This window comes from Dermochelys coriacea, chromosome 3 (genome assembly GCF_009764565.3).
Source record: "Dermochelys coriacea isolate rDerCor1 chromosome 3, rDerCor1.pri.v4, whole genome shotgun sequence".
Lineage (NCBI taxonomy): Eukaryota > Metazoa > Chordata > Testudines > Dermochelyidae > Dermochelys > Dermochelys coriacea.
In genome coordinates this window covers 73896609-74040787 of record NC_050070.1, presented here as the reverse complement: position 1 = coordinate 74040787, position 144179 = coordinate 73896609, and the positions used below count along the sequence as shown (strand labels likewise).

The window sequence follows — 144179 nt, the reverse complement described above, 5'->3', positions numbered from 1 at the left end:
CATCAGACCGGGTCCATATGCTGCTCTCCTGTGTGTTGCTTTGGCTCCTCCAGAAGTAATTGCCGATTGGCACGGCAAAGTTTCCTACAACAGGGGAAGAAACAAAACAGCTCTGCCAAGGAACCTTCAGCTAGGGATTGTAGAGTACCTGCAGGAAAGCTTCCTAGAGATCTCTATGGAGGATTCCTGGGAGATCTTGGTGTGCATTAACAAATTTTTCCAAAGACTCCATTGACCGCTGCCTCCAGTCCGCCGAAGTATCCGTGGAGCTCTTGGTGGTGGAGGTGGGGTCCTTGTAGAAGAGTCAAGTTTTCAGTGCCGCTCCAGAGCAACTGTTGGCCTCCCTTGCCTTCTGATATGCCTTTCACAGCTCCTTTATCTTAGCACAGCACTGCTGTGTGTCCCTTTTGTGCCCCTTCTCATCCAGGCCACGAGCAATCGTAAGTGTCAAAGTTCCTATGGCTGGATCAGGGCTGCGAGTGCATAGCCTCCTCTCCCCATAGACACAACAGATCCAGCAACTCTGGCGTACTTCACGCAGGAGCCCATTTCCTGAGAAAGCCAGCATGGCCAGCTGGGAAGGTGCGATGTGAGCTGTCCACACTGCAAAAAAAGGAAGAGGAATTTTAAAAATGGCCAGGGCTTTAAAGGGGGAGAGGTGCATGCCTGTGTACCTGCCTGCAGGGCAGCAGAGTAGAAACTGCTTACCAGAGCAGTCATGATGGGCATTATGGGACACTTAGGGCAACATTAGCAAGTGCAATATCTACACTGACACTGTAATGCTCTAACTTTGTTGCAAAAAGCTCTATGGCGCTCATTGAGGTGGTTTTATTATATTGGCATAGCAGGAGAGTTAAATTGACAGGAGGAACATTGTTGTGCGTACACGTCCACTGTTTTATCGATGAAACCTGACTTTTGTAGACAAAACAGTATAGTGTAGACAAGTTCTAACAAGCCTTGTGGATGGAGGGAAGCAGTAGGTATGGTATATCTTGACTTTAATAAGGGTTTGATACTGTTTTGCATGACCTTCTCATGAACAAACTAGGGAAATATAGCCCAGATGGAGCTACTATAAAGTGGGTGCATAACTGGTTGGAAAACTGTTGCCAGAGAGTAGTTACCAGTGGTTCACAGTCCAGCTTGAAGGTAATATTAAGTGAAGTCATGCAGGGATCGGTTCTGTTCAATATCTTCATAAATTATTTAGATAATGGCATAGACAGAACACTTAAAGTTTGCAGAAGATACAAAGCTGGGAGTGGTTGCAAATGCTTTGAAGGATAGGATTAAAATTCAAAATGATCTGGACAAACTGGAGAAATGGTTTGAAGTAAATAGGATGAAATTCAATAAGGACTCATGCAAAAAAGGACAAATGCAAAATAGTCCACTTAGGAAGAAACAATTAATTGCACCCAAACAAAATGGGAAATGATTGCCTAGGAAGGAGTACAGTGGAAAATGATATCAGGGTTATAGTGGATCACAAGCTAAATATGAGTCAACGGTATAGGACTGTTGCTAAAAAAAAATCCTCTGTCTGGGATGTATCAGCAGGCGTGTTGTAAGCAAGACACATGAAATAATTCTTCCATTGGTCTTTTTCTTTGTGGCTATGTTCTGTTGCAAATTCCTATCAAATATGCTCTTTGTTTTGGGAATTGGTTAGATATTTTTTTAAAAGGATCCACTGCTTATAAAGTACCACAGCATTCTAAAGTATTGGCCCTACACACTTCAGTGTTTGAGGAGGTTACGGTAGTATTTTTATGGCCATTTCTAGGATGCAATGCAATAGCCATTTAACAGTTCACAGCAAGTTTATGCAACTATTTGGGGGCAAGATGAAAAGCATTTCATCCAATTGCAACTTACCTTAGACCACAATCCATCCTGTGCTTTGCTGCACATTGGGCTACCCACATTTGCCATCAGTACCTGTCAAATGCCCTTCTCTCCAAATCTTCCCATTTTATGTTGAGCTGTTTGATGTCGTTCAGAACTGTTCATTTCCATGTTATTTGTGGTCTTCCTCTCTTTCTTCTTGTGTTTCTTGTGGCTTCCATTCAAGGGTGGTATCTGGTAAGCATTCTTTTTCCATTCTCAGCACATGTCCCAACAACTAATGTCTTCTTTTGTAAATTATTTGTGAGAGGGTACCCTGTCCAGTAATTTTTCTGACTTCTTCATTCACCTTCCCATCTCTGTATGTTATTCCCAATATTCTTCTCAGACATTTGTGATGAAATGCATCCAGCTTTTGCGTATCTATTTTGGTAAGTTGCCATGTCTCACTGCTATATGTTGTGATGGCGATAACAGTTACTTTGTACACATTCAGTTTCATCTTGAAGGAGATGTTTTTGAGTAGCCAGATGTTTCTGAGTCTTCCAAATACAGCGTTTGCCTTCCCGATTCTTCTTATTATTTTCTTGGAACTAATACCATCTTGGCTGATGGTACTTCCAAGATACTTAAATTTGTCCACTTTCTCCAGTTTCTCTTCTTCAATTTTGATTTCTGTCCCTACGGTCGCCATTAACATGCCTTTACATTTCTTTGCATTGTATCTCAAACCTAACTTCTCCATTACTTCCTTTATATGGTTTGTGCATTTTTGTAGTCCGTTGGCATCCTCACTGATAAGAATGATGTCGTCAGCAAAGTCTAGATCAAATAGCCTTGAATTGTTCCATTTTAGGCCATATGTATCACTGTCACATTGTTTTAATCCATAGTCAATGACTAGCATAAACAAAAAAGGAGACAGGATCACCGCTGCCTTACACCTGTCTTAATGCTGAATGGCTTACTCAATCCATTTTCTATTTTAATGCAGTATTTTGAGCTGGCGTAGAATACTTTCAAAATGTTAATTAATTTTATTGGAATTCCTTATTGTTCCACAATTTTCCACATTGTTTCTCTGATTACACTATCAAATGCCTTTTGAAAGTCCACAAAATTGATGGCAAGACTGCCTTGAATTCAATTGTGTTCTCAAAAATCTGTCTCAGAGTGAAAATAGCATCTGTGCATGATCTCCCTTGTCTAAATCCAGATTGTTGTTCACATAGGATGGTAATTGCAATTACTAGGGCAATTTTAGGTAGACAATATAATTTGGCCAGTACATGAATGTTAACACTCCAACTCTTGGGAAAAACACCATAGCGTCTTTAATGATAACAAATGGTCAGAACCTCAGATTTACACCTTATTTCAATAATGATGACGATTATACTTCCTCCTTATTACTTTCTAGTTTATGACCTCACGGCACATTCCAAACAGAAATTATGTCTTTCAATACACTTGTGACATAGGATGGTGCTGTCAGCAGCACACTCCCCACTTGCTAGTTTTATTTATTTATTTGATTTAGTGTTCGCATAGTCACCTAGCCAAGTGATGGCATATTCAGTGGCGTGATGCAGTTCTTCTAGGCCACTGCTGAACCTAATCAGCAGGCATTCATTGACAATGTGTGTCATTGTCTGTGTTGTGCTGCAGCTGCACAAAGGGCTGCACAGAGACCTTGCCCGGTCCAGAACCTGTTCAATGGGGACCACTGGTGGGCAGGTCAAATCCAGGCAGGCAAATTGTGGGGTCAGTGATGAGGGACTGGTTGGGGATTATAACAGATTCCATTCCTCTTGACAGAGTGTTTCCGCCCTAACATCCTGGTGTGGCGGATGAGACCATAATGGGTGACGTGACAGCAAATGTGCAGCTGGTGGTTTAAAAAGGTCATTGTCCAGTGGCAGGCTTGAGTTGGTGTGTACTTTCTTCAGTAACTTGACTGTGGCAACCTCTCTTCTGATATGAGGAGGAGCAATATTGCTCAGAACTGGAAGTCGTGGGAGTGCAGTCAGACACAGAGTGCCGAGATGATACGCATGGCAGCATGTAACTGCGTTTCCACCAGTTTAGTGTGTGACAATCAACTGCAAACTTGTGTGCAGTACTCTGCCACCAAGATGGCAAGAACTGACATCCGCAGAGTTGGAGCACAAGCACCCCATGACGAACCTGTCAGTTTGCTAAGAAGGTTGTTGCACGTCTTAACTTTAGCTGCTGTCTTCTTCAGGGGGGCATGGTAACTCAGTGTGCAGTCTCACCTAGATAGACTGGTTCTACTTCATGCTTCACCTTCTGACCATTCAGATAAACATTCAGTTCTCAAATTGCCCTGGTGTAATGAAAATGGAACAAACTGGAGACTGTTTTTATGACGCTTGGCTGGAGGTGCCAAATCTTACTTGCTGGTGTCTGGTTGTACAGCTGCATGTTGTGCAAACTTTGGATTAGATATTAGTGTATTTTGTCTGGAAATCTTCCATAGAAATTGATGCAAGAAAAGGTTTAGGGTAATCTGAGCTTGAACATGGAGCTACTGAGATTACCTCTCCCTGGAACTCAGGCAGGTATGTTCATGAGCACTAGGGACCTTGTTTCAGTGAGGCATGGACAATTCTCAAAAATAAATGGCACAACCCTTCCACCCCAAACACCTGATTTTTTTTCTTTACAGAGAGTAAGAACTTTAAAATAGCTTAAACAGGTTTTTGTATCTGCGTAGAAACTATTTGTAGCCGCAGTCTCGGTACAGAACGTCAAGTATATTTAGCAATTGTGCTATCACTATAAATTAATTAGCACCACACATCTGAAAAGGTGAGAATGTAAATTCACAGATGACAATTGCAAATTGTTTTTTTTTAAGTGTGCAATCAGCAAATGTGAACAGAACGTTAGAAGTTGGGTAAAACTTTCATTACATCTATTTCACATTGGGTTTTGGCAGGTCTGATACTATGGGCCCAATCAAGGGTTTATAGACCACAGTGTAAGAGGTCAAGAATCTCACAAAGGATTTTCAAAAAAAGAAAAGGAGTACTTGTGGCACCTTAGAGACTAACAAATTTATTAGAGCATAAGCTTTCGTGAGCTACAGCTTACTTCATCGGATGCATTTCGATGCTTATGCTCTAATAAATTTGTTAGTCTCTAAGGTGCCACAAGTACTCCTTTTCTTTTTGCGAATACAGACTAACATGGCTGCTACTCTGAAACAAAGGATTTTGTATCTTTCCAGGTGCAGTTAACCAAGGATCTGTTGAGCTACTTCATAATAGCCTCTAGGGAGTTGTTTCCTTCAGCATAGGTTAGAGCAGCCCTGCAGGTGCCGTATCTTTGCCAGGAACCAATTAACCAAACTGCTCCCAAGATCAGGGGAGCACAGAAGTAGCCTTAATTTGGATCTGTCTCAGTATACCTTGCAGCCAAATCAGAGCTATTTAAGATGATCTCTGCTGACAGCTGCATAGATGCCTCTTCCATTGAACTCAAACCTGAGAGTGTAGCAGTAAGGAACTGATCAACACATCCTCTAGCTCAGCCTGGATGACAAGATGTGGTGAATGTAAGAGATTTCTGCATGACTTTTATGAAATATTGTGTGTTTAGCTGTTTAATCTTGTGCTGCTTATTAACTGACCTCAAGGAGTTAACTTCTTTGCAAAAAGAAAAGGAGTACTTGTGGCACCTTAGGGACTAAAATTTATTTGAGCATAAGCTTTCGTGAGCTGAAAGAATGGAAGGATACTAACTGTAGGAGTCAGGGTGAGGCTCCATGATTTGGAGGTGAAGCTGTAAGCAGCAGGTTGGGTATCCTAGACACCCAAGAACTCTGCCAAATCCCAGAGCGTGCTAAAGAGTAGTGAGGAAACTGAGAAGGGAAAGGCATACAGGTGTTTTCTTGTTGGAACTATATATTTGTGCTGTCTAAAGAGTGATTTCTTTTTTTTGGATCTTTCTGGCAAAGTCTGTGTCTGCTTGCTTCAATGGTCATGTGTTCCTGAAAAGGTAAACTGTAAGCCAGCATGCCCATAAGGTTGGCACTCTGGGAAAGGATTGCTTAGACTATTGGAGAGTCTTGGGTAGCTGGAAACATTTTCAGGATGTAGACAGTTGGACTATGAGAATCTCAGCTCTCAGAAGGAGGTGCAAGACAGAGGATCTGTACCCCAAGAGCATGCCTAGAGAGCCAGAACTAAAGGAAATACCTGGACACGCATTAAGCTTCCTGAGTCTGAGCAATGAGTCCAGAGTCTTGGGACCCTAACATAGCAGCCTGGTGAATGTCCAACGGGGGAGCCTGACCAGCTCCAGGACAGCATGACAGTATTTCAGGGTCTGCTTACTAGGATACTTATTGGTCATCAGTCATATGGCCTGAAGGACATTCAGTAGACAGTGTTCGGTTTGGTGCTTAACACTAACATTTGTACTATTCTGCACACTTATCTGATTAGCCCATCCCTAGCTGTAATGCTGTGCAATATACTTCTCAGAAGAGTGAAAAGAAAGTCACCTGCTAGCCGTTTGGCTGAGAATCATATGGCCTTGTTACTCACTTCACTGAGACCCTAACTACAGCACAATAACAAGCGAGGCAAAAGACCTAGTTATAATTCTATTGTCCTTGGGCCAGCTACAGCATGGTTAGGTGTTATAGAGGAGATGGAACCTTGCCTTTTCCCTAGGTCAAAAGCCCAGCTAAACCACAGTTTCAGCTAAACTACAGAGACACAATTAGGTGAATTTCACACTGGAAGTTTTGACCACGTTGAGTTTGTTATAGGCATGGAACAGGCAAAGGCCTAAGCGGTACAGAACATACTGATAGATTTGGCATTAAACTTAATTCAGTAAGGTTTTTCCAATATAAGTATTTTGGGGATCCATTGTACTAAATACAAAATTTATGTATTAATGTGGGCTGGGATTGTGTGTAATCATGCTAGGCAGCAGATGTGATGTAAGGCCTGGATGATCAAAGGCCTATAAGGAATGATGTGACAGACTAGAATGATCTTCTGGGACTATACAAGTTAAGTGGATTGTCTAGGAAATATCTAGGGGGAGATAAATGCAAATTCCTCACCTCCAGCTATGTAAAAACTGAGCCTTTTGAAGCTGTGCCTTGAGCCACATAAAGGAAAAACTGAACTATTTATGGTTGGTCTGAGACAGTTATAAACTTGCAACAAACAAACCCAGTTGGGGGTTTTGAAGGACTGACACTTACCAGAGCCCAAGGCTGGAGTAGGGGTGACCTCTGGTAAACTTTTAGCCAGTGCATAGGTTCTTTTCCACATTTGTAATGTTTTCTCTGTAATGCTTTCACCTTAAGAATAAATATGCTTGCTTATAAAGGGCTGTGTGCTAACTTACAAGTGTGGGAAATTACAGCTGTTGACAGCCTCTAGAGAGAGAGGATAATGCAGGTGGATGGCTTGCTGACTATCACAGTATAGACAGAGATTGTGCATTCTGGAAAAACCCCAATCAGGAGGGAGAGAGATGCATGTCTCTCACCAAAATAGGTGACATATAAAGAGCTGGGAGCTTAAAGTGGGTGCCCTTAAGGGACCATGGGGAAGGCATATAGGTGCAGCTGCCCTGAACTGTGACATACACAATGGTCTGACTCTCTGTTTCACTTTGTATCTGACAGCCCCTTCTCCACAACATCTGATGCACAGGGGAGTTTTTGTGGGATGAAGAAAGAACCCAGTTTTATAGCGCCACTTATTTTGGGCAGTAATAGCTGAAACACATTCATAGACTGAAAATCTTTGACAAAAATGTAGAAACCATGCCATGTTTGGGGGAATATTTTGAAAACTGAGGCACAGAATATTTCATGCGCTGCCCATGTGACTCGCCATCAAGAAAAGTTCATCTGTCTTATTGGGAGTGGTGAGCATTGTATGTGTAGCGTGTGCATTCTGTTCTGGTGATTGTTCATACAGGTTAAGTAGGATATTATTGTGTAAAGCTCTTTCACTGGTAGAAGACTCTGTAAACCCGCAAAAGATTAAGCTCTGAGTCCACAGGGAATGGGTATTTACCCCTCCATGGGCTCTGGACTCTACTGCTCCAGGTAAAGTTAGGTGCCTTTCATCTGGAGCCCTAGGAATTGGGAAAGGGTGGGGGTGCCTAAATTAACCGGGTTACGTCTTGAGCCCTAGGAACTAGGTGGAGGTGGGATGTCCTAGAGTATGTGAGTAACAATTTTGTGCAGAAAGAAAAGGAGTACTTGTGGCACCTTAGAGACTAACAAATTTATTAGAGCATAAGCTTTCGTGAGCTACAGCTCACTGCATCCGATGAAGTGAGCTTTAGCTCATGAAAGCTTATGCTCAAATAAATTTGTTAGTCTCTAAGGTGCCACAAGTACTCCTTTTCTTTTTGCGAATACAGACTAACACGGCTACTACTCTGAAACCTGTCAATTTTGTGCAGGTAACACATACCTCCCAGAGACCCAGGATCTTGGCCACACTGTTTCATGCTGTACACAAAAATATGAACAATGCCCTAGAAATTTTACAGCATAAGACAATGAGCAACATATGAAGGGTGCGGGTCGGCAGAGAGATGCAGTTCAATGTATTTGACTTTACATCTATTTTCTGGTAATTATAAATATACAAACAGTATCAACTCTCCCCATCTGAGTGGGAGCTCTGTTGGAGGAGAAGGTATTTGTATTTGGTTTTGTATTTGTATGTGTAGAGGCTTGTAGGGGCTTTGTGCTGGGAGAGAAGCTGAGCCTTGATTAGGGGGCGGGGCTTCTCTGACTAGGGGTCCTATAAAGGTAGCCAGCCAGTCAGGCAGTGGCACAGACAGCTGCAGTGGCACAGGAGCCAGCAAACAGAGCTGTAAACAGGGGAGTTTGCAAGTGGTGTTTGTTTGGGGTTTGTTTTTGCTGGGGGGAGGGTGGTGTTTTGGTGTGGCTTGTGTTTCCCAGATTAACAGGATTTAGGTGGGAAGGCTGTGACAGATACAGAGGCAGCTGTGGGAGTGACTCGTGCAGTGGAAGACACAATGAGGATGACTGGATGTGGAAATGGTAGTATGTACATGATCCTGGAGGGGGCACCTGGTAAGAGTTTTGTCTGCATGAAATGCCATCTGATAGAGCTGATGGAGGAAAAGATCGGAGGTTTGGAGATGCAGGTGGAAAGTCTGGTTGAGTTTAGGAAGGGGCCAACCTACCCTGGCAAAAATGTCTGCTCATGCCTGGCACACGCTTTTAGCCCTGGTGTTACTTAGAGCTACTGCTTCTGGCCATCAGGTGGCAAAATCCATGAAAGTCAGTATGTACTGCTTTCCTCTGGGTGCCTTTTTCAGAAAAGGACCCAGAACATCCACAACTACTCGCTGAAATGGAACTTCAATAATGGGGAGTAGCTGGAGAGGGGCTTTGACCTGGTCTTGGGGTTTTCACACTTTTTGGCATACTTCACAAGATTGGACATGGGTAGAAACATCCTTGCCCATTCCCTCCCATTGGAATGACCTCCCCAACTGGTCTCTGGTCCTGTCACCCCAGTATGGCCACTAGGATGATCATGGGATAAGCTCAAGAGCTTGACCCGGTACTTAGTTGGAACTACCAACTGTCTCTGAGGATGCCAGTCTTCCTTGTATAAAAGTACTCTTTCTACAACAAACCTGGATCGATTAGAAGAGCTGAGAGGTGATGGGTGCTCCGTGCCGCCATCCAAGCTCTCTGGAGGCTTTCATCTACTTCCTGTTCAGCCTGGAACTGTTCCCTTGATGTTGGAGACATCAGTTCCTCATTGGATTGTGGACCTATGCTTGGTCCCTCTGGAAGCGATGTAGGGGATGGGGCTGTTTCTGTTGACTGTGAACCGCTCTCCGCTGGTGCACTATGTTGGGATTCAGGCTCTGGCTGAGCCTCTTGTGTAGGGTTATTGGCTGCTACCGGTTCAGGTTCGGTGGGGTCCTCTGGTGTTGGGGTTGCAAGTACTGGATTCAGTGCTGGCAATGGGTCTGATGCTGGTTGTTCCGCCGTTTCCAGTTCTGGGACTGGCACTGTCTGGGTCTCTGGGACTGGATCCACTACTGCTGTTGCAGACATTGGCCTGGGGTCTGGGTCCATCACCTCTGACTGGGTCCTGGTAGTTTCCAGAACAGCACTAGGCATGACAGCTGGTTTAGTCTGGCTGCAGGTGACCATTCCCATCCTCTTGGCTGACTTCACATGATTATCCCATCCCCATGCTGTTGGGGGAAGACTTGGCCAATCATCATAAACTGCAAAAGTCCACATTCCTGACCAGCCCTTGTACTGGACAGGCAACTTGGCTGTAGGCAAATTGAAAGAGTTGAATTGAAGGGTTGAATCGTCACTTGGATCTCTGGGTTGATTAAATTGGGGTCCACTAAGGAAGCATGAATAGCTGACACCTGCGCTCTGGTGTCCCTCCATGCGGTGACCTTCTTCCCGCCCACACTCACAGTTTCCCTCTGTTCCAAGGGTATCTGGAAGGTATCTGGGCCTGAGGACCTCTGGGGTGATTCCGGTGCAATGACCTGTAATCTGTTGGGCTTCTTGGGGCAGTTGGCCTTCACGTGCCCTGGCTCATTACATTTAAAACATCGTCCAGCTGACGGGTCACTGGGGCGAGGTGGGTTGCTGGAGAACAGTGTGGCGGGATGATAAGGTGGCTGGAGGGTTCCTTGGGGGGGTAGATGGGGCCTTGGGCGGCCCCCAGTAGTAGGGTGTGGTCTGAGGTTGTCCCTTCTGGTATCCACTCCAACCACAACCAGTTTTTTTTTTTTTTTTTGTCTTCTCTGCCACCTCCACCCATTTGGCTCCAATCTTCCCCGCCTCGATTATAGTTTTGGGCTTCCCATCTAGGATGTATCTTTCTAGTTCCTCAGAAACACCCTCTAAGAATTGCTCCATTTGCATTAGGAAGTGCAAATCTTCTGGAGATGTAACACTTGCTCCTGATATCCAGGCATCCCAATGTTTCACAATGTGGTAGGCATGTTGGGTAAATGACATGTCTAGTTTCCACCTTAGGGCTCTGAACCGCCGACAGGAATGCTCTGGGGTTAGCCCCGTTCTGACTCTCGCCTTGGTTTTAAACAGTTCATACTGGTTCATGCATTCCTTAGGCATTTCAGCTGCCACCTCAGCTAAGGGTCCACTGAACTGTGGCCTCAGCTCTACCATGTATTGGTCTGTAGAGATGCTGTACCCAAGGCAGGCCCTTTCGAAGTTTTCTAAGAAGGCCTAGGTATCATCGCCTGCCTTATAGGTAGGGAACTTTCTGGGATGGGAAATGGTACCTGGAGAAGGATTGCTAGAGTTTGTATATTCTGCTGAGCCTTTGCCTTCTCCATCTCCAGTGCATGCTTCCTCTTTTTTCCTTCTCCATCTGTCTGAGTTCTACCCATCTTCCATGTTCCTTTTGTTTTTCCTCAGCCTCAAATCTGGCTAATTCCAGCTTGTGTTGAACCGTGCAGTCTGTCATCCTAACCTCTCTGTTTTTAACTAACTTTACACCAGTTAGACAGAAAACCAACCAAAAAAACCAACAACTTGGCTTGTAAAATTTTGCTGTGCTGAATATGATACCTATAATCTCTGATAGTGATTGTCAACCTACAGAAAAAAGAAAAGGAGTACTTGTGGCACCTTAGACTAACAAATTTATTAGAGCATAAGCTTTCGTGAGCTACAGCTCACTTCATCGGATGCATTTGGTGGAAGAAATCCTAACCCCCCCCCCCCCCCAAAAAAAACTAAGACCTTTGGCTCCAGGCAAATGGGCAGAAAACCCGTCTAGTTGCTCTTGGGGGGGGGGGGGGACACAACAAACTTCCGGTCTGTGAAGACTGGTGAATTTCCCTGCAGGAGGTTAACTATCTTCCCTTTAGGTAGAGAACTCCAGCTAACAAAATACAATTCCCTTTTGTCTCTGCTCTGGCCCCAAAGCAGAGGAGAAAAAAACCAAACCTCTAACTGTTTTCAGTTTAACCTGCTCTCCAGCAGCCCAAAGGAAAAAAAAAATTCCTTTTCAAATCTGTGCTTCTGGTTCAAAAAAAATCAATTATTTCAAGTTGATCCCACCACTCTGCCACCATGTCAAGGTTCCTTCCCTACTCTGAACTCTAGGGTACAGGTGTGGGGACCTGCATGAAAACTTCCTAAGCTTACTTTTACCAGCTTAGGTTAAAACTTCTCCAAGGTACAAACTATTTTACCTTTTAACCTTGGACTTCCACTGCCACCACCAAACGTCCGGGTTTATTTTTTTGAGAAAGAGGAGTTGTTTGGAAACGTCTTTTCCCCCCTCCTCCCCAAAAATCCTCACCAAAACCTTGCACCCCCCTGTCTGGAGAAGGCTTGATAAAAATCTTCACCAATTTACATAGGTGACTGCAGACCCAAACCCTTGGATCTTAAGAACAATGAAAAAAGCATTCAATTTCTTACAAGAAGAATTTTAATATAAGAAAAGGTAAAAAGAATCACGTCTGTAAAATCAGGATGATACCTTACAGGGTAATTAGATTCAAAACATGGAGAATCCCTCTAGGCAAAACCTTAAGTTACCAAAAGACACAAAGACAAGAATATTCATTCTATTCAGCAGTCTAATATCTCAGTCATTTAAAGAAATCATAATCTAATGCATATCTAGCTAGATTACTTACTAAGTTTTAAGACTCCATTCCTGTTCTGTCCCCGGTAAAAGCATCACACAGACAGACCCTTTGTTTCTCCCTCCCTCCAGCTTTGAAAGTTTCTTGTCTCCTCATTGGTCATTATGCTCAGATGCCAGCGAGGTTATCCTAGCTTCTTAACCCTTTACAGGTGAAAGGGTTTTTCCTCTGGCCAGGAGGGATTTTAAAGGTGTTTACCCTTCCCTTTATATTTATGACAAATGTAAAGAAATAAGAAGTGATGGAATGGATAAGACAGAGTCCGTCTGGGCAAAAATTACATTGGGGAAGAAAACTAGTAGAGCCTCCACTGGGATAGTGCTTGGGGTGTGCTATAGACCCCCAGGATCTAATTTGGATATGGATAGAGCCCTTTTTAATGTTTTTAATAAAGTAAATACTAATGCAAACTGCGTGATCATGGGAGACTTTAACTTTCCAGATATAGACTGGAGGACCAGTGCTAGTAATAATAATAATAATAATAATAATAATAGGGCTCAGATTTTCCTAGATGCGATAGCTGATGGATTCCTTCATCAAGTAGTTGCTGAACTGACTAGAGAGGATGCCATTTTAGATTTGGTTTTGGTGAGTAGCGAGGACCTCATAGAAGAAATGGTTGTAGGGGATAATCTTGGCTCAAGTGATCATGAGCTAATTCAGTTCAAACTAAATGGAAGGATTAACAAAAATAAATCTGCAACTAGGGGTTTTGATTTCAAAAGGGCTGACCTTCAAAAATTAAGGCAATTAGTTAGGGAAGTGGATTGGACTGAATAACTTATGCATCTAAAGGTAGAGCAGGCCTGGTATTACTTTAAATCAAAGCTGCAGAAGCTATCGGAAGCCTGCATCCCAAGAAAGGGGAAAGAATTCATAGGCAGGAGTTGTAGACCAATCTGGATGAGCAAGCATCTCAGAGAGGTGATTAAGAAAAAGCATACAGGGAGTGGAAGATGGGAGGGATCAGCAAGGAAAGTTACCTTATTGAGGTCAGAACATGTAGGGATAAAGTGAGACAGGCTAAAAGTCAAGTAGAGTTGGACCTTACAAAGGGAATTAAAACCAATAGTAAAAGGTTCTATAGCCATATAAATAAGAAAACTAAGAAAGAAGAAGTGGGGCCGCTAAACACTGAGGATGGAGTGGAGTTAAGGATAATCTAGGCATGGCCCAATATCTAAACAAATACTTTGCCTCAGTCTTTAATAAGGCTAAAGAGGATCTTAGGGATAATGGTAGCATGACACATGGGAATGAGGATATGGAGGTAGATACTGCCATATCTGAGGTAGAAGCAAAACTGAAACAGCTTAATGAGACTAAATCGGGGAGTCCAGATAATCTTCATCCAAGAATATTAAAGGAATTGGCACCCAAAATTGCAAGCCCATTAGCAAGAATTGTTAATGAATCTGTAAACTCTGGAGTTGTACCATATGATTGGAGAATTGCTAACATAGTTCCTATTTTTAAGAAAGGGGGGGAAAAAGTGATACGGGTAACTACAAGCCTGTTTGACATCTGTAGCATGCAAGGTCTTGGAAAAAATTTTGAAGGAGAAAGTAGTTAAGGACATTGAAGTTAATGGTAAATTGGACAAAATACAACATGGTTTTACAAAAGGTAGATCGTGCCAAACCAACCTGATCTCCTTCTTTGAGAAAGTAACTTTTTTTTCCCCTTTTTAAGACAAAGGAAACACAGTGGAACTAATTTACCTAGATTTCAGTAAGGTGTTTGATATTGTGCCACATGGGAATTATTAGTTAAAGTGGAAAAGATGGGGATCAATATGAACATTGAAAGGTGGATAAGGAATTGGTTAAAGGGGAGACAACAATGGGTCCTACTGAAAGGTGAACTGTCAGGCTGTAGGGAGGTTACCAGTGGAGTTCCTCAAGGAACAATTTTGGGACCAATATTATTTAATCTTTTTATTACTGACCCGGCACAAAAGTGGGAGTGTGCTAATAAAGTTTGCAGATGATACAAAGCTGGGAGTTATTCCTAATTTAGAGAAGGACCGGGATATCATACAGGAGGATCTGGATGACCTTGTAAACTGGAGTAATAGTAATAGGATGATATTTAAGAGTGAGAAGTGTAAGGTTATGCATTTAGGCATTAATAACAAGAAATTTAGTTATGAGCTGGGGACACATCAATTAGAATTAACAGAGGAGGAGAAGGACCTTGGAGTATTGGTTGATCATAGGATGACTATGAGCTGCCAATGTGATGTGGCTGTGAAAAAAGCTAATGCGGTCTTGAGATGCATCAGGAGAGGTATTTCCAGTAGGGATAAGGAGGTTTTAGTACCTTTATACAAGGCACTTGTGAGACCTCACCTAGAATACTGTGTGCAGTTCTGATCTCCCATGTTTAAGAAGGATGAATTCAAACTGGAGCAGGTACAGAGAAGGGCTACGAGGATGATCCGAGGAATGGAAAACCTGTCTTATAAAAGGAGACTTCGAGGAGCTTGGCTGGTTTAGCCTAACTAAAAGAAGGTTGAGGGGAGATATGATTGCGCTCTCTAAATATATCAGAGGGATAAATACCGGAGAGGGAAAGCAATTATTTAAGCTCAGTACCAATGTGGACACAAGAACAAATGGATATAAACTGGCCACCAGGAAGTTTAGACTTGACGGTTTCTAACCATCAGAGGAGTGAAGTTTTGGAATAGCCTTCCAAGGGAAGCAGTGGGGGCAAAAGATCTATCTGGCTTTAAGATTAAACTCGATAAGTTTATGGAGGAGATGGTATGATAACGTGATTTTGGTAATGAATTGATCTTTAAATATTCATGCTCAATAGGCCTAATGGCCTCTGATGTGATATTAGATGGATGGGATCTGAGTTACCCAGGAAAGAATTTTCTGTAGTATCTGGCTGGTGAATCTTGCCCATATGCTCAAGGTTTAACTGATCGCCATATTTGGGGTCAAAAAGGAATTTTCCTCCAGGGCAGATTGGAAGAGGCCCTGGAGGTTTTTCGCCTTCCTCTGTAGCATGGGTCACTTGCTGGAGGATTCTCTGCTCCTTGAAGTCTTTAAACCACGATTTAAAGACTTCAACCACCAGGACTTCAATAACTCAGACATAGGTGAGGTTTTTCGCAGGAGTGGGTGGGTGAGATTCTTTGGCTGCATTGTGCAAGTCAGACTAGATGATCATAATGGTCCCTTCTGACCTTAGTATCTATGAATCTGCCTGTCAAGCTATTATGCATTATTTTTCTAGGCATGGTGGCAGAGCACAGAGAAGGGGAGAAGAAATATCATGCTAGCGGGTGCCCAGCATGAGGCAAACCAAGAGATGTCTAACACTAACTCCTGCACAGCAAGAGCACTCATGTCATTCACAACAGCACCTCCTGTTGGCAGAGCCTGGGGCTGCAGCAGTATACCACCAGCAGTTTCCCCCCATGACTTACAACACTTTCTGAAGAGAGTGAAGGAGCAAAACTCCACTGGAAGTAGTGTAGGTACACAGGAATGCTTCATATACTTTCTTCTTAGCTCATTGAAGGCTCTGACCTTCCTAGCCAAATCATACTGAAGACATCCAGCATGTCTGCACAGCCAGGCATGCTACTGGTAATGGAACCTGATTTTTAAAGGAAGTAAGCAATTGATTTTAGAGCACTTGGTAGTGGCAGCCTGGCATTTATTTTTTCTCCATCTCTTTAGATGATTATATTTAGTAGAAATTTTTTCCTCTTCAGTATCTGCCTCCTCAACTTACATACACTGTCTTTGTTTTTTGTTTTTTTTTTCTTTAAAAAATATCTAGACATCAAAGGACTGCTTAAATTATCCCCTTAGCCCATTGTAGTCCTGGGAGTGGATAGAGAGCGATTTGGCCCAAAGGAAGATACATGAATGAGAGAAACCTCTAATGTATTGCATTTTCTTCAGAGTAACATTTAAAATCTTAAATAAAATGCACACAAATGGCCAGATGGGGGATGGAGCTTGGTGTGTGTGTTTTTTTTTTTTTTTTTTTTTTTTTTTTTATTTAGAGTGCTAAAATACATTTTCTAAATCTTTCATATTTACTGCTTATATTACACAGTATTGCAGGATTTGAAAGACATTCCATGCTCATGAAAAAGCACCTCTCTCTGACTGTATGCAGCAACAACCCTGTTACAAGATCCATTCTTTATAAAATTCAGAATGTTTATTGACTCCCAAGTATAGGGTGAATGAGGATGTACTGCACCAAATCAGCACATACACACAACACAATATCTGTATTTATAGCAGTATTCTCTTACACGATTAATTTATTTTCTTTTCTACCCCAAGAGCATCTGATTTAAGAAATTAAAAGGTAAGCTTTTCTCTGAGGTAGAAAAGTGTTCAGTTCTTGCTGGATGGAAGTAGCAAACAGAATTCACCTACAGTTATTTCTAAACCAGACACCTATCTAAAAAGTAAGATGTCTGTGGTATCCAGCATGCACCATGTCTTTCAAGTGTTTGTGAGTGCAATGGTATATAGGTTGAAAAAAAAATCAACCAAAAATCAACATGGGCCATAGAAATAAACATCCGACCGGGCGGGTTCCACTGAGATGGGCACAATTTTGGAAGCGACTAATGGAATGGTTGTTGTGCATTCTGAAAAAATAACTTGAAAAGATGGAAAAAAATAAGATCTAGGTGGGAGAAGAGTTTAACTGTAATTTTAAGGAAGTAGCACTACAAATCAAATGTACTCATTTACATAGGGTCAATTACAACAAATACTCTTGCAAAAATTTTTGCAACATAGCCCATTGGCAGCCAATGGCAACATGCATCAACTCTCCAGGCTGCTGTAATTTATGCTTGGACCTGCACTGACCCCCATCCAGCGCTATACTCAGGTCCTCAAATGTATTTAGGTGTCTAATTCCTGGAGTTGGGAGTCTAAATACTTTGAATTCAACTGGAGTAAGGTTGCCTAAATACTTTTAGAGGATCTGGGCCCAAAATTGTAAGCGCCTAAATGTCCCCTACTTTCCCCAAGAATGCATCTTCTGTGCAACACAGAACTAGAGCACTCCGACACTGGCAGACCAGATACCAGCTCTTGCCAAGGCTTTAGGCCTCAGCCGAGCACTGACAAATTAATTGTTGGAAACCAATGTATTAGTGGTTAAGATGAATATTGGACTTATAACAATGTTTATTGTTTAGACTTTATGATATGCTTGTAAGTGCTGCATTCATTAACCTCACTTATAATATCTTTATCACATGCTATAAGGTAATTAAGTTTTTGCTTGTAACTATAAAAAATGATTGCTCGGGCACTGTGAACCCAGTCAGGAGGGATCGTCTCCTGCCCATCAAGAAGGCCTATCATAAATGAAATAAGCCATTGTGGAACATCACAATACAAATAACCTCTTCCTGGGTCTAAGGGGCCAATAAGAAAGTATGTGCAAAAGGACTTGTCCCATCAGCTTGAATTCTGGAAAAAAAAATAAAAGTAGCTGTCAAGAAAGACTGTCATCTCTTTTGCTGTTTGAAGTCTCACAGGCTGCAGCTAGGAAACAGAAGCAGAGATCCCCGGGGTCAGCCTGGGATAGCCATAAGACATTCAGAGCTGACAGATTACTATAACTCTGTCACTTTTTAAAACCATAGACCAGGAGTTGGCAACCTTTGGCCTGCTGCCCATCAGGGTAATCTGCTGGCAGGCCACGAGACATTTTGTTTACATTGACCATCCACAGGCACAGCTCCCAGTGGCAGCAGTTTGCTGTTCCTGGCCAATGGGAGCTACAGGAAGCGGCAGGGTGCTGAAGGTTGCCGACCCCTGCCATAGACTGTAACTCATTTATATATGTTTGCCTGTTTTAACCTTGCAGGAATCTGCCGTTTTGTATGTATGTAATTATGTATGTGTGAGGATATTTTATTTGGCTGCCTATGCATGTTTATAGTGCTATGCAACTAGCATTAATGACAGTTATGCACTGCGTGATATGCATGCATATCACATGGAGAATAAATGTTTTTCTTTTATCTGCTGTCTTCCATGTCCCCAGAATATATGGTTGTGACCATATGTTATTTTTCTGTTAATATACTCCTGGAGAAAGTACACAGGAAGAGATTTATCATTTCTTTTCGAGCTTATCTGTCAGTGTGGCTTGTGTGACTGCACCAAGGCACGTATGCTTTTCCGGTGTCATAGCACTGATTACTTTGCTTTCATCTAAGATAAACTAAAAGTATGACACTTTTTTTTTTCTACAGGAAAGTGTGGAGTAGAATTTGGTTTTATACAGTTGTCTTCAAGTTTTCTCCAAAGCTAAAACAAGTTAAATATGTGGAGTTACAAGACTCATCTGGTCAAACAAAGCAACCATTATGCATTCACAAAGAGCTTTGGACACTAGAGCCTATTTCTTAAGGACGCATGTTGGCTGGCGCATTCTCTTCAAAAGTGCCATAGGAGCTTTCCATTTGCACAGCTACTCCCAGTTGGGCAGAAGTTACCTTGGAATCTGGCAGTCATAAGAAACTGAAGAAACAGGTGAGTGGTGGCTCTCAGGAAAAGTCAGCCATGGAAAACCTTGGGAAGCATTAGGGCCCAGGCAGCCATGGATAGCAGTAAAGCTGAGGCACAAGAAGACTGTGCAGGAGACAAATAAGAACTAGAGAGAAGACAGAGCAAGGGTGTTAGGGCTGTGAAAAAGCCATATGGATGACCAAAGCTGCCAGGATATGGGATATAAGCATGACTATTGTTTTGGGGCTCAGCTTAGCAGGAGGCAATGCTAAACTTGAATAGATGCATGTAGTGCTGTGACAGTTGGCCTCAAACTGAATGGGGCCTGACTAGGTACAGCCACATGAGCCAGAAGCTGCAAGGAGCTGAAATAATAGCAAACAATTCCTACACAGGTCACCTGCAAATAAGTGTCAAAAGGTTTTTGTCAAGTAAACAAATGCCTGTGAAAATTTAAGTTCAAAGATTCAGGATCACATAGGTTCTCTCAATCACCTAAAGTCTGGCACAGCAGTAGCAAGCAATGCAGGGGTCACTAGAACAGCTGCTATAGGATTACATGGCAGACTCTGGGCAAACAAAGAATGGGGTTGTCTGACAATATGCAAAATGATTCAAATTTTGGATGTACAGCAAGATATGGAGCAGATGAAGGGCACACAGTGTTCCTGGAGTGGGCATTTAGCACTGTCTGCTTTCCTTGGCATCATTTGCTTTATTTGAACTTTCCATAAAGTTTAAAAATAGCTGAAGTGGGACATATTCGTGCAACACACATGAAAAATACAAAGGAACAGGTTCCACGATTGCAATTACAGTACAAAACTTACATTCTGCTTTTATCTATATTTCTTTAGAGTTGAATGAAATAAAAAAATCTCTCTGCTTATGCACAAATTGCTACAGTAATGATGCTGCTGCTTGGTCAGATTGTTAACACAAGTGCTAGAATGCCAGGAACCCATTCAGCAAGATCAAAATTCAATTTAAAACATGGAAAACCCACGTAGTTAGGTGCAGAAGACTCTCATTGCTAAAGGATGCTTTATCAACTACAATATTCGTTTTTCTATTTAATTCAAGGATTCCAGGGGAGCATTAGTTGCATCAGAATTTGAAGGAGAAAAATCTAGGCTTCAATGGCTAAGGGCTTCTCTTTACAAAAATATTCAGCTTGCGGCAAGCTGGAGTGTGAATCTTAGCCCACAGTAGCCTGCTGTAGTCTGCCTGCTTGTGTGCACCTTGTTGATGCACATAAACAGTACACTAATGTGCTTTGAAGCTTCAAAGAGGAATAGCTCAAAGCACTCTAATGAACTGTTAACACCCATCAGCAGAGCAACACAAAAAATTAGTCCCTGGCAGGCTAGTGTGGGCTAGATTCACTCTCCAGTTTGCAAGGGTGTAATTGTTCCTGTTGGTGCAGAGAAGTCCTGGGAAGCATTTGCTATATGATTTCCCACAGGTCTTTTTAACCAGACCTTCCCTCTTTTTTCCTCTTGACTAGAATGTCATATGATCATCCAGGCCTCTGGAAGTCTGCCATATTTTTGCATGCATGAAGTATGTGCTGAAGAGCAAGTTTGGTTCCACTGACTGTATATAATACAGTTGATGGTATGTACCAGTTTTCTCAGTTTGCTTCCCAAGGGATGAGTCCTGTCATCTTTTAGATCACTTCTCACAGAAGAGATTACCCAGGTCTTGCAGGTCCACTTCTCCAAAGAATCATGGCAACTTATTTGGTCACAGGTGTGGTTGCATATTAGGGTTTATTATCCTAACATGCATAGCCTTAATTAGAGCCTGGTACAACTCTCTCCTACATTCATTTCTTTTTTGGCATTTGTGCAGTCCAACTCCCTGTAGTTCCTCCTTAGCAACTGCTTGTTGCTGATGAGAATCCATGTTTTCTTTTCACCCTTCAAAAGCATCAATTTGTCTTGGATAAATTTATATATAGTTGTCAGTGTTATGTCTCTTGTCCGCAAAGCCTCACAGTGACCTTTCAATTCTTCCAGAGAATCCAATATCAAGCCTAGATTTAAGAAGTCTTGGCGGATAGCTCTTCTGCCAACCTGCAGTGGTGCCTTTCTTCTGACTTGTGTCATCTAGAGAACTGGATATGAATACCAAGCAGCATTTCCAGTTTTGAAGCTGGAGCTAATCCATGTCATACCAGATGTCGTCCTTGCTGCTGCTGCTTTTATTATTATTTTTTAAATGCATACCCCTATTTCAGCAAATACCTTTGCAAACCCTCTCTGGTTTTTGGCTTATTTGCTATAAATCCCCAGACAATCTGTTTATAAAACTTGTGAAGTGGTTTATTGCTGTGCAGTTTTGCATGGCATCTACTGATGGCTCCAACTTGTGATTTGAGCAGTGCCGTCCAATTAGTCAAGGGAATTTTTCTTTCAGTTTAGTGAATATGCTGGATTGATCAACCAATATTACAGAAGAATCATCCAAGCAAAACCCAATTAAGTGCTGTGCCAGGAAAAGCTCATCTAGTCCATGAGCTAAAAGACAAGCCAACAATGCTGAGCTGGTTTCACCAGCTATTGTAATCTCTGAACCTATAAAGGTTCAAGAAAGATGTAAATGGCTGCTTTTCACCAACTGAACACTGTAAGTTTATGAACAGGCATGGTTCTGCAGACCAATTTATTTTCTCATCTGGCAAGACAGACTAGAGGACAAGTTTATTTGATGTTGTCAGTCGGTTTTAAATTGATCTGCTTAGCCAGAAATATCTATGATTTCAGTACACATGACATCCAACTGCAGAACTTCTCTGTTAAGGCTCTTTATTTTCTGCATTATCGTAAGATGAATATACTCATTACCTGAGATTTTTTTTTAAAGCAGTTTGCAGGCCTGATGGCATATTTTCTTCTACTAAGTAAATCCTCATCCTGCTTTAAAGTCTCTCTGCTTTATTGTGTTTTAGAACTTGATAGCTTCACAGCGAGCACTAGATTATTTATGTCCAAACAACTTCTGCAAATGATGGTTGCCTTTTTGATGTGCTCTTTCCAAGTGTACAAGTTGTCCCCAGCATCCATTCACTGGAAAGCTGTCATTTCATTCTCAGCATGGGATATGCAGACAGACTTTTGGCTTCCTGGCAGATTGGCTTGCTCAGTGTAACTTTGGGCATGAGCCAGCTATTCCTGTCTTGAAGTATATTGTGAAACACCCCAACATTCCTTCCAATTGCCATCGGAGGTGAAAGTAAGCTGGCATGGGATGGTATGGTGTACCGGTAAGAAAGTGGCCACTGGTACGGGCCGCTACACAGCTGACATTAAAGTGCTGCTGCAGCAGCACTTTAACAACCATACTGGGGGTGGTGGTGGGGGGGGGGGGAGCAAAAGCAGCAGCAGCTCTGGGGCCCGCTGATTTACAAGGGCCCAGGGCTCCTGGCCACCGCTGCGGCAGCAGCTGGAGCCCTAGGCCCTTTAAATCGCTGCTGGAGCCCTGGGTGGCATAGGCTGGGCAGCGCTGAAGGGCTGCTGGGAGGGTGGCCCCCAGACCCACCCATAGGCTTTGCACCCAGTGTGGCTCCGTGCCGGGGTCCCAGCCGCCAGCCCACGCCCAGGGATCCGCAGCTGTCCTTAGCTGTGGTCCCAGCCTGGGGCAGTGAGGGGATCAGACAAGGGCAAAGGGGGGTGCAGCTCAGCACTCCCACCCTAAAAATTGTTCCAGAAACGCTGGCCCTGCTCCTTCTGGGGGTCTGAAGCCTCCCCCACCCACAACCTTACCCAGAAATTTAGGTTACTTTCACCCCTGATTGCCATTATCTTGGGCTGGGGTGCTGGAAGTGGAGGAAGGGGCCATAGCCCTCCCACTTTTTACTGGCCATAAGAGCAAGTGACAGAGGAGAGGAGGTGGAGAGAAGCAAGAAGGAGGGTGGAGTCTTGGGGGGAAGAGATGGCACGGGAGTGGGAAGGGGCAGCACAAGGGCAGGGTCTCAGGGAGAAGGGGCGGTGTGAGGGCGGTGGCTCAGGGAGAAGGGGTGAGGCCATGGTTCGGGTGCTGATGGCCTCCCACTTTTACGGTGCTTCCGACACTTCTACCTTGGGCATCACTATGTACTTCTGTTTGTCTGAAAGGCAGGCATTGTCCATTGAGTCTGTTTTAACTAGCTGGGTGACCTAACAGAACATGGATTTCTTCCAGTCTTAATGACTCTTAGGACTGCAGCAAGATTTTGGAAAATAAAAGCAGTAATAGAGAGCCACATAAAAAGACACTCCAGAGGGTGCAATTCTCCTCTTAAGCAAAGGGAAATCCCAATCACTGAGACATTTCCAGCTATTCTTTCCTTAAGTAACTCTCCCACCAGGTTCCACCTCTATGTTCTGCTCTATTGCCATTAGTCACATTGATTTTAGTTGATTCACAAATGGCCTTAATGTCATTGAACAGTGACATTATGTTTCAAGGTGGGCAGTGTCAAGAAGCAGCTTGTGATTTTGCTGTCTTTGAAGTCATGATGCTTTCACTTTGAGGCGATAACTCTTCAAGAGTGTCTAATGCGGTCACTTACCAAAACAGCAGTCACGCTGAAGGAAAAATAAAAGGAACATTAGTTAATTGCTTTTTTATTTCCCCAACTTTTAAAATACTCCAAAGTTTTAGCTTATGGTCTAATAGCTCATCAATTTCATTTAAGTTACTTTTTATAAAATATAGAGACGTGCACAAAATTTTTCTTTGGTATAGGGGGAGGAGTGGGGAAAAATCTTGTTTTTCCTCCAGACTCAGTCCTTTAGATGTTTCCTCTAAAACACTAACTGATATGGAACATGCTGCCCCCATTTTCTCAAATCCATGGATTACTGTAGTTTAACAGGTAATAGCAGCCATAAAATGTGCGAACGCTCTTTGCCAATTCCATATTGCAGCCAATTCTGGGCATGTAAAGCCTTTCTGTACTAGAGAACCATTTTAAGCGTTGCTGTCGTCAGCTTGTCAGAAAATAGAAGAAAAGGCCAGAAGAAAAAGGAAACCTGTGGGGGAGAGAGAGAGAGAGAAAAATAGACAAGTAGGATAATCTAAAAGTAGCTATCAACATGTGTGCATTGGTACCCACTGGACTGCCATTCAATTAAGAATGGGAAATGGAGGAGGGGAGTGTGAGATGTCATTACCCTGAGCCTCATTAAATGTTTCCATATGCTGTTGGCTCTCTACCCACAATCTTCCCCAATATCCTAGGGGAACCCTTGTCTCTGACAGGGTTTAATATATTTTCTCTTGTGAGTGGATGTGAGAGAGTATTGGCAGGAGGTGGGGGTGTGAAATTTGTTTTTCTAGTTTTGTTTTGTTTTTTTAAAGCAACCAATCTAACTGTAGATAGTGGGTTTTTTTTCTCTCCTTGGGGTTCTCTTCTCTCCACTGAACCTTTTGGGTTTTGATTTTTTACCTTTCCCTTATTTCTGAAACTCTCTCCTTTTTTTTCCTGTAGATCGCTCCACTTTCTACCCTGCTTTGGTTTGAAGTTCTGCTCGCATGTGTTTTGGGAGGTGGTTTTCCAGTATTCCCATTTCCCCATTCCTCTCCTCTTTTTGCTTCTTCCCTTCAGAATCCTGTCTGGGTGGGAATCCCTCTTCTCTGAGAGGAGAGCTGAGTGTGGTTCTCTTCCTAAACCATTGCTTCTTCAATCAGTCGCACAAACATGAGTATACCTCACTAGCGTGATGAGGCTCTTTCCTTCCTCCATACAGGGATGTAGGCTCTATCTATTCTTCTTAACATTTGAATGCTTGACTTTGCAAACTTAATGTTTTAACATTTTTAAAAAATATAATTCAGATATAAAACAGTCACTGAGGAGACACTCCCAGCCTTACATGTAAGTTCACAGAAGGAACTGCTGGTACACTAGGGTGACCAGACAGCAAATGTGAAAAACTGGGACAGTGTGTGGGGGGTAATAGGAGCCTATATAAGAAAAAGACCCCAAAATTGGGACTGTCCCTAGAAAATCAGGATCTCTGATCACCCTGTGGTACACACACAGCTAGCACTAGGTTATAAAAAGGCATTTATAAGGCTCCTATTCATCAGGACAGCACATGTATTAGCTCCCCAGGGCTGCCACCTCCTGCTGGCCCAAGGACTTGAATTTCTTTCCAAACTAAACCAACCATATCTCACTTGCTCTCCTTAGTGCCATGTCTTTAAACTTAGTGCATCCATGCAGCTGCCCTGATGGAGCATTTTATGTGTATACCTGCCCTCTGATAAGTCACATCCTACTACAAAAATGGGGGCTGGGTGGCATGTGGCACCCACACCAACTTCCTGGAAAAGTGGGAGTAGGAAGCAGAACTCTTATGGGGGGAGGCGGAGAAACTAAGGGGCTTGCAGTACCATATGTGAGCTCTTACCACTCTTCCTGTGAATTCCTACTTTCCCTTCTCTCTTTGCTCCTCTCAGTCATCAGAGACCATTGTTCTGATCAGCAGGTGAATTAAGAAATCTGCTGTTAACAGGAGCTCCTGGCAGGACATTCCCCACTTTTTCAAACTCTGCTCTCTCTAAACTCTTTGGATCAACTTCTTGGTTAAGTGTAGGGTTGCTGCCTTTCTAACGGCTGGTAACCTGACCTGCAAGGCCCTGCCCCACCCCACCTCTTCCCCCAAGGCCTTGCCCCCTTCACTGCCTCTTCTTTCAAGGCTCTGTGCCCTACTCCACCTCTCCCCACCCCCCCAGACAAAAAACAAAAACTGGATTTCAGAACTTGTCAATTGGTACCAGGACACACAAGTCATATTGATGTAGATAAATAGCTAATAGATGTTTGTTTGTTTGTTTTTTCATTTCCTTCTGGGTTTTGAGATTATAGGGTGCATTTGTGTCATGTCTTTAAGCTTTTCTCTGCTAGTAATTTACATTTTTAAGAGCCAAGATTGTCATGAAATAACATGACTCCTAGAGCTGGGGCTTTAAGAGAAAAACTAAACTGCAAGTGATGTGTGATAAATTCACAAGAGTTGGTAATGGTATTGTTCAAAGGGAAAATAAATTCCATCCCCCAAAGAAGCAGGATGTTTTGTTTTTCAGACAAATTTTTAGAAAGTATTTTCGAAAATTTAAAAACACCAACAAAATAGAGAAAATTCTCTGCATCACCCTAGGCTGTCCCATGTAGCGTTAACAGAATACTCCATTGGTGTATATTTCAATAGCCTCCTTTGTGCATCATCTGCAGAGGATATGAATTTTTACAACCCCCTACCTAGGGAACTTTAGCTCAAACTATAGCAGCTTATGCTTTTAGGGCTGAGGGTCTCCAATTCAACCCAGTGGGTCAGAGAAGAAGGGTGGTTGTCATAATAGCATGTGTACCTACACAGCAAGAGTGGCCATACAGGCATTCCACTGCATGCTCCAATGGTGTTTCTCAGGTGTCCACTAGATAAATAAACACTATATTAGTGCAAGACTCACCTGCTCTGTAAAGCATTTGAGCAGGGTGCTTTTTTTGTATTGTTCATTCTACATCCTCAGACTGAGCATTACTTCAAATATTTTGCTCTCTCTTTGCCGGACAGTGAACTCCCATAAAAGCCATTTATACACCAAATATGCAGTAAATAGGGAAGGGACTTCTGTAGAATTTTGGTTCATTCACTGTACAACTTTTAAGATGCACCTTGCAAGTGCTTTAGAAAATAATGCATGACATTAAAGGGTATTATCTGAGAGATAGTATATGTGACCATATAATTAAAAACTATTGCAATGCAAATGCACAAGAGATTAGAGAGAGAGAGAGATCACTTCCTGCAGCATTGTAGAAATTGGCTAGAAGAAAATGGAGATTTTATCATCTGGGTAGGGAGTAATTTGGGCTTTGGAACCTGAGAAGGTATTAAATGCTTCAGGTTACTGGTACCTAGGAGACAGTTGAGGCTTTTGTCAGTGAATCTCTTCTTTCCTTGCTTTTTGGAAGCAGAATTAGAGGCCCCGTGAAACTTTTGGTAAGGAAACTTGAACTTTTTTAAAGTAATCAGCTAGCCCCAGAGTTATAATCCACATCTGCATCCAATTATGGCTCATTACATTAGTTAGATCAGTGTGGCCGTGGGCCGCCTGGAGCCCAATCAGGACACAGCTGCGGCCCATGTGACATCCTCAGGGCCATACAGGTAGTCTCATATTGTGTGGATGTGGCCCCCAGAGAGAGCTGCATATGTGGCCGACAATGATAAATAGGTTGAGAACGACTGAGTTAGATGTTTCTGATAACATCAGACTAGCAGTGAAATAGTGAACAATACGGACATTTAAAGCCACTTCATTATGTTTCAGAGTTAACACCCCATTCCCCATTTTAAAGTGGGATAATACTTCCCAGCCTCACAGGGATGTTGTGAGGATATGTTTTTGAAGTGGTCGGATACTATGGTGATATGAAGGCTCTACTTCCATTTTTTGATACTTCTTTTCCTGATATCTATTTGTTTCAGAAGAGTTTTTTAAAAAATGTATCAGTCAAGAATCTGTGCTGACTACTAATAGAAGTGAGCTTCAGAGAAGCCCACAGGAAGTCAGTCAGTTTTACCACTCATGCATTTGCTTCCACTATCTATTTAAGTCTGACACTATAGTTCTTACTTATTTCTGTATTATTTTTAGAAATGATTTTAGTTCACCTTTGTGTGACAATACAATGCCACTTACATTCTGACAAAGGCCACACAAGGGCATAGTTATTAGGAAGAAATGTAAAGTAATATGTGACTGACTCTGTATTTGAAATTGACCATTTTAGTCATTTGTAATTCTGCTTTATCAAGCCACTGCATGCCGCAAGTCAGTAAGTTCATTTTCATTTGTCAATGTCTCGAGACTCCCAGAGGCTTTAACAAATGGGCTGTCCATTTTTCTTTGCTAATTGGGCATAGTGGTCCTTTGCATAGCTTTCTTGTAGGAAATTACTGCTATCAGAAAACTCTGATATTCCTCAAAACTCAGTGGGATATTTGTTTTTGTGGCATAGCCATTAGAACTCTCACCAAAGGCCACTTGATAGGGGATAAGGTTGAGAGCAATAAGTAATTATCTTGAATACTGGAAACCATCAACTAAAACAAGAATATATAGCCTCAAGCAGAAGCTTATTAAATGTGCAATACTTTTCTTTTAAAATATGTCATAGTCCTCACACCTTCAGGCTCCTTGACTAGTGAAGGTGGGGAATCTTTCTGGTAAAAAGGCTTCTGTGTATCATCTTTTTTTCACACCCCATCCTTTCTCCTTCATTTTTAAGTTGAATTTATCCTCCCCCCAAAAATGTTGACATTCACTGAAACAGGGGTGTTCAAGTAACTCCTCTGCAATAAGCGCCACTGGGGATTGGGTGACTTCACGAGGTCAGCACTAGCACATCGAGCTGTTGCTGATAAGGGCTGTTAGGAATGGGTTCCTGTGAATCAGTGATGAGAACAGTTTAACTGGTGGCACATGTTGGGATGTCATTGTTCTCGGAACCATTAGAGAAAGGATGATTAAGACTTTTCTGACTGTGGAGAACTCAGAATTGTAATCATGATGTCATACAAACTTACCTCTTTTCACTGACTTCCCTCTTTTCATAATTTAAAAGGCATTTGGGTTTAAATTTTAAATTAAAAAAGTACAGGTTTATAGTTAATAATATACTTAGTAGTTATTCACTATAGCAGTTCAACATTTTCAAAATGTTGAATAAACAGTAATTAATATAATTCCTTGACTGTGCAGTATGAGATGAATACATGCACTGAAATAAATACAGGATCATTGTGCTGTCTCTCTCACAGAAGTGTGTGTGTGTGTGTGTGTGTGTGTTGGAGCTGAGGAGAAGATGGGCCCAAAGCTGCAATTTTCAATCAGGAAAAACTTCAGTTGAAATAAATAGAAGTCTCGCCTTTGTAAAGAAATCAATATTGTATGCCATGCAACAATCGTAAACAAAACTCCATATTTTTTAAAGCACCCTTAACAATTGTACAAATTAAACAGGGATTCAGTTCCTTTTGCTAATCAAACTAGTTTTGCTGATGGTACATTTTTATGTCTAGTCTAATCATCCATTATTATTTGTGTTACAGAAGCATCTAGAAGTCTCAACTGAGGTGAGGTGTCAACTGAGTGTTAGGTGCTGTACAATCACATGGTAACAAACAAACAGTTCCTGTCCCGAAGACCTCAATATTTAAATAGACAAGCTAGACAATGGGTAGGAGAAAGGAAGCACTGTTACCACCATTTTACAGCTGGATAGCAGAAGCACAGTTGTCCAAGGTTATACAGAGCTAGAAATTGAATTCAGATCTTCTGAGATCCAGACTAGTGCCTTAACAATGCACCCAACCTTCTTGGTTCTTATATGGGCCCAAAACTGTGGTGTCTTAGCACCTAACTGACATGAAAGACAAAAAAAGGCACTGTCAAAAATCTTGAGTCTTTAGGTTTTAGCTAGGTTTGTGTTATTATTAGCCTTAGGCAGAACGACTTTCATTTTTCTTTTTGAAACTTTCATTAGTTTGATTTCTGGGTCATGAATTTTGAATGGCACTTACTAAGTTTGACAAGACTGGTCTATAAAAAGTTTGATGGATCACTGGGGTGCGTGCTTTCAAACCAGTTTGAAAATAGAGAGACTGAAGAAATGTTTTCCTGTGTATTGCTGTGATTTTTGTAAATAACTTATTTTTAGACTATTAAGTGCTTTGATACCTCTGTGATTTGTGAAGTAAAGTATTTCCAGAGTTTTGTTATTAGTTTGTAAATTTCTTTCTAGATATGTAAAATAATTACAGTCCCTGAAACTCAGAGCATGTACTGAAGTGAACATCATGGTGGCTCCAGTAGGGTTGCTACCCATTGAGTTTTTACCCGGACAGTCCAGTTTTTGGCTTCTGTGTCTCGGGGCCATTTAGGGTTGCCATGTGAGTCCCCAGAATTTCCAGTTGAAAAGGGGACCTCGCAACACTAAATGGCACCAGAACCAAAAGTCTGGTTACCATGGGGGGGGGGGAGGCATTGGGTCATTAACATGTGCTAGCCCCTGCTCAGTGGGGGTCACCTCCTACCTGTAGGCAGGCTCCTTGAGAAGATCCAGCAAGTGACGGGGGGGAGGTGGAGAGGAGTGAGTCATTGGAGCAGGGTGTTGAGGGAAGAGGTGGAGCAGGGGGCAGGGCCTCAGGGGACCAGTTACCAGCAATTAGAAAAGTAGCAACCCTAGTATTGCCAACCCGAACATTCAAAAATCATGAGCTAGGCTTACAGTTGCCATCCTCCAGGGTTGGCCTGGAGTTTCCAGGAATTAAAGATTAATCTTGAATTCAAGATTTTGTCATGTGATGAAATCTCCAGGAATATATCCAACCAAAATTGGCAATGTTAGTTAGGCCCCAAACATGATGAGAGTCTAGGGTTTTTTGTATAATATACTTTGGATTCTTTTTATTTATCTCTTTATTCTTTATATTTAGCTTTGAGGGGTCACACATTTTCTCTGCTTCCAGGAGGGCTAGAAATATGCTTTTTAAAAAAAAAAAAGTGAGAGTTTCAAATAATCACGAGTCTATACCGGAGGCTTTAAGAAAAACACCAAATATTGTGAGATTCACAATAAATTAGTTGATTTCACAACACTGCACTTAAGACCAAAAAACAAACACCACCATTAAGTTTCTATAGAGCACAGAACTAGATGGACTATCAGGGTTATCATCCTGACAGTACCAAGCACTGAGATTTTACTCTTACTGTTTTTGTATAGTTTTTATTGTACTATAATCACATATAGACCTTATTTATGGAGTAATTTATAGCCAGAATAAAGGAGCATTATTGTTTTTTATCTTTTTGTCAGTTGAAGAAACAAAACACGATATATTTTACAGTGTGCTTTATTGCATAAAATAAAGCTAAAACTCTTTTTACCTAGACAGAGACAGTAAAACTGAAATGCAGACAGTACTGCAGTGAAGGACAATACTCAAATGGCACAAAACACAACTGCATTTGGCGGGGAGGGGAAAATTCATGGCAAGGAGATGCAGGGAACACCATCTCTTATGAAAAATTCCACATGATATTTAATGTCATACAAAACAAGCAGTCTGATCTCCATGCAACAAAGAACTCAGAAATGTAACTAGTTGTGCATGCTTCAATTGTGCATGCTTGTAATATTTTGCATTTTGGGGTTAGCTAGTGAACACACCTTAAATGCTATAATTGCTATTTTTATTTTTTTCTTGAATGTTTTTGTTATATTCATTTTGCTGTATAGCAGTGCTTCTCAAACTTTTTGTGCTGGCGACCCCTCTGAGTGTGACTCCCTCTTATAAATTGAAAACACATTTTTATATTTAAAGTGATATTTGTATGTTTGTAAATATCACTTTTCCCAGCAGACTTACTAGCTAGCTGGAAGGCATGTATTCATGACCCCGACATAATAACCTCACAACCTCCTGACAGGTCATGAATCCCAGTTTGAGAACCCCTATTATACAGCATTCCTGTTGCAATATGGCACTTATCCTGTTGCAATATGGGTGCACGCCAGTGATTTAAATAACTGTAAATTCCCAGTAACAAAGAAAGTATAATCTAGTGAAGGGCCATGCTTTCAGAAAACCATGTCTAAATTGTGTGTAAGAAGAGACTGGGCACAGAGGTGCTGATGTGAGATACATGTGTCTTTCAGTGGTCCCTGGAGCCCCTGCTTCAGTGATACCCTTTGAAGGAGTTCCAGTAGAAATTCATAGTCAGCTCAGCATGACATTCCCACCTGGTTCACAATTAGGTCCATATGATCCTAGTTTAGGGTGACAGATAGCAACTGTGAAAAATTGGGAGGGGAGTGAGGGGGCAGTAGGCATCTATATGAGACAAATTCCTGAATATCATGATCGTCACTATGAAATCAGGCCATCTGGTCGTCCTGTCTTAGCTAGGCTTCACACATTAGAGATGGGCTGGATTACTTCCACTGGGAGAGCTGGAGGTGTGGGGGAAAGAGGGAGAGAGCTTGAGACAGGGGTTTTGCTGACTGGAAGCCAGGATGTGGAGCTGTAAGGAAACATAAGATATACCCTGTTTGTTGATTTCTTTATTGATTTTTGTGATGGAAAGAATACAGCCAAGAATGTCTCAGCTGGTTAACTAACCTCCACCCCCACCCCACCATAATAAACCTGAATCTCCAGAAAGGTTTTTTTGTGTGGGAGTGTTTTAAACCTGAGTCACTGTTGAAGACTCCAGATTCCCAGCTTGTGATCCTGGTAATTGTGTATGCAAACATCCCATTGCACAGGTAGTTATCCATTTTGTGGATTTCACTACATGTTGTGTAGTCACATTTTGTGTGCACTCATATTTTAAGCATCTGCTGTGTATTTCAAATCCTTTTGGAGCTGCATTTTAATTCTTCATATTGTTTTTTTTTCTATGCTAAAAATGACTATGCTGATAGTTGGCAGAAATGACTGATTTCACTATTGTTGTTTATTTACCTATATATTTTAAAATGTTTTTGGCACTTATCTTGTTTATGCATTTGTGGTTTAGACCAGGAATTAGATGAAATTATTAAATAGCTCATGTTATGACAAAATGCTGGCTTCCTAAAGATCCCCTGATCTGCTTACTTATTGCTCCAGTAAAGGATCTACATTTTAAACAGAAAGATACATTAATTTCTTTTGTATTATTAGCAGCAAGACTTTGTATTGCACATTATTGGAAAAAATGTGACCTCCTCCTCCTATGGAATTGTGGTATAGTAAAATCTGGACTTTCCTTGTAATGGAAAAAATTTCACTCCAAGATTTTTAGATTTGATAAGAGACACTGGGCTTATCTTCTGTGATTTACCAGTTTTAAGCCAGTGTAACATGTCGTAAGTGGTCTAATAAATGCCTACTTTCATATACTAGCTACTGAATTTCTTACTGTAATAATAAAAAGATGCAGTGAATTGCCATTATTCTCCTATTTGTGACTCTAGTTTTACTTTTATTTCTGTTCATTGGTATTCCTTTAGGGCTTGTCTTCACTACCAGGGTAAGTCGACCTAAGTATGCTACTCCAGGTACATGAATAACATAGCTGGATTCGAGGTAGCTTAGGTGGATGTACCGGGGTGTCTTCACTGTGCTGAGTTGACAGGAGATGCTCTCTGGTCAACTTACAGGTTTCAGAGTAGCAGCCGTGTTAGTCTGTATTCGCAAAAAGAAAAGGAGTACTTGTGGCACCTTAGAGACTAACAAATTTATTAGAGCATAAGCTTTCGTGAGCTACAGCTCACTTCATCGGATGCATTTGGTGGAAAAAACAGAGGGGAGATTGATATACACACACAGAGAACATGAAACAATGGGTTTATCATACACTATTTTTCAGAGTAGTGTATGATAAACCCATTGTTTCATGTTCTCTGTGTGTGTATATCAATCTCCCCTCTGTTTTTTCCACCAAATGCATCCGATGAAGTGAGCTGTAGCTCACGAAAGCTTATGCTCTAATAAATTTGTTAGTCTCTAAGGTGCCACAAGTACTCCTTTACTTTTTGGTCAACTTACCTTACTCTTCTCTGAGAGCTGGAGTACTGGCTTCACTAGACCGGCTAAATTGATCCCTGCTGCATCGATTGCAGCAGTGTCAATCTCCCCATAGTTGAGACTGATGCATTTGTTAGGACCTCTGACAAACTGTGAGCTTCCTGACACAGAAATCAGCAACCAGTCTGAAAGATGAAATATGAAGATCAGATTCAGCTATCAAAAATGGTAATTAAAGGGTCAAAACTCAGCCAGGGTCAGTGTAGGAAGAAGAGTGAATCCCTTCTGTTTAGCTGTCTCATTGCAAAGATTCATGTGTCTCAGCATAGGAGATCACGAGCAAGAGGTAGCGATAAGGTGGTAATTGATACTATTAGTGTACTCTTCTTGCTTGCATGCACAGTGCAGGCAGGAGGAGCTCTTGCTGTGCTGTTTGTCAGTGACACAGGACAGTAGCATCAGGGAAGGTGATATGTAAAGCTGGGTGAAAAATAAATGCCTATTTTCACAAAGCCATTGGCGGTTGTTTTAGTTTTGAAGTGTGTGAAACTGACCCTTTTAATTATTTCCTATTTTTCCCTCAAAAAAATCCTTATTGAAACAATTACGCTATGCTTTGGTGACATTTATCAAACTTTTCTCGTGTGCAGAAAATCTGGATTTCAATAGATAAAAAAGCACAGGAATGTTTTAATGGGGGAAAAAAGAAACAAGGCACAATTCTTTATTATTTTAGGAAAAAAGGCAAATTTTCAATTTAAAAAAAAATCTATTCTTTCAAAACATTTTGGCAAGCCCTACCCCTCTAGTTCAGAATTGCTTGGTGGTATAGACATTGCACTGACTACTTTGGCCAGCTACTTAGAGGTATTTAGGTGCCTAACTCCCATTCATTTCAATAGGAGTTAAGCACTTAAATACTATTGAGGATCTGGCTGTTAAGCTGTCTGGAGCAGCTCAGTAGTGTGGATACCAACCTCAGGCAAACTGTTAAGAAGCAGGACAAGGACCCCAAATTGGTAGAGAGTTCTATACTTAGATTTCACCAACCAAGTATTAGATGTGAACTCCTCAGGCACTACAGCAATCTTAACATGGAGTCACAGACAGTCCCCTTGGGTACTCCAGTCTACCTTGCCCTCACAAAGTCCAAGCAGCATAAATATGCAGGTCCCTCTTGTCAAGGATTTTTTCCCCTTCTTCATATAGTTCAAGTTCATGGAACAAGTCCACCTGCATGTCTCCCCTTCATGGAGGGTGTGTGTGTGTGTGTGTGTGGGGGCAATCAACAAAGTCTTTGTTCTTTGATGTTTCACAATGACTCATTTGGTTTCAGTGGGGCCTTCTTGGTGGGTAGGACCTAATGCCTTCTGTAGGAAGCCAGCATTTTACATTAATTAATGCACTTTTCCAGTTTGAGGACTTACACAATTACAGAGGATTACAACGCAAATACTTAATATAACCTTATAACATGGGGTACAGATGTAATAAGTGAGATTAAAAGCTGTAACATCCAACAAGCATTTCATAAAGACTAAACACATTCTTACAAACATAACACCACTTTTAATAGTACTAACATAGGGGAGCCAGATTGGTGTCAAGCTATGCAATGGTCAGTGTTCAGTTGAAGCCTAGGGACCTTGGCATGAGTTGGCACCTGCCAATGTCACACTGGCCCTTCCTTTGTGCTTTTTGCTTTCTCTCGATATTTGAGACTGGGCCACTGGTGTCCACTTTCAGCTTTCACCCTCGCTCCGCCCTGAGGCCCTACCCCACTCCACTGCTTCCCACAATGCCCCACCATTGCCCCATCTCTTCCCACCCCTGCTCTGCCCCCTCCCCCGAGGCCCTGCCCCACCTCTTCCCGCCCCTGCTCTGCCCCTCTCCCCCCAAGCACACCCTTCCTCACTTCGCCTCTTCCTGCCCCCACTTCTCCCCCCCCCCAGCGCCTCCTGTTCACCGCCCAAAAGCTGATTGGTGGCAGGCGAGAGGCACTGGGGGGAGGGGGAGCAGCTGATCAGTGGGTGGCTGTTGGGTGCTGAGCACCTACTATTTTTTTCCTATGGGTGCTCCAGGCTGGAACACTCATGGAGTTTGTGCTATCAACTGGGCTAATCCCTGAGCTATGCCCTGGCTTCATGCCTGCTCTCACACCTTTCTAGTCTGCCCCCCACCATGCTGGGACTACACATGATGCTGGATAAAAGGATTTTGGGACCCTCTGCACTACAGCAATTGGGGGCCTCCCAACTTCCCTACCTGAGGGGTGGGTAGGAGGCCACAGCGTGAGGTGGTGTACAGGTCCTGCCCCCATGGGTGGGAGGCATTGGGGAGGGAGTTCAGGTCCTGCCCATGGGTGGGGGGGTGGTTGGGTGAGGGAGGGGTTGGAGAGTGAGCCCAACTTGTACACTGACCCCCTCAAGGGCTCCTGTGCTGCAGGGCTGGCCAAGCTCCCTGATCTGGGCCATTGGCTCTTGCCACAGCGTGAAAGCGGAGCCCTCTACTCATGATGCCCCCTTTCCTGGCCCTGGCTTGATTAGTGTGTGTGTGGGTTGTTCCCTCTCTTCTGCTCCCCTGCCCCATTCCTCCAGCGGTCAGGGGCTCCTCTGAGACAGGAACCCCAGTGAACGTTGATTCCTCTGGACCCTGATTAAACAGAGCCCAAATATCATGTAATTTCTTTGCCAGGCCATCTGTCAAGTCATATTTAGGGATGCCAAGGCATTAGATTTCAAAGGAAAGCTGTCACAATGGTAAGAGTTTGTGACATCTTGCATGCCATGAAAAGAAAGTGGAACACACCTTTTGTGTTTGTGATTTGTAAGTGGAAATCCTGATTAAGTGGACACGACTTAGCTGTAGTGGGTTGAGGGTAGGAGGTGGGTTCCATGAGACAACCAAAAGTGATGGTTATCATCGCCTGTTCAAGACACTGAGGCAAAAAGTACCAACACTATAAAAGCAGAGCACAACACATTTAATCATATCTAATAACCCACTTTCCCCTTCTCTCTACTCAGTAAGGTCTGAATTTGTAAAGGATGAAACGGCCTTTTATGTTAAGTGTAATAGTAGAAAACTAAAGGCACTGATTTGTGTGTCTACTCTGGAACAGAGGAAATGCTCTAGCCAAATATATTTTGATTAATGAAATAATTAAAAAGCAGTTTGTGATAACAGAATGGTGAATAGCCCTTTTTGTGTGGAAAAACTGTAAATTCATATAATTCATTTCTTGTCCATTCTAAAACAAGACACTCACCTTCCTTTGGGTTCTCTGACAGCCATCTTAATGGACTAGAATGGTTTATAAAGATCAACATCTCCAGCTGTCACTTCTTTACATCTCTAATCTGACCAACTATTAACCATATTGAAAATGTACGAGAGTTTGAAAGGAGAAAATGTAGAGAGAGTCATGTTCTTTCACTGCATTCACTTATCACCTAGGATATATTTACACTGCAATTCAAGGTGTGATTGCTGGCTGGTTAGGCATGCATGCAAGCTTTAATCTGGCTAGCGTGGCTAAAAATAGCAGTGAAGACGTGGCAGGATTGTGAGTGTGTACCCACAGTTCTGGGAGAGCGTGGACAGCCCAAGCTGAAGCCTGTGCCACCATGTCTTCATTGCTATTTTTAGCTGTGCTACTTAGATTAAACTAGCGTGAATAAACCTACCTGGGCTGCAATCACGCCTCCAACTCCAGGGTAGACATAGCTTTTGGGACACTCCTGTACAATACAGTTTAAAAGGTCATGTGGTAGTAACACCAGCTGTGGGACTTTGTCTTCAGATTTTTCCAGAATATCCATTCTGGAAACAAAAATCTTACTTGTTCATATTAAATTCCAAACATAATAGATAAGTTTGTTACATGAATCAGTCTATTTCCTTTCCATAATTAAATTGTACTATTGCATTTGAATGCAATAAACTTTTGTTGCCCTTGTGGTTAATACTACTCCATAAAATTGTCTGCATAAACACCGTCTTTATGCTTTATCCTATTGCCTTTCAAGCTTGCTGGGCTCACCGTTTCTGGAATTCTGTATTTACATGTTTAATATTTGATAGCCAAATGAATTACATGAATGCTTTGGTTTTACTGCTTGTGAAGATAATTTTAATCAATAAATGGGAACCAGCTAAATGATATAATTTGTTTTCAGTCTGTCTTACTATTTTCGTACTTGGTGAGTTTATTTTTCCATTACCACTCCTTCCCATACCCTCAGGTTTCAGAGTAGCAGCTGTGTTAGTCTGTATTCGCAAAAAGAAAAGGAGTACTTGTGGCACCTTAAAGACTAACAAATTTATTAGAGCATAAGCTTTCGTGAGCTACAGCTCACTTCATCAGATGCATTTGGTGGAAAAAACAGAGGAGAGATTTATATACACACACACAGAGAACATGAAACAATGGGTTTATCATACACACTGTAAGGAGAGTGATCACTTAAGATAAGCCATCACCAGCAGCGGGGGGGGGGGGGGAAAGGAGGAAAACCTTTCATGGTGACAAGCAAGGTAGGCTAATTCTAGCAGTTAACAAGAATATCAGAGGAACAGTGGGGGGTGGGGTGGGAGGGAGAAATACCATGGGGAAATAGTTTTACTTTGTGTAATGACTCATCCATTCCCAGTCTCTATTCAAGCCTAAGTTAATTGTATCCAGTTTGCAAATTAATTCCAATTCAGCAGTCTCTCGTTGGAGTCTGTTTTTGAAGTTTTTTTGTTGAAGTATAGCCACTCTTAGGTCTGTGATCGAGTGACCAGAGAGATAGAAGTGTTCTCCAACTGGTTTTTGAATGTTATAATTCTTGACGTCTGATTTGTGTCCATTCATTCTTTTACGTAGAGACTGTCCAGTTTGGCCAATGTACATGGCAGAGGGGCATTGCTGGCACATGATGGCATATATCACATTGGTAGATGCGCAGGTGAACGAGCCTCTGATAGTGTGGCTGATGTGATTAGGCCCTATGATGGTGTCCTCTGAATAGATATGTGGACAGAGTTGGCAACGGGCTTTGTTGCAAGGATAGGTTCCTGGGTTAGTGGTTCTGGTGTGTGGTTGCTGGTGAGTATTTGCTTCAGATTGGGGGGCTGTCTGTAAGCAAGGACTGGTCTGTCTCCCAAGATCTGTGAGAGTGATGGCTCGTCCTTCAGGATAGGTTGTAGATCCTTGATGATGCGTTGGAGAGGTTTTAGTTGGGGGCTGAAGGTGATGGCTAGTGGCGTTCTGTTGTTTTCTTTGTTGGGCCTGTCCTGTAGTAGGTGACTTCTGGGTACTCTTCTGGCTCTGTCAATCTGTTTCTTCACTTCAGCAGGTGGGTATTGTAGTTGTAGGAATGCATGATAGAGATCTTGTAGGTGTTTGTCTCTGTCTGAGGGGTTGGAGCAAATGCGGTTATATCGTAGCGCTTGGCTGTAGACAATGGATCGAGTAGTATGATCTGGATGAAAGCTAGAGGCATGGAGGTAGGAATAGCGATCAGTAGGTTTCCGATATAGGGTGGTGTTTATGTGACCATCGCTTATTAGCACCGTAGTGTCCAGGAAGTGGATCTCTTGTGTGGACTGTTCCAGGCTGAGGTTGATGGTGGGATGGAAATTGTTGAAATCATGGTGGAATTCCTCAAGAGCTTCTTTTCCATGGGTCCAGATGATGAAGATGTCATCAATGTAGCGCAAGTAGAGTAGGGGCATTAGGGGACGAGAGCTGAGGAAGCGTTGTTCTAAGTCAGCCATAAAAATGTTGGCATACTGTGGGGCCATGCGGGTACCCATCGCAGTGCCGCTGATTTGAAGGTATACATTGTCACCAAATGTGAAATAGTTATGGGTGAGGACAAAGTCACAAAGTTCAGCCACCAGGTTAGCCGTGACAGTATCGGGGATACTGTTCCTGACGGCTTGTAGTCCATCTTTGTGTGGAATGTTGGTTGTAGAGGGCTTCTACATCCATAGTGGCTAGGATGGTGTTTTTAGGAAGATCACCAATGGACTGTAGTTTCCTCAGGAAGTCAGTGGTGTCTCGAAGATAGCTGGGAGTGCTGGTAACGAAGGGCCTGAGGAGGGAGTCTACATAACCAGACAATCCTGCTGTCAGGGTGCCAATGCCTGAGATGATGGGGCGTCCAGGATTTCCAGGTTTATGGATCTTGGGTAGCAGATAGAATACCCCAGGTCAGGGCTCCAGGGGTGTGTCTGTGCGGATTTGTTCTTGTGCTTTTTCAGGGAGTTTCTTGAGCAAATGCTGTAGTTTCTTTTGGTAACTCTCAGTGGGATCAGAGGGCAATGGCTTGTAGAAAGTGGTGTTGGAGAGCTGCCTAGTAGCCTCTTGTTCATACTCTGACCTATTCATGATGATGACAGCACCTCCTTTGTCAGCCTTTTTGATTATGATGTCAGAGTTGTTTCTGAGGCTGTGGATGGCACTGTGTTCTGCATGGCTGAGGTTATGGGGTAAGCGATGCTGCTTTTCCACAATTTCAGCTCGTGCACGTCGGCGGAAGCACTCTATGTAGAAATCCAGACTGCTGTTTCAACCTTCAGGAGGAGTCCACCCAGAATCCTTCTTTTTGTAGTGTTGGCAGGAAGGTCTCTGTGGATTAATATGTTGGTCAGAGGTGTGTTGGAAATATTCCTTGAGTCTGAGACGTCGAAAATAGGATTCTAGGTCACCACAGAACTGTATCATGTTCGTGGGGGTGGAGGGGCAAAAGGAGAGGCCCCGAGATAGGACAGATTCTTCTGCTGGGCTAAGAGTGTAGTTGGATAGATTAACAATATTGCTGGGTGGGTTACGGGAACCATTGTTGTGGCCCCTTGTGGCATATAGTAGTTTAGTTTCCCATATCCTATTATACCATTCACTAATATTTAGAAGAGGTTTTCTTTTCTTCCATCAGTTAGCCAGTAATATCCTATCAACCACTGATGGTGCACCACCCGCTGTCACTTCTGCTCCTGGACCCACATTACTCCAAGGATCATGGCATCCTCTTTATGACACAGCACTCCAGACACGTCACAATCTGTGCTCCCCCTTCCGGTGGAGGTGGGGGAAGTGCTGCAGTCCAACTCTCCTGCCACTTCTCCAGCGGCAACTGTAGCCAATTGTCTGGTCACTTCCCTGTGGCGCTGGCACCCTCTTTACCCTTGCCTCATGGCCTCCATCTGCAAATCCCAGCAGCCAGCCAGGAACTCCCTTTAGTTCCCCCGGTCCCTGCTAGCAGCACTGCTCTGTCCAGGGTGCTAGCTTCTTTCTGCCTGCCAGGCACCCTGTCTCCCTCCTTAAGCTCCAGGAAGTAACTGACCTTGCTGTGCCCTGCAGCTCTTCTTATATGGGCCTGCCAGGCCCCGATTGGTTGTTCCTTGTAGCCCCTTTACTATTGGTTGCTTTCTGTGCAGCCTCCCTATTAATCCCTTGGAGGCCAGTGTGGGGCCAATGCCCCATCACAGCATGAAAGAGATTGTGATGGTACCTGCTTGAAGTTCTCCAATCCTACCAATGGTACTACACGAGTTTGTACCAATGACAAAATCTGGTGTAACTGAAAAAAGATCAGATAATACAGATTGGGTTTCTGCATACATTAGCCTCACTCTATATGTAAAGCAATTTCTGAAATAGGGATGCTGTGTCAGTGGCAGGTGTGTATATTTCTTCCTCACATTCAGTATGATGTTGCAGGTTCCCTACTGCATTTAAAGGTATATAAGATCTAGACCAGTGTGGAGCACCAGTCTCTGTTTGCTGGATGCTCCTCACTGCAAACAAGTGGGGGGAAAGAGCTGAAGGGAGGAGCAGGGTCTTTGTTCCATCCTTCCAACTTGCTCCTGATTAGCCTCTCTGGTCAGCAAGGAGAAAAGTAACCTGCATCCTTTTAAGGGCACCAGCAACTTCCTTCCTGCCCATCTCTGTGCACAAGACAAACAGGGTAGGAACAGTGCAGAGCAGTTGTAGTTATAATATGGCTATTAATGCTACATTTATATCACAATGATTTGTTCAGTGAACTTCTGAATTTCAATCTGGGTTCTGCCAAACAACTCGCCACATTGCCTGACAAACCCCAAACTTGGGCTCTGAGCCTCACCCCTCTCATTGAGTTTCAGAGCCCAAGAAGGAACATCTATACTGCTATTTTTAACCCTATATCACGAGCCTGAGTCAGCTGACCTGGGCTCTGAGGCTCACGGTCACAGATTTATTTATTTTTCGGTTTTAACAGTATTTCTTTGGGCTTGCAATAAACCTGCTGTCATTGTTGAATTTCCACCATTGACCATTGTTTTGCACCACTATACAAAGTGACTTCTCTCTATTTTCAGAAATACAAAATCAATTAGCTAGGCACAAAGAACAATATCACAACTATATATTTCCACCAAACCTACCGTAAAAAGTCGATGGTCCCAATTTAGTGGGCCATATCTAACTTATGCTGAGTAGCTCCAGACTCATGAAATAGTTCTTTTGAAGTCAGTGGGACTACTCAAGCAATATGGTCCTACTCAATGTGACTAAGGGTGGCAGAATCAGGCTCTAATTTAGGATTTTCTTTAGCATCCTGTGACGGGGTGGGGGAGACTGCCATCCAGTGCAGGGTGAGTTCACCCCATCCTTCAAGCTGCCCTCAGTTTCCAGGCCATGAGACCTAAGGGCAGGAGTCCATAGAGACGCCCTGATCCACAGGGGCTTTAAGGCCCACTGGCCAGAGTGTATGGAATCACCTCGCTCCACATGGCAATAGGGTCACGTGACCCACATCTGGTGGATAGCCCTTCTCTGCTGGGCAGTAAGGCCTAGTGGCCAGAGTCCATATGGGTACCCTGGGGTTTGCAAGGCAGTAGGGCCCGATGGCCAAAGTCAATAGAGATATCCTGCGTCTACAGGGCAGTAAGGGATAGCGTCCAGAGTCATTAATGATCCACTGGGTTTGCCGCAGCAGCCCAAGTTGATGGAGATACCCCTCTGGGCTGTATGGCCAGAGTCCATAAAGTCACACTCCAGGAGGGGCTGGCTGTATAGCCTAGCGGTTGGAGCCAATAGGGTCACCTTCTGGGCATGGCTGTATGACCTAGCTACCAGCGTCAATGGAGATACCCCTCCAGGCATGGTTGTATGGCCCAGTGGCCAGAGTCCATAAAGTCACCCTCCGGATGGGGCTGTATGGCCTGGCAGCTGGAGCTAATAGGGTCACCTTCTGGGCACGGCTGTATGGCCTAGCAGCCAGAGCAATAAAGTCACCCTCTGGGTGGGGTTGTACAGCCTAATGGCCAGAGTCAATAAAGTTGCCCTCTGAGCAGGGCTGTATGGTCAAGCTTTGAGGGTGGGGAGGTATTGGCCACCACCCGAGGGGTCAGCCAGGTAGGGGGACCTGGGCCTTCCCTGTTCCATTGTGTCCCAGCCCAGAGCCCTTGCAGTGGCGAGTGAGTCCGCCACTGAGTCAGTGGGGATTCGTCCACAACATGCTGACCGGTCTCGGGACAATGGCTTGTCCTCCCCGGGCTACTTCCTATCTTGTCACTCCAGTCTTTGATCTGTGCATCTTCGGGGGTCTCTGGGTTCTTCGGCCGGTGCAACTTCCTGTAGTTCAGACATCCCTGGGGTGTCCACAGGTAGCTGGGTGTCCATGTGGGGTTCAGCGCCTCTGGCTTCCATGGTCTAGGGCTCCAGTGGTTCCTGGGCAGGAACCAGAAAGGAGCATCCTACCTCTCCGATGGTCAGCCCAGACTGAGCCGGGCTACTCCCTCTTATACTGCTGCTACACTTGGAGTGTGCACAGTAGGGAGGTGGGAGCGTGGCTTCCTCTACTCACTGTGAGGCATTAACCCTTCTCTGTCCATTGTGGGGTAAGTTCATCCTGTCACACACCTATTAGCCTAGTTTCTAAGCACAACATTGCTGATGTGTAAATCTGGGCAATTTATTTGAGGGTTAATACATTTCTACATACATATCTGAATAGTCAAAGATGCCAGTTTGTAGTAAATTCAAGTGACTGGTTAGATCCTCCACTGGTGTAAATCTGCGTAGCTTTGTTGAAGTCGGTAGAGCTATGTTGATTTGCATATCTGCAAGTTTGTATGAAGTTTTCTTTTCAGTATCAGGTTTGCAACATTGTGGTTGCTTAATGGAAGAAGAAAACATATTTTTGCATTGTTTACCACTTGGACAGCAGCAGTTTTGTGCCATCTAGTGGGTAACTGATAGAATATACCAGATGTATATTCAAAACAGAATACAAATATATCTAGTATCACAGAGCCACTTAGCTCCTCATCACTTTGTTCCTTAGCAAAGTGACTGGATAGCTAATGTAAATCCTTAATTATTTGCCCTTTTGAAAAGTTTGGCAGTTATACCTAAATATGGACTGAGGCTGGAGGCAGAATTTAAATACACACACACACACACACACACACACACACAGAATTACTGTGACAGAGTGCAGTCCTTGGAGTACTCCTTTTTGTGTGCCATCCTCAGTTCCCTTTTAGTTCCCCCCATAACTTGTTTGCATCCTGAAGTAGTTAAAGTAATAGTCCCCTTCCTGGGGTCCAATTTATTAAGTCCATATAAAAATAGCCTCCTCTGGTTCCCCAGGTTCAAACCCTTCCCCCAGTTAAGAGATTCCACAGCACTCCTTTGTGGGGCTGCATGCTGCTTCCCTCCAGTGAAGGAATTCCATAACTTTCCTTCTTGGTGCTGTGCTATAGGTCAAGCCAGCTTTCCGAACAAACCAGTAACCAAGTTCCAGCTCTGTTTCACAGAGCTCCTTTTCTTTCCCCTGGAATCAGTTAACAGCTGAATGCCTTAAATGCTGGCAGAACTTAAGAAAATCCATGGATATGACCCATAAGAGTAAAAAAGTGTGGTTGATAATATGTAGACTCCCAAGCAATACAAAGACAGGTGGACATTTCAACATTTTGGCTGATCAGATTGCCCATCAAATGCTATTCAATGGGAAGGTTAAGCGGATCACTACCAACTGGTCTCACTTTGGCAAAAACCCCTCGGTACCTCAAGCAATCTCAGTCTTGCAGCACCCCTCTCCAGGGAGAAATTGGACACTGGCATCAGTGCCCTGGAAACAGGCTGAGATGAAAACAGGGAAATCAACAGGCCTAGATGACATTCAAAGTGAGCAGATCAAAAATTTCAGCCCCCACATATGGAAGTAGCTCCTGAGTATGTTCAATACCTGTCAAGATACCAAAAATTTGGCAACAAGCTGAGATAGTGGCCCTTATGAGGAAAGGAACCATCTGGTAAGGAACCATCTGACCCAAAAAACTTTTGCCCTAACTCACTCATGTGTGATATTTTAAAATTATTTGAGTGACTACTCCAGTTATTGAACCACTTCTTATCAACAAACAGGCTGGCTTTCACCTGGGTAGGTCATGCACTGGACAGCTTCTGAACTTCCTAAAAACATATCAGAGATGGATATAAAAGGAGATTGATTGCAGGAGGAGTGTTTATCTCACAGCTGCCTATGATACAGTCAATCGTTGTAGGCTCCTTCAGAAGGCACTCACGGTAATGTAGACCCCGGACTTCACAAAACTTTTGTTTCAAATGGAGATCTAGATAATACAGAGCATACTGGAGAACAGAAGATTCTTTGTGAACTTTGGTTTCAAACAGAGCTGATGGAGATGACAGAAGAACAGCCTCCGTCAAGGTAGTGTCTTAGCAACTACATTATTCAACATCTATACAATGACCAGCCAAGCTACCCTGGCACTAGGTACTTTATTTTTGCAAATGATCTGTCCATCAACACACAACACAAGCAGTTTGGCACCTTAGAGAGTACTCCGGTGAATGCATTTAACATCCTTGGCAAGTACTATGTAGCCAACCAACTGTATGCAAATACAGATAAGATGCCAGTCAGTGCATTCCATCTCAAAAACGGAGAGGCCAAATGTGAACTCAACATCAGCTAGCTTGGGATGAAATTTACTCATTCCATAAATCCCATATAGTTTGGTGTCACTCTCGACCACACACTCTTCTTAGAGCCTTTTGTTGAGACAGCTAAAGCCAAGGTTAGGATATGAAACATTCTCAGCAAGCTGGTTACATCAAAGCGGGGTGTAGATCCAGCACTTTGTGATTAACAGCACTGGCTACTCCTTTGCTGAATACACCTGTGCAGTGAGGGCACAATCTCCTCACTCAAAGAAGGTAGACACATGTACTTACCACCACCTGCTGCTATCTTACAGGATGCCTTAAATATTACTTCTCCTGATATATGCCAGGAAGTTGCTAGTAGAGTCAAGCACTCAAAGCAATGCACAGATCCATCCGCTATGTGATATAATACAAATGCTGAGTTGGCTGAAGGCATGACAAAGTTTTCTTGTCACCCAAACAGACTAGGGTTCAGCTATGGCAAACAGGAGTAGAGAATGACTCTGTAGCCTGTGCGCTCTCGCTCCCCTCAGTCGAGCACTGACACGCAGTGCCGATCAGTCCTGGACTATATGACACTGCCTCAATCAAGTCCACATTGGTATTGACAGGTCTAGAGATCAAGTGGGACTACATCGCTGCCTTATTGCCTGTGATTGTGGCAGAGTTCCTCAAAGGGCGAAGCATCTGCCTGTGATGCAGTTGCTTGAGCGCAATTGCTCTTCTAGTGACCTGGGGTGGAGTGCAATGATCCAGAAAGCGCATGTGGTGGGAAGCAGTATGAAGACATGACCAAAAAAAAAGAAAAGAAAAAGAAAAAAAACCCTAACAGCTAGATTTTATCCTGTTCAGGAGTTAGCTCCCTGCTTAACACGGGGCACCATCCTCCAGCTTGGTCTGCTGCTCTCTTAAACACTTATTCCCTTAAAGGGGCCCTGTTATGGAACAGGATTGGCTGGCCCTGAGCCCCACTACTCCTTAAAGGGAACGGGTCACCCTGTTCAGTTACAACCAACCAACCATGTTTAAAGAACATTACTAAGGTTGCAAAGTCAAGCACTCAAAACGTTTCGGTGGGAGTTAGATGCCTAAATACCTTGGAGGATTTGGGCCTCTGTGGAAGAGCCAGAGATGTAATCTAGTTCTCCAGGGAAGCAGTCAGCTGCCATAGTCATGAGAGCAACCCCTCTCTTCCTGCAATCCCCTGCATATCTTTCAACCCATGTCTCCCAGTGTGTGCAATAGGTACATGCCTTCCCCCCTCTGGAACAAACAAGTCAGAGGTCCCACCGACAACAGCCTCCTTCACTACACAACCCTGCTTTATCCCCAGAGCAGGTCCATCCACTGCACTAAATAAGCCAGGGGTCCTGTGGAAAACAGAGTATGTGATTGTGTAACTGAAGACTGCATCACAATGAGTATGCACAAGGTTGTCTCCCCTGAGTCGGTCTTTTGTTCTTTCTGAATTTGAAGCAGATGGCTTCTTTATCTGTGCTGCCAGGGAATCAACAGGGAGTTGCTGAGAGTCCAGGAGAGACAGGCTCCCTGATGTTGATTCTGGTGCAGAGCCTGGAGCAGCCATTCCAGGGACAGTGCTCCAACCTCCTCATCCCATAGCCCTGGGCTGCAACATGCCCACTTGCTTTGTGGGGATGGCACATGGTCAGGTCAACAACAGGAGCTGTGGAAGGTTCAAGCATGCTCACTGTGCGTGGAATCTTTGGAGATTTTAGCTAATTTCCTAAGTCTCTACTGAGCCTGTGTGAACTGCTACTTTTCAAAGGCTTATTACTTGGCCAAATTTGTATCGATTTTCACAGGCATGGCAAAAGGCACAAAGGCCAACCCCTGGCAAATTTCAAGTCCATGATCCAAAGCATCGGGGCACTAGAGCTTTTCCAAAAAACATCACCAGAATTTTTTTTAACACAGACAAATCATTGTATTTTTCGGTAGCCTCATTCTCAGAAGTGCTGAATCATTTTGTCTGAAATATTTCCCCGAAAATCAGCCTGAGGCGGGTACTCAGCATGGGAAATTTCAGCCCCAGTGGTTAGATTTTGGCAAAGTTATAACAACTGAAAAAAAAAAAGAGTCTTATAATAGGAAGTGGTGGGCAACTGAAGAAGAGCTCTGTGTAGCTCGAGAGCTTGTCTCTTTCCCCAACAGAAGCTGGTCCAATAAAAGATATTCCCTCACCCAGCTTGTCACTTTAATAATACACATTCTCAGGGGGAAAAAAAGTCAGTAAGGCTGAGACTGCCGATCAGTAATTTAAGGATTAAAATAATATACGAGACTGTTGTGATTAAAAAAAAAATAAATAAAGCAAACAAAACCTCCATCATTAGAAAGCCCAGAAATTCAAGAGTTAAGATCAAACTTAAAGAAACCCCAACCTTTGGAAGTGTAGGAATGCATAAAGGTCACCCAAGCAACTTATCTCTGTGCCCATAAATAGAGCTGGCCAACCTTGTCTCTCGAGCTGGAAAAGAGAGATCAGCCTGCAGAGGTCCTCTGTGCGCAGAGACCCACAGGGCACAATCTGGCCCATTGTTTGGGTTACACATTTGGTATCTGATGAGGTCAGTACTATTCCTCATACTAACAACCTTTTATGGCCATCTGCATTGCTAGCTAGAGCTTACTACTCCAAGACTGTTACCCTTCCTGGGAAAATGGTTAATTTAAATTCTTGCTTTGTCTTTGTGGTTTTTGTTTTGTTTTAAATAAATGAAGATTGTGTTCTCAAGTAGTAAGCAGTACTGCCAACCCCAAAGGTTAAAAAAATCACTCATTACACCCCGAAATTCATCAGACTGGCCCCAAAGTCATGGGATTTTAACAAGATTATATTGTGTTTTCATTTTATCTTTTGATCTCCGCCTCCTCCAGAGAGAGAAAGAGAGAGAGAGAGAGTGTGAATTAGCATTGCCAACATACCCAAATGTATGAAGCTGATTTTGGTCCCTGCTGCAGGAGGTCTTGCCTCCACCTCTGCCTCCAACTCCCCATCAGTTCTCCTCCCCGCTCACACCTATCCAACCTCGCCAGCCACCGCTCCCTTTCCCCCATAGATTCTGCTTCCCCAACCTCACCAGTGCATGGCTCTTCACTTGCCATCTCTCCCAGGCTTGGGGGGTGGGGGGGAGGGAGTAGCTCCATCTTCACCTTCCTCAGGCTGAGTGTTAAGGGGCAGCTGATTTCCAGTGGCTTTTCTGAATTCTAAGCCCAGATTTTGGCTGAATTCCTTGAGGCTTGGAGTGGTCAGGTAAGGGTCTTCCTCCAACAATGGCTTAAAGATATTTGGGGTATGTCTTCACTTCAGAGTTAACCTGGGTGATTTGCATCAGGGACTAAGCACCTGGGTTAGCCAAGCCTGGGTGTGAGCAGCCACACTATAAATCCATCTCAGAGTTAGGGTCCCCAAAAGTGCTGCACTCACCTGTGTGTATCACTAGGACTTCAGGGGGGCACATCCCAGACTTCTTGTGCTGCAGCAAGTTGAGCCGCTCCATGATTCTTCCCATTGCTTTGTGGGAAAACTTCTGTCCTTTGGGCACTTGATGGTAATTATGAGAAAGCACTGCAGGGCTACTCACACTTGAGTTGTTTAGTCTGTCTCCTCTCTATAAAATGGGTGGGTTACCAACCTGAGTGAATTCAGCACAGGGACTTTAGCCTATACCCCAGGGCAGGCCAGCTGGCCCAGGGATTAAACACTAACACACTAGGCCAGAGGGTTTTATGTGTGCGTAGGGGAGCTGGGTTAGGGGCAACACCCGAGTTAATTCTGCAAAGAAGACAGGCCCTTGGGTAGTACAAATCTAGGGCTCAACATCAGACCATCACCAGTAGATCTTAAACAAAGTTGAAGTACTACTAGCCTACACCCATTTCTTTATGAACATTCACCTAGGTCATGAGATGCTTGTGACCAAGTCTTGCCTCAGCATAATCAAAAGCTCAGTTAAAAGCTATACTTCTCCATGCACATGAGATGCCAAATTTTGTTTAAAAGTTGCTATTTAAATCATATTAGATGCTGACACTATACTCAGCGCAGTACAGGACACAAAAATACAATCTCTGCCCTAAAGATCATACAATGTAAATGAGAGACATAGAAAAACCAAGGCAAACTTGGTAGCCCAGAGGAAGTCATTAACTTATATTTTTATTATTTTTATTGTATATTGTAGTAGCACCCAAAGCCTCCATTCAGTTCTGTTGTGATAGGCACTATACAGTTTTGTTTGTCATGAGCTATCACTACTTTTCCAGTCTGACGCAGGGGTGGACAGTGAGTGTGAGGGTTTCACTGAAGAAATGAATCTTGTACAATATTAATTGTGAAAAATAAGAATAAGCCCCTCTCTCTTCATCTCTCATGTTTGTGATGCCTTTCCATCCATTCCAGGATGTGTCAAGAAGGTTGAAAGTTTTCATTTTTTGAAGCACTAGAATGATCAAGTCTTGTCTTTCCTAGTTTGCTGGAGGACTTTTGGGAGCCTGCTCATCCCTCATCTGAAGGGATGGCCAATCTTTAACAAAAATACCCTAGGCATTAGGCAAAATAGATGTTCATAATAATACATAGCTCTTATCTAGAGCTTTTCATCAGTAGATCTCAAAGTGCTTTACAAAGGAGGTCCCCATTTTACAGGTGGGGAAACTGAGGCACAGAGCAGGTCAGTGATTTGCTCAAAGTCACCCAGCAGGCCAGTAGCAAACTGGTAACAAGCCCAGCTAGCCTGATTCCCAGTCCATAATCAAATAAATAATTTAAAAAACCCTACAACAGTCCTCCCCGCCAAGTTTTACAGTCTGAATAGTCTCCACTTTGCAATTATTCTGCTGACAGTTTCTTATGAATTTATAATCCCACTAACTTCTCTCATTACCCACAGAGTTCTTGATAGATGTGATCAGAATTTCTAATGTAAAAAATAAGCAAGGGAAAAAATACTTTAAAAAGACCCAAACTAACCAAATCTATTTCAAGCCACCTTTATATATCCCAAAAGGAGTGAAAAATGTACACCCTTCAAATTCCCCCCTCCCCTTCCCTGCATAGGTTGTCTTATAGCTATAAAGTTTTCTGAACTGAATTGAACAGGGCATAGTGTATTAGAATACATCATAGGTAACTTACCCTCTGTCCGGTGAGCCCTGCCATCGCCCTATCCCCATTCCACCCTCTTCCCCTAGTCCCCACCCCTGCCCTGCCACTTCTTCACCTTCTCCTCTGAGCACTCCATGTCCCTGCTCATCCTCCTCCCTTCTGGAAAGTCCTAAGTGCTGCCAAACAGCTGTTAGGTGTGGGGGGGGGTGGGACTGGAAGCACTGGGAGGGAGGGGGAGGAGCAGAAACACGGCACACTGGGGAAGGAGAAGGATGCAAGGAGGCTGCTGGTGGGTGCAGAGCACCCGCTAATTTTTCCCTGTGGGTGCTCCAGCCCTGGAGCACCCACAGAATTGGTGCCTATGGCATACATAGGACAAGTTATCTTCATTGTGCAAAAAACAACATTAATATCTTCCACTGGGCAGCTGTACTTACACAAGAAAAAGACCTAGATATTTTAAAGAAATAAAACTGAGAACTTAAAAACTGTGGAATGAAATAATAAATTACAGAATCCATGACTTTTCATGCACTTGATTTTCGGTGTTCCTGCCCATTCCTACATAAATGGTTTAGAAGAAACAAATACAGATATAAGCTTCCAAACAAGCACTGAGATTTAGTTAAACAAAACTGAATCAGGTTCAGGGTTATACACCAGTAATCTGAAAGTAAAATATATTTTGTTTATTAAATCCCAGTAGCTAGTGGCATTGACCAGAAAAATCTTAATTTGATGGTAGACAGAACTCGTTAACATTTGTAGTTTAGAGCGGTGGTCGTGTTAGTCTGTATCAGCAAAAACAACGAGGAGTTCGTATGGCACCTTACAGACTAACAAATTTATTTGAGCATAAGTTTTTGTGGGCTAGAACCTGCTTCATCAGATTTATGGTGTGGAAAATACAGAAGCAGGTATAAATACACAGCACATGAAAAGCTGGTAAGGCAAATCCCATCTTTTCATGTGCTGTGTATTTATACCTGCTACTGTATTTTCCAATCCATGCATATGATGAAGCGGGTTTCAGCCCACGAAAGCTTATGCCCAAATAAATTTGTTAGTCTCTAAGGTGCCACAAGGACTCCTCATTGTAGTTGTAGTTTAGTTTGTTTCTTCTTAGCATTCATTTATGTAACGTGAAAGCATTCAGATCTTCAGACTTGACAATGGTACATTCTGTGAAAAATAGTTAAACAATTTAACTTACATTTCTAAAAAAAATATTGGAGGAGTCATGGCAGAAATTATGTTTCACAGATGATCGGGCCAGAAAAGAGGGACCACTGTTATAATCTAGTGCAGGGGTTCTCAAACTTCATTGCACAGCAATACCCTTCTGACAACGAAAATTGCTACATAACCCCAGGTAGGAGGCCTGTAACCTGAGCCTTGCCACCCAGGGCTGAAGCTCTCTGGCTTCGGCTTCAGCTCTGGGCAGTGGGGCTTGGGCTTGGGCTTCAGCCCCAGGGTCCAGCAAGTCTAACACCAGCTCTAGCGACCCCATTAAAACACAAAGTGGGACCCAGTTTGGGACCCACAGTTTGAGAACCACTGATCTAACGTGATTTTCTGCATATCTCATGCCATAGAATTTCACCCTGCATCAATTTATGGTTGAACTAGAGCATTGTTCAGATAGGGTTGAATAGATGGGCCTAAACCACATCATTAGAGTCCCCCCCTTCCCCACTCACAAAGTGAATTAACATAACTAAATAATGTGCAGATCCCATATCCAGTGGCAATGGTCACACCAGGTGATTTGTCAATTTTTATTTTAAGATTCTGTGGGTCAGTTGACATTTACCAGTGGGCTAATTTCTAATCAGTCATTGTACATTTTTAGAATCTCTCTGCATACATGTCCATTGCTATATTCTTTTTTTAGGCTACAAAACCTAGTTCTATTTATGGTATCCTGACTCTGATCAAGATTCTGTATCTGATCTATGAGAAAAGAAAGGAAAGGCAAGCAGCTAGAGGAAAACAGAAAGCCAGAAGCAAATCAGAAAATAAACTTTGATAAAAGCTCTCCTAGCAGAAGAGACTAAAAATCTAAACCAACACCACAGTAAGCAAAAAAATCAATATTTTATTGATTAGAAAACAGAGAGCTTGTGGTTAGTTATTGTTCACAGATTTTATGCTATTGCAGTTTGGCACTGGCCTATTTTCATATAGTGTATTTTTCTTTTTATGTCTTCTTAGCATAATTACCACTTTCAATTAAATAAGGGAATGAGATCTTAATGCAACTGAGGTCAAAGAAAAGACTCCTATTAACGGCAATAGACTTTGGATCAGCGCCTAAAAGGACACACGTGCTCCTGAAGTTAATGTAATATGTTTTTTAAAACACATCAAGAGTGTGCTAAATGGTACAAAACCTGCCCTTGAGTACTTCAGTGCACCATTCTCAATGGCTCAGTATAATGATAGTTTAATGACATGAAAGCGTGGAACAACAAAGGGAAGAAACATTTGTAACACTAATCTAGACGGCCTTTAATATAGACACTTTTACTTTAAAAGCTCAACAAGCAGATGAAATCCTCTCAAAGTGACATAAATGAGATATAGGAACAAACCTACATTGTTCTGTTGGCCTATCGATTGTAATCAAAATAATATTAAAAACCATTGCTATAATGCTGGTAAATGTACATGGCTCTCAACAAAATGAGTAAGACATGCTTCTTGTTCTAAAGCACTGAGATTCTTAATATAGACAAGGCAAACACATAAGAAAAGAAAAGGAGTACTTGTGGCACCTTAGAGACTAAAATTTATTAGAGCATAAGCTTTCGTGAGCTACAGCTCACTTCATCGGATGCATTTGGTGGAAAAAACAGAGGAGAGATTTATATACACACACACAGACAACATGAAACAATGGGTTTATCATACACACTGTAAGGAGAGTGATCACTTAAGATAAGCCATCACCAGCAGCAGGGGGGGAAAGGAAGAAAACCTTTCATGGTGACAAGCAAGGTAGGCTAATTCCAGCAGTTAACAAGAATATCAGAGGAACAGTGGGGGGTGGGGTGGGAGGGAGAAATACCATGGGGAAATAGTTTTACTTTGTGTAATGACTCATCCATTCCCAGTCTCTATTCAAGCCTAAGTTAATTGTATCCAGTTTGCAAATTAATTCCAATTCAGCAGTCTCTCGTTGGAGTCTGTTTTTGAAGCTTTTTTGTTGAAGTATAGCCACTCTTAGGTCTGTGATCGAGTGACCAGAGAGATTGAAGTGTTCTCCAACTGGTTTTTGAATGTTATAATTCTTGACGTCTGATTTGTGTCCATTCATTCTTTTACGTAGAGACTGTCCAGTTTGTCCTGACCCATAACTATTTCACATTTGGTGACAATGTATACCTTCAAATCAGCGGCACTGCGATGGGTACCCGCATGGCCCCACAGTATGCCAACATTTTTATGGCTGACTTAGAACAACGCTTCCTCAGCTCTCGTCCCCTAATGCCCCTACTCTACTTGCGCTACATTGATGACATCTTCATCATCTGGACCCATGGAAAAGAAGCTCTTGAGGAATTCCACCATGATTTCAACAATTTCCATCCCACCATCAACCTCAGCCTGGACCAGTCCACACAAGAGATCCACTTCCTGGACACTACGGTGCTAATAAGCGATGGTCACATAAACACCACCCTGTATCGGAAACCTACTGACCGCTATTCCTACCTACATGCCTCTAGCTTTCATCCAGATCATACCACTCGATCTATTGTCTACAGCCAAGCGCTACGATATAACCGCATTTGCTCCAACCCCTCAGACAGAGACAAACACCTACAAGATCTCTATCATGCATTCCTACAACTACAATACCCACCTGCTGAAGTGAAGAAACAGATTGACAGAGCCAGAAGAGTACCCAGAAGTCACCTACTACAGGACAGGCCCAACAAAGAAAACAACAGAACGCCACTAGCCATCATCTTCAGCCCCCAACTAAAAGCTCTCCAACGCATCATCAAGGATCTACAACCTATCCTGAAGGACGAGCCATCACTCTCACAGATCTTGGGAGACAGACCAGTCCTTGCTTACAGACAGCCCCCCAATCTGAAGCAAATACTCACCAGCAACCACACACCACACACCAGAACCACTAACCCAGGAACCTATCCTTGCAACAAAGCCCGTTGCCAACCCTGTCCACATATCTATTCAGGGGATACCATCATAGGGCCTAATCACATCAGCCACACTATCAGAGGCTCATTCACCTGCGCATCTACCAATGTGATATATGCCATCATGTGCCAGCAATGCCCCTCGGCCATGTACATTGGCTAAACTGGACAGTCTCTACGTAAAAGAATGAATGGACACAAATCAGACGTCAAGAATTATAACATTCAAAAACCAGTTGGAGAACACTTCAATCTCTCTGGTCACTCGATCACAGACCTAAGAGTGGCTATACTTCAACAAAAAAGCTTCAAAAACAGACTCCAACGAGAGACTGCTGAATTGGAATTAATTTGCAAACTGGATACAATTAACTTAGGCTTGAATAGAGACTGGGAATGGATGAGTCATTACACAAAGTAAAACTATTTCCCCATGGTATTTCTCCCCCCCACCCCACCCGCCACTGTTCCTCTGATATTCTTGTTAACTGCTGGAATTAGCCTACCTTGCTTGTCACCATGAAAGGTTTTCCTCCTTTCCCCCCCCCTGCTGTTGGTGATGGCTTATCTTAAGTGATCACTCTCCTTACAGTGTGTATGATAAACCCATTGTTTCATGTTCTCTGTGTGTGTGTATATAAATCTCTCCTCTGTTTTTTCCACCAAATGCATCCGATGAAGTGAGCTGTAGCTCACGAAAGCTTATGCTCTAATAAATTTGTTAGTCTTTAAGGTGCCACAAGTACTCCTTTTCTTTTTGCGAATACAGACTAACACGGCTGCTACTCTGAAACATAAGAAAAGGTATTAGATCACAGCTCACAGAAGTGAGAGCAAGGAGAAACTATTCATGATGAGAAAGATGGTTGGATTTCTGGAAAATGGGTTTTCAGGAGAAGAGAGGTGGTTTGGTAGACATGAAGGTGACTCTCAAGCCATATCTACACTAGGAAAAAAGGTGCATGTTTAATATGTACTAAAATCCTAGTGTAGACAAGGCAGTTGCTGTTTTAAGACATTAGCCGGTTGTAAACTATAAATTAGCACTCTGATTGAGGGAGCTAATTGATTTTGATGGCAGATTAAAGTGTAGTTTTATTTATTTACATCCTGAAAAGTTGACGAAGCAAAAAAAAAAAAAAAGTTTAACTAAATTTTGGCTAATTTTGGTAAAGGGGCTGTAGTTCAGCTCTGCAAATCACTAGTCTTGGAACAGATATTTGTTTGTTTGTTTGTTAAGAATGGATATAGGCTTTGATGCTTCAGAGCATAAACCAACCCTCAGTGGTAGGCAGCGCCAGATTTAGGGGCAGGCAACCCAGGCTTGGGGGGTGCCAGGCTTGGGTGGGGGGCACTTGGGGTGCTGTTTTTGTTGTTAGCAACAAAAGGAAAAATAGAATGTTTGAAGTAAAATGTTTCAGGTATTTCATATGTGGATTCACTAACCTTCTAGACTCCTCTGGACCTTTGTAGAATCTCATGAAACCTTCCAGACTTTCTGAGAACTACATTTTCCTTGAACCTCCTAGAATGTTGTCAACCATGCCCTTGGGGGTATATAAGGGGTGGGGCATTGCCAGTCAGTCAGTGAGATACAAGAACAAAGTGAAGTGAACTGAGGGCCTAGCTGCGATATTATGAAGCTTGTGTAATTGTGAAAGCGTACTTGTGTTTTAAGACTTGAAGAGTGTAAGTAGCAACTAATAAAGGACATATGTAATGAGATGCCAGAGATATCTATCAAACTCGTATCTGCACAATATAAAAGAAATATTATTACTTCTTTTGCCATGCTTAACATATTATGTTTGATGACTTTCTAAGATTGTGGAACATTGTTCTGATTAAATATTGTGGTCCAGTGGGGAATGCACCACCACCACTTTCCACCTGAGTGTCTGCATCAGTAGAGTATTCATATAAGTTTTCTTCATTGAGGTCATCTATTATGTCTTCCAAATATAGATTTTTTCATAGTCATTCTTGGATTATGTAATATCAAATTCTAAAGCTCCCAACAGCAGAGTGCACTGTTTTACCAGGACAAACATACTGTATTTCCATTAAAATATATATAGAAATTTCTTTGGAAATGTTTTCTTAACCAGAACTGTGTAAAAATCTTTTTACAAGATATAGGGCATGCATGTAGCAGCTGAGCAATGTGATAGAACTGAACTGCTGTTGGAAAGCAACTTGAATGACTAAATAACTCTTATGGCCTTTAAATGAATTTCTGACTGCAGGGTAAGGAAGTACTTGGTTACAGCATGCAAAAATAACGTGTCTCTCTCTAACTATGCAGCAGAGCCACATTCACGACAGAGGATGTCATCTTGCTGTGTGAGGAATCCTTGTCCCACCAGCGAAATGGAACATTTCACACAATTAAAGCAGTCACTGTGCCACTGGCGCTCTTCAAATGAGATCAATTTAGCACCTCCAAGAGCTGAAAAAGAAATTAGAAAAAAGGGAATTCAATATATTTTAGACGAGATCAGATATAGATTGTTTTTGAATATAGCATGTTGTCTTCTTTCACACTGAAATCTACATGCATCCTATAGTTTGAAATAGCCTGTAGAAATAGATTTGCCCAACATATGCATAGTAGGAACTAAAAATTAGAGATGGGAAAAACAACAAAGCCCCAACTGTGAGACTCCTGGCTGTTTTCATATCCCATTACAACCGCTAAACATGGACCTGGCTCATCAAAACATTCACTAAGGTTTACAAATCTTTCATCTTTCCTGCACCCAGCTTCCAGCAAACTGCCATAGAAATCAGAGGCAACATGTACAGGAGGCATGTGGGTTTAAGTGCTTGGGCCCACCTGCCAATTACAGTGGCCAAACATGCCAGGGGGAAGTGCAGTGTGAGAAGGACAGAGCCCCCTCTCCCCTCAGGTAACATGGGCAGGGAGAGTGCAGGGGCCCCGGGCTGGGTACAGGGTTGGGGAGGAGACATGTGGGGAGTTCACATATCCTCCCCTTTAGATTTTGCCCCCCCAGTATGGGGAGTCATGAGTCATCTATGGTAGAAATCATGGGTAATGTGTGGGTTGTGTGGTTCAAGTGCAAAACCAAGTGATACTCAGACATTTCAATTTAGTATCTCTGAGATTTAGGGATTTTCATACTCCAGCACTCAAACTGAAAGTCACTAGATTTGTGAAACACAAGCTCCCAGAAAAAGCATACCTTCAGGTATACTGGTGAATTGTGGAACTCTGAAAGTTAATATGTTAATTAAGATTTTTTCCATCTCAGATACTCCTGAATCTATTCCTGCCCCCCACCTTGTAATCTTATCATAGGTGACTGAATTTCCCTCACTTTCTTTGATTTATATATATATATATATATATATATATATATATATATATATATATATATATATATATATATATATATGAGGATCAGACATCTGTAATTAGATGGCTCCATTACACTTCATTATTGGGCTAGAGGAGTAATAGATTCACTACTAATAGTCTCAACTAATGGTCTCAGAATAGTCAGAGTGTTAACCTGACATTGAATTATTAATGATTTAAGCACACTGGGCCAAATCATGATACAAGTTTTCCCATGAGTGGCAAGATCTCTTATTTTGATAAATGTGCCTTAGCTGCACAGAACAGTTAAATCTAATTAACCTACAATTGTACTAGTTTTATGTCCAAAAAACCCAATTACTGAAATAATGTATGATATGTTTGTGTGCCAAGTAGAGGTAGGATACTATTAAGTATCTCTTCATGTATCCTTAGGGACCTGAGTCACTCAACTTCACTTTGCAGCTTTTTCCACTCCAAGAATGTACAAGACATTTACATAAACTACAAGAGAAGTTCTTTTACTACATAAAAATAATGTAATGCTTAGCTTGTACTGAATGACACGTGATGTATATGTTCCAACAAGGTATATTGCATATAATATGGAGGGGAGCTAGATTCTGTCTTCATTTACATCTGTGGCACTCTGGTTAGTAGTAAGGAGGTTTAAAGGGATGGGGTTGCATTTACTTAGCTAAGAACAGAATTTGGTTCATGAAGCTCACTTTCATATGGCTGTGAGCCTACAGACTGTCCCTTCAATGGGGTAAGTTTTATAACAAAGAATCAAATAGATTTTGTTTCTTCCTTCTGACTGCATTGGAGGATGAATACAGGAGGTCCCCTTTTGTGTCACAAGACACCATGGGACAGATCTTCAGCTGATATATATTGCACTGGCTTCACTGAAATAATCTTCCCATCACTGAAGTCAATGGAGCTATGACAATTTACATCAGCTAAGGATCTGCCCCTGTGTGTATATATGTAGGTACTTATATGACCACCTCAGTACCTTACAAACATGAATTAATTTATCTTCACAACACCCCTGTGAGGTAAGGGTTATTACCATTCTAATTTTGCAAATGGGCAATTGAGGCCTAGAGAGAATAAGTGGTTTACCCAATATCACACAGGAAGCCTGTCAGAATCAGGAACAGAATCAAAATCTCTCATGTCTCAGTCCAGTGTTTTAACCACAAGACCATCCTTTCCTCCCTATTTAGTAGAGGAGTAAGAAAAATGATAATCTCTATGGGTATGTCTACACCGCTAAGAACAATTTGTGGTGCTGGGTCTCACAGCCTGGGCTTGGGTTTGACGGGCTCAAGCTGCAGGGTTAAGAATGGAGGGTAGATGTACCCTTAGAAATGATCGTTTTTCTTACTCCTCTACTAAATAGGGAGGAAAGGATGGTCTGTGTAAATCCACCATTTACTTTAGTTGAAATGTGCAAGTGACCAGTAGGCCATGCTACAGAGAAAGGCAAAAAGCCCTGAGGGTCTTGCCTGAGCATTTTGGTAAGACGCACCAGCCAGGCACCTAGGAAAACAATTCTCTGTAGTAACTCAAAGCCTTCTCAATGTAGTCACCCATCACTGACCATTGGGGATATTTACTACTAGCAGTTGCAGATCAGCTATGTATCATTGTAGGCAGTCTCCTCATACCAATGCCTCCATAAGCTTATCAAGCTCAGTCTTGAGGCCAGTTAGGTTTTTTGCCCCCACTGCTCCCCTTGGAAGGCTGACCGTTCAGCTTTCAGTATGACCCATTGTAGTCTCCCCTTTACCCAGTTTCTTATCCAACTTTCAGTTGGATTAATCCCCATCTTGTCCAATGTAACTAATAATTTCCATGTGGAATCGTATCAAATACCTTACTCGCAAAAAGAAAAGCTCACTTCATCGGATGCTGAGCTTTAGCTCATGAAAGCTTATGCTCAAACAAATTTGTTAGTCTCTAAGGTGCCACAAGTACTCCTTTTCTTTTTGCGAATACAGACTAACATGGCTGCTACTCTAAATACCTTACTGAAATCCTTGTAGAATAAATCTACTGCATGTCCTTTGTCTAAAAAATCAGTTATCAGTGTGTATCTCTACTCTGCAATGTAAGCCCAGGGTTTGAACTCAGGCTCAAGCCTAACCCCCCTTCTGTCCACACACAAATCATGCTAAATCAGGATCCCAGGACCTCATGGGGGCAGACAGTCTTAGTGTGAGTCAAGCTGGGACCCAGGATTCACGCCCTACTGCTTTGCAGGGTACCCTTGCTGGACTTGTGTTCTGTAAGTCCACCAAAAGTATTTCCACAATCCCACAGGCCGAATTTCTTTGTCTTCTAAACAGTTAATTTTGGTGGACAGTCAAGTTTTCATACACTGCACCATGAATGAAGGACTAGAGTGGCCACATTTTGGGAGAGCGCTAGGAAGTCTGGGATATAGGCAGGCCCATATGATGTCATGTAGAAGTTGGAGCCCCAGATTGGGACTCAGGGTTCAATAATTCCTAATCTAAATTAACCTCAAACCCTAGGTTAACAAACCCAGGGGCTGGTAACACAAGTTCTTCTAACTGTGTAGACATACGCAGGAAGTGTTTTTTAAGCAAACTGATAATTAAAATTCACAGTAAGTGTAATTATTTAATTACAAGTGGAATATTTGGTGTTAGTTAATAGACATCTGACCTGAGACAGCACCGATAACTTTTTAGTGGCTGGTCTACTTTAAACTGTTAGACTCACCAGTAATGGTTTTGTTGCAGGCCGCACACTTCTTTGCATAAAGGTTTTGGAAGCAGTCTAGGCAGTATGGATGGTCATCTTTGGAAATAAACCGTTGCCCAGACAGCTGCTTCTTACATCCAACACACAGAAAACATTCTTTGTGCCACGGCTGGTCGTGGTACGTCACTCCACCAGTAGTTATCATCTGATGCAGCAACAAAAAGCAAACAAACAAAGGAATGAAAGCATGAACAACAATCGATAGGAATCAGCTGCAAAACCAAACATTCGGGTAACATTTGAGCTCTAGTCTAAACTAGGAATTCCCAAAAAGTGTGTAGTATTTTTTAAATAAATCCTTTTATTTCTTTTCTCTCTGCCATATATATAGAGAGTCTCAATTGTTTTCAGTTTGATTTTTAATCTTGACTGGGACTGATTGATATGAACATGCAGCTGCATAAGTTATTCATGTTGGTTCCATTGCAGGTACTTATATGGGCCCCAATTGCAGTAGTATCTGTGCACCTCACCATTTCTAGTGCATTTATTATCACAACAGCGTGTGAGGTAGCGGAAAGCTGTTATCCCCATTTTACACAGACACTAAGTGATTTGTCCAAGGCCACACAAGAAATCTGTGAAACAGCAGGTAATAGAATCCAAGTTCTACAACTCCCAGGCTAGTACCATAACCACTGGACCATCCCTTTTGCATTTAGAGTATAAACTCTTCAGGGCAGGGAATATCTCCAAAGCATGGGTGGTGGATATAGTAAGCCAGGGGAGGCTAAACCTCCCCAACAGCTAGGCTGTGCCCCACCTATGCTCTACCCTGAGGCCCTGCTCCCATGTACCTCTCTTCCCCCGTGGCCCTGCCCACACTGCTCCTCTTCCAGCCCTTGCCCAGCCTCTCCCCTGAAGCCGGTGAGATCTAGGGTGGATGAGCTGGCGGGTGGGCTAGTGCTCAGGGCGGGATGGTGGGGGCGGACTGGCTGGCAGCCCGGGGCAGCTGGGCAGGATCAGGGTAGCTGGGGCTGGCCAGCTGGAGGGCCAGTGCTCGGGCCAGCTGGGGTGGGCCTCCCGGTGGCCCTAGGAGGGCAGGCGGGTCAGAGCTTGGGCCAGCTGGGTGATCAGGGCAGGTTGGCTGGTGGCTTGGGCCAGGCAGTGGCTGAGACGTGGGGTGGCTGGGGCAGGGCTCCTCCAGACACAGTGGGGGACTCAGGGATCCAGCAGGGGAAGAGGGAAATAAGAAATGGAGCTGGGGGATAGCCTCCCCAAATGGGGGGTTCATGGACCTCACATGTCTCTAGGAACAGGTCTACATGGCAACTGGGAAGGGTGATGCCCAGCACAGGTAGACAAACTTGCACTAGCCCTGCTCAAGCTAAGTTGCTAAAGATAGCACTGTGCACATTATGGCATGGGTGCAGCTTGTCCTAGTTGCCCATGTCCAAGCCTGACTAAGCTCCTATGGCTAACCTGAACCACTACCTGTGCTCCAAAGTCCTCCCTACTATTTGTAGCACACTAGTTTAAGCAGAGCTAGTCAAGTCTATCTACATTGGCTGGGAATTATACCTCCCAGATGCAGTGCAGACATATCCTAACTTGGGTTTGTATGGTGCTGAAATAATGGAGCTACTTCTTGATTGGGAGCTCTAGGGTGTTACTATAATACCAATAATTAACAACAGCAGAAGCAATGAGGACTCTAGGTTAGGATGGTATGAGAATTTTGTTCATTACAGGCTCATTTTCAACCCCTCAGCAGCTCTTGGGTAACTTTTAAAACATTTTCAAAAATATTTTAGATTGACAAAATAAGAAGTAGACAGAATAAGTAAACATTATCGTAAAATGTTCTTACACACTCTTTAGCAGAGCACAGCACACAGTGTGAACTTCCATTCTGCTACACCAGTTGTCCTCCTATGCTCGGATATGAAACTATGAACTTTATCTTTGTATTTAGATTAACTCCCTTGGTGCCATTCTGTGAAAAGGTCACTTGTATGCCATGTGGCTACGCTCTGCACTTCCTGCCATTTCATGTAGGTTCAGCTGTAAAACCTCTAGGTGTGTATAATGTATGGCATTTACAGAGGATATTTTATCCTTGTAGTTTCTGTAATCAAACTCTGCCTATAGTGTCCTACTGTGCATACATTTTGACATTGGGCTACCTTGTCCAGAATTGCATTAAAAGAGTGTAGTAGTGTCATATAGTGTTCTAACTCTTCCCTTTGATTATGTTTGATTAAATTACCTTCTTGCAGGAGCAGCAGTGGTGAGCAAACTGCTTCTTGAAACATGGTACACAATAATTCTCATTGTCTTTGGTAATCAAAGGCTTTGTTCCTAATGGTTGCTGGCAGTATTGACAAACAAAACAGGTTTCATGCCAGCAACTCCCTTTAAATTCCATTTTTCTAGAACCTAAAAAACAAAACAAGCATGCGAGTCCCACTGAAGTTAAGTGATCATCTTGCAGAAAGACAGCTCCTCCCACTCAGCCCCCATCCAGGTGAACTTGCATAAACTGAGATTTTAGATTTTTATCTAGTATCAAAATATTTTAGGACAGATTCTTCTGTGACACTGTATTAATTCCCAAAAGCTTTTCTCTTGTGGTCATCCCAGTGCCCTTCTATCCTGTGCTCGAGCAGCGCTCTGGATTGAGCACGTCACTTTCACAAACTGGGAATTAATTTGCTTAGATATTTTAGCATACCCATGAATTCTCCTACTCTTGAGGTCTTTTCACTTACACAAATTTCCTGCAACTTTCTTATGGCAGGACAAACTCCTTTGCTAATGAATACAAGTCCTGCATAAGTCATTTCATTCAATACAGCTGGCATTAGTTTCTCTTCAAATTCAATTTAATTTCTTTGGCACAATGCAGAAAATGACACAATATCTTAGAGTTGCTGATCATTTTCACCACAGATCACTAATGATTATTTCCACCCTATACAGATTGTCAAAGGTCCAGGGCATGATAGTCTGGTAATCTCAGGTACTGAGGCAATCCCCAAAGGAAGCTGCCTATATAAATATCTATCAAAGGAGATTTGGAAGCTCGGAGTTTTGCATTTTCTTTGTTGAGTCAGATCTGCCAAAACTCTTGCCTTTGAGCCCCTGCTTACCATTGCCTCCCATGCCCAATTCATCTACAAATTCATAACCTGTATACACCCATGTACTATAGTGCTTCTTTCAGTGACTCCACATTGCAATTTCCCCCTTCTCCTCTGGCAGTGCCTCAGTGCTGAGAGATCAGGGACCTAGAATTATTCCCCATTGCAGGGCAGGAGGAGGAGGTGGCGTGCTCCAACAGAAGGCGATCCTGCAGGGAGGAGAGTGCCCACATTCTGGATGCGGGGAGAAGCTGCTGAGTCAGTTTTGCTTTAACATCATTGGGTTGGAGTTTCCCCTGAGAACTCAGCAGAGTGGGTAAGAGAACAGGACTTGGTAACCCTGCCAATTGGGGCTTATTATCCTGAAGTTAGTAATCAGAAAAATAAGAGATGTTAATGGTATACAAGGCATAAACAGGCATGCTCCAGCTTGTCATCCTGCCAGTGTACTTTAACTTTTCTCTACTATTCCCAAATAGAGCAGAGACTGATAATTTCTTGCCATTTCTTTATGCCAAACTATAGGGTAGTTTGTAGTGTGGGGAAATAAGCAATAATAAAGGACAATCATGGCAAGGCCACTAAAGTCAGCCCTGGTCTACACCTAAAATGTAGATCAACATAGCTACATCACTCAGGGGGTGTAAAAATTACATGCCCCTGAGAGATGTAGCTATACCAACCTACCCATTGGTGTATACATGGCTAGCCTGATGGAAGAATACATCTGTCAATGGGGCTACTGCTGCTCAGGGAGGTGGAGTTAATACACCAACAGAAAAAACTCCTTCTGTCTCTGTACTGTGTGTCTACACTACAGGGTCACAGAGGCATAGCTACAGCACTGTAACTACATTGTAGTGCAGAAAAGTGTTTAGACATCACCCTGGTCATTTATTTATACTGGTGTAGTTAAAGCGGTATAAAACTCCTATATAGACGCGATTATACTGTCATAAAATGTGCTTATTTTGGGGTATGTCTACACTAGCTACATCACTGTATGCCAATATAATCCTGAAGTGTAGATGCAGCCTACACTAATGGATGGTTTTTTTCTGTCACTGTAAGGCCGTGTCTACACTAGTAAATTTATAGCAGTATAGCTGAACCAATGCAGCCATAAAACTGTAAAATCGCTCGTGTAGCCACTGTATACTGATGAGAGAGAGCTCTCCCTTCGACATAATAAATCCACCTAAAGGATTGTTGGTAACTATGTTGGTGGGAGAAGCTCTCCTGCCAACATATCACTGTGCAGACGAGCGCTTATGCCAGTGAAACGTATGTTGCTCAGGGAGCTGTTTTTTCATACCTGAGCGATACAAGTTTCACCAACATAAATGATAGTACAGACATAGCCTTCCCAAACACCACCTTCCCAAATGATGGTAGCTAGGTTGACAGAAGTGTTCTGTTGACCTCACTGTATCTACACTGGGGCCTAGCTTTGCCTAGGTATGTTGGTCACAGGTGTGGATTTTGTTCATCTCTGATCTGTCTAGATATTCCAACTTAACTTTTTAGTGTAGACTAGGCCTTGGTATAGCTTATGTCTGTAAGGGAAGGGGAATGAACCATACCACCTTTACAGTAGTATAACTTCATCCACACTATGGATTTTACCAGTTAAAAAAAAATTACATCCCTAACCAAAAAAGAGCCATACCAATACAAAAACTGTATGTAGACCAGGCCTAAGTATTTTGGAACCAAGGTCTCCTGAAAAATTAGCCAATCCTCCTTTCCCATTGGGTTCTCTTAATGTTTGCCAGATCCTATTTGTTAATGCCCTAGACCAGGGTTCTCAAGGACCAGTCCCCAAGATTTCCCTAACACAGTTTAGGAAGGGAGCAAGCTGTCCCTGCTATCAAAAAGGTTGAGACACAATGCCCTAGACAAGCCAGTTCATCTTGCCACATATGGGCTGCCATTGTCTCTTCAGTTCCATGATATTTTCAGGGAATCTCCCACTATTGTGTTAGGATTGAATCTGCCCAACTGATGCAGAAACACCACCATGGTAACAGATTTGGATACAAAACCAGAAAGTGATTTAGTGACGAATTTTAGAAATTCCAAAGTGGTTTAAGTTTCACACGGTTCAAAATAAGACTATTTTCCCCCCCGCAAAGCGGTCATTTTTACTGAAATCATTTTTGAAACTGGTTTTCAGTTAAAAAAAACCCCCAAAAACACTAAACTAAACCCAGTGTTTGGTAAATTAAAAATGTTGATAATTTTAAGAAATTTAATCTGATATAAATTCAAGTTAAAACTAATCATAGAAAACATCACAAAAACAAAACATCTTGACAATATTTTTAAAGAACAGTTTCATCTTTGAAGAAGCCATGTTTTTCAACAAACAAAAATTTCCATACAAAAAACCCCTGTAACCAGGTCTGATCCCTGAAGGTCTAGATGACATAATGGAAAAATATAGATAATAGCGTTCCCAACACCCATACTAGCATTCCTACTGTAGCAAGTCTAATTGTAATTTTCCTGAAAATTGCCAGTGTAGGCAATGTCATTGAGTCTATGTGAGCAAATCTGATTCTGTTTCAAGACTATAGTATTATTCCTTGTGGGGTGTAATATAATTACACATGTAATGTTAGATCACAGAAGATGAGCGTGCAGAAGAATTAAATGAGGGGAGATAATCCCCTGCATGCTGTACTGAAAGCCAAGAAATTATACTTTGTAGCTTAACTATCCAAGTGCAATATAACCATTTCATTGAGGTAGTGAAGAGTCCTTGTTATCTTACCGGGCATAATGGCCTTCTGACAGTGAAAGCACTTTGATGAATACTCATTAGAATAACACTGAGTACACAGCAAGAGCTCATCCTTGGCAGCAAAAGGATTTTCCACCAAAGAGTGATTGCATTTGGCACACTTGAAGCATGCTTCATGCCAGTGGTGGCCTTTATAGGCGAGATCCTTTGAGAGAGTAAATACATGTTAATGGAAAGCATTTGTTTACCCCCACAGGCCCCCCCTCCTTTTTTTTATTTAATATATAAAACTAAACAAAAACCACTTGGAGAGCGATTGGACCAGTGGCTTGTGCCACTGGCTGGAGGGTAATTGTCAAAGATGACAAACAAAATCTATCCAGAGTGGAAAGACTGTCAGGATATTCTGCAGTTCACTTTTATTGGCCACAAAGAGCTACTCTGGCTCAAGCTATAGTTGATACTCCATGCCCTCACACTTGAGAAGTATTTTTTGTTTAATTTAAAGGATGACTTTGTATTTTAAAGGCAACCTTCCTGGGAAACAAATGGGTTTCATCCCTTTAATAAAAGCCACCAATTTTTTTTTTTTGGCATGGTCTCTATATGAAAAAATCAGGTTTTTTTTTTTAAACCTTTTTTTCCCCTGGAAGACTCTATGGACAACTGAAGAACTGAAAGGTTATGGCCTAACATATAGCAAGCAAGTGAAATCTGTTTAACTGAGGGGTGAAGTGATTTTTACTCAGACTATTAAAAAACAAACAAACAAAAGCAAAGGGGTTAACACCCATGTGACTCAATCACCCTCTAAAAAGCTCCAAAGAAAGATTTTCTTTTAATAATTCAATATGCTTAAGCGCTGAGAAAGCTAAGAAGATAAATACAAAGGTTTTCACTTTGTTTCATTAAAAACAAGGAAGATATGGTTTAACACTCCTGATATTTCTAAGGTTAAAAAAACAAGCAAAAAACCCCACAAACAACTAAACACCAAACATATAAGAAATAAGAAATATACCATAAGAAATACTATACTATAAGAAATAAACCAATCCTTCCAGGTCTTCTTTCTAATGAAAGAAGCACAAAAGGGCACAAATTCTATCCCTTTCATTGCCCTTGTCAGTCCCCCTTAAAGTAATAAAATACGTAAGACTTGATTTTAAGAGGTGCTGAAACTACTTCTCTCTCTGAGTGCCTATAAAACAAAAAACTGTTGTCAAAGAGTAGCCTGAGGCAAAAAAATACACAAAGGAGAGAAGAAGGCGGCAGAGAGCTGACCCCTTAATTTTGTGAGGAACAACCAATTGTCAACCTAAGGGGGCAATGTTTTTAGTTGGCTGTTGTACGTGTTTCATTTCACTCCTATTATATTTTCATCTTGGCTTTTCCCGTCTCTCAGGCCTGCCCTATGCCTAAAACTTAGACCAACTTAGCTATGTAGCTCTGAAGTGTGAAAAATTCACACTGCTAAGAAACTTTCTGTTAAGGCAACCTAAGTCCTAGTATAGAATTCTTCCATCCACCTAGCTACCTCCCTGTGGATTTACTACAGCAATTGAAAAAAACCCCTTGTCTCTATAGCACTCTGTATAGTGCTACAGTGGCATAGCTGCAGCTGTGCCGCTGTAGTGCTTGTAATGTAGACACTCCATAGTCCTAGGGAGATGATTCAACCATTCATCTACGGAACAAAATCATTAGTATGAAAAGATCCTGCTGCTTAGTTTGTTTTAAATTTAAATTTTAGATTAGGCAAGTTGGTGGGCTTCAAAACACAGGATATCTTGGCCACATGGAAGAATTTGCTGTTGAAAATGCAGGTCAGAGTTTTGGGACTGTTCTCACCCCAAATCAGCAGTTTTTCCTTGATAATTTCCATATGAAACACAGCTGGGCCCTATCTTTAACCTCCACAAGGGCCATTGACCCCTTCCCTGAAGATGGAGGGCCCTGCCCACCATTACCCTCCCTTTATTCTCTGGTCCTTCGAGTGGGCTCTGCTGATGTAACTGCGCCATAAAGCCATCAAACCCAGACCTCTAGGGATTTTCCCCCAAAGTAGGGTGCTTCCGCAGGCTGAGAGAACACCCCTAATCATCCGTTGCAGATACCTTTGGCATAGGGGAAATGCTGTGGTGCTGATGCAGAGACGCAGATGTTGGCTGGGCTTCTGCTGTGTCCTGGCTAGTCTGAGCTGCTGTAGTGGCCTTTTAGGGCTACAGACAGGAATCACAAGTTCAGGCAGCTCTCAGGCAATTCTACCCTGTACTTGGGGCTAAACCATCACCAAGACAGCCCAGGATAGGACAGGCTTAAAGTTGAAGTAAAGAAACTTCCACTCAACCCCAAGCCCTGTGCCAAGGTCAGCTTCCACAAAGGATTAACTGGGTCCTGAGAACACAATATATGCTAAGTGCATGGTCTGGGAATTCCTGAGCTCAAATCGTAGTTCAGACACTGATTCCTCTTCGGGTCTGGACCGCTCTCTAAAGGTAGGTCTACACTATAGCTGGAATGTGTAAATTCCAGCTTGAGGAGATGTATTCACACTAGCTATGATCCAGCAAGCATGCTAAAAATAGAAGTATAGCCACGGTGGCGCAAACAGCATGAAGAGCCATCTTCCTGAGTACCTATCTATGGTCTTGGATGGGATTGTACTTGGGATGGCTAGCCACTCATGCCTCTACAGCTACACTGCTAGTTTTAGTGCACTAGCTCAATCAGACCTAGCACATGTATATCTCCCTGACCTGAAATTTACATCTTACAGCTCCAGCATAGGTGTACCCAAATCTCAGCCTTAATTTCTTCTAATTTGGGAATAATAGTTACTTACCTCTGGTAAGGGCAGTGCTTAAATTTGTAATGAAAGAGGTGCTGGGGCTCCAAGCAAGTAGGTGCCAGGGCTCAAGCCATCTTTTTACTTTCACAAGTGACGTGGCAAACCTAGAGGTGCCAGGGCTCAGCTCCGGCAAGTCGTGGCACAAATTAAACACTGGTTATGGGTATGTTGAGAGGATTAATGTTTTTGCAGCGCTTTATGTTATTTAAATCTGGGCCTAAAACCCTGGACCCAAATGTCACCAGATGCAGTAGGAGGTGGATCCAGATCTCAAGTTACTTTATGGCAAACCAACACTGTTCCATATCCAAGCACACCTAATTATGAGGAAGATCTGGATTAGGAGATTGCAGATGGACTTTATTCCTATAACGATCTGAACCACAAACCCAGATCTGGCTCCAAATATTGTAGCTTGGGTCCATCTCTGTAATTAAATATTATTATGCACTAAACTTGCACCACTAATCCTGATGTGATTCCTAAACTCAGATCTCCTACTAAGCAGAACACCCCCCTATTTTTCCAAACTTTGTGAGCAAACCTGGTTTATGGAACAAGTGAGCCTGGGCAAATTTCTAACTGAATTTTGAAACTGTGTGAAACACAGATGTTTTGATAGTCTTTAAGTTTCTGGGTTCATCTGAATATGAAATTCAAAGTTAAATGCAGGGTTGTGAGTCAGAGCCAAAGAAAAAAGCTGACAGATGCCAGCTAACTACATCTACTTGGGCTCTCACAGTTCTAATGAAAGTTCTACGAAGAGCCTAGATTCAAAGAAAGCAAAGTCCAGAAAGCTGAAGTTTGTTCTGTCTGATTGCGTCTATCATGGAGATTTCCTTTATGAGACAAGCCAGGCATTGTGAGATAAATAAGAAATTAAGCTGTCATACTGCAAGTAAGGTATTTTAATCAAAATACGTCCACTCAAGGCATCTTGTCTACAAAGACAGACAGCATTACATAAAAATGATAAATATTGTTGCCTTTCAGCTGAACTCCTGTGTGTTGACTAAACATTTGCAATTGAAATGATTTATAGACAAAGTGAAGTTGTTTTTCACTTGACATCTCTTGGAAGTATTTATTTTAAAGTTTCCTGTGATCTTATCTGTTGAATTACAGGGACAGAAGAGAGGGTAGAGCAAGGAGAGAGTGAGAAATTGCAACTACTGAGCGCGCTAGAGCGAAAGGTAAATTTAAACAACCCAAGATCTCTCTACAATAACCAAGACTTTCTGCTACAACAGGAATAATACTCACAACAAGCAAACACATAACCCCAGAGTTTTTATACCCTCCAAAAGGGAGAAGAGCCAGAGACTCTCGGAGGTCCACTAGGGACTTTAGCATTGCTAACTGATTTTATATGGGAAGGCACTCAGGTCCTATAATAAAGGACAGAGGTATAAAACCCTAAAGTTGTTAAGTAAGGTAATGCTTTTCATCAGAAGTTGACGGTACTACAAAATATTGTGGAAATGAATTAAGTAGTTCTATTGTTACTAGGTGGAGCCTCTCGCCAGTCCCACCCACCAAACTGTGCAGTCTTTATGCAGGAAACTAAGTATCAGTGAGGGATGGAATCAACTTATTAATATGGGGGTAGACCACAGATCACCACTACACTACAGACTCCATTCAAGAGTTCTCCACCACTGCATCCACATAAGTGTAGGTCCTCTGGTCCCTGCCCCCAACACTTCCTTCTGCAGCAGCATATTTCCAGTCAGCATAGAACCGCCCTCCCTGGTGTGCAGGGATGCAGAGGCTCCAGCTCCCCTTTGTACAACAACTAAGTCCAGGTCTTCACACCTGTGCAGGGATTCTGAAGACATCTGTGGCACAGAAAGCCTTGGGTGGAACCCACCCCCAAAATGGCGGATTTCATGCTCTGTGATTTAACAATCTCAATAAATACAGAAAAATGAACTAAATGCTTACCTTGGCATCACATTCAATGGGCTTCTTACATTCTTCACAGGAGTTAGCGAATAGGTCATCATAACATGTAACACAGTAAGAATTCTCTTCTCTAAATACATACTTCCTGCCAAGAAGGGATTCCATGCAGTAATGGCAGTGATTGCTTGTCATTTTTTGGTTCTTCAGCTGTTCAGGGAGAAAGGAAAATTAACAAACGACAGGAATGAAACAGTTCAGGCCCAAACAATATCATTCTGTGGATAGTAATGCATTACTGGTGCAATTTAGCGAAGCGATTGCCTCGGTTACTTGCAATGCTTGGGATTCCTAATGTTGGAAGCATCCGGGAACAAAATGGCAGTCTTTAGCAATGTGTAATATTCAGGAAGTGGTTGTCTTCATAACTCCAAACAAGAAGATTGCTTCAGTTTAGTCGGTTAGTATTTATACTTATAATCCTGGTGCCTGAAATCTGTTGCCTTCACATCCTCTGCTGTTAGTGCCAAAACAGATCAGGCAAGACGAGTGAAAAGAAATCAATTTAAATTCTTACCCCACTCCCCTTTACTCCTAAGAGAGAACTATTCTTGCAGAAAATGAATAAAGCTTAGCATTTGCTCAGTGGTATTAGTCATAAAAGAAAATCAAGGAGACACAAAAAGGAACATCCTCCTGCATATTGAATGTAATTTGGGATGTCAGAATTACATCAGGAAAATCAATCAAATTTGAAAGTGAGTTTATCCCCACACTAGCCATAGTTAGAAGATTTAAGAAGAAAATAGGTGGACCATAAAGACACAAGGCCTCCTACAGAAAGTAACTAGGTTTGTGAGGTTCCCCCCAACCGCCAAACCATATTGGATAAAATGTTTTTATGTACTGCATTGCGAGGAGTAGATTATCCAGAAAATTCACACAATGTGAACAAAAGCTATTCTCTGAAATCAAAATGACTGTAGATAATAAGCCAAAGAGAAAATAGGTTTGTGCTATGAGTTTTCAGAGTTTCCCTGCCCAACATCAGAATGTCCCCAATTTCCTTGGCAGTTCCTTTCTTTCTGCAATGTGTCTTCCTTTTGGAAAACCCCATGTGCAGATAGAAGATGGACAAGGAACTGCAAGTTAGCTGGCCACTGAAGATTATCGCTGTAATACTAAAATCAGTGACTGTGCAGGGAGATTTGAGCAGCCTTCTTCCCTTGGATATCCTAAGAGAAAAGAGAGAGAGGGATAAACCAGGTATAACCAACATAAACCTTGAATCAAACCAAGGTTATTTTTGTTGTTGTGGGAAGAAAATAGTCTTCTGTTTTTCTTACATGCATCTGTATTGCCAGGTTCCACCAAGAACATGACTTGGAAGTGTCAGAATACTGTGAGAAAACTGATATTTCCATGTCAACCAGATGCAGGAAATACCATAAGTCTTCTGAGAGCCCAATCTCATGCACTTCTCTTCCCTCAGTTTTACAAGCCAAAGGGGGTTTGTATAAGCATAGAAGCTTTGGTATCTGAGACTCTGAACCTTTGGAGGCTTGTGGGGAAGGAGTCTTATTTCAGTCTCTAATTTGTTAGTCTCTAAGGTGCAACAAGTACTCCTTTTCTTCTTATTTCAGTCTTGTTATTGCTAGTTGGATCAGCAATACTTTACTAAAATTGGGTCATGGTTCCTGGGAATGAGGGAAAGAGACTCCAAAAAGTTCACAGTGAAGCAAAACTCAGAAACATCTGCTAGACTCGTTGAATTGCACATTTGATTAGCTCATGAGTAAGGGCTATTCTGCAGTTAATGTCAACAATCATAAAGAGTTACAGCGGATTTAAGAAAACTAGGTCTCATAAAGTATTTACATCTCAATGACTTTGGGCAGCCGAAACTGAGCTCTTGCACGAGTGAAGTGAGGAGTAAGTTACAGCTTAGATCAGTCGTTCCCAAACTGGGGTTCACAGAACTTTACGGGGTTCGCCAGTAAAATTTCACTAATGGCAGCCAGAGGATCCTGGGCATTGGAGGCAGCAGGTGGGACCTGGTTGCAGGGCAGACAGCCCAAGCCCCAGGGAGAGCGGGGCATGGCAGTTGGGGCTGGCAGCTGGCACCCCAAACTCCAGCGCTCCATGCAGGGCTGGCAGCCTGAGGCCCAAGGAGAGCGGATCGATGCACCAAAACCAATATAATTGCACACCTAAAAGGACTTTGCACAACTTTCAGGGAATACTTTCCAGCTATGTCAGGCGATAATGACTGGATTCACAACCCTTTTGAAGATACCACTTTCTCAACACAGATATTGAACATTGAGGAAAAAGAGAAATTGATTGAGATCTCCTATAATTACAACTGAAAAGGAGTTTCAGAAATCTGTCATTGATCAACTTTTGGCTGAGTTAAGAAACGAGTATTTCCTTCTGGCAGAAAAAGCTGCTGCAGTTTTGTTACCATTTTCAACAACAAACTTAATCGAGAAAGAGTTTTCCTCGTATGCACATCTGAAAACCAAATACAGAAACAGACTTGATGCTGAACCAGACCTGAGACTTTATCTTTCTCCAGTGGTTCCCAAATTCCAAGAGCTATCCATCATACTGAGGAAATTTAAACTTAAATCCCTGGAAACATTCATTTTTAGGTGGGGGTTCACGAGATTTCACAATTTAGTGAAAGGGGTTCACAGGCTGTTGAAGTTTGGAACCACTGGCTTAGGTGGACAAAATGCAAAGGGTGAAAGTAACAAAGAAAGAACAAAAATAAATAACATTTGGGGAAACAGTTAACATTAGAACTGGATCTATTTTATGCTGTGGTGCTCACTCCTATACTTTCTCATGCATCCACTGTGCAGCTCAAATCCACACTAGAGTTTAAAGAAGTGCTATTGCTTTTTTCTCCCTTCTTGAGGGCTGTTAGACATAATGCAAAAGAATATTTTAAACTAAACTACTGTCTATCCCCACTAGTAAACTCAAAGTCAAGGACTCTGTTTTTATTCTGTTCCCCAAGGGTTGTGTCATGATTGTGAAGAAGGGGCAGGGGAAGAAGATGGAATGCTTATCTTAGACCAAAAATAATGGCTTGTTCATTTGGCACAAGTGGTGGAAAACTTGTTGTTCCTGAGAACTGAAAACATTTTTAGCTGAATTGATTTACTATTTTTCTAACACCATTAAATCATTGCATTAGCCAGGACAGTGTGCAATAAAAAAGTCAAATCATCTATAACTCATATCAGTGGAAAGAAGAAAAGGAGTACTTGTGGCACGTTAGAGACTAAAATTTATTTGAGCATAAGCTTTCGTGAGCTACAGCTCACTTCATCGGATGCATTCGGATGCATGAAATTAACATAAGTACAGGAGTATATAAAATCAATCATCTTATGTACTCATACCACTAGAGACTGACACACAGAAACATGCACACCATGGTAACTGGGTGCAGGGACACTATAGAGTCCTCATTAAGGCAAAGGTTAAATTCAGGTGATCTTCCCTGACTTCTTGCACACTTACTTGGGAGGAGACATGCCTGTGGAATGGCAGGACTCTACTCCCAAGGACATGGGATTGGTTTGAACCTCAGTCAAAGGGGTAGTTTGTTACTTGTTTTTGTTTGAGTCACATCCTTTGAAGTATACCCTTACTTGACTATATTTCTGATTTGTTTCCACTAAGTCAGTCCATCAGCTAACAAAGAAACAACAGGGCATGCACTGATAAGCTATTAATGCACACTTTCAGTGCTCTGTGAAGCACAGTGTGCACAGACAAATAATTTCAGTCATGCACAAAATGATATCAATGCACATCTGTTTAAATAAATGCATTCAGCTATTACATTACTGTAAAAAGTAAAATCCCGCTCCCCCGCCCCGCTTTAGTTTTCTTCAAGGAGCAGTTCACTAAAATTTTAGGGTTAATCTGTGCTGTAAATTTCTCTCTCTAAGATACTTATATGCACCCATCACCATAGTATTTTAACATATTTATCACATTATGCCTATCTGGTAGTCAATTACTCTTATCCCTATTTTACAGATGGGAAACTGAGGCACAGAGAGGCTGAAATCTGCTTCTGATCACACACAAAGGCCATGGACAAGGAGGCACTTGAACCCAAATCTCTAAGTCTGATGCCAGTGCCCTAACCACTGGACCATCCTTCCTCCATAAGCAATAGAGAGACTTTATGGGTGAACCCATATCTGCTTGGGAAAATGCTGAAGGCAACAACATATTCCACACACACACACACACACACACACACACACACACACCAATAATTAAGCAGCAGGGGCCACATCTTACAGCTGTTCCTCAAACAAAACTCTCATTGATGTCACTACGAGTTTGCCTGTGTAAGGACTTCAGGATATGGCCCGTGATAAACTGATACCATGTTTGGATATGAAGCAGGAATGGTATGACAAAGAATGACAGACTTTTCAGATCTCATGACAAAGATGTGGATGATCTTTGTGAAGTACTTTTACCATAAGACAACATAAAAAAAAATAACTAAATCCTGTCTCCCTGAACCATCACTTGCCTCAGCCCAATAAATAAATAATGTTATGAGCATCATGTAGTTGAAATGGAATATTTTTCTGGTGCTTTGATCTTAATCTCGACAGAAATATGTTTACTTGAAGTTAGTTGGAAGCTAGGCTGTGTGTTTTGGGAGGTCAGATCGGAATTCTCTGGAGACCTGATGTTTTGCACTCTCATGGAATGAAACGCTGACTCCAGCGTTCCATCCTCTGGTTACTTGTTTCCTTGACACAGTAAAAAGTTGAGTTTTATGTATTTCTTGGGAAAAAATATTTTGTTTTCTAGCTATTATGGGGACAAAGGTAAAATGCAGTTCTTTTTAATCTATACAATAGGCACATATAAGTGACAATAATAAGAACAGTAGCTCTAGTATACGCTAAATGAGGAATCAGAGGAGTTACCATGGTAACTCACAAGGATGCAGCATTGGTGTCTTTGGGGTTAGAGTTGAGAATGTAGTCGGAGTACAAATTATAAAGCAGATGAAAGCAGGACAAAACGTGGGCAGGCTGTTCTGCCAGCAGTTTCACCAGAAGGTGGACCACCACTCATACAAATGTGCCTGGGAATTTCTGCATAGTGGAAATGTTCTATGTAAAGGGTGCAGACTTAAAGTCCAAAAAACGTATAAAGTTACAGAGAAGTGACATTCACTAACGGGAAGTTTTTTGAGGCCTACACAAATCTGGTCAGCGTAGAATCAACTATAAAGGGATCTTATTCTCTTCTGTCATTGTGTAAGTAGTGCAGGGACAAGTTACCATTTTAATGTCTAATGTTACTTTGACGTTTACTGTAAATATATTGTTCCTGTTTAGAGTACATGATGTTTTTGGGTTTTGTACCTTATTTGTAATTATATAGAAATTAATGTACATACATGATGATATTTTAATTTGTTTTATGCTCCCCTAGGGGATTATTTTCTAATCTGCCTTCATCAGGTTGCCCTTGAATTACATCTTAAAAAAAAAATACAATGCATGAAGCAGGGTTCTCTATTCAGCTCTGAACAGGAACAAACAAAAAAGTAATAGTGGCATTAATCATCATAACAACACTCTTGAGAGGGGAAAAAACCTCTTCCAAGTGCCATGTCTGGACGTGTGTGAGACAACCCTGACAACAAAATTTATCTACATCATTTCCAGTGGATTGTGTGTTTTCTTGCATACTTCCTTGAAAAAATTTTTCTCTTTTGCATATTCATCCTGAGTTTATTTTCCTTCTTCTCTAGATGAAGGTCTCTGAGCATTTCACCAGCTCAAAGAATTCTTGCAAAAGTCATCAGCAAATTTGGGGTGTTGAGGGATACCCCACCTTGAAGCAAGCTTCATCCTCTTGAAGTTAAGGTTTCTAAAAATCTACTGCAAGGAGCTAGCAAAGGACTTTGCTTGTCCTTTTCTAATTTCAGAGGTTAACTTGAACCTCTCCCTTTCTTTGTAGGCTTATTGTCTGTCTAGAAAGGAGTTATTTCCTCTTCAGCAGAGCTGCTCAAAAAAAAATAAAATAAAAAGCGTTAAAAGAAATGGAAGGGAATTTTGAAAACGTTTACTGTTTTTTCAAAACAGAAAAATATCAATATATTGACAAACCAAAACCAAAAGCATCCCTCCCAAAAAAACCCTCCACCATTTCAATTAATTTTTTAAAATTGAAAACCAAGTGTTTGGAAAAAGAAACTTGTTTAAAACTCAAAACCTGGACATGTCAAGCAGCTGTAGTACTGAGTTATGCTCCGTGCATGGATTCTAGGTCCATGCTTTTCCAAATGTAGCACGAGAAGAAATGAAAACTAGAAGCAGCACATATTTCAGGCTGAGTGTAAGCGGAAAAGGAAAGAACTCTTGGTCTAAAAGGAGGATTTAACATATCATTAGCTCCATTACTTTCTTCTTAATTTGCATTTCTTTAGGCCTTGTCTGTACACGTGATCTCAGCCCCTGGGTGGCTGAACCAGACAACCCCTAGTGTTTACACCAATTCAGTGAAATTTGCACAGGTATTGTTTATCCCAGTTTCCAGCTAGAACAAGTGGGACTAGTGTAAACATGGCGATGTTAAAAGTTTTCATGAATGGAGCTACACAGAAACCACAGCAGAGACAAGGTATGGGTGGCCAATGTATCTACAACCGTTCTCCCTACTAGTGAGAAGGCAGGATGGAGTAGCCTGCCTCCCATTGCCTGTGCAGCAAGCTATTGTTCCCTTAATACTTCCTTTAGAGATTTCACCAGCCTATCCAATATGAATTTTACCTGCTGTGCAAATAATACGGAGGATTTCAATTGATATTAAATAAGCGATCTCTATTTTTAGGAGCGTGCATACAGTTTTTGGTGAATTGAAAGTCACCAAAAAGTCTGTTTCAGGTTGGACAAAACATTTAGTTCCTGGGCATTTTTAAAGGGCTAGATTCATAACACAGGGGGTGGGAGAGGAGGAACAATGAAGAAGCCTCCATAATAGCCTTTATCTCAGTGGTTAGGGCACTCACTTGGGATGTGGGAGATCCCCATTTAATCCCAGGTCTCCTCCTTCACAGGTGAGGGCCTTAACCATCTGCCTATTCTGGGCTGGTCTCTCTCAATCTCTCCTGTTCAAACTGTTCTATCTAGGTTCAAACTTGGATCTCTTGCATCCCAGGTGAGTACACTAATTACTGGGCTAAAGGTTATAAGGGGACTTGGGGTGGTGGCACATCCCCTCCGCCTAACTTGCTTTGTAACTCAAGCTTACATTTGTTGTTGTTGTTGACATAGTTATCACATCTATTTGGTAAATTTGTTTCAAATTCGCAAATAGTTTCAGAATGACCAAAACTGCATTTTTCAACGAATAAACTTCATCTACAAAATTTTCACTCAATTGTACTCCCAATATCTTAAACAGCAGCAATAAAACAAGGAAAGACTTGCATAATTTAATGTTCAATCTTATTTCATTGCTTTCATTTATCTATAGCTTGTCTTGCCTACTTTATGTATAGGTCACATTTTCTAACATGGGCATTCATTATATAGCACATTTATGACCATCGACAGGTTAATGAAACAATAAAAGTGCTTCAGTCATGTATTATTGTATCTCTGTAGATAAGGGTCCGTATTGTGTTTTGAAAATCATAAAACATTGTTCCAGGATAAAATCTGACATGAAGCTGGTAAGTGAAATATTAAAAAATCACTTGTACAAAACACAACTATTTCTTTCGTTTGGGGAGGCGTGTGTGTGTGCGCGCGCACACGCGCGCGCGCGTAAGTGTGCTATTCCTATAACAAAAATAGGACTTGTGCAACCAACTTTGGCCCTGATGCAGCTAAGTGCTTAAGTATATACTCAACTTTATAGATGTAAGTAGTCCTATTGATTTCAATAGGACTGCTCACTGACTTAAAGTTAAGCACTTGCTTAAGTGCGCTACAGGACCAGGGTCTTAAGGTCACATTTTCAGCAGGCATCTAACCTGCTTAGGCACTTCTGAAAATCCTACTGGGCACCTATCTGGATCTTTAGGCACCTAAATACCTTTGAAAACCTGGCCTTTAGTCCATAGTATGGACTAGGTTCTTTTAGAAGGAAAGGCAATCCCCATAGTATCCTGTTGTTAAAGAAGCAGGTTGTGTGGTAGTTTACTGAAACATGGAAGGTTATGGCACTGATCATTCACAAAGAAAATCTGTTTTTTAAAAACTCAGTTACATTCCATTTGAATGTCAATACCTAATTATATAACCCAGAGGCATTCAGACTACTTTTTCATTCTCAATTTTTAACTAGAATGGATGTTTGCATACACTGACAATTTTTCAAGAATCTAAAAGTCTGAAAATCTCTTTTATTTGAAATGAATAAGGAGGTGTAAGTAGGGTGAGGTGAAAACATTCCTCAAAACTTTTTCCTTCAATGGAGAATTGGGTTTTCGATTCAGTGAAAATTTAGTGGAAAGTGTCCACTTGCTTTCCTTGAAAATGTGCAATTTTTCATCAAAAAAAAAAATCCCTCAAACTGAAATTTTTTTTGGTTTTGGCTGGTTGGGTTTTGGACACAGTAAAAATTTTTCATGCAGAATTCCCCCATTTTTCAACCAGCTGTAGTCCTAATCATCTGAGAAATTGAGAGAACTCTAGTTTCACTACATTCTGCTTTGTTACTTCAGGTGGAATATCATCCACAGCTATGTCTTTAGCCAGTTGTACACTAAATATGGCCTTAGACTAAGGGTTTAGGCCTCGTTGCTGGAAGAAGAATTTCTGGCTGGTTGGCTATTTTATCAGGACAAAGAAGGTTTTTTAAAATTGATATAGTTTGAAAAAGTTTTGAAGCCCTCCCCCCATTTGCTACTCTCAAATTCTAAACAAATTTAGTTCACTCCAGCATTATTTCAGTGACTTTGCTCCAGCAAGAGGCAATCTATTAAGAGCTCTGCTTCAGCTCTCAACTTTTCCAAAGAAGGAACACTGAGCAATAAAGATGTTTTCATGAGCAATGATGGAAAAAAGTCAGTCTGCGCTAAACTCGCTCATGTTAGATACCAAAGTATCCAGTAGGGCAACAGATGTAACACTTAGGCAACACTGGCTCAAAATCTGCAAGAAGAAAGTAGGAATTGCCATAACATCCATCAGGTCCAGTATTTGGTCTTCAACAATGGCTAAAACTATTCCCCCCCCAAATGCAAGAAACTATCTGGCAGTAACCTGCTCTGCAATAACCTGCCCATGGGGGAAATTTCTCCAGAATTCCTCTTCTGAAATTTAAATACTTTTAGATAAAAAATCATGCTTTCGATATTCTTGGAAGAAAGATGACCTTTTGTAGTAGGGCCGTTGAAATTTTTCTGTCATTTTTTTCCTTTGGAAATTTGTTTTTTTGACTAAACAAAAATCTTAATGGAAAGTGTCTTCTTTCCTCTCTTCACTAGAAAATGAAAAATTCAATAATGAAAACTTTTTGGGCAAAAATATCTTATCTTTCAGCTGAAATTTTTTATTTTTCATTGCCAAAACCAGAACATTTTTGGTTTTCAGGTTTTTTTGTTTAATGAAAAGTGAAAAATTCCTACGTAAAAAAAACATTTTCTGGCAAGCTTTACTTTGCAGTCTATGGGTATGTCTACACAGCAAAGAAAAACCATGGCTGACACGGGCCAGCTGCAGGTTTTTCTTTGCTGTGTAGACATACCCGAAGATATCAGATAAGGCAACTGATATTTTGAGATGAGTACCCAGCAGCAAATGGATGTTTATTTGGATCACAGATGGCTAAAAAGAATAAAAAAATTGATGCATCATATTGATTTGGAGAAAACAATGCAACTTTTATGTCTTATCAAATTGAACTCCAGGATATAAAGAAGAGGGAGTGGAAAGGTAACCAATTTTGGGCCCAATTGAAAGTTTTACACAAGTAATCCTTTATCAATAGTCCATTGGAATCGTCAGACCAATCCTTTTGAGACAAATTGAAGAAAAGCTCCCACAAAATTTAGGAATTACTGAAGCAAAAGCATTCAACAAGAGATCAAACCAAGCCTAAAGTTGCACATGAAGACTTATTGGGTGAAATCCTGACCTGAGAGTTTTGCCATTGATCTCAGTAGGGCCAGAATTTCACCCATAGTACATAAACCAGAGAAATATCCAGAGATCTTTGTAGGAACAACCCCTTCACCCAAAGAAGTCCCACTTCTAAAAAAGTATAAGCAATATCCATTGTACAGTCCGTTGTGAGAATGGTATAAAGAAAGGTAAAAAATGCCAGCACAAACCAGGGAAACCCCACTGAGGAAATGGCAGCTTGTTAACAAGGTCCTAATGCTACTTGGCAGGAACACATCTGCCAAAATAAAAATCAGCCTTGCCTTCAAGATTAGAAGCCTTCTTGGGGAGAAAATAGAAAACGATGCCTCAGATACAGAGAGGAGCAACAAGTTTACAGGCAATGAAGTGAAACAGACTTTGCCACTGATGAGAAGCAACAGAACCTCAGTAGATGGCACTGAAGCGGAATACAACCTTTAAAACCTTACCCCCAAATAAGCCGCGTCTTTCACTGTGCAGCAACGTCTGCTACAGAGACAAAAATCTTCATTTTAGTTCAGGGATAAAAAGGAAGATGAAAAGTACCCTATCTCCTCAAAACAGAGAGTGCAAGCTAGTTAACTCCTTTTTAAAAAGTAAGCAAGTGACTCTAAGATTCACTTTTTTCCTAGGTGGTTCTCTAAAAACCAATGCCACACCGCAAAGAAGCTTTGAAAAAGGCAGTAAGAAAAAAAGATAAGAAACATCATGCATATCTTAAAGCAAGTCATAACTGAAAGTCACTTTGGTTACCCCATAGAAAAAAAACAATCACCATGAAGTACAAAAAATAGGAAGTAATTCTGTACAAAAACAAAGCTAAAGAACAAGCTAAAGAACCTAGTGTACTGGAGTGGTCTGGTCTTTTTACTCATTTTCCCCCTCCCTGCTGCATTATGATGGCTTGACCTACTTTTCTAAGAAAAAAAGAAACGGTTAGCTTAAAAAAAAAAAAAAAAAAGATATTTTGCAAATAAAAATGAACCAGATACAAAGCTTTCTGATGTCAGCCCCAGTTAGATGGTTGCAACCAGTGAGGTGACATCTCAGGAAATAAACAATGACAAAGACTGGCTTATATAGGTGATTATAAGAATAGTGGGTCATAGGATCCTGTCCTGTATGTGGTGGAGAGGAGAATTAAATGGGCCAGAAAAGCTGTGTGTGGGACACATGAACAAACAATATATATTAGGGCTATCAAGTGATTAAAAAATGTAATCACGATTAATCGCACCGTTAAGCAATAATAAAATACCATTTAAATATTTTTGATGTTTTCTACATTTTAAAATATATTGATTTCAATTACAGAACAGAATACAAAGTGTACAGTGCTCACTTTATGTTTATTTGATTACAAGTATTTGCATTGTAAAAAAACAAAAGAAATAATATTTTTCAATTCACCTAATACAGGTACTGTAGTACAATCTCTATCATGAAAGCTGAACTTACAAATGTAGAATTATGTACAAAAAAACCTGCATTCAAAAATAAAACAATGTAAAATTGTAGAGCCTACAAGTCCACTCAGTCCTACTTCTTGTTCAGCCAATCATTCAGACAAACAAGTTTGTTTACATTTGCAGGGATAATGCTACCCGCTTCTTGTTCACAATGTCACCTTAAAGTGAGAACAGGTGTTCTCATGGCATTGTTGTAGCTGGCATTGCAAGATTTGTCTTAGCAATTGGCTGGACAAGAATTAGGACTGAGTGGACTTGTAGGCTCTGAAGTTTTACACGGTTTTGTTTTTGAGTGCAGTTATGTAACAAAAAAAAAATCTACATTTGTAAGTTGCACTTTCACAATAAAGATTGCACTATAGTACTTGTATGAGGTGAATTGAAAAATACTTTATAAATATTTGAACTGTAAAAATGGTAATCAAAAATAATATACACTGATTTCAATTACAACACAGAATACAATATATATGAAAATGTAGAAAAACACCCAAAATATTTAATAAATTTCAATTGGTATTCTATTGTTTAACAGTGCGATTAAAACGGATTAATCGAAATTAATTTTTTTAAACGCAATTCTTTTTTTGAGTTAATCACATGAGTTAATTGTGATTAATCGACAGCCCATATATATATTTCACACAGTTTATAAACAGATTGCTAAGTGGGCCATGGCAGGTCTGTTCTGCATGGGGAGTGCTTTGGAGAGGCTCTCTCTGTTCCACTCTCCCATTATTGAATTGACTGGTTATGGGACTGGTTATGGGACTCCACACTAAGAACGTTACACTCACTTGATGTGCCTTGTGGAAAATTAGGGCCTGATCCTGGAAACCCTTATGCACATGTAACTTTACTGATGTGAGTAATCCCATTGACTTTATAGGAGTCAAATGATGTATGTGAGCATTTGCTGAATTTGGCCTTATTTTGTAAACTCTTCATATTAAGGACCATGTTTTCCTACGTTTCAGTATAGCATCAAGCACAATGGGGTCTCAATCCCAACTGGGACCCTGCATCCTATCACAACACAACTAACACTGCAGTAATTACTAATCCCTCCCTCTCTAATGATTACAGAATTAATAATTTGTTTTTGGCATGTGACTATACAGGGACAAAGCAAAGACTGAGCTGCATCGCTCCAATGAGAAAAAAAGACAGTTACCTTTTCCATAACTGGTGTGCTTCAAGATGTGTTGCTCATGTCTATTCCACAATAGGTGTGCATGCTTGCCACATGCACTGGTGGTGGAAGTTTTCCCCTAGCAGTACCCGTAGGGGGGAGCGCTCCCCACAACCCTTGGAGTGGCGCCTGCCTGCCACGGTACAAGGGGAGCTGCGTGCTCCCCCCACCCTCAGTTCCTACTTACCAGACAACTCCGACAGAAGGGAAGGAGGGTGGGATGTGGAATAGATATGAGCAACACATCTCAAAGAACACCAGTTAGGGAAAAGGTAACTGTCTTTTCTTCTTTGAGTCATTGCTCATGTGTATTTCACAATAGGTGATTCCAAGCTATCTGTTGGAGGTTGGTAGGAGTTCACAATTTCCCAGGATGGAGGACAGCCCTGCCAAACCCGGCTTCATCCCTGGTTTTGGGAACGATTGCATAGCGTGAGGTGAATGTGTGAACCAAAGACCACATGGCAGCTGTACAAATGTCCTGGATGGGGACGTAGGCCACAAAGGCAGCCGACGAGGCCTGCACCCGAGTCGAATGTGCCCTCACAATGGGTAGCAGGGGGGACACCCGCCAACTCATAATAGGAACGGATGCACGACGTGATCCGATTGGAAAGCCGCTGAGTGGAAATGGGCTGGCCCCTTGCGGATTCAGCTTCGCGACGAACAGTTGCGAGGACTTTCTGAAAGGCCTGGTCTGCTTGAGATAGAAAGCCAGAGCCTGCCGCACATCAAGCACGTGGAGACGGCACTCCTCACTGGACACGTGAGGTTTGGGGCAGTGGAACAGTAGAAAAACGTCCTGACCCATGTGGTAGGCGGAGACCACCTTCGGGAGGAACGCGGGGTGTGGGCGGAGCTGGACCTTGTCTTTATGAAAGACTGTGTACGGCGGCTCAGAGGTCAGGGCCTTGAGCTCCAAGACTCACCTGGCCGACATGATTGCAACCAAGAAGCCCACCTTCCATGAGAGGTGAGACCAGGAGCACGTGGCCAGTGGTTCAAACGGGGGCCCCGTGAGACGAGCCAACACCAGGTTTAGGTCCCACTGCAGGACTGGGGGTCTAGAATATGGAAAAAGATAGTCCAAACTCTTAAGGAACCAGCCAGTCATAGCATGGGAAAATATCGTGTGCCCTTGCACTGGCAGATGGAAGGCCGATATGGCTGCCAGGTGCACCTTGACTGATGAGGATGCCAGGCCCTGGGCCCTCAGGTGGAGAAGATAATCAAGGATAAGCTGGATTGGGGGGCGGTCACCAGGGAAAACTGGGACCACTTCACCAAATAAGTGCGGCGAGTGGAGGGCTGTCTACTTTCGAGGAGGATGCACTGAACCTGCTCTGAGTACGTTCTTTCCTCTCCACCGAACCACTGAGCAGCCATGCTGTGAGGTGAAGAGCCACCAGGTTGGGGTGGAGGAGGCGGCCCTGGTCCTGAGAGAGCAGGTTCGGGTGGAGTGGCAACCATGGAGCTACCGCCAGGCCCGTGAGGGTCCCGTACCATCGAGTGATCGCTGGGTGGTGATCAGAATGTTCCCTCGACGGAGACTGGTACCAGGCTGGAGGCGACTGCGGAGTTCCCAGTGGCGGCTTGCCTCTGGAGCACGGAGCTGACATCGACGGCGCTCCAGGCATCAGCATGGACATAACGTCCCGGGCTGCCTGGAGGGCTTCAGGTGTGGATGGCATCCAGAGAGGCCTGTTCCCAATGTGAGTTGGAGGCCTGGGGCCTGGTGGGGATCGAGGATTGCCCGACATGGGCCTAGCCTCTGTCCCAGACTTCCATTGGTGCTGCTGCGAAGCAGGAGTCTTCCTGGCCCTCTTGGCATGCCCTGTGGATGGGGAGCGATGCTGACTGGTCGATGGCACCGGAGGGTCGCCACATACTGACGCCCTGGTGCCGGTTCGGAGTGGTGTGCCGGGGTTGGGGTCAGCACTGACTCCATCAGGATGGGCTGGAGCCTAATGTCCCTTTCTCTTTTGGTCTGGAGCAGAGTAGTTCCAACGCACCTTCACTGGCAGCAAGAAGGAACTGATGGTGGGGGGGAGCACGCAGCTCCCCTTATACTGCGCCAGGCAGGCGCCACTCCAGAAGCCACCAGGGGTGCTCCCCCCTGGAGGTACTGCTAGGGGAAAAGCTTCCTGCACTGGTGCACGTGGCGAGCATGCACATCTATTGTGGAATATACATGAGCAATCACTCGAAGAAGAAGAGAAGATGCTTTTTATTTTTTTTTTGGTATCAGCCCAGACAGACAGGCTGGTAGAAATAGAAGGATCACCCAGAGCTAAAGTAATGATGGGAGATTTAAAAACACCACCAGTGTAGAAGGGGGCCTAAAGCACTATTTTTCTGCTTCTTAATGAGGCACCCATTCCCAGAGTCTTTTCGAAACGTAGATCAAAAGAAATATTTTTTCCCAAATAGGAATATAATACTTTGCATTCCACTCTGGTACATTGAATAAACTGCCTCGAAAGGACTTACCTTTGAGAACCTAAAGTTCAAAATATGTTTCTTTCCTGTACTACATGACCTAACCTCGTTACCACAGAAAATAGTGTAAGAAACTCCGTCAACTGAGCTTCCTGTCCTGCGGAGGTGCTGGAAATCCTACTCATCCTGTTGCCTCTTAATAGTAATCCTAAGTGGACATGAGAATAGAATTGCGCACATCAGCATTTGCTACTTTAAGAGTATGTGTATCATATGCAAAACATTGATATTCCTGATTTTATTCAATGGTGAAACATCGTTTCCACCAGCTTTTCACAAAGCAAATAGTGAAGTTTGGCCCTTGGATAAATTTAACTAAATATGTGGGCTTACAGCAGGGTGTAATTTTGCTCTTGACCCCATATTTATTTTAAGAATATTGCTACACTGGAGCTGCATAACAGGATACATACCATAGCCCCATGTGCACAGCAACTGTGGGGTGGTGCTAGTTGCACTTGGGGAGAAAGGTACAGAATTCAGGTACAGAAATTTAATTATGGCAGGGTACCCAATTCAGCATTTGATCTTAATTCAGCAAATTTAATCAGAACATAGACAATTAAACACACAATGTCTCAACTAAGAGATCAAATGAGACAGGAGAACCAGAGTCCCATACCTAATGGAACCAGGAGAACTTACTCATACTTAGATGGATGTAAAACAAATTCAGATGGACCTAGAACAAATTAAAACACAAAAGTAAAAATGCACTCCACAGGTAGTGGAGAGAGAAGTACCCTTGCACTGCGAGAGTAAATGGAGAGTTACAAGCACCATTTTGGTGGTAACTATTAAGTTGCTTAAAGAGTTATAAATCACTGGACAACACTGCTGTATTTCAGGAAACCTACTGAAATGACAAAGTCTAGAATTTTAGCTAGCGTGAGGAGTAGGAAGGAACACTGAAGTGATGAAGAACCTGATGGGGGAAAATTAAAAAACACCACAACTAAAGGGCAGAGGCCTGCGAAAGGTGGGACAAAGCAAGATGCAAATAGAAGGAAAGTTTTGAAGAAGTCATATTAACTAGAGTCAAATAAAAGCTTTAGCTCTGTAAAAAGGAAACAGGAAACAATGAGGAGATTGAGCCACTACTTTTTTGGACCACACTGTACAATTTCATAGAAGACTATATTCCTGCTATAGAATTCTAGGGGATAGTTTATATAATTCTCCATTAAATTCCCTCTATTTGTGGAGTAACTTCTATGCTGCCCTATTACATTTCTGTGAAACCTTAATAATTTTACCCCTCTTCAATTCTATAGGATTTTTCAAGAAGGTAAAGTTTAAATATATGGGCTGAGATTTTCAAAAGCCACCTAAATATTTTTGGATGCCCAGTTCCCCCTTCCTCCCCCCCCCCCACCAGAGAGAGACAAGTAGAACTTAAGATACAATGCATCATTCCACTCTGCAAACTCAGTGTTTGGGGCTCCATAGGATAGCTAGACTGGAAGGGAATTGATTCAATGGGAGCTCTACACAATCTCATCTCTCAGCCAACCAGCAGGGAAATGTCTACAAGAATTAAGGATGATCCCATTCCTAAGGCTCTTGGCCCCAACCCTCCGATGAAATCTTGGCCCTATTGAAGTCAATGGGAGTTTTGTATTGATTTGAATGGGGCTAGGATTTCAGCCCTTGACTTAAAACTTTACATTATTGGAAGAACTCTTCTGGAGAGTTTGCATTTTTCCCCTTTTTTTATCCACAGTTAGCCAATGCTGTTAGACTTCAAATTTTATGAGAAGTAAAATTCAACCATAAAAGTAAAAGCCAAGAAATTGAAAAGAAAACTGGATTTATCAGCAAAAGGAAAACTGTGGCCAAAAGGACAACTGACTCTGAACCTTACAATGTCCACCAATCAATCAAAGTCTTTAAACTTGTCTGCCTGCAAATAACGTTGAGACACCATGGGTCAAAACTGGTCAGATTCTCTTTCAAACAGCATATTATTTAATTTCTCTTTACTCTTTCAAGAAGGTTCACATGCCATCTTAAATTTCTACAAATTATGCAATCTTAAATCAAAGTGACTTTTGTGACAGTGCAATAAAATTATATGGCAAGACTGTCAGCAATGTGATAATGTTAATATATAAATCTCTTCCAGCCTGTTCTGTTAAAATACTTCAAGAAATGTCAAGTAATCATACATACTGAAGACAAATGGGGGAATGAATATTAGATGTGAACAAAACAGACAGCACAAAGTTTTCTTAATACAAGAGGTTCTGTGTTAAGCTTTAGACATGTAACAAATCTGCTGAAAATAAGGAAAGCTACAAAAATAGCTTATTTTAGAAAAGTCATTTGATTACAATCTAAATTGTGTTTGACAATTTTATCAAAGTATGATTTTGGGGCTCATTAGTAAAAGAAAAATTGACTGAATGTACTACATACATAAAATCAGATAGTACAGCAATTAATATAAATTGTTGACCTTAAATTACGGAAAATTTCAATCTCATTATTCATGAAGCTTTTTAATGTGACAGTGTGAACAGACATTTACAGAACATTTTTTACTAATCACTGGCACGTCCTTTCAATATAGTTCTTAACACTTCAAGTCCCAAATCTATGGCAGAGAACTTTAAAAAGCTGAGACTCAGACATAATATAATAGTGGAGGAAAAAGGATAAAATAATGTTTGATGTAGATTTGTATCACGTCTAAACTTTGTCTAAATTTTCAAAGTTAATTTTACATTAAATATACAACAAGAACATTCCACTGTATGCGATGAAAGTAACTTTGGGTCTAAAAGTGATTTACCGCATCATAAACGTACATTTGAGTGCTTGCTCTCACTGGCAGGTACTATGAAAGTTGTCTAGTAGAACATAAGAATGGTCATACTGGGTCAGACCAAAAGACCATCCAGTCCAGTATCCTGTCTACCGACAGTGGCCAATGCCAGGTGCCCCAGAGGGTGTGAACCTAACAGGTAATGATCTAGTGATCTCTCGCCTGCCATCCATCTCCACCCTTTGACAAACAGAGGCTAGGGACACCATTCCTTGCCCATCCTGGCTAATAGCCATTAATGGACTTAACCTCCATGAATTTATCTAGTTCTGTTTTAAACCCTGTAATAGTCCTAGCCTTCACAACCTCCTCAGGCAAGGAGTTCCACAGGTTGACTGTGCGCTGAGTGAAGAAGAACTTCCTTTTATTTGTTTTAAACCTGCTACCCATTAATTTCATTTGGTGGCCTCTAGTTCTTATATTATGGGAACAAGTAAATAACTTTTCCTTATTCACTTTCTCCACACTACTCCTGATTTTATATACCTCTATCATATCCCTCCTTAGTCTCCTCTTTTCCAAGTTGAAAAGTCCTAGCCTCTTTAATCTCTCCTCATATGGGACCTGTTCCAAACCCTTAATCATTTTAGTTGCCCTTTTCTTAAGCCAGTATATCTTTTTTGAGATGAGGGGACCACATCTGTACGCCGTATTCAAGATGTGGGTGTACCATGGATTTATATAAGGGCAATAAGATATTCTCCATCTTATTCTCTATCCCTTTTTTAATGATTCCTAACATCCCGTTTGCTTTTTTGACTGCCGCTGCACACTGCATGGACGTCTTCAGAGAACTATCCACGATGACTCCAAGATCTTTCTTCTGATTAGTTGTAGCTAAATTAGCCCCCATCATATTGTAAGTATGTATAGAAGAAAACAGCATCTACAGTTTATTGGTTGATTTCTTGGAGTTAGCACAGTAAATCCTAGTTATCTAATTTTTAAAAATTAATAAATTGATAATTAAACCAGCAACAATCTTGGGAGTACTTCATGGCACATACAACCAAGATTGTTTGAATATGTTCACGGAATTCTGTAGGCAGTCCTAGGAAGATGTGTCTAAAGTATATGGGCTCAGTCACTCTAAAGGAAAATGTAGTACTATTCTTAAGAAAAATGTACTTTCTTGTCTCTGTCACAAATCCCATCAGTTGTATAAAGTAATTAAAACAAACACTACTAGAAACTGAACAAAAAAAATCAGAATTAATCTATGACCGAAAAGATTCTTGCTTAGTTGTTCATAAACTTTAAATTGGTTACCTGGTATATTGACCTAAATATTTAAAAACTGTCAGATAAAACAGTGGAAAGATAAATAATAAGGGAAAGGAGTTACTACAATACTCACATTTGGTTTCAAGCTGCTGCTTCTTATGACTTGTGTAGCATAATAAAGGGGGAAAATAGATTAGCTTTCACAGAAATAAGCATTCGTTAAATCCAAAATAAACAGAATCTGCCAGAGCTATTTGAGGATCCCATCAGATTTTGGCTCTGCAGAAGAAGGTTGAAGGTCAGTTTGTTTCCCTTAGACCTCATGACATGCAAATAGCTAGTTCCCCCGTCACTGAACCAAAATCATTCTTTGTCATATTGTGTTTACAAACGATAGACAAAAACATACCACATATGAGGTCCTTAAAGGAGCATGTTTCAGAGACAGAGTTTCAAAGATCTAGCCAGAAAGAAAGAGGAGCTTTAGTAAAAAAAAATCAGTAGGAGTAGGGGGTGGGGGGAAGGGGAGAAAGACTGAATATGTTCATCTTCAGATAGTTTGTGCACATATTCTTTGAAAAGTGCATCCAAGACATTTGACAAAACTCAGAACTAACATTAAAAACCCTGATTACACAGTCTTTGGGGTATTCTGCATGGGGTCTGTGGGTGGGGGTAGAAGGGAGAGGTTAAAATTCTATACTCTTCCAATTTAGGGAAAGGCTTTGAGATGCCATACAACACCACTTCTTGCTGCTAGTCCAGTTTATAGACTGGAAGGGTTGCTTCTGTCCCTCTAGGGAGGGGTTCCTGGCGACTGGATCCACATCAGTGGAAGTGAATGGCTTCTCTCTGGACCTCTCCCAAGGCTCATCTCAGTGCTGGCCTCTTTAGAATTGGAGCAGAGGTAACCTCTCCAGTGTTTGGGCTATGGTCACTGTATCCACCACATGGGACTACAGAAAGGCTTACTCATTGCACAGGGCCTTGTGCAGGCCTTCAGTGAATTATTATATCCAGTTGAAACTATAGGCTGAAATTAAGCAACTTAAAACAAGAATGGCTGGTTGTGGCTTGAGCCACGGCAGACCCAAGGCAATGCTGACTTTCCACCATTATATTCCCTGGATTACACCACCAGGAACCAACATATTTCAGTGCTGAATCAAGCCTTGCATGTCAAGTGGACAGAAGCGCTGTTTATGTCATTGCCAAAAGAGAGAATTCTGTTACTCTGTTTAGATAAATATTACGTTGGCTATTTGTACTAGGCAGTCAGAAGACTTTGGTAAAATTTGCCAATTCCAAGCAATAAATTCCCTAGGTGATCTATGCCTAATTCATTTCAATCAGTTAAACTCTTTAATCATTCTCTTGATCACTACTGCCAGGATTTTTATCAGGTCCATTGCCCGGTGACCAACTGCTTTATTAACTCTGTGAAAACATACAGTGTCTCATCGACTCTGGTGAAATTAAGTTCTCTCCTATTAGTTATCAGAGTCATTAGCTGTATTTAGCTTGCCCTGTTGTGCTGATGCAGTCCATTTTAGATCAGCTTGGAGTACGGCAAAACAATGGTCAGGCACAACTGGCACAGGCACTGCAGGGTGAAGTCATGAACAGTTATGGCCCACTGGAAGAGCTCCAGTGTTCTAACCCCCTCTGCATGTGGTTGGGGTTCAGCAGACTCCCCCTAGTATGGCCACATGATCTCAGGTGGGCAGTACTGATGGGAGCAATGGTAGGGGCTCCAGGGTCAGGCCTGAGAAGCACAAGAGGGACATGAATGTGGGATGTGGGATCACAGAAGATGCTGGGTGTCTGCAGGTGTGGGATGGGAGGGCACCCAATGCCTGGGCTCCTGCTGGCTGCTGGCCCTTCAGCTACCACTTCATCAAATGGTGGCTTTACAGATTAAGGTGCAACTCATATAGGTGCCAACTTTTTCCTAGATAATCTCGGTGTTGGGCTGGATGAACTCCTAGGTAGCCCATATGGGGATGGAGTGGAGGCAGCCAACCTCATGCTGCCCTCTCCTTGTGGTAAGTGCTCAGTGCAGGAACTGGCTGATCTAGGCTCCAGCTACCAAAAGGTGAAACAGTGGGCATCCCAAGGGCATCTCCTTACAAGATGTATCTAGAAATCCTCAGGATCAAATGTGAACCAGGGGCTAGGACACTATCCTAGGGGGGAGTACCCTGTTATAGTGGTGCTTGTGGGGGTCAAGGTCCCCTCTCGCCTCAACTCACAAAAGGAGAAGGGATGCTGGGGGGGGTGGAGGTGCCCAGAAAACTACAGATTTGCTCCCCTGTGGTGCAAACACCCCAATAATTGGCAACAGAGCCCTGGGCTATCCCGACAGGAAGCTTGGATGTAATTTGACTCAAAGTTGTGGCCTGGTTAAAGTCCATACCATGTGGACTTGCCACCTTCTGTGTGGTATGCACATCAAATTACACAAGCAGTATGTTTTTTTCAGGGAAAGTATGAAATATATGCTCACCTTCCCCTGCATGTTACCTTCTCCAAACTTCAAATGCAAGTGTTCTTCCCTGATTCTTGGAAGGAACTTGCAGAATCGATACTATGTGTGTATAACCTGGCAGATTTGCCTTAAGCATTTACAGCAAAGCAAAAACCTTCGCTAATAAGGGGTTAATTAGAGCAGTGGTCTCCAAAGTGGGTGAGCGCAAGACGATCCCAGGAGGAGTGTCGCCAGCATGCCACCGGCAGCTTTTCTACCTTTGATTGTGTGGTGGCAGGAGGAGCGCGCCTGTGGCAGCTCTTCTACAGGGCAGCTCTTCCCTTTTTTGCCTTTGGTCACACGCCTGCGGCTGCCCCTCCCTTTTCTTTTCTTCGGCGGCACGCCTGTGGCAATTTTTTTTTTCCTGGGGGTGTGTGATCAAAAAAGTTTGGAGACAACTGAATTAGAGGATAATATGGAGATTAAAAGTCAGCTGCCCTTTCCTCGGAACCCAAAATGAGCTACTGCCACACATAGCCCTTCAAAGCAACCTACTTCGCGGGTGTAACCAGACCAACCTGATTTGACTTAAACTTCCACTTCTACCCTCACTAATATCAGCATAGTGTTTGTCATTAATATGAGCCTCTTGAAGAGCTCTTTCCCCCCCTTTCATTTCGCTCAGATCAGTTCACTCAAATTTCCCTTTTAACCAAGGTTTAAATCCCTGACAATTCATAAAAATAAATTTAAAATCCCATTTCACTACTACATTGATCTTTGACCTTTTTGAATGTATTCTTCAAATTACACTTAAAAAATGAGTAGTTATTTAAAATATCAGAGAAAGATTTCTGCTCTCACAATAAAGCATTTTAATAATCCCAAAACTTCAGATGACCATCACTTGTATGTTTCAGTTACAAACATGCTTTCCCTGATAGGAGTAAACTTCCTTCAGAAAAAGTCTACAGCTATCACAGACCCTTACTATGAAGAAAATGTTAAGATCAAAACCATGAAGCCATTTAAAACATTAATCAAAAAGTATACAGAAAGCTTTAACAGAAGTTCTAAATACCTATCAGAAACTCCGGACAGCCTCTGTTAGATTACCACCACCAATCTTAGACTGCACTCGTGCAAGTCATTTAAATTGTGAGTGGTAAAACATATTACAATAATCTTCAAACGCCACCACTTGTCAAAGGCTAACCTCAAAAGTTGCCCTGCGTAATTGCACACTTTCTTTTTTTAAAATCACTTTGGAAGAGACTATATACAAGTTTCATAATAGCAGCCGTGTTAGTCTGTATTCGCAAAAAGAAAAGGAGTACTTGTGGCACCTTAGAGACTAACAAATTTATTAGAGCATAAGCTTTCATGCATCCGATGAAGTGAGCTGTAGCTCACGAAAGCTTATGCTCTAATAAATTTGTTAGTCTCTAAGGTGCCACAAGTACTCCTTTTCTTTTTGCGAATACAGACTAACACGGTTGCTACTCTGAAACCTGTCATTATGCAAGGCACTGAATTTAGCCGTATAGAGTGGAAATCTGTCAACTTCATGAAAAAATTCGCACAGATACAGACAGACATCATCTTCCTCTCCAAATGCAAACAGATGGACATCATACCGAAAGGACTGAAGGTAAAAAATCCATTACAATCTACATACCACACAGACTATGCTGACAGCTTGTGCCACACACTCTCAAAGAAACTGCGGAACCACCTGATCAACATCCTCTACAGCAAACAGGGAAAGATTAAGAATGAGCTCTCAAAACTGGATACTCTCATAAAGAACCAACCTTCCACACAAACTTCCTCGTGGCTGGACTTTACAAAAACTAGACAAGCCATTTACAAAACACACTTTGCTTCTCTACAAAAGAAAAAGGACACTAAGCTATCTAAACTACTATATGCCACAAGGGGCCACAACAATGGTTCCCGTAACCCACCCAGCAATATTGTTAATCTATCCAACTATACTCTTAGCCCAGCAGAAGAATCTGTCCTATCTCGGGGCCTCTCCTTTTGCCCCTCCACCCCCACGAACATGATACAGTTCTGTGGTGACCTAGAATCCTATTTTCGACATCTCAGACTCAAGGAATATTTCCAACACACCTCTGACCAACATATTAACCCACAGAGACCTTCCTGCCAACACTACAAAAAGAAGGATTCTGGGTGGACTCCTCCTGAAGGTCGAAATAACAAACTGGACTTCTACATAGACTGCTTCCGCCGACGTGCACGAGCTGAAATTGTGGAAAAGCAGCATCGCTTACCCCATAACCTCAGCCATGCAGAACACAGTGCCATCCACAGCCTCAGAAACAACTCTGACATCATAATCAAAAAGACTGACAAAGGAGGTGCTGTCGTCATCATGAATAGGTCGGAGTATGAACAAGAGGCTACTAGGCAGCTCTCCAACACCACTTTCTACAAGCCATTACCCTCTGATCCCACTGAGGGTTACCAAAAGAAACTACAGCATTTGCTCAAGAAACTCCCTGAAAAAGCACAAGAACAAATCCGCACAGACACACCCCTGAAGCCCCGACCTGGGGTATTCTATCTGCTACCCAAGATCCATAAACCTGGAAATCCTGGACGCCCCATCATCTCAGGCATTGGCACCCTGACAGCAGGATTGTCTGGCTATGTAGACTCCCTCCTCAGGCCCTTCGTTACCAGCACTCCCAGCTATCTTCGAGACACCACTGACTTCCTGAGGAAACTACAGTCCATTGGTGATCTTCCTAAAAACACCATCCTAGCCACTATGGATGTAGAAGCCCTCTACACCAACATTCCACACAAAGATGGACTACAAGCCGTCAGGAACAGTATCCCCGATACTGTCACGGCTAACCTGGTGGCTGAACTTTGTGACTTTGTCCTTACCCATAACTATTTCACATTTGGTGACAATGTATACCTTCAAATCAGCGACACTGCGATGGGTACCCGCATGGCCCCACAGTATGCCAACATTTTTATGGCTGACTTAGAACAACGCTTCCTCAGCTCTCGTCCCCTAATGCCCCTACTCTACTTGCGCTACATTGATGACATCTTCATCATCTGGACCCATGGAAAAGAAGCTCTTGAGGAATTCCACCATGATTTCAACAATTTCCATCCCACCATCAACCTCAGCCTGGATCAGTCCACACAAGAGATCCACTTCCTGGACACTACGGTGCTAATAAGCGATGGTCACATAAACACCACCCTATATCGGAAACCTACTGACCGCTATTCCTACCTACATGCCTCTAGCTTTCATCCAGATCATACCACTCGATCCATTGTCTACAGCCAAGCGCTACGATATAACCGCATTTGCTCCAACCCCTCAGACAGAGACAAACACCTACAAGATCTCTATCATGCATTCCTACAACTACAAGAAACAGATTGACAGAGCCAGAAGAGTACCCAGAAGTCACCTACTACAGGACAGGCCCAACAAAGAAAACAAAAGAACGCCACTAGCCATCACCTTCAGCCCCCAACTAAAACCTCTCCAACGCATCAAGGATCTACAACCTATCCTGAAGGACGAGCCATCACTCTCACAGATCTTGGGAGACAGACCAGTCCTTGCTTACAGACAGCCCCCCAATCTGAAGCAAATACTCACCAGCAACCACACACCACACAACAGAACCACTAACCCAGGAACCTATCCTTGCAACAAAGCCCGTTGCCAACTCTGTCCACATATCTATTCAGGGGATACCATCATAGGGCCTAATCACATCAGCCACACTATCAGAGGCTCGTTCACCTGCGCATCTACCAATGTGATATATGCCATCATGTGCCAGCAATGCCCCTCTGCCATGTACATTGGCCAAACTGGACAGTCTCTACGTAAAAGAATGAATGGACACAAATCAGACGTCAAGAATTATAACATTCAAAAACCAGTTGGAGAACACTTCAATCTCTCTGGTCACTCGATCACAGACCTAAGAGTGGCTATCCTTCAACAAAAAAGCTTCAAAAACAGACTCCAACGAGAGACTGCTGAATTGGAATTAATTTGCAAACTGGATACAATTAACTTAGGCTTGAATAGAGACTGGGAATGGATGAGTCATTACACAAAGTAAAACTATTTCCCCATGGTATTTCTCCCTCCCACCCCACCCCCCACTGTTCCTCTGATATTCTTGTTAACTGCTGGAATTAGCCTACCTTGCTTGTCACCATGAAAGGTTTTCCTCCTTCCCCCCCCCCCCCCCCGCTGCTGGTGATGGCTTATCTTAAGTGATCACTCTCCTTACAGTGTGTATGATAAACCCATTGTTTCATGTTCTCTGTGTGTGTGTGTGTGTGTGTGTGTGTGTGTGTGTGTATAAATCTCTCCTCTGTTTTTTTCCACCAAATGCATCCGATGAAGTGAGCTGTAGCTCACGAAAGCTTATGCTCTAATAAATTTGTTAGTCTCTAAGGTGCCACAAGTACTCCTTTTCTTTTTGCGAATACAGACTAACACGGCTGCTACTCTGAAACCTTTCCTAAGTCTATCATACATAGGAAAAAAATTCATTAGGAAAGTGTTTGGGGAAACAATATTCCATTTCTCTCTCTCATAATTAAGACACCTTTAACTAGGCATGTTAACCTCTGCACTTGACAGACAGCCAATACTTATTTTTTCTGGCATGGGAATACTGGTGAAGGTTACTCATTCTGAAATTAAACCACTAAAAATTCCAGGAAGAGAGCACTACTGGAATGTTAGTGCTTCTTTCCTAGCCTTTTAAAATAATGTTTTATTATTCTCATCATGTGGCCTATTATTTAAAAAATCTGTTGCATTATGTAGGAGACTTATAACAAGTTCATTATTATGTCTTATAACAGTATTAAGCAAAAGAGAAGCACTCAAAATTGCAAGTATAACAAATCAAATGGAGCACATTAACAACTGCAGTTTAAGCAACAAATGCAAATCCAATCACTATATCAGTGGTTAAGTCAACAGCAGAAACTATTTTATCCACTTAATCATTAACTTTATTAAAATAATTTTATTTGCATAAAGATCAGACTGTAGAGTATTATTTACAAAATCATCAATGCCATTTAAAAGTGTGGAGATTTAATATAGGAAAATTAGAATTATTTTGATTCAATAAGAGACTAAGTACGTTTACTGTAAGCAAACCATTTTTTTTTTAAACAAAAAGTTACAACAGTCAGAATATTTTCCCCTTTTGCTTTTTCTCTGGCCCTTCTTTTCAGATGACATGGTTGCATGGAGGCTTCCAGCTAGGATGATGGACACAACTGTCTCTGCCTCTAAGTTTGGAGGGCAGAGAGTGAAGCTGCTCTTTTGTATTATGGTTTGTACAGAACCACTACTGTTTTGTAAAGGTATTATTGAATTTAGTACAGTAATTTAGTGATTTTGTATACGCGATTCTGTTTTTTAAACTCCATTCTAAAAACAAGCCTAAATGCAGCAAGACAAAAGCTCAAATCTCAAGTCACTTTTTTTTATTGCAATTAGTTTTTGGGACATTTTTGGTTGACTTCTACCCGTGTACACCACTGCACACGTCCTGCAGGAATTTAACAGACAATGCCACTTGGTAACATCCCTACAGTAGGTTTTTCTCAGTGCCAAAAGAGTTTTGACAAGAGTAAGAGATTACTTAGAACAACTATTTTCACTGGACAACGTCCATGATCTTGCTATTCAGACTTGATTTTATGCAAGCAACTAGGTAACATTACAAGTATATATAATGATTGCATACTCCAATAATAAGCTGAAACTGATCTGAAATTAAAATTGCACTGGCTCCAAAACAAATACAAAAAATATACAACAGACACACAAAAATTATGTAATTAACTAATATGGAAAGATTCTAGTTGGTATATTTTACACATATTTTCTCTATGACATATAATACACCCCATGTATAAATGATGATGTAAATTACAATGGACATGACAAAAATATTGCTAAATAATATCAAATACCTCTGGGAATAGGTTAACACTAGAACAAACACTGTAGCAGATTTCCAAAATGGTTAACATTTTCAGAATTTCTTTTAAGAAACATACTGTAAAGCGAACAGAATTCTGAACCAAACTCTCTCAAATAAAAATGGCATATACAAGGGATGTTTGCCCCCTAAGAAACCTCTCTAGGAATCATATCTGAAACTGTGTTGCAGTAAGAGTGCCCTTCAGTTAAATGAACAAACTAACTTGTATACTAACTACAGAAGTCTCCCACCTCACTCCCTCACAAAAACCCAACCAACAAAAACCCAATACAGGTCACTTGCATCCCTTAACAGTTTTATGACAAATCAATAGCTAAGGGACATGAAATGAAAAATAGTGTGCACAGAATTCACTGGAATTCATTGAAAAAGGTTCTAGAAATTCATCCTTAGTTCAGCACCATAACTTATTGGTTAATAACCTTACTTGAACTGATCAGATATTTTTACTATTTTGTGCAGGTGTCCCTGACCATTTTATTTTTAACCTCTGCATTGCTGCAGGGTTGGGGTGGGGGGGGGGGGGAGGAGGGAGGGAGGGAGGGAGGATGGATATGCACTCCTGAAAAAGTTCCACCTCATGAGATCAAAAAAGTAAAGATGACCTCTCATTTCATGCTATTACATACCTATAACCTTAAATTTAAAAATGTAGCTATGGAATCCAGACAAACATTTACATTTTGGTAATTACTATACAGGTAAAAAAAAGCGGGGGGGGGGCAGGAATTCACATCTGAAAAGCAAATTATAAACTTATGGATATACGTATAAGAATTCTGAACCATTTCAAAGAGTAAATATTTCCTGAGATACTACATAAAGCCTCCATCTTAGAATTTTAATTACATAGCCAATCTAAGTGTTGCTATTAATGTCTTCTGTAACAATGCATGCACTATGGTAATATTTATTTTTTTTTTTTTAAAAAAGAACATAAAACGAAATTCGTATCCACCACTGCCTGTTATCCTTCAGGCTGCAATTCTATATGCAAAGTTTTGGAAGCCAAGGCTATCTCAACCATTCTCCACGACCCCAACACAGTGAACTTCTTTCTCCTTTCAGAAAAAAATATTCTGACTGTTCCCTGGATTTAAATTTAATTAAACCTTCACTCCTCTGTTACAGAAGATTTTCTGGGTTTCAGTACAAGATCTTTGAGAGAGGCGGTGATTTCTTGGAGTTCTTTTCGAATAGTGTCCGCACATTCTCTCTCCCCTAGGTTATCATTCACTGTGTCATCATCCCCTTGTCCAATCTTATAATTCTGATTGATCAACTGTTTCACCACTAATCCCTGGTATTTGACCAGAAGAGAATGTTGATCCTGAGGGGGAAAAATATTAAAGAAATGGGTTAAGGTTATTTAAAGGAGCACAGCTTACTTTGTGAGATTAAAGTCAGCAAATATTTTTTCATCAAGACATTTTACAATCGAAATTGTCACATGAGTATTTTATGGCATATCAAAAATTAAATATCTGTAGTAATGAACAGGCATCTAAACTACAGAAACAGCATGTTTAGCCACTGGAGGAGGGAGTGCTATGCGGTGATTAATAGCAGTTTGAAGCACATTTTTGGGTATACCTTGGATTTTCTTTAAAATTTAATTGAAAGAAGTCAGGATTTACTCTCACTTCTTCGGGGAGAGGTAACCGTTAGAGAATGATGACCTGTTCAATGATCCACCTTTGGGAGGTGAATCCAATAAAGTTGCAGATACCTGTAGACCAGGGGTGGGCAAACTACGGCTCGAGGGAAGCATCCAGCCCTTCAGAGGTTTTCATCTGGCCCTCAAGCTCTGGGGGTTGGGAGCTTGCTCCGCATGGCTCCCAGAAGCAGTGGCACGTCCCTCCGAACCCCTCAGTCCCACCCTCCTACACCCCAGAGCCTGCACCCCCCACCGGAGTCCGCATCCCCTCCTGCGCCCAACCCCCAATTTCATGAGCATTCATGGCCCACCATACAATTTCCATACCCAGATATGGCCCTTGTGCCAAAAGTTTGCCCATCCCTGCTGTAGACTCTGGTGAACATTTACATTGTTGATGCCATGGAACCACCCCATCAACGGTTCAGTGAAATGACAACTTTTAAACTACAATCAGGAGTTGGACATTGAGACACTTCATAGCTCTCAATCATCCTTACAGATCACTATAATTTACAGATGACATGTGAGAGATGAAGCCACATGGAAGTGCTAGAGCAGGGATCGGCAACCTTTGACACGTGGTCCGCCAGGGTAAGCCCCCTGGCGGGCCGGGCCAGTTTGTTTACCTGCCGTGTCCGCAGGTTTGGCCGACTGCGACTCCCATTGACTGCAGTTCACTGTTCAAGGCCAATGAGGGCTGCGGGAAGCGGCGTGGGCCAAGGGACATGCTGGCCGCTGCTTCCTGCAGCCCACATTGGCCTAGACCGGCCAACTACGTCTAGTGGGAGCCGCGATCAGCCAAACCTGTGGACGTGGAAGGTAAACAAACCGGCCCGGCCTGCCAGGGGGCTTACTGTGGTGGGCTGCGTGACAAAGGTTGCCGATCCCTGTGCTAGAGTGCCAATGCTAATAAACAGACTGAGTCAGATAAAAGAGAGAGAACTTTTATATTCTATACCTATAGATATTTTATATCTATATATTTATATGTTTTATATTCTATGCCTATAGCTTCTATACTTTTATATTCTATACCTAGAACTATTCAGTGCTGGACAGTTCCATGCTTTCCTTAAAACAGTCAGACACTACAGGATGCTATTTCATAAGTAAAATACCTCTGGGATCTTAGTAGTTAGGAAAGTAATGATTTGTGGTACACATCTTCCTGGTGCATGAAGCATGCACTGTGTTGAAAACTGAAACAACAGGATCGATGTCAGGTGTAAAACAAGAGCTGGATCTTCTGTAACTTTCAGTTGTTCAATCAGAGCCTGTCTATGCTGAAACAGAATTTGCCTAAGAAAACAAAAAGTGCATAGAGAAAACTTTTTTCTATTTTGTTCTTTATCAGGTTGGAATTTATAATATGTATTTAGATTTGATGGATATTAACTTTTTTCCTCCCAACAGACAGATTCTTAGTATTAACGGGTGGCATTTTCAAAAGTGCTCGCCATAGGTTAAGCTCAGAGCTCTTGAAAAATGCCATCCTGAACTTGTAAAATTACATCTCTGTAAAAAATGACATAGAGCAGCCATCTCCACTATCAGAAAAATTAGCTTCAAACTTGGTACGCTCTCTGCAAATTAAATATCTGATATTTGGAAAGATGCCTAAACTTTGTCTAAAAAGAAGACCCCTGAATTTATCTCCCCCTCCACCCTTTATCTACCTACATGTTCCACTGCTACCAAGTTAATTATCTAAAAATGTGTGCAGATATAGTGCTATATTTCCCGCTTTGCACAATTCTTTAATGTAATAAATACAATTTTAAAAAGTTACCTTTCCTTCTTTTTGTCCCCTTTTTTCACCATAATATCACAAGTATCTGCTGAAGAATCAAGGCACAAAAGAAAGTCTTCTAAACTCTATAAAATAAATAGACCCAGGTATAGACACTTAAATTTGTGCTAGTGGTTAAAAAACCTAGTTTACAGCACATCGTTTTTCCCTGTTCAAATTCAGATCATAGAGATGTAAAATAATAAAGAGTATAAGACAGGGGAAAGGATTCTGTTTAAAATAAAATGTTATATAAACTTTTAAAAGGTTTAATATTTGAATAGTAAAGGGTATAAAATTAAGTAACTGAATGCAATCCATTTCTAATGCTAATACATTGTGGAAAAAAGTATGCAATATGATATCTTCTACAAGATATTGCAATATTATCTACTTTTCTTAAGAAAACATTAGGCAGTAACTGGTTCTTTCCAGTTTTGTTTTACAGCTGCTATAGTCCACAATTTAATGATTATGATGGCTAAATGCCTACAGAGGTAAGGGCTCAATTTTAGGGGGAGAAAATACACGAAATATCAAGTGTTCTAAATAAAGGTTAAGAAACTGCATTTTTATCTCTACTGCCAACATCATAAATTGAGATTACCCTCTAGCCCCTTAAAAATGTTTATGGGATGAAGATTTACTTGTTCTTATTGATTTACAAGAATTCAGATTGAGGATATTTGTATGCAGCCTTCCCAGCAACAGTAATCACCTATCAGAATCTTTAACTCAGCTGGCTATTAGCATTACATTAGTAGAATGGATAATCTGAACTCTGGAAGTTTTCAGAGAAATTTACCTTGCCATTCAGAGAAGTATGTAGCTTAGTTAAAGGACCTCTGGTCTCTTCGGGTAATTTACCTAAAATCTTTTTCCTGACCTGTTGGAAAAAAATGTAATTGTTTTACAGATAAATTTCAGATTTAGCTTCATGTCAGTACTTTATAACTGAAAAGCTATTGCAAATAAATAGTTAGGAAAGAGTATTATTATTGCAATTATTAAAATGAAACTGCCTTAAAGAGGAATAAAAGTGGTATCTACATACCTCACTTGTAATGGCAGTACAATCTTCTGCTGCCATCATTACATCGGCAGCAAGGAAGTTGAAAATAAGATTTGTGATGTCTGTACACACGGTCTTCAGCATGTGTTTGGCAAGGTTAGTTTGTGTCTCATCTGTAAGATATAATTTCTGTAAGTAAAAGCAGAGTAAGAAAGTAACTTATGTTGTCTAATCCACCCACATGACAGTTCAGATTTCCCTACAGCAGGCTAAGGACTACCAGTGGTCCACAGAAAGGTAGCTGGACACGTGGTGCAAGCTCTCCTTGTTTCCAGCTGCTTCTATAGGGGTCCAATGTTCCTCACAGCAAGCATGAGCCTGGAGGCCTGAAAATGCAACTGGAATGGAGGAGTCAGAGCAGCTGATACTACTAGGGGATGCAGCTACAGAAGGAGGAGAAGAAACTGGTGCCTGAGGACAGCTCCTGAACCACAAATGAGACTGAAGCTGCCAGCCACCGCAAGAGAGAACTATCCCGAAGAGCAGGAGAAAAGGTACTAAAGCAGCAGGGTTCCAGGGACAAGGCAAAGAGGCAGCACCTTCGGAGAACTAAACAGAAAGTGCAAGAAGGAGGTGCAGAGAAACACATGCAGGATGAAGAGGAACAGATACTAGGGGTAAATGTAATGAAAGGCAAAAAGAGACAGTATGATTAATATATGTTACAAAGGCAGACAACTTACTGCTTTAGAGACAGTTGAAATATTTCATGTTTCCTCTAATGCTATTTTTTACATGTAAGCAAGAACTGTAGTTGCCACAGTGATGCTATGCAACTGTGAATGGCAAGGGAGACTCTCTAAATTAAGATGATGTCCATAATGTGAAGAAATTTGAGAAGCCTTGACTACAGTATATTGCCTAGTGATTTGTTCATCCATGTTTTAAGTAATTCAAGTGATGAGGGTTCTGCTACTTCACTTGGGAGACTATTCCATAATCAAACAAATGTCACAATCAGGATACTTTTCCTCATATTCAGTATAATTTCCCTGTTCTTAGTTTCATCCTCAACTTCCCATAGATACATTACCACTGTAATTCCGCTCCCTCCTTGGCATTTACATCATTTAAATACAACTAGATTTAGCTAAAACAGACTCTACTCAATGACAGCATAGTTTTTCATCCTTAATAATTTGTCACTCTTTTCTTAATATATTCAAATGTCATCACCTTTCTAATACCGAGGTGTTCATATTTTTTTTAATGAAATATTTGTTGTACCTGTAAAATGCTTTGTTCCCTTTTCAAATAATCTGATATTATTGTACAAATTTGAAACCTCTTCCTGCAAATCCCTGATCGTCCGCCTCCTGCTAGCTCCAGACGAAGAAGAGGTTGAAGACACAAATACTGAACGTACCACTTCCTGGTAGCTCTTTGTTAGGGACCTTAGAACAGGAAAGAAAAGGAAGATCTTAAAAGTATTAAAGTAGGGTTTATCCAAATTCATTCATTATTAATGAGAAGGCTGTTATACTCCTGTTCCACATGTACATTCCAGAATGAGATAAAAGTGTATCTAAAAGTAATAACACATAAGTGATGACAGATTATTAAAATGTTCGCACATTATGTATCCTGTTAACCTTTTCAGAACAAAATAATTAGATAATACACAGGAACCCCTCAAACTCAGGAAAGATTCCCAGTACAAGAAGTACAGCTAATCTATTTTTAAAGTGACTCACTCTTGTCTTGAGACAGCCTTTCTTTGCTAAAGCAGAAATCCAACAACATTTGCATATGAACTTCAAGAGATAATCCCCCTAATTTTAAAACAGAGTTCATACTTATAGCAACACAATTTGATATGATATAGTTAAGTCCTTGTCAATGTTTTCAATTTCACAGGACTATAAAACTTGCCCCTAAATCCAAAGAAGAGGGGGAAAAAAAGGGTATAAGATGTCTAGTGACGGTGCTATTTATAAACTGTTCCAAATGGTCACTGAACTGATTTCAGACCAGACAGTTAAGATGCACTTAAAATGGTGTGGGGTTTTTCACAGGTCACTCTCACAGTACAGAAGCAGCATTTCCTAGAATGTCGTATCAGCACAGATTTCTAATATACCAGGAGGTTTGCAATATTTGACTGAGCCACACCAACTAGCAAGCACTACACTTCTGACTTCTCTCTCTCTCTCTCTCTCTCAAAAAAAGTACTATTCTTCTAGTCAAAGCAAGCAGGAGGAGATTCATTTAGAATGAATCATTAAACACCTAATTTTACCAAGATGAATTAGTGCACTTACCGTATTAAATGTTCGGCAAGTTCTGTAATAAGCTCTTCAGGGCAGTCCTGTATATGGCTCCTTAAAACATCTTGAATCTCTTCCTGCGACATGAAAGGAATCTCCAGATGCTTATTCCTACCTGTAATGATCATGAGCATTTTAATGGCAGAACATTGAGATGTTTTTAGTTAAAAATACCCTGTGGAACAGGACATTGCAATGTCAGGTAGCTCTAACCCCTAAGGTGAAATGGATTAGCAGTGAATGCTAAGCCATATGACTTTTGCTACCGATGCAGTTACAACTCTCTCACAAATAAAAAGACTGATTTTTCTGTTCAGATGACTTGAAAACTACTACTGTATATTTAATAAATTATCCACAAAAGATAAAAATGTCAGTTCTAGATTTTTCTCACATGTGTTATTTGGAGCAGAGATTTTTTTTTTTTAAAATAGCACTCAAAAGCAAGACATAAAATGACAGAGCACTCTTTAGGCCAGGTTCTCACCTAAATTTCCAAACACAATGAATGAGTACAAGAAGCATTATGGAGGGAATGGGGGTTTATAGCAATACAATCACATGGATACTCCGCTTATACTTGCGCATATTTTGGAGGTTTTGTATTTTTTCTTTTTAATTTAGCATTACGTTTATTGTGGACACTGCAGAAGAAATGAGTTTTCAGGGGGATTAAAAGGAGTGCAAGAGAGTGACTTGGAGAAGCAGAGTAGGAAACGGATTTCATGTGTAAGGTGCAATATAAAGAGAGATGCAGACCTGCTTGAAGAAAAAACAGATAAATGAGGCATCAAGAATGGCAACACAGAGTGATGGGGTAGAGGTGATGAAGAAATAAAAGACAAGGTTGGATGAACAGGAAGAAGTGGAGCTACTTTTTAAGAACATGGAAGTGAGGAAATGGTTAGATTTGAATTTATATTGCTGTTTCTGTTAGTCAAGCTAGTTGAGCATCGGAAAAAGAGCTCAGTAAATAAAAGTTTGCCAAACAGCACTCACCAAATGCTATTAAACTCAACACATTTATTACAACATATTAATATTTGCAATAATTGGATTTTAAACTAAACTATGGAGGCTTATACTTAAAAAACCCATCTTAATAGTATTTCACCCAGTAAATGAGCAGTCTGAAGAATTATTGCACTACGGCAAAACTTACTGGCCCTCCGTGCCACATACGACAATCTTCAGAAGTTGAGAGTTGGAGCACAACTGCCCGGAGCTGGTGTGGCCTGAAGCCCCAAGACCCTCCTTCCTGCTGGACAGAAGTTCCTACCTCACCAACCCACGGCAGAGGTCTTGAGCTTTCCCCGCCACCCCGTCCCCGCCACCCCCACCCCAGTCTGGTAGGTGGAGAATGGGGGAGGAAGGGCGGAGGAGGCTTGAGAACTGCACTTTAATGGTAAAAGAGCCACTTGTGGTTCACGAGCCACAGTTTGGCCACCTCTGGCCTGGTCTACATTTAAAAATGATCTAGCTATGTCACTCAGGGCTATGAAAATTTCATACCCTGAGTGCCGTATTTAGGTCGATCTAACCCCCTGTGTAGACAGAGCTAAGTTGATGGAAAAATTCTTCCATTAATTGTCTCTTGGAGAGATGGATTAACTATATTGATAGAAAAACCCCTTTTGCTGACCTAGAGGTGTCTATACTCTGGGGCTATAGCGGCACAGATACAGAAGCATTCTAGCAGCTATAATATAAATATACCTATGTGAACTACCCAAATCTATTGAAATTGCTTTTAGTTACTGTTAGGGATTCAAGAGTCTAAAACAAGCGGAATTAGCAGGATTAACCATAAAACTTCTGAGAGACTGTTTTCATTCGTATTTCAATTATAACAGTCACCTTTAAAAAGCTAGAATTTACCAACATTTATAGCACAGCAAATTTCCCCCTTCATTTAGAAAAGAACAAAAAAGTGTTTTAACTGTGCTCATTTTTCAGTTGCAACCACTATAGGTCACTGAATCAAAGTTAAAACTTTTGGCTGGAGGTTTTCCTTTTCGAGGGAAAAAAGATCACTTATTTCTAGTCATCACTAGGATATCCTAATTTAAGCTAGTTAAACCTTGGAACTAGGTACGAATTGCTGGATTTATCATACATTATTCAGCAGACATTTAAAGATTAAGTATGATCTGCATCTTGAAATCAAGGTTGTTTATTTTCTATATTTTCTGAATTTAGTAAAGATTCTGCTCTAATTACCTTTACTTTGATTTCTTTAAGAGTTGCTTACAATGTTCACTATGAATGCTTATTGAAATATCACAATTTATATTGAGATACATTTTCATTTATACAATTTAACCTGATCAACACATTAGTATCTTTTGATATTTTATCTGGGCAGATAGCTATAATTCGGGAGAAACACAGAAAGACTTATAAAAGCAGAAGATAAAGCATGCCAGTGTAAGTAGATACTGCCTAAAACAAAATTACAAACTTGTGCTACTTGCTTGTGATTCCTCATCACTCTCAGCATCCTTTCTTCCTTTCTTCTTAGTTTTCTTAATCCTGATCTCTCTGGCATTTCCACCACCTCCTCCTCTCACACTTCCACTGCCCTCTGGTGACAAATTATGCGTTTAGTACATAGAAAAGCATTGTACCTTAATGTGATGTTTTTCAGAGTTATGGTAAAAAATGAGGCCGAACAGTCTGTTAAAGATACTAGTGAAATAATCTTATCAACCTATCATGAATGGAACCTACATTACATATTGCAGATTATTCACAGTTTGATATTTAAATAAAGAACATGAAAACAAAGAAACATACTGATTCACAACTTTTATTAATTGTCACTTCATTACTAAAATAAACCGAATTTTCTAAAAATGTGACTACTCTGCATATCAAATTATATAGAACGTGTAAACAACATTAGTAAAATAACCGTTTTCAAGAGACAACAAAACCAGATACCATTGCTCAAAACACAAGAAAGGTAACCTGATGGCTGAAAATAAGATTTTTATTAATGTAGGTCAGTGCTGCTGAACCATTAAATTACTGAACAAAATTTTTGCTGTTGTATTTAAACACATCATTAACATGAATACTCTACATTACAAGGACAGAATCCTGCATTACAAGCATTTACCCAATTGCTGATAGCATCTCAATTTTCAGTATGTTCCTTTTCCACCATGCAAGTTCCTCTGCCCTTGTTTCTGCTTCTTTCATTTGCAAAATTTTACACTCTAATATTTGGATTCCATACAAGAAATAACTTTGAAGTCTTAGGCCTCATATTTTAATGTAAAAATAAGTACATTCTCAAGTGGCTAAACAATGGATTAATTCTACTATTGCTTAAGAAAAACATACGACAATATTCAAATGATTGTACTGTACAACTTGCTGGCTATTTATTTAATATGAATTCCCAAGCCCTGCTGCTCAGTCATGTCCTGGGACCATAAAAGCGATAGCTGTAATACTTAAACTATAGGTTAGGAACAGCTGTATATTTGGGTAAGCCCTGGCACCTTGTAACTTCCTAGGGGAAAAAAAAAAAAAAAAACCAAGCTTTTCGTAGGTTTATTTGAACTGTGACTCAATTAAGTTGAGCAGGAATCGGTTGTTTAATTAACAGTACAATAAGCAGAAATGATAAAAAGCTATTTTAAAAGAAGCTCTTTAATGATTTGCATCCTATCTTTCACACTGTGGGTCAGCACACAAGACAAGTTGCTTATATTGTTGACATGTGCAACCAAGATCTGATCTGTGGAGAGCACAAACAAGACAGCATGCAGGCTGTAATGTACAGATGACAGGGTGAATGGGTTGTAAATCCAATGAAAGCCTGGTTAGAGGAACTATAACACTGCACATTTTTCAGCATTTTTTTTTAAATGGACCTGTAAAAAAACTACCATTAATATTATTTTATTGTCTGTTTTCAGTTTCGATACAAAGACACACCATGGATATATTTTAGACTTTCATACATATTAAACTATCCACCATTAAGAGCATCTAAGCAGGTGATAAGTGGTATCTGTCATTATTTCCAGTATATGCAACAACAGTATCTGGAACCTTAAACTATGCTGATGTGGGTCATCTTAATGCATGCTACATAATGGCCAAAAAGAAAACACCACATCACTAAAGCAAATTTGCCAGGGTGCAAGATATATTACATATGTATGTACTTGCCTATATTCTCTCACACACACACACACACACACACACACACACACACACACACACACACACACAGAGTTTATGCTTATGAAGAGTAAGACACTATCAAGGCTGGAAGTCATTCTATTTATGACAGTTCTATTAAAGTTCAAGCTCCTCTTTAACTATGCCCTAGAAAGATCTGCTGTCTATTACAGTGAGAATAAGTTTGGTTTCCATGCCTACTCAGTCCTGATTAGAGTAGAAACTAATGTTCTATTTAAAGATATGGTTATACTGTATATCCAATTAAGCTAGATATATCAGTGTTTTGATTCTGTTGCTTGTAATAGAACACAAAACTGAAGGACTGAAACAAATTTCTGAATCACCCTATTTAAGTCTTTAGGACTTATTGCATTATGTTTAACCTGATTAAAGTTTTTCAGTGATTACTGAAAACTGTAAAGATTCAGGAGGATTTTATATATATTTACATTCTGGAGCAAATTGAGATCTATTGTAAGAAATTTTTTATTACTAAATGGAGCTATGCATGCTTAGACCCAGTATGAATTTGGCCCAGAACGTATTAAAAACCAACAATCTCGTGAACCTTCAAATAATTATGATCTGGCAGCATAATAGACTGACTTTAAAACTCACTCCAGCTTCATCGGAAAGGGACTGAATTTGATGAGTTTTGGAGTACACTTCAAAGCCCATCAATTTCCCCTGCCATTTGGAAAGTAGGGAGGAGGAGGATGGTGGTGAGTGGGGGGGATTTTTCATTGATTACTTTTTGACTAACTATCGCCAGTTAGAGGGATAGGTGAAACCGGTAGAGTTGTAAATGGAATACTTTTATAAATAAGTATAGCCAAGGGAAGACAGGTGCTCTTTTATATAAATAAAAATAATTCCGAGTACCTTACCTGTTGCTTTCTTCCTTCTTTCATCCTTTCTGTCTTTTTTGTTAGCAGATGAATTCTCTAAAATAGAAGCCTGTTTCAGATCCTCTTCAGTAAGTAAATTAACAGGGTTATTTTTTATTTCCTGGAATGAAGGTAATTCATTTAATTTCAAAATATAAATGCAGAATGTGACTAATAAAGCACCATTCATGCAGTCTAGATATTTTAAAACATATTGTCTTAATCACAGAATGTGTTCTACATGGCAGCACAGGAGACACTTATTTTCCTCCTCCAAGCCCAACAACCTGTCCTGCAAGCTTAATGTGATAAAGGTAATCAATGAATAAGAGAACTATAAAATAGAGTAAAAAAATTACATTAATTTTACTGTAATGTATTCAATCAAGAAACTTAAAGACAGTGTGCATCTCAAATATTTTCATAAATCCTGAAGTCTAAACAGTGTTTAAGTATGTCACCTACAATTATTGAAATAGATTGGGTAGAATTACAGCACTGAATTTTGTAACCTAATTCTATTACCAACATTACCTTCCAGAACATAACTCTGCAAAGAATCTGGGGTTCACGGCGTCTCAGTCACCAGAGGTTTGTGTATGCATTTTACTGAATTTAAGGTAACAGTGCACATGAATATCTTAGATAAACAACGCCTCAAATATGAATAAATTTAAGCTGTTCCTGAACTCTTTACATCTGCCTAACAGGTGAGGCCAATTCCTCATCACATCTTCACCCCATGAAAAAAACATATGACATCTCTGCCTCCCTAATCCCCGGTTTCTCTTTTTGTGGTTACAAGATCGATGGGAAAACTGGCCTTCTAAACCCTCTCGGTTCAGCTATCCTGCTTTCCACTGAGTTAAGATGGGGAATTTGATACTGCTTGGCACCAGCTGCTCTAAGCTTTTCTATAAGATACACTGGTGAAAGCAGACGGCAGTCCAAGGCACTGAGAGCGGGTGGAGGAAACAAGCAGCCATCCAGACCAGCTGCTGGGAAGGAAGGCCCTCAGAAGTAGGAGATTAGTGGGGGGTGGGGAGTATATGCTGGTCCAACAGAGGAGCTGGAACTCTGTTTGGGACTCTTTTACTCAGACTGATTTAAGAATATTGGGATAGTCCTGGACAAATCAGGATGGCTGGAAGGGTTTCAATTTACTCTTGCTTTTATCTGTGTGGTTAAAATTGCTCATGGAAAAATAAGAGCTTACACAAGCAAAACTGAGAACAAACATACTTTTTAAAAATCAGTCAATAAATAGCATATAAAATACAAAATTTCTTGGAAAATACAAGAAGTTTTTCATAAAGTGAAACTTTCTATTAAACAAACCAGTGTGTGGCAATAACACGGCAAAAAGTCACTTAAAATTAGGGCTGTCGATTAATTGCAGTTAACTCACATGATTATCTCAAAAAAATCAATCGCACTTGAAAAAATAAATCATGATTAATTGTACTGTTAAATAGAATACTAATTGAAATGTATTAATATTTTGGATGTTTGACATTTTCAAATATATTGATTTCAATAACACAGAATATCAAGTGTACAGTGCTCACTTTATCATTTTACAGTGCAAAATATTTGTAATCAAAAATAATGTAAATAGTATTTTTCAATTCACCTCACACAAGTACTGTAGTGCAATTTCTTTATTGTGAAAGTTAACTTACAAATATAGTATTTTTTGTTACATAACTGCCCTCAAAAACAAAACAATGTAAAACTTTAGATCCTACAAGTCCACTCAGTCCTACTTCTTGTGCAGCCAATTGTTAAGAGAAACAAGTTTGTTTACATTTATGGGAGATAATGATGACCACTTCTTAATTACGTCAAAGTGAGAACAGGCATTTGCATGGCACTTTTGTAGCTGGCGTTTCAAGATATTTATATGCCAGATGTGCCAAAGATTCATATAGCTCTTCATGCTTCGGCCATCGTTCCACGCGTCCATGCTGATGACTCTCGTTAAAATATAATGCATTAATTAAATTTGTGACGGAACTCCTTGGGGGAGACTTGTATGTCTCCTGCTCTGTTTCACCTGCATTCTGCCATATATTTCATGTTATAGCAGTCTCAGATGATGACCCAGCACATGTTCGTTTTAAGAACACTTTTGCTTGAAATTTGACAAATTGCAAAGAAGATACCAATGTGAAATTTCTAAAGATAGCTACAGCACTTGACCCAAGATTGAAGAATCTGGTGGCATCTGACTCAGGTGATGAAAATGAACATGTGTCGGTCTGCACTGCTTTGGATCGTTATTGAGCAGAACCTGTCATAAGCATGGAAGCATGTCCCCTGGAATGGTGGTTGAAGCATTACGGGACATATGAATCTTTAGAGCATCTGGCATGTAAATATCTTGCGACTCTGGCTACAACAGTGCCATGCAAACGCCTGTTCTCACCTTCAGGTGACATAGTAAACAAGAAGAGGGCAGCATTATCTTCTGCAAATATAAACAAACTTGTTTGTCTGAGAGATTGGTTGAACAAGAAGTAGGCATGATTAGACTTGTAGGCTCTAACATTTTAGATTTTTTTTTTTTTAAAGCAGGGTTTTTTGTACACAATTCTACATTTGTAAGTTCAACTTTCATGATAAAGAGATTGCGCTAGTACTTGTATTAGATGAATTGAAAAATATTCTTGTTTTTTACAGCACAAATATTTGTAAAAAATATAAAGTGAGAACTGCACACTGTGTAACTGAAATCAATATATTTGAAAAATGTAGAAAACATCCACAAATATTTAAATAAATGGTATTCTATTATTGTTTAATTGCACAATTAATTGCGTGATTAATTTTTGTAATTGCTTGTCAGTCCTACTTATAATAATCTCTTTTATTATTGTATGAGATACTTAGAAATTTCCCAGACAAATCATTCACTAAAGCAGCCTTGGTCAACATCTTTTGATTTCCCTGATCTTACACTAGCAGAACTAGGAATCTAGGTATTATCTGATATTTTAAGTGTGCATGGAAGTATTTCTCAAATTTGTTGTAGTAAAAACAAATCAATTACTGACCCTGAAACATTGTGAAAATATAAACATAGTTTTCAGGTTTTTCTTGTATTTCCTCAACTTATTAATAAGGACACACTTGAATTTTATTTTCCTTTATTTATAAACCACATAAATGTCAACAAAAACTAAAATAGGGCCTGATCCCACACATACCAGTTTTATGCCTGTGATTTCAATGAAGTTCTCATTTACTCTGGATGTGGGTGATATCAGAATAAGGCTGAGGCTGTAAAACATGCAGAGATGTACAGTGCAGCTGTGCAACTTTGATGTCTATGGACTGATCTGATAGATGCTTTAAATCAGGTCGAGTAACAGATCTTTCAACTCACTCTTACAAAAAGTTCAATAATGAATGATAATTTTATATTTATCTAGTGCTTTAGGGACATTATGTGGTCAAGATCAGAAAACTGGCTATGTAAAAATGGCACCTTCAGTTGCTGAGATTTCCTCCAGCATGTATTCTTAATCATATCCACTTAATTTACCACTTAGGACTTCAGGGAGAGCTGCACAAATGCATCCAACAACAGAACCTGGTCCTAAAATAAATTTTCCTCGTGTCATTATTTCAGATCGCAAAATTAGCCAGATGCTTTACTGACAACATCAACAGAACTTAATTAAATTCTTTATACTGGTGATCATATGTTAGGTAGAAAGAACACACTTTCAGATCTGAAGCTTGAGAGAGAGAGAGAGAGAGAGAGAGAGAGAGCGCGCGCGCGCGCGCGCGAGCGCACTGGAGAAAACATTTTTACTTTACACAAGATTTGCTTTGAAAGACAACACACACCCACGGAATCAGATGATGCCATTTTTACACGAATAGTTTTCAGACCTAAAATCACAAGAAATACAAAAGGATAAATTGCAGACTAGGAAATTCAAATATGGTTAAAACAGAAACACATATACACACACACATCCAAATATACAGGCAATATACCTTTTCAGCTTTGTGGTGCATCAGCTCCATGAACAGATCAGTACAACGGTTTATAAATTTCTCGCTGACTACAATAGTGTCACTGAAGATTATAGTTGACAAATGTTTGTTGAAAGATCTCATCACTTGCTGAAGCAAAATTCCAGAATCTTCTATGGATAATGAACTGGGCAGAAGAGTCTAAGATTAAAAAACAAAATCATTTATATCTACTGAACATAATATTACATTATGAAGAACAGAAAAGGCCACTTTTACATGTATTAAGAGGACTTACAAATATATGGTAACAGTTTAAAATATACTGTGCTACATCTGAGCTAGATGTGTCCTTCTATTTTAAATGGATCTTTAATCATGAACGATCCCAAAGTGGTTTAGGAACAATAATTAATTTCACCCAGCAATGATATACAGCTGCCTCTGTAATGGAAGACGGCAACTAAAAAGTGCATCCCAATAGACTAGGTCAGAAAATAAGGCAGCATATTACTGCTAAAATAAGAATTTAGCTAGGACAAAAATGTCTAACTTCCCCCTATTTTGGTGAAAAGTATCACAAACAGTCTGTTTTAAAAATCTCATCTGACAAACAGCACCTCCAGAAGTAAAGTGTTCCCTAACACAATACTGGAGCAATGACTCTGTACTGATTAAGAAAAATGAGTCTGCCTTAGAAGTCTACCAACAAAGCCTGATTGAGCTTCAGGCAAATTTACGATGGTGAAGCAGCCATTGTGTGTTTCACTGGTTATTAGATCTAAGTGAATTGAAAATTCTGCTTTAAAGTAACATTATTGGATAACATCTGACAAAAAAAGGAAGAAATACATTCCACGGCAGGGGGATGGGGGGGGGAAGCATACCGCTATATCCACCCACGTTCCAGAGCTGATGGCTTCATCTACTGAAGCCTCCACCTGATCCACAATTTCCTGACCAACACAGGCTGCTTTCAGAAATAGGAGTTTTGTGGACTTGTATCTTTTCTTTATGTAGTTCACAGGGTCTGGGATGCCAAGTCTGGACAACGCATCAAATTCTGTAAAATTGTAAAAAGTTTGTTAAGTTTTACCCATTCATTGGGCCTTCAAGAAATCAACATTTCCAAGAACAAATCCACACACAGGGAAGATACTTAAACTCTTGGAGACAACAGTGCCTCATGAAAAAACATTGCATTTAGAAACTATTCCACTGATTGGATGCCCATGAACTCCAGTAATACAATTTCATACCTTACTTTGTACATGTAAGGAGAGTATCTGCAAAATGTAACCTAAACATAAGTCGCATAGAGGCTAAGTCTACTCAGCCAGGGTGAAAAATACCCATGCTGCCACAACTCATTCAATTTAAAGAAATAAAAGCTGGTCAGTTTTCATTCTGCAGCTTCTTTTTCAAGCTGCAGCAGAGGCACTGGGGTAGTCTTTCTGCAGACCTAGATGCACTGATTTACACTTGATCCACATTTGTGTCATCAGAACAAACAGAAATGTCATCAACTATCCTCCTGATAAATAAAGATACCCTGTAAATGTATCTGTTGGCGTTTAAAACATTCAAAGCGTTCGCTCATAATTAAAGTAATGTGCAGGACTTTAGCTCAACTGCGCTTTCTATGTGGGAAAGTACAAACACAGAACAGCTTGCAAATTTAGGCACTGCAATTATGCAGATATATACTGTATGCATGTATTTTGAAAGACAGCAACAAGCCTTTACCAAAGAAATACCAAATACAGTAGTAGCACTTCAATTATTCTTATAAGTCTCGGACACTGGATTCACTTGGCTCTTTTAGGTCTTTTTGGAAATTGATCTAGGTAACTTTTATTCATAAAGAGTAAAGATCAGTTACCTAGGTAACCATTTTGCTTGAAAAAGGAGTCCACCCAGTTGCTCTGTGTTCTGGCATAGATGTCTGGAACAAACACAGCCTTATCCTGCCTCCCACCAACCACTGTGCCTTTTAGACGTCCAGTGTTAACAAGTTCTTCTAACACAGCTGAAAGAATAAAATAAATGAAGCAACAGTTTCAGTAAAATACATACATCAAAAATTTTGGAATTATTTCCCTCCTATTTTCATTCTTTCTTCTTGTATTTCCACCCCTCCTCTTTTTACTACCAGTTGCTAACTGAAAGAAACCAATCACAAAACTACCATTACTTGCTTTAATGAAGCGATTCTAAGCTCCCACAATTTTTAATTCTGATAATTTCCTGCCAAATGTACAGTTCCAAGAGAGAAAGCTGCTGTGACAGTATCAGACTACTTTTTTTTAATTGAAAACATACCTAGAAAGTTGGTTACAATGCTGCTCTTCTCTAGTAGCAAATGAAATACATTATGATTTTATTAACTTTCCCATTGGATAGGTATTAACTTTTCAGAACCAAGGCTGAAAATGTTGTGATCTTAACATTTTAAAATCATGGCAAGAATGGATGCCTATAACAAGTCAGATGTGAAAGCCTATCCCCCTGTTGGTGACTATAACTGATCTTCAAAAGTTCCAATTAACCCCTTGACACCAAGACTCAGCAGCCCACTGATATGAATATACACTGCTGGCAAAGGACACATTGGCAACCACTGGTACTAAATTATTATGGCCAACTTGGCAACCACTGGTACTAAATTATTATGGCCAACTTAACACAACATATTATTTTCAATTTATTCAAGTTGCATTGAAGGTTCAGGTCCCATAATCCTTCTGCATTCTGTTACTGCTCCCTTTACAAGCCATTGCTTATATAAAACTCTATAAATGAAGGCGGCACCAAGCTCTGCTGCTTTTTATGGTTCTATTGCTGGGATTCTCAAAAACTTTACTGCACCACGACCTCCTTCTGACAACAAAAATTACTACACGACCCCAGAAGAGAGGGCCAAAGCCTGAGCCTGCCCCAGGCCGAGGTGGGGGGCCAAAGCAGAAGCTCAAGGGCTTCAGCCCCAGGTGGGGGAAACTGTTACACGAGCCCTGCCACTCAGGGCTGAAGCCCTTGGTATTTGGCTTTGGCCCCGGCCCCAGGTGATAAAGTTTGGGCTTTGGCCCCCAGCAAGTCTAATGCCAGCTCTGGTGACCCCATTAAAACAAGGCTGCAACTGACTTTGGGGGTCCCGACCCACAGTGTGAGAACCACTGTTCTAATGGAATTTATCCTAGGTTTTGTTTTACAGAATGTGTTGAATTCTTCATTAAAGAAAAGACAGATTAGCCATGGGTTTATCCCTGGAGTAAAACACGAAGTGGGAACACATATCACAGCTCTTCCTTCATTAACTGGCTAACAAGAATGGGAACAGAAAGCAAGGGGAACACAACCGGAAAAAAAACAGAGACCCTTCCCTATGGCAAAAACCCTAAATCTAAGTCATGACTGGGGAATTTGTGACAGGAGCTCTACAACACAGAAATGGACAGGAGAACAAACAGGTGATAAATTGCTTTTCTCCTTCCATCCACAAAAAGGATAAACAAGTGATGTGTATCATCCCCAGGACTGAAACAGAAAAGAGGGTTGGGGGACACACTATAGAAACTGCCATCTGAGAAAGTCGTCGTCATGCAACTACTCATGGTATGCCCATCTCAACAGTATAAGCTATGGGTGTGTGGCCATGCTAACTGAATCTCTCAGGATGGGACAATAAAATATTCTATGGCAGTGATAAACTGCCAAAGTGGGAACTACAGCATCTTGAAATTTAGGGCTTGTGTACCTGGCAAAATTGACTAGAATAGCTATTGCAGAATAAACTAGTCTGCAACAGCTATGTGGGAGTAACTCCTTACGTGGACACCATTATTCTGAAATACGAGTGCCCATGTGGGATATTATTCTGAAGTAGCTACTGCACTTTAAATTCACACCTTATTATATTCCAGAATAACTTCCCTATTTAGACAAGACCACACACACACACACAACCAGCTAGGACTGCGACGAATATAGCTAAGCAACTGGTAGCAACAGTGGAAAATTTTCATAGGAAAAAAAATAAAAATAGTTTTGGCCAGTCTAGGCTGTTTTCCATACTGGTGCAGGGACAAACACTGCAGAAAACTATTTTCAGCAACGGTTCAATTACCTAGCCTAGACAGCACTTAACAGGCAACTTTGGAAGATTATAAAAAAAAAGTACGTACTTATAACATGAAAAACAGAGGTTTACACTATCTACTTCTGAAAACAAACTCTACATATCCATACTACCTAACATACAGAAACAATACAGCATATTGAATGTGCAGTGCACTGATTTTATTACTCATTTTACATTCTCAATCTTACTTCCATTCAAAGTTCATGAAAAAAGCTTTATTTACAAGATTTTGACACAAAAATTAAAATATAGCCAAACTAGAAGTATTATTATTGGTAGAGCACTAACAGTGTGCCATGTGCTTTACAGACAGGCGTGGAAGCGAAGCTCTCAAAATAGATGTAAAAATTACTGGTTAAAAATGATATTTCTAAAATTATAAGATTCCTACAGGACAAGGACTGTGCCTTTATAGGAGATTTTACAGCACAGAAGAGCCTTCATCCTGTTTGGACCCTTTGGATGCTAGAACAAAAAAATAAATGAAATATTTACAAAAGTGTTTTAAATAAAACTGAAAATAATTTAGGTCCCATAAGATCTTATCCAAAGACCACTGATGTTAATAAGAGTTTTTCCATGGACTGCAATGGGCTTTCGATTAGGGCTATAGTGCTCAGAAGTGAGGGAACCTGATGCTTTCTATTAAGCTTTGTAAATTTATTACTTCCTTAACTGAAACTATTTTACATTTCTAAATATAAGCATTTTTATTATAAGTAGCCTGATGTCATCTTAAGGTGAACAATGGCATGGCAGTATTATAGAATCAAAGATGGTTATTTTCGTTAATTAATACTTCAATGTCTGCAGGACTAATTATTAAATGGGGAATTATACAACTTATTCACCAGACTTAAAAACATGAAGGAAATGTCTAAAGGATTTTTAATGAAAGCCAGGAAATTTAAAAAACATCAAGCTTTTAAAGTTTATATTGCTACATGTACTATATATAAATAAAAATAATTAAACTATACATAAATTGATTAAAATAGATATAATTAAGTATAATTAATTATAATATATGGTCATATTTAGGGCTGTCAAGCTATTAAAAAAATTAATCGTGAATATTCGCAAGGATAAACATTAGTAGAATACCATTTATTTAATATTTTTTGATGTTTTCTACATTAAATATATTGATTTCAATTACAACATGGAATACAAAGTGTACAGTGCTCACTTTATATTTATTTTTGATTACAAGTATTTGCACTGTAATAAAAAAATATTTTTCAATTCGTTTAATACAAGTACTGTAGTGCAATCTCTATCATGAAAGCAGAACTTACGAATATAGAACTATGCACAAAAACAGCATTCAAAAATAAAACAAAGTAAAATTTTAGAGCTTGCAAGTCCACTCAGTCCTACTTCCTGTTCAGCCAATTGCTCAGACAAACAAGTTTGTTAACATTTGCAGGAGGTAATGCTGCCTGCTTCTTGTTTACAATGTCACCTGAAAGTGAGAACAGGCTCTCTCATAGCACTGTTGTAGCCCGCATCACAAGAAATTTACATGCCAAATGTGCTAAAGATTCATACGTCCCTTCATGCTTCAACTACCATGCCACAGCACATGTGTCCATGCTGACGACAGGGTCTACTTAACCACCCAAAGCAGTGAGGACAGACATGTTCATTTTCATCATCTGAGTCAGATGCCATCAGCAGAAGGCTGATTTTCTTTTTTTGGTGGTTTGGATTCTGTAGTTTCTGAATCGGAATGTTGGTCTTTTAAGACTTCTGAAAGCATGCTCCCTATCTCGTCCCTCTCAGATTTTGGAAGGCACTTCAGATTCTTAAACCTTGGGTTGAGTGCTGTAGCTGTCTTTAGAAATCTCACATTGGTACCTTCTTTGCATTTTGTCAAATCTCCAGTGGAAGTGTTCTTAAAATGAACAACAACATGTGCTGGGTCATCATCTGAGATTGCTATAACAACATGAAATATATGGCAGAATGCAGATAAAACAGAACCGGGGACATACAATTGTCCCCCAAGGAGTTCAGTTCCAAATTTAATTAATGCATTTTTTTTTAAATGAGCATCATCAGCATGGAAACATGTCCTCTGAAATAGTGGCCGAAGCATGAAAGGACATACAAATGTTTAGCATATCTGGCATGTAAATACCTTGCAATGCCAGCTACAGAAGTGCCAGGAAAATGCCTGTTCTCACTTTCTGGTGACACCGTAAATAAGAAAGCGGCAGCATTATCTCCTGTAAATGTAAACAAACTTGTTTGTCTTAGCGATTGGCTGAACAAGACGTAGGACTGAGTGGACTTGTAGGCTCTAAAGTTTTACATTGTTTTATTTTTGAGTGCAGTTATGTAAAAAAAAAAATGTACATTTGTAAGTTGCAGTTTCACAATAAAGAGATTGCACTGCAGCACTTATATGAGGTAAACAAAAAATAGTATTTTTCAGTTCATTTTACAGGGAAAATATCTAATCAATATTCACACTGATTTCAATTACAACAGAGAATACAAGATATATATGAAAATATAGAAAAACATCCAAAATATTTAATAAATTTCATTTGGTATTCTATTGTTTAACAGTGCGATTAAAACTGCAATTAATTTTTTTGAGTTAATAGTGTGCGTTAACTGCGATTAATTGACAGCCCTAATCATTGATACAGCCTCTATTTATACTAATTTGGAAAATGTTTTCAAGAACTCAAACATTTATGAAACCGAAATGATTTTCAGAAAATGGACAAAATTAAAGAAAAAGCTTTTACTTTTAAAGTTTACAAGAAATTATCAAAAGGAATAAGACACTCTTTGAAATTCATGAAAATGAGCCAAGAAACAGTATAGGAAGGAACATTGGAACAACATGAAGAACAAAAGCTGCTCACTGAACAAAGAGAGAAGCAGCAACAAACTCGGTTAGTCCCAGTGTTGATCTACAGATGGCTGTCAGAAGCAAAAAAATCAAACTTTAGTGGCTAAAAAGTCTTGCATAACAGCTGCTAAGCGTTACATGAACAATTACTGAAATTTATTTTAACTACATAATGAAACTGCATTGGACACAAATATTATTGCAACATAAGGTTTAACAGATTTTCCTGTTTAACTCTGCATAGATGGACAATGCATTCCTGGACAGCATATATACACTGACTATGTTAAAACAGGGATTGTGGGATTTAATTCGAATTTAAGATTTTTAATTTTTATTAATCTGCCTGCTTCAAACCACTTTGGGTCAGTTGGTGGGCTAAAAAGCCACATAGATTTAGAGTAAATAATAGCTATGGGGCTTCTTTAAGCAACTGAACTAAAGATCTCTTCCAGTTATTGAAATACACAGAATTTGTAAGATCACTTACACCTTTTTCCAATTATAAATGTTTCCCTCACTATGATACTCTAAACAGGATTTACCTGCCACAGTTCAGGGAAACTGCACCTGTATTCCCACACTATGCTCCACCAAGGGCACCTACTCTCAGGCTCCCAGCTCCTCAGCCATCATCTCTTACGTGCAGAGACACACATCTCACTCCCTCCTGACTGAGATGTTTCCAGGCTTCACAGTTCCCTGTCTATAATGTGAATTCCCCAGCAAGTCAGACTGCTTAAGCAGGCTTGCTTTCCTTTTCTTCCCAGAATCAAACAGTGTAATTGCTCACAGTTTTTCCTAAACAAACATTTATTCTTAAGGTGAATGCGTTAGAGAAAACATACGCACACATCTCTATCAAGCATTCTTACAACTACAATACCCACCTGCTGAAGTGAAGAAACAGATTGAGAGAGCCAGAAGAGTACCCAGAAGTCACCTACTACAACGCATCATCAAGGATCTACAACCTATCCTGAAGGACGAGCCATCACTCTCACAGATCTTGGGAGACAGGCCAGTCCTTGCTTATAGACAGCTCCCCAACCTGAACCAAATACTCACCAGCAACCACACACCACACAACAGAACCACTAACCCAGGAACCTATCCTTGCAACAAAGCCCGTTGCCAACTCTGTCCACATATCTATTCGGGGACACCATTATAGGGCCTAATCACATGAGCCACACTATCAGAGGCTCGTTCACCTGCACATCGACCAATGTGATATATGCCATCATTTGCCAGCAATGCCCCTCTGCCATGTCCATTGGTCAAACTGGACAGTCTCTACGTAAAAGAATGAATGGACACAAATCAGACGTCAAGAATTATAACATTCAAAAACCAGTCGGAGAATACTTCAATCTCTCTGGTCACTCGATTACAGACCTGAGAGTGGCTATTCTTCAACCAAAAAACTTCAAAAACAGACTCCAACGAGAGACTGTTGAATTGAAATTAATTTGCAAACTGGATACAATTAACTTAGGCTTGAATAGAGACTGGGAGTGGATGGGTCATTACATAAAGTAAAAACTATTTCCCCATGATATTTCCCCCTCCGCCCCACTGTTCCTCAGATGTTCTTGTCAACTGCTGGAAATGGTCCACCTTGATTATCACTACAAAAGGTTTTCTTCCTCCCCCTCCCCCCCCAGCTGGTAATAGCTCATCTTAAATGATCACTCTCCTTACAGTGTGTATGATAACACCCATTGTCTCATGTTCTCTATGTATACAAGTCTCCCCACTGTATTTTCCACCAAATGCATCCGATGAAGTGAGCCGTAGCTCACGAAAGGTTATGCTCAAATAAATTTGTTAGTCTCTAAGGTGCCACAAGTACTCCTTTTCTTTGTATATAAAAAGAGAGATGAGAAGCCCGCAAATGAACATAGCAGGACGTGGTCAGTCCACAGACAGGACAGACGATCTCTGAGGTAGCATTTTGTATAGAATAGAGGAGACATGAGAGCTGGATAGTCAAAGAGTTGCAATAGTTAAGGTGAGAGCAAATCAAGGACTACAAAAGGAAATCTTCATGGATTGTAATTTTGTGAGGCTCTTTTTTAAATAAAAAAAAAATAAACTAATAAGCGTGTGATTTATCTCCCAGCTTATTAAGACCTCTAGTTATGAGCATAACAAAAACTGTCTCAGCAATATCAAAATAAAGTCAATAAATAAAAATCTTGTGCAGTTAAAGTCATTCAACTATGTGAAATCTGTGCCCTTTTGCATGGTCCATTGACAAAAATACCAGTAGCTGAGAGCACAATGAAACAGAAGACAAAAATGAACATTGCACTGCTTGCATCATTCCACTCCCATAGAGATATTCCATCAATGAGCTTTCACTGCTGTAGATACAGACACTTCTCTGAGCTGTGGACAGCACAAGAAGTCTACTACTTGTTAAACTAAAAAGGAGACCTATTGCTATTTATTTCAAAAACAATACTAAATACTAAAAGGTTTAATTGAAATGATTAATTCCAACAATAAAGAATCTAAATACATGAAACAAAATCTGAAAGAAACTCACAGTAAAGCAGTTGTTCCTGGAATCCATATCGAGTGATCAAGTTAGTTACAGGAGTAGGCCTATAAAGAATAAAAAAGGATAAACATGGAAACAGGCGAGGAGACTCTCAAATTGAAATAGAATCTACAAACAAGTACCTCTGGATTTTTCCCCCACGAAAGGAATTTTCTGCAAAACTGATCAAGTGTATTAGCCAGACAGCTACTGCCATATTTAAACAATTTATGACATTAATAAATTCATATTGGTTTAAAATTGTATTAGTACTACTGTAAATATCATACACACACAAACTTCTGCTAACTAAGTTCATGCTCAAGATAGAGCATTAAGATAGCTATTGAATGGATACCCAAATTTCTGAAAAATTAAGTGTGGTTGGTGGTTATCAATCTGTAATTATGTCAGTGAGGGAGACACTTTCCAGAAAGTTAAGAATTCACAGTGAATTCATGACCAGCAATGTTAACCAGTTTTTCAAATATTTTCCCATTGTAATTTAGCTCATTTTAGCTAACTAGTCTTCCCTTTTCTAGGGATAAGCCTTTCCTCTTGCTCAAGTACCTTTCCATATCAGCAGAGGACTGGGCTCACATTACATGCTTCTCCAAAAAAGTACACAAAATTCTCACTGTGAAATGAATTGTAACTGCAAAAGTCTCATACATATGCCTTTATTTTCTTTTTTTGTATATTACAAATAAATCAGATGCATAAATAATGCTGTAAATCACATTTTTACATATAGATATTTGTGTTAGGGCTTACCTAGTAATTGCACTGAACAGACCACGAATGCGTGCTTGATGCCGGGCTACAAATGCCTCTGTAAAAATCACTCCTTTGTTGTCCTGATCTATCTGGCCATGAATAATTCTACCGAGACGGGGGGACAATGCCTGTGAACAGAAGTTATGATAAACGCTGGGACGAGAGTTTACAGTTACACGGCAAAGAAGAAAATATATTTAAACTGTAGATTATAAAGTTAATTTGTCTAAAACAACATTCAGAAATAAGAATGTATTTAAAATGGTAACAATTACTGAAGAATATTAAGATACTATAAAAAACACACAGATTGCATGTGTGAGGTCATGTTATTTTGACCCAACTGCAATCGCCAGGTTAAAGTAGCTTTCTTAATAATACGTACAATGACCTGAATTCCCTCTCCCACACATATTACACTATGAGAGAGACTATTCCCTCTCCCACACATATTACAATCTTAACAGGTGAATGAAGAACGAACACATTGTGAAAGAAACCTCACTTCATTGGATGCTGTAGCTCACGAAAGCTTATGCTCTAATAAATTTGTTAGTCTCTAAGGTGCCACAAATACTCCTTTTCTTTTTGAGAGTATAAGTTAACAGCAAGAAATAAAAAACCCCAGACAAAAGAAAAAAAAAAGATTGGAATCTGCCTTCAAATTAGTAACTTAAAAAATTCAGATTGTCTGGGACAAAAAAAGAAACTGTGTGTGTATGTATTCTGAACAATGTGTTTAGAAGATGATCATGCCAGAGACATTAAAACCAGAAGGGACCATTGTGATCATCTAGTCTGAATTCCTGCATAACACAGGCTATAGGACTTCCCTTTCAATGAGGACTTCCTTTGAACAAGAGCTTCTCTCATTGAAAAGGAAGTGCTATGCTTGTGTTGAAAAAACACCCTAATTCTTAATTTAAAAATTTCCAGGGCTAGAGGATATACTGCACAACCCTTGGTAAGTTGTTCCAATGCTGAATTGTTCTTACAGTTAAAAACTATCTTAATGTATAGTCTAAATTTGTCTAGTTTCAACTTCCAGCCCATGGTTCTTGTTATACTTTTCTCCTCTAGATTGAAGGGCACTCCTATTATGAAAATTTCTGTTCCCCAGGTAGGTACTTATAGATTGTGATCAAGTTCAGCCCTGAAAATCCTTTGATTACACTCTTAAAGTATGTTTGTTCCTTTTTCCTAAAGGATCACAATGGCTGAGAGGAAACCTAGCTCAGTTCAGATACTGAAATCTGTACTGGCAAATTTTAACCTAAATCAGTTGATAGCCGCTAAAATGCAAACCTGAGAGATTTAATACTGACCTGCTTAGGACACTACCCAAGACTTCATATAACTATCATCTTTGTTGCCTGGATAATAAAGTTGCCATAAAAGGGAAATATTTCTTCAAATCAGAATTCAATGTTTCTATATGAAAGGGTAGATAACATGCAGTAACCTGTATCAAGAAGTCTCCTGGAAGGTCGTATGCCTTGCAGAGTTCAGATATTGTCACCTGACCAGTTTCCTTTAGTTTATCGTTTATTTCTTCTGCTAATTGGTCTAGGTAACTCCTTATGTAAAACCAGGAAGAAGAGACGTTAGTGTGACGTTCCCAATTCAACTTGCATCTCTTTACGTACAGTTATCCTGCCTCATTGTTAATTTATTTGTTCAGAGAAAACATTTTTCCAGGGTATACATAAATACATGGGAACTTACTATGAAACAGAAATAGATTGGCTGTGGTAATTCATCTTGCTCAATACAACTATTAGAGGGAAAAGGTTGTATTTTTAAAATTCTGCTAACCAACTCACTAGTCTGCAACCTGTTCATTTATTTTGTTACATGGAACAAGAAGTAATTTCACAAGCCCCTCATTAAAAAAAAAAAAAAACACACACACATTTTTTTCTCTCAAAGGAACATGAACATGGATTTTTATGGGAGACAAGGGTGCTCAGCACGTCACTGGTTCTGGTCCATGGAAGTCTATTCTCTGCCCCAAGAATAATAGAAGACTATAGTTATATTGCACCTATAACATCTAAAGTTGTATCTCTTGACCACTGTGTACAGTAACTCCTCACTTAACGCTGTAGTTACGTTCCTGAAAAATGTGACTTTAAGAAAAACGATGTTAAGCGAATCCAATTTCCCGATAAGAATTAATGTAAATAGGGGAGTTAGGTTCCAGGGATTTTTTTTTTTTTTTGCCAGCAAAAGACTATTTTTTTTTTTAAAATATGTATACACATATGCACACACACACACAGAGTATAAGTTTTAAATAAATAATTTAATACTGTACACAGCAATGAGGATTGTGAAGGTTGGTTGAGGTGGTGAAGTGAGAGGGTGCGATATTTCCCAGGGAATATTGTTAAATGATGAACTAGCAATTGGCTGAGCCCTCAAGGGGTTAACTAGTTGTTAATGTAGCCTCACACTCTACAAGGCAGCAGGAATGGAGGGAGGGGAGACAGCATAGCAGATTTTGTGTGTGTGTGTGTGTGTGTGTGTGTGTGTGTGTGTGTGTGTGTGTGTGTGTGTGTGTGTGTGTGTGTGTGTGTGTGTGTGTGTGTGTGTGTGTGTGTGTGTGTGTGTGTGTGTGTGATGCGCATTTCCCCTTTAAATACCTGAACCACTCCTAAGTACACTGCCTTGTTAAGTTAATGAGCAAGCTAAGACCACAATTGCTGTCAGGCAGCTCCCTCCATCCTGAGCCCTGCCGTGTGTCCCCCCGCTTTATGGAGATGGGGTAAGCGGGGTGCAGGAGCAAGGGGGAGGGGGACACCCTGACATTAGGCCCCCTCTTCTCCCCGCCCCCAAGCAAACAGGAGGCTCGGGGAGCAGCTCCAAGGCAGAGGGCAGGAGCAGAACATGGCAGTGGGGGGGGAGGGACAGCTGATCTGCTGGCAATTGGTAGCCTGCTGGGCGGCTGCCCCACAGGGAACTTAAGGTTGCTGATAGGGATGCTGTTGGTACACCCTGGTTCCAAGCCCCCACCAGCTAGCTGCAACGGACTGCTCTTCCTGCAAGCAGTGGACAAAGCAGGCAGCTGCCAAAGACGTTATAAGGGAGCATTTTGCAACTTTAATCAAGCATGTTCCCTAACCGATCAGCAATGTAACAACGAAACAACATTAACCGGGATGACTAAGTGAGGAGTTACTGTACATTTCTCCTGAAGATACTCACTCATTTATAAACTGTCCCAGCACCAGCTGAATAGTTCTGTCTGATTTAACAAGGTCATTAGCTCGGCTTTCAATATGGACCAGGTCTACATTTATTATCTGGAGAAAAAAAAAAATCCATCAGTCCCTTAAATTCAAATTAACTTTCAGACATTAAGACATACTTTCAAAAGAATATCTGCTTTTTATTTGCTCTATCATATTTATGTGCAAGCAAGTCTGTGGCTTGGAACAGAAGCATTTGTGCTTTTAAAACATCTCTTCCAAATACAACTAGGTTAAAGGGTCCTAGAAAATTAAGATTTTTGTAAACACTCCTTGCCTTATAGAAAGTTTTCTGATTTCAAGCAATTTTGCTTGAGACAGAAGGAAAAATTAGTCACAGAAGATTACTGGGGGATAGAGATTAGTGGAGACAAGAGATTAATGAAGAAAGAGCGAGGACCCAGAGGGGCATGCAAAGTTTATTATATTTCACTGCATGACCCATAGCTCTAAATTTTAGCAAAGGCAGACCTTTCTTATCCACCTGTACTTCTCAGTTTAAGAAAGCAAAGATATTCAAACCATCAAGAAAACCCGGCTTCTTTTTTTAGAGGCAATTTTAAAGAATGTCACAGTACTACAGAGTATAGTAATATTTATCTCAAAATCAGAGTAAGCATGAATACAACATTTGTGAAGTGATACACAAATGGACAAAGTAGTCAAAGTTAGTTAGAAGTGCCACCAATTTTGTAACCGCTGCTATACAGCGCTTCAATATCAGCATAGTAACTTACTTTGAGACTGACTGATGCAGTATAAATAGAGAAACACAGACACAAAAAGTATATGTATTTTTATAACAAAAAATTACCTGTTGTAAGTCAACAATGTTTACTCGACCTTTGAAAAAATACAAATACAATTTAAGTATTTAGTACATCAAAAGCTTTGAACAGGTTTATAATGCAGCACAGCCAATCAAGTATGAACTTTATTTCATTTTTTTCTTTTAGTGATCACAAGGAGTGTGATTGACAGAATTTAAAGCTGAAATCTGTTTAATCAGAGGAAAAAATCCACACAATAGCAGCAACAGTGCAAGATTCCCCATGACACCCTATTCTATATGCCTAAAGACAACATTAACATAGAGTCTCTAAAGGTAGAAGAATTGTTGAGACCCTTTACCTCTGTGCTGAAACTGTCAAGTTATGATGCCAACAAAACATGAAGAAATAGTTACTCACCCTGTGCAGTAACTGTGGTTCTTCAAGATGTGTCCTGTCCCCTTATGGGTGCTCCACTCTAGGTGCACTTGCACCCCCTGTGCTTTTGATAGGAGATTGCTCATAGCAGCGTCCATTCGGCCTGCACATGCGTGTTACTCAGCCTCGTTCCCTACACTGTTGCTATATAGCATTGTTCAGGCTAATCTCCACAAAGCCCCATGACAGAGGGGAAAGAGTGGGTAGCGGAGCACACATGGGAACACACACCTCAAAGCACCACAGTTACTGCACAGGGTGAATAACCATTTCTTCTTCTTCGAGTAGTGTCCCCATGAATGCTCCACTCTAGCTGACTACCAAGCAGTTCCCCTTTAAGGAGGAGGGAGCTTCAGAGTCTCATTCAGTATAGAAGAAAGTACAGCTGAGCCAAACAAGGTATCAGAAGCAGTGTCACAAATTATTACAGCAAATATATGCATAGAAGTCCAAGTTGTGCCTTTACATACTACAATGATAGGAGTGATAGGATCGATAGGATCATCATTGCAAGTATCACCATTCTGAATTTTTGTGCCTTCACAAATGTGTTGAGTAGTCTTAAATCTAGGATGGGTCTCCAACCATCATTTTTTTTTTTTTATCAGAACCAGGAAATACCTGGAATAAAACCCCTTCCCTCTGAGCTGTGTGGAACCTGATTCTATAGTACACAGGTGTAGAAGAGAGTCTATTTCCTGCCATAGCAGGTTCTCATGGGAGGAGTCCCTGAAGAAGGAAGGAGGGTTGTGAGTGGAAGAGAATGGAAGTGGATGGAGTACCCTGTGTAAATAATCTCTAAAACCAACTTGTCAGTAGTTATGGTGAAAACAGTTGCCAAAGGAAGGAAGGCATGTGAAACGTTATAGCTGGTAAGAAAGAGGCAGGACCTCAAACATCCCATCAAAATTGATCCTTTGAAGTGGATGGTTGTGTAGTTGAAGGCTGGGAGTAGGTGGTTTCCTTCTCTGAAATCTCTGCCTCTTGTGGTGAGGTTTGTATGGCCTCTGCTAACTCAAGAACTGTGCAGGATGGATCTCTGTGCTTTCTGGGACCTAGTAAATCTTCTCTTCAGAGCAGGTGTGTAGCTCCCTGGAGATTGTAAAGTGGCTCTGCAATCTTTTAATGTCTGCAGAGATTCATCCGTATTGCCAGCAAACAACTTAGTGCCATCAAAAGGAAGGTCTTCTATCGTATTCTGGACCTCCTTTGGGAGGCCAGGGGACCCTCCTCATAATTACTGCTGTAGAAATAGAATAAGTAGCAGTGCTGGCAGTGTTGAGAGAAACCTGCAGAGATATCCTGTGAGGAGTTGGCTTTCTGCAATAATTGACTGGAACTGCTCTCTGTGTTCTGTCAGCAGATGGTCAATAAAGGAGTTTAGCTTGGTATAATTTGTGTAGATGTAGTTGGCAATTCTAAACTATAAAGTAATCAAAGAATCAAGATTTTCTACAAAGCAGGTTGAGATGCTTATGATTTTTATCATAGAGTGTAGATTTAGTGTAGTTCTGCCTACCACATTTGTTAACTGCCTCAGCCACCAAGGTATTAAGAGATGGGTGAGAAAAAAATTATGACTACTTAGAGGGAAATATTTTTTGACTGCCCTTTCAGAGTATGCCAGAGGACCTTTGCAGGATCCAGGAGTGCCTTGTTGACTGGCAGGGCAATGTGGGCATAAGAGGCTATATGGAGGATGTCAAGCAGCTTCTGATGTGGTTCTTCAATGCAGTGACCCTCAACCTTTTCAGACTACATTGAGGAGTCTGATTTGTCTTATGTACCCCCAAGTTTCACCTCACTTAACAATAATTACTTACAAAAGCAGACAAAAATACAAGAGTATCACAGCACACAATTACTGAAAAATTGCTTACTTTCTCATTTTTACCATAATTATAAAATAAATCAACTGGAATATAAATATTGTACTTACGTTTCAGTGTATAGTATACAGAGTAGGATAAACAAGTCATTCTCTGTATGAAATTTTAGTTTGCACTGGTTTTGCTAGCGCTTTTTACGCAGCCTCTTGTAAAACTACGCAAATCTCTAGATAACTTACTGTACCCCCTGGAAGAACTGTGTACCCCTGGTTCAGAATTACTGCTTCAACCTCCTCAAGAGGGATCTGTAAAGAATCCACGATGCTCTTGATAAGATCCTGAAACCGCTTAAAAATCTTCAGCCAGCGATGATGGAGCTTCATCCTGGGATTAAGAAAGATGTTCGCGGTTGGAGAAACCTCAGCCCTGGCCTCCTGTTCCTCAAAGGTCTCTTCCTGAGTCTCCAATCTCCTGTAAAGGGAGGATAGGAGGATTGTCTCTCTCTATGAAGGGCTGAACTTTAGGCTCTAGACAATTGGTGGCAATAAGCCACCCAGGGATTCCAGTATGACCATAAGGGTGGCACATATGGCATGGGTGGTGGAATCCACAGGTGCTCACCCCAGCTGGATAGTAGCTGTGGACATCTGTTGTGGAGCTCAGGCTCCTCAGGAAAAGAACCCTCATAGGGGCGGAGTGGAGAGCCTTGAACAGATATTTGGGAGGTTGAGGCAAAATCTCTCTCAGAATTTTCCTCCTCTAAGTCCTTGGTAATGGTGAGAGAACAGAAGCAGCTTGAGATACCACCATTAGTACTGGGCGGGTGTCCAGAGATCTGGAAGTTCTTGGTGCTAAAAAGATATCGGCGTTGAGCAACGGTGAATCAGGAGTTTCGGACGCTCTGAGGTCTTGGGGAAACCAGGTATCTTACAGTACTGACAGCATTGCTGGTATTGTGTCCAGGGCTTATGCTGAAGTAACAGTAGTGATGGTACTGTGAATATCAAACGCTGTGGGCGGAATCCAGACAGAGCCCAACCAATCTTTTCCAGTACCATGGTAGAACTCTTCTTGCCGCTGCGGTCTCTATTAGCATCAAAGGTCTCTCGGAGCCCGATATTTTAGGATTTCTTCACTTCGCGGAGCTCTCAGTACTTGAGAAATCAGCAGCCTCGGGGGTCTAAGACTGATGGGATCCGAGGGAGCAGATGGATTCGATTTCTTTGATGTAGGTTCCCTTCCTGGAGAACTTGGAGCATTGGAAGACTTATGAGAGGAATCGTGGGTCTTCCTCTTAGATGTCCTCGAGGAGTGTGGTTCAGAGACAGAAGAGGTACCCGACTTACTCAGAGTCTGGTTTATGCAAGGGGAAGGAGGGTGAAGAGCTCCTGACCTGGGTCAGAGGCCAGACGCAGCAAGTTCTCCATCATAAGGAGTCAAAGTTTATCTCCCTGTTCTTTCTGGCTCTAGATTTTAACACCAGACAGAAGTTGCACTTTTGGGAAATATGAGATTCCCCAAGGCAATGGATGCAGCGGGAGTGTCCATCACTCACTGGGATTGCCTCCCAGCATGACAGGCAACGCCTGAATCCAGGCGAACTAAGCATACCCTTGGAAAGGGCAAAAGATCCCAGGGAGCAGGAGAATGATCTAAAAGCTCTCTCTCTCTCTCTCTCTCTCTCTATATATATATATAAACCTTTTTTTTAAAATATAACTAATTACTGTAATACACTAAGTACAAAAGCTAAGAGAACACAGCTGAGCCAAAACCAGAGGTGCTGGAACAATTTGTATAATGGGGGTGCTAAGAGCCATTGAATCAAACTGTAAACCCTGTATATAGTGTAAACCACTTCAAGCCAGGGGTGCAGCACCTATGGCCAAAACTCAACTTGAACTAAGGCTTTGTCGTAAGCCAGGACAGTTGAGAAAGAACCGAGAAAGGTTAGCCCGCACAGTGCCATATAGCAACGGGATGGAGCACGAGGTTGAGTAACATGCATGCACAGGCCAAATGGACACTACTAGAGAAATCTTTAATCAAAGGCACAGGGGATGCAACTGCACCTAGAGTGGAGCACCCATAGGGACACTACTAGAAGAGGAACACCAGTCTACTAGGGATGGAATTGAAACCACCAATTCTTTCCACATGTGCCAGAAACTGCTATCAAAGTAACAACTTTGAACTTTTGCCAAGCAGACACATTGATGCAGCTCACATTAAGGTAACCTTAGGAACAAATCAGCTATAGTGCATGAATGTGGCGGGTGTGAACTTATTTTCCAAACCATATGATGATATGAACTTCACACACGAGAGAAAGATTTTAGATTAACTAGAGCAGGGATGGCCAACCTGTGGCTCTTCATTAGTTAATATGTGGCTCCTTGTATAGGCACTGACTCTGGGGCTGGAGTTACAGGTGCCAACTTTCCAATGTGCTGAGGGGTGCTCACTGCTCAACCCCCGGCTCTGCCACAGGCCCTGCCCCCACTCCACCCCTTCCCGCCCCCACCCGAGTCTGCCATGCCCTCGCTCCTCCCCCCCAGAGCCTCCTGCACACCACGAAACAGCTGATCGGGAGGTATGGGGACGGAGGGGGAGGCGCTGATCGGTGGGGCTGCCGGTGGGTGGGAGGGAAGCTGATGAGTGGCTGCTGATGTATTACTGTGGCTCTTTGGCAAAGTACACTGGTAAATTCTGGCTCCTTCTCAGGCTCAGGTTGGCCACCCCTGAACTAGAAGTACCATATGCTTTCTCCGCATTCTAATTTAGGTCATGTGTACAGTAGGAATGCTTATCCAACAGAGTATACTAAATCAGAAAAGAGCACTTAGGGTGGATGCAGCTATACTGGGAAAGCAAAGCTTTGTATTGGAATAGTAAAACCACTCCCCTCAGGTAAAACAACCTATACTGTTTAAAAGTGTAGTTTTACTGGTATAACCGTGTCTGCATTAGGGGCTTATGTTGACACAGCTGTTGGTCAGAGATTGTGCCTCTTTGCACCTCTGACTGATAGTAATGTTAGTAGAAATCTGTAGGCTAAATTACCCATTTGCTATAGACAAATGGGTAGTTTAAGCCATATATGCTCCCTGTGCATCTAAACCATACCTAGAAAAGCTTTTACTACTGTTTTTCTGTAATATCATATAGACATGGAAGAACATGCTGGATACGATTCTACTTTCTACATCAACAAAACTGATTCTAAATTCTGATTGAGACATTTTTATTGCCAGCGATATTGTAAGAGGTAAAAACAAATATGATTTTCAGATTCTGAGTCAAGATTGCAGGCCTCGTTCTCAGGTGTCATCTATTTCAGAAAATTTGCACTAATGAAACTAAGTCAATTTAACATCAAATCTAGTTACACCAGTGCAAACCTCCAATACAGATGTTCTTAAATTGGTTTAAATTACAATTCCCATGGCTGTAATGCATCTATATTAGAGGTTTTCACTGGTATAATTATATTGGTTTTAAAATTGATAGTTATATTACTGTAAGTTTTCTAACAGATACATGCCTTTCAAAAATAATCTACTTGTGAAGTGAGCCAAACCTCATCATGGAACGTTTTACATCCACTTTTCTGATTATAACTGCACATATATTTATTCCTCCAGAGGAAAATGTTTGATTAGTTGAGTGATTTGCCTGATTCAACAACCTTCTTTTAGTTGTCTTTGAAAACTGTCTAAATATACCAGTCGTGTTTAGAGAATTTCTGATGGTAAAGCAATAATATTCAGTACAAAACAAAACCACCCATATATACATGCACATGCTTATTTTGTACTACAAAATCAGGCCTTAAATGTCTACAAAAGTACAATGAACTTCTTCAGTCTTAATCACACTTTTAATCTGATAGCAACAGAGTCATTAACAATCATTAAACAGAGCACTACATTTATTGAATTTATAAAAATTAATTTATTTATTATACATACAAGATACAAACAATATTAATTCCCATAAAATATCAAAGCACATATTTTGGCTTATATTCTATATATATTATAATACTAGCAATATATTAAGTGCGCTAAAAGATTTCTTTTTGTGCCTTGTAACATCCTTGTCCAATATTCTTAATACTAGAAAATAAGGTAACATTGATAATTCTGGTTCACAACCAGCCAGAGGCCGGAGTTTGAAAGGGAGACAAGGGCAGGGGAATTAATCCTCAATGCAGCAACTGGGAAATGCAAATTTAAAGCCATATTAAGTTTATTGAAGGACAAAGGCAATCTTCAAATCCTCAAATTATTTTCTATGATCTTGCCATTAATTTACTTGAAGTGAAGAAAAACAAATGTAACTCTTACCACCACAAACATGAAGCTCATCCTGTATTTCTCTGCTAATCTGTGCTGGAGTGATATACTCCTTTCCATCAAGCGTATGCACTACGTCTAGCTGCTTTTCAGCAATCAGTTTAGCAACAATCTCTATGCAGTTACGTTCAGACAGCCTGTGGACATTATAAAGAGTAACAAGATCATTTTAAATGAGAATTTGCTAATTTTGGGATAAGTAACTGAAGCTTTTCAAATTTTACAATCTGAAAGATTATTTTGCTGTTCTCTGCACACAACTTTCAATGTCAATTCCATACAAAATCCTAATTCTCTTTTCATTTTAAAAACATGGTCTTAGTACCTGCAAAAGACTAAACTTTATTCATGTGAATAGTATCATTGAAGTTAGTTTTCTTGCTCTCATGAATAGTCAATGTTTCAATGAGACCACTCACATCAGCAAAGTTAAACTCTTTGTCAGCTTTCCAGGATGAGGCCCTATGATTGTAGTTTGTTACTTGTTTAACTAATTTTAAAAATCAAGTTCCAAAGTAAGTAAATGATTGCCCCCCTTATACAAATTAAAATTGTTTTGTCAAGACAAATAAAGACAAAGCACTACTAAAAGATTAAATACCTTGACCTACTGATGTGAATAGGATGCAAGAACTCAGAGGGGCGCTGTCAGTTTGAAAGCCCATCAACTTTAAAATGTGAGTTAACATTTTCACTTGCCCATTTCTGTAGTTTTCCAATCACTGCTTTCCTATTTCAAAAATGGGTTTTCTCCCCTCCGAGGTGCCAGGCCCAAAGAACCCCTGACTCTGCAGTGACTGCGCAGGGCGCACTGGCCACAGAGAAAGGAAAAAGAAAAAAGGGACTCGTAGCACCTTAGAGACTAACAAATTTATTTGAGCACGAGCTGTAGCTCACGAAAGCTTACGCTCTAATAAATTGGTTAATCTCCAAGGTGCCACAAGTCCTCCTTTTCTTTTTGCGGATACAGACTAACAGGGCGGCTGCTACTCTGAAATCAGAGAAAGGAAAGTATTTTTCTACTCCAATTTCAGCCACAGCCACCTTGTTAGGATCCGGGCCGCGGTGTGCTGGACACTTCACCGCCCCCAGTGCAGGGCGCTACATGCCGCCCCCGCCCCACCGCGCGGAGCGCTGCATCCTCCTCCCCGCCCCCGCCCCCGCCCCACCGCGCGGAGCGCTGCATCCTCCTCCCCGCCCCCGCCCCCGCCCCACCGCGCGGAGCGCTGCATCCTCCTCCCCGCCCCCGCCCCCGCCCCACCGCGCGGAGCGCTGCATCCTCCTCCCCGCCCCCGCCCCCGCCCCACCGCGCGGAGCGCTGCATCCTCCTCCCCTCCCCTCCCCCGCCCCCGCCCCACAGAGTCCCGGACACCGGACTTCCCCACAACTGTCAAACACGCAGTGCCCGGCGCTGCCCAGCCCCCTCCCAGCGCTTGGGCTCGCGGCCCGCGTCCTCCTCTCGGCTGCCCGGCCCAGGACTCGGCGGGGGAGGCAGCCCAGTCCCCTCACCTCTGCGCTGCCTCGGCGAACTGCGCCCGCTGGAAGTCGGCAGCCAGTCTCCGGATCTCCTCCCAGGCGGCCGCCATCGCTACCCCCGCCCCACGTCAGCCTAGCCGGCGGGCTACGGGCCGCGCGCAGGGACAGACCGCTGCGGCGCGTCAACGATCGCGTTCGCCTCGCCACAGCGCCCCCTAGAGAGGAGAGGTAGTCGCGCAGGGAGAGCGGCTCCCCGCCCCCCGGTGCCCGCCCAGCTCTGGGCTTGCGGGGCTTCGACCCCGCGTGGGCCGGAAACGGGCCAGGAGCCTTGTTAAATACCCACCCCCACTAAACCCTCCAGCCCTCAGCCTAGGGCCGGCTCCTTTCCAGCCTGCCTGGGGCAAGTCATGGCCCCAGGTGGGAGCCTCCTCCCGGCTGCCAGCCCTCGAGCTGCCACGTCCCGTCGGTACCTGCAGGCTTAGGGTTAGCAGATTTTGCTGCAGGACGGCTACCTTTAAATCTGCCACGTCCCGTCGGTACCTGCAGGCTGGCGACCATCCGCCCCGGGTGACACTTGTCATAGGAACTGACGGGGGCAAGGAAATGCCACGTGGTGGGGAAGGTTTCTCAGGTGCAGGATGGAATAAACTGGAGTCATCCCCCAATAGCTAAATTCACACCCCACCTTAATCCGCATTACCTTTCAAGGGTAGACAAACCTTACCCTAGCCCCTTTAAAGAAACCACATTTAGCCCTAGTCTAGAAAAGCCTCGGCTCAGGTTGAGTGATTGGGATTTGCTCGCTTGTTCGGCTTGAGAGCAGCAGTCCGGGCACAGTCGGAAGAGTACGCTCCCGTCAGAGCATGGTGAGGTGGGACTGGGCTGTGGGTTTGCATTGAGAAATTGACTAGCAGAACTGCCCCTTGTATCTGGAATAAAAGTATGCAGTGGTGCTGTGGCCCTGTTGGTCTCAGGATATTACAGAGACAAGGTGGGTTAAGTAATATCATTTATTGGCCCAACTTCTGTTGATGAGAGAGGCAAGTTTTTGAACTACTCAGAACACTTCTTCAGGTATGGGAAAGTGACTTGCTCTAGTATAGCTTGTGTCCCTGTAGCTCTGCTGGTCAATTTCCCTGTGCAAACAAGCCCTGTCTTGGAAAGGCAGAAGAAGAAATGCCAAGCGATGAGGAAATAAGGAGAGGGACAGGGCAAGCAAATAAACATACACAACTGAGATTTATAAGTACTTAAAAAAAATTCCTAAATACCAGGTTGTACAGTTGACTCAGCACTCAAAGATAGCCTCAGAGGGGTAGCCGAGTTAGTCTGGATCTGTAAAAGCAGCAAAGAGTCCTGTGGCACCTTATAGACTAACAGACGTATTGGAGCATAAGCTTTCATGGGTGAATACCCACTTGGTCGGATGCATGTAGTGGAAATTTCCAGAGGCAGGTATAAATATGCAAGCAAGAATCAGGCTAGGGATAACCAGGTTAGTTCAAGCAGGGAGGAGAGGCCCTCTTCTAGCAGTTGAGGTGTGAACACCAAGGGAGGAGAAGCTGTTTTTGTAGTTGACTAGCCATTCACAGTCTTTGTTTCATCCTGAGCTGATGGTGTCAAATTTGCAAATGAACTAAAGCTCAGCAGTTTCTCTTTGAAGTCTGGTCCTGAAGTTTTTTTGTTGCAGGACGGCTACCTTTAAATCTGCTATTGTATGTCCAGAGAGGTTGAAGTGTTCTACAGGTTTTTGTATATTGCCATTCCTAATATCTGATTTGTGTCCATTTATCCTTTTACGTAGGGACTGTCCAGTTTGGCCGATGTACATAGCAGAGGGGCATTGCTGGCACATGATGGCGTATATTACATTGGTGGACGTGCAGGTGAACAAACCAGTGATGGTGTAGTGATCGGGTTAGGTCCTGTGATGGTGTCGCTGGTGTAGATATGTGGGCTGAGTTGGCATCAAGGTTTGTTGCATGGATTGGTTCCTGAGTTAGAGTTACCATGGTGCGGTGTGTAGTTGCTGGTGAGAATATGCTTCAGGTTGGCAGGTTGTCTGTGGGCGAGGACTGGCCTACCTCCCAAAGCCTGTGAAAGTGAGGGATTGTTGTCCAGGATGGATTGTAGATCACTGATGATGCATTGGAGAGGTTTTAGCTGAGGACTGCATGTGATGGCCAGTGAAGTTCTGTAGGTTTCTTTCTTGGGCTTGTCTTGCAGCAGGAGGCTTCTGGGTACACGACTGGCTCTGTTGATCTGTTTCCTTATTTCCTCGTGTGGGTATTGTAGTTTTGAGAATGCTTGGTGAAGATCTTGTAAGTGTTGGTCTCTGTCTGAGGGGTTGGAGCAAATGCGGTGTACCTCAGCGCTTGGCTGTAGACAATGGATCATGTGGAGTGTCCGGGATGGAAGCTGGAGGCATGAAGGTGGGCATAGCGGTCGGTGGGTTTTTGGTATAGGGTGGTGTTAACGTGACGGTCACGTTAACACCACCCTATACCAAAAACCCAGATCAGCCACACCATCATCGGTTCGTTCACCTGCACGTCCACCAATGTAATATACGCCATTTATTTAAAAGATCATAGTGACTACTCTAAATTCGCAAAAAGAAAAACAGTACTTGTGGCACCTTAGAGACTAACAAATTTATTAGAGCATAAGCTTTCGTGAGCTACAGCTCACTTCATCGGATGCACTCTTCCTTCACAGTAGACACTTATATTTTTTTTTCTATTTATTGTGTTGTAAGGCCTAGTAATATGTTTCTCTGTTGCTTCATAACTAGTTCAGTGTAATTTTCAAAACTGAAATATTCAGGTCAATTTGTTGCCCAAATCGCTGCACCTGAAGAAATACTAAATGAAATGTAACAATTATTCATACATTATGGATTATTCAGGCATCTAAAACAAGACAATGTAAGAAACCTGAGTCAACCTTTGGCTTATATAAACAGGTGTAGCTTTATTAACTTCAGTAGGGCTGCACCATTTTACAACAGCCAAGGAATTGGCCCAATATTTAGGGTTGCCACCTTTCTATTTGCAGAAAACTGAAACCCTTACCCCACCCTCTGCCTGCCTCTTTTCTGAGGCCACGCCCCACTCACTCCATCCCCCCTCCCTCTGTCACTCGCTCTCTCCTACCCTTGCTCATTTGCTCATTTTCACTGGGCTGGGGCAGAGTGCGAGAGCGAGTGAGGGTTCTGGCTGCAGGCTCTAGGGTGGGGCTGGGGATGAGGGGTTTAGGGTACAGGAGGGGGCTCCAGGCTGGGGCAGGGATTGGGGTGCGGAAAGGGGCTCTCAGCTGGGGCAGGGAGTTGGCATGTGGGAGGTGGTACAGGCTCTGGGCTGGGGGTGCTGGCTCTGGGATGGGGCCAGAAATGAAGGGCTCATTGTTCAGGAGGGGCCTCAGGGCTGGGGCAAGGTGTTGGGACATGGGAGAGGGTTCAGGGTGTGGACTCTGGGTGGCGATTACCTCAGATGGCTCCTGGGAAGCAGTGACAACTCCCTCCAGCTCCTAGTTGGAGGCATCATCATGTGGCTCTGTGCACTGCCCGCACCTACAGGCACCACCCCCTCAGCTTCCATTGGCCATGGTTCCTGGCAAATTGGAGCTGCTGAGCTGGTATTGGGGGCTGGGCCTGTGGCCATTCCTCCTCCTAGGAGCCAGAGGGAGATGCTGACAGATTCCCAGGAGTCATATGGAGCCAGATAGGGAGCCTGCCTGTGTTGCCAACTGGACTTTTAATGGCTCAGTCAGCAGTGCTGACCAGAGCCGCCAGGATCACTTTTCGACTGGGTGTTCCGGTCAAAAACCGGAAATCTGGCAATCCTACCAATATTTGCTGCAATACATATGCAGGGCCAGATTCTGGCCTACCCTTTTATGGGTTTGCAAGAGGGAATGGAACATGACAAGACATTTTCCCTTCACCTTGCACTCCTGGACAAGGGCTGTCAAAATCTCCTTGATGAAGGCTCTGCTCCCTGCCAATGCCCCTGTATGCTAGCTGTCTGAAGGTGGTAGGGCGGGGGTGGCAGGTTTATGGCCTTTTTTTCTGCACCATCCAGCAGAGCTGGATGTGTGGTGGGGAACAGATTTCACTCTTCCTGTGGATGGTGATGCTACTGCTGAGGTGGACACACTCTCTTAACCCCCTGGGAGAAATCTGACTCCCTTTGGCTGCAGCTGTAACCTTTCCATGCCATTTCCAGCATGCATCTCACATCCATAAAACTGCTAATTAACAATAATACATTGCATTTGTACCTTTCATTAGAGGATTGCCCCTACAGTGCCCCAGACTTCCTATGTGACCTTGGGCAAGTCACGTAGGGTATATCTACACTGCAGTTAGACACCTGCAGTTGACTAGGGGTCGTGGGGTTCTGCTGCATGGCTGTTTCATTGTAGTTAGACTTCCAAGCTCCAGCTGGAGCCCAGGCTCAGGGCCTTGCAAGATGGGAGAGTCCCAAAGTTGCAGTAAAATAGCCCCACAGTCGGAGCCCCATCAGCCTGAGTCAGCTAGCACAGGCCAGCCACAGGTTTTGAATTGCAGTGTAGACCTACCCTTAGGGTACATCTAGACTCGTAACTGTATGCATGCCCATGTGTCCATAGCCTCCCTATTGTCCACACTAAACCCCTGAAACATGTCTCAAGGGGAGGAGGGAGAGTAAGTTAGCACATCTGAGATGGTTTTGTAAGTACAGCCAGCTGTGGCATGGCCCCATACCTGTGCCAGTTTGCAGTTGGACTGGGGGTTAAGGGTTGTGTATCTGGAGTTACAATAGTCCTCCACCCCCTTTTTCCCCAATACACTGAACCCCTTCCTTCCTGACTGTTACACAAGCTAGGTTGTTGCCTCCAAGTGCACCTGTACACTGACTGCAACAGAACAGCTTTCTGCTGTATTTCTTACAGGTGACAAGAGAGCCAGCTACAAGCACACCCAGATGCTGATCAATGTGTGGACTGAATACACTGTCCTCCATGAGTTTGGCCAGAACAGCAAGAACATCCACCTGCACCAGGAAATTTCACACACCTAGAAGGCATTCAGCAGGTTCCATGAATGCATGAAGCATTTGAAGCATGTGGAGGAGGGGTTTGGGGGAGGACGGTCTCTGATGGGGAAGGTGCCAGAACATGGTTGTAGAACATATACATATACAATCAGTCGTCTAAGGAAAAGTTAGTCATAGCAATCTTTTCTCCCTAGGAAGATTTCAAAGTCTTTATACTCTCTGTCCCTGGTGTCTGCCCTCTCCCTGCACAGAGTCATGCCGCGCAAGCCAGGAGATGTGGGGGTAGGAGAAGGATCCAGTCTGGCAGTTGGATAAAAATGGCGCCGAGTCTGTTTCCACTTGCATGAGGCGAGGGGGTTGTGGTGCTGAGCCAAATCATCAGGAAACCTAATGAAGTGACAGTGTGTCAGTTTCTTTCCCTATTCATTTCTCTGTTGTTAGGCAGGCACAGGGGCAGGATTTTCTGGTGAAGCTGGGTGGTTGTGGTTGGTGGTTCAGATTTCCTTTTGCATGAAATCTCCTGTATGCAAGCTGAGAAAATAGTAATCAAATTGCCTCCCAATCCTGTAAGCATATTTCAGCAAATTTTTGTCACAGCAAAAACTCCAGCTGGTTCTTCAAGTTCACCAGCAGAGCAAATCTGCTTGGTCTACCTTCATAGCTGACCAAACCCCTCCATTAAGCAATATATAGAGGGGTGACCATTAGCAGAAACTTCTCTTTGGCATCTGCTCCACGTGACTGGAATGCCACTTTTTTTTTTTTTCACTCTGGTACTTTGAAAACCTCCACATTTTGGCCAGCCTTAAGGGAAAAAAATATAAACTTGTAACGAAGCCCCAGGCAAGAATTAACCTCCTGCTTTCCACTAACAATTAGAAATATGATGAATATTTATGAATATTTTAAATTGCTAAAGACACTGGTCTAATCTTCAAACCTCTAGTAGCCTCTGCTCTTTTCTCATGGGCTACAAAATTTGTTTAAGAATCTAGGATAATAAGACAGCTACATTCCTGGAATGCTGAAAAGGATCAAAATTGTGGCCTTTTATAACAGTTATGTTTTGTGTGGAGATTTCTTGGCTTCTGTGAAAAGGTCCAAAATATAATGTTCTCCTTCTCTTTGAATTGGTAGGACCTATGTCTCCTGAGAGTGAAATCATGCCACCAAGAGGACAGGAGGAGCAGACCCCCAGAGAGGGCAGAGGTAGATAAAGAAGAACCCTAGAAGAGATGCTCATAAGGATGGACAGGAGAAACTGGGCACAATTTGAATTCCTTAGGGAATGG

General features: G+C 41.5%; 2 protein-coding genes and 1 long non-coding RNA gene across 3 annotated transcripts; all 3 read right to left on the bottom strand.

Moving 5' to 3' along the window:
• Window positions 1-2500: 2500 nt before the first annotated feature.
• LOC122459677 lies at window positions 2501-11928 on the bottom strand. The gene is made up of 4 exons (XR_006280501.1): window positions 11712-11928; window positions 11425-11439; window positions 10184-10189; window positions 2501-2514 (listed from the first exon to the last, which is right to left on the bottom strand). It is a non-coding gene; the product is annotated as an uncharacterized LOC122459677 (long non-coding RNA).
• Window positions 11929-55976: 44048 nt separating this feature from the next.
• Window positions 55977-93680, bottom strand: FHL5 (four and a half LIM domains 5). The gene is made up of 6 exons (XM_038396423.2): window positions 91143-93680; window positions 71684-71851; window positions 66919-67093; window positions 63269-63438; window positions 61018-61204; window positions 55977-57369 (listed from the first exon to the last, which is right to left on the bottom strand). The coding sequence occupies exons 2-6, from the start codon at window positions 71834-71836 to the stop codon at window positions 57218-57220; spliced, it is 837 nt and encodes a 278-aa protein (XP_038252351.1). The 5' UTR covers window positions 71837-71851; window positions 91143-93680; the 3' UTR covers window positions 55977-57217.
• Window positions 93681-98507: 4827 nt separating this feature from the next.
• UFL1 (UFM1 specific ligase 1) lies at window positions 98508-138155 on the bottom strand. Its single transcript, XM_038396673.2, has 19 exons — window positions 137882-138155; window positions 136364-136509; window positions 129792-129820; window positions 128934-129031; window positions 127189-127303; window positions 125724-125854; window positions 124956-125014; window positions 117277-117423; window positions 116282-116457; window positions 115416-115595; window positions 111408-111528; window positions 108782-108904; window positions 106315-106435; window positions 105281-105447; window positions 104036-104166; window positions 103787-103867; window positions 102982-103067; window positions 102311-102491; window positions 98508-100862 (listed from the first exon to the last, which is right to left on the bottom strand). The coding sequence occupies exons 1-19, from the start codon at window positions 137956-137958 to the stop codon at window positions 100647-100649; spliced, it is 2385 nt and encodes a 794-aa protein (XP_038252601.1). The 5' UTR covers window positions 137959-138155; the 3' UTR covers window positions 98508-100646.
• Window positions 138156-144179: the final 6024 nt, after the last annotated feature.

Coding starts and splice junctions, on each gene's coding strand:
- FHL5 (XM_038396423.2), bottom strand. CDS start 71,836: ATGACAAGCAATCACTGCCATTACTGCATGGAATCCCTTCTTGGCAGG. Junction 63,439..66,918: donor TCAGAAGGCCATTATGCCCG/GTAAGATAACAA, acceptor TTTGTTTTTTAG/GTTCTAGAAAAATGGAATTT. Junction 57,370..61,017: donor CTGCAACAAAACCATTACTG/GTGAGTCTAACA, acceptor TTTCTTTTTCAG/CTCTTGGAGGTGCTAAATTG.
- UFL1 (XM_038396673.2), bottom strand. CDS start 137,958: ATGGCGGCCGCCTGGGAGGAGATCCGGAGACTGGCTGCCGACTTCCAG. Junction 116,458..117,276: donor CAAGCAAAATGGTTACCTAG/GTAACTGATCTT, acceptor ACAATTTTACAG/AATTTGATGCGTTGTCCAGA. Junction 103,868..104,035: donor GTACTGCCATTACAAGTGAG/GTATGTAGATAC, acceptor TTTTTCCAACAG/GTCAGGAAAAAGATTTTAGG.